The following is a 144179-nucleotide window of genomic DNA, read 5'->3' as shown; positions in this document are numbered from 1 at the left end:
CCGGCACGCACCCCCCTCCCCATCCTCCTCCCCGGCACGGAACACCCCCCCCATCCCCCTCCCCGGCACGGACCTCCCATCCTCCTCCCCGGCACGGACCCCCCTCCCGGCACTCCCCCGGAGCCCAGCCCACTCTAACCACCCACCCACCCCCCCGCCGCACACACACACACACAACCCTAGACACACCTCTCCTCACACATTCAGATTGCGACCACGCCATCGCCTGCCCAGCGGCCAACCCCCCAGGCCGTCAGTCACCTCCACGCTGGTCGGCGTGAACCTGGAGCACAGGTTCACGCCAATGAAAAGGAGGTTTGATTTACGTCGACGTGAACGGTCATCACATCGACGGGACTTCGGCCCATCTGGAAGGGAGAATATCGACAGGCCCAAAATCGGCTGCCTTGCGCACACCCGTGCCATTCTCCGACGTCTGCGGCGCCATTAACGCCCCGCCGACTTTTCTCCCTTCGGAGACTTCGGCAACCGGCGGGGGCGGGATTCACGGCGGCCAACGGCCATTCTCCGACCCTCTGGGGGGGTCGGAGAATGACGCCCCAGTTCTTGTAACTTACCCAATGACAGCCAACGGTGCTCCAAAACAGTTGAGAGGTGCCAATTCATTCAGTGGTGTGTGTGTGTGGTTCTGAATAAGCCAACAGTGCAGGGTTCAATCCCCATTCCGGCTGAGGAAGATTTGGGGTCTGCCTCCTTGACCTGTCCTGTAGATAAAATCACAATATTCCAACAACCCTCAAATCATCACGAATATTACCTGGTGAAGAAGATTGTTGTGGTTATAGCAGCTGTTACAGATGTCTGGTCAGACGTCAACAAAGGTTAAGATACTGAACCAGACATGTAACGATTTTAAGTTTTAAGGCTGCGCAGAAAAGATAAATTCGTTCTGGGATTGATAATTAAAAAAAAAAAAATCTAGAGTTTCCAATTATTTTTTTTCCCAATTAAGGGGCAATTTAGCGTTGCCAGTCCACCTACCCTGCACATCTTTTGGGTTGTTGGGGTGACAGCCATGCAGACATGGGGAGAATGTGCAAACTCCACACGGACAGTGACTCAGGGCTGGTTTCAAACCTGGGACCTCGGTGCCGTGAGGCAGCAGTGCTAACCACTGCGTCACCATGCCGCCCAGCTGGGATTGATAATATAAGAAATTCACTTTGTTATTTTATACACAAAACTTTATGAAAACACAAAAAAGTAATATTTAAATTTTCAAACTTCACAGATCTAACATTATATGCAGTTTCCTAACTTTAACACACCAGGTCCCATTTAACAACACTTGGCATTAAAATACAACTCTCGTTCCACTTACACATCCAGGCAAAGGTAGTGCTTTTATTTAGGAAGCAATCTTTCTTCTGTTAGGACATCTCTTTCAGAATCCTTTTTCAAAGCTTTCTCTCTGTGTGGCAGTTTCCATGACCTGTTCCATGGCTGCTTATATCTTTAAGCTATCAGGCTTCACAACCTGACTGGCTGCTCTCCACAACCTTCTGCTTCCAGGTTTCCTGAGGTGTCTTCTTGACTGGGCATCTGATTCTACCTTCATTCCAAAAAAGGATTTCTCTCTCTCTCTCTAAGCTCTGCCCAGTCCTTCAAACAAAGCTTCTCCCCAAGGCGGTCAAATTTGGATCTATTCTTGTTATTCGGCTTATAGCCCATTCCCGTTTACACAAGAGGCCAGAGCTATGCCATTCATATGCAACTACCTTCCATTGATGGACCATTAGGTCATCAGACTCTGTTAATGGGATAATGTTGGTTATGTAGGAATGTCCCGAAAGGCACTGGGTCTTTGGTGAATTGCTTTATACGTTCCCTAATGGGCTTAAGTCTGAATGGGAGCGTATGAATGTAACCCTTTGAGTTCGGGCTAACAGCATTTTTGTTCAATCTGTTTAAACCTTTCAATTATCTGCTTCATTTTTGGGCCACATTTCTGAACCCAAATTTCTAATATCTGCCCCTAATGATACAGCAAACAAATTCTGACTGTCAGTGATCATTGCTGACTCCCATCATTTTAAATTGTTCGAATTTCTTCCCTCTCCACCTCTCCTAAAGGTGGTCACTCATCCTGTTTCTTGTAGGATTACCTATTCTTCCTATGCAAGCTTAGCGACTGAGTCACACTATTCCCGTAAATTACACTATCACACTAAAAACAGGAAACTACAGGCCAGTCAGGCTAACCTCAGTGGTGGGGAAACTATAGGAAGCAATTCCAAGAGTCAGAATGAATCTGCATTTGGAGAGGCAGGGATTAATCAAGAACAGCCAGCATAGTTTTATTAAGGGGAGGACATGTCTGACCAACTTGATTGAATTTTTCAAAGAGATGACCAGGTGTGTAGAGGAGGGAAATGCATTTGATGTTGTCGACCTGGACCTCAGCAAGGCTTTTGATAAGGTCCCACACGGGAGACTGGTAGAGAAGGTATGAGCCCATGGGATCCAAGGAAATTTGGCAAATTGGATCCAAAATTGGCTGAGTGGCAGGAAGCAGAGGGTGATGGTTTGTGTTTTTTTTCTGACTGGAAGCCTGTGTTCAGTTGGGTCCCGCAGGGATAGGTGCTGGGGCCTTTGCTGTTTTTGGTTTAGATAAATGATATAAATGTGAATGCCGGAGGGTTGATCAGTAAGTTTGCGGATGATACGAAAATTGGTGGGGTGATAAATAGTGAGGACGATAGCCGTAGATTACAGGAGGATATAGACAGGCTGGTTAGATGGGCTGATCAGTGGCAAATGGAATTCAATCCAGATAAGTGTGAGGTGATGCACTTGGGCAGAACAAACAAAGCAAGGGAAAATATGATAAATGGCAGCACCCTGCGAAGCACCGAGGATCAGAGAGATCTTGGTGTTTTTGTACACCGGTCCCTTAAGGAAGCAGGGCAGGTGGATACTGTGGTTTAAAAAGCATATGGTATACTTGCCTTTATTAGCCGAGGCGTAGAGTTTAAGAGCAGGGAGGCTATGCTGGAAATGTATAAAACATTGGTTAGGCCACAACTATAGGGCAGTTTGGTGGTTAGCACTGTTGCCTCACAGCACCAGGGACCCAGGTTCAATTCTGGCCCTGGGTAACTGTCTGTGTGGAGTTTATTTGTTCTCCCTGTGCCTGTGTTGGTTTGCACCTGGTGCTGTGGTTTCCTCCCACAGTCCAAATATGTGCAGGTTAGATGGATTGGCCATGCTGAATCGCCCCTTAGTGTCTTCGGATGTACAGGTTAGGTTACGGTCTTCCGAGGATAGGGGGACTGGGCGTGGGAAGAGTGCTCATTCCAAGGGTCGGTGCAGACCCAATGGGCCGAATGGCCTCCTTCTGTACTGTAGGGATTCAATGATTCTATAGTATTGTGTGCAGTTCTAGAATTGGCATTATGGGAAGGATGTGATTGCACTGGAAAGGGTGCACAGGAGATTTACCAGTTTGTTGCCTGGGCTGGAGAGTTTTAGTTATGAAGAGACATTGCATAGATTGGGATTGTTTGCCGTGGAGCAGAGGAGACTGAGGGGGGCCATGATTGAGATGTACAAAATTATGAGGTGCACAGATAGACTTTAACAAACATTTCCCTTTGCGGTCAATGACCAGGAGGCATAGATTTAAGGTAAGGGGCAGGAGGTTTAGAGGAGATGTGAGGAAAAGCCTTTTCACCCAGAGTGCGGTGGGAGTTTGGAATTCGCTACCTGAAAGGGTGGTGGAGGCAGAGACCTTCATAACATTTAAGAAGTATTTAGATCTGCACTTGCGATCCCAGGGCATACAAGGCTATGGGGCAAGTGGTGGAAAGTGGGATTAGAATGGTAAGGTGGTTGTTTTTGATCGGATTTGGATTTGGTTTATTGTCATGTGTACTGAGGTACAATGAAAAGTATTGTTCTGCGTACAGTCCAGACAGATCGTTCCATACGTGAAAAAAAACAAAGGATGTACATAAATACACAATGTAAATACATAGGCGCAGGCAACGGGTGAGCATACAGAGTGAGTACTACTCAGTAGAGAAGATGAAAGAAGAGATCAGTTCAGTCCATAAGAGGGTCATTCAGGAGTCTGGTAACAGGGGGGAAGAAGCTGTTTTTGAATCTGTTAGTCCGTGTTCTCAGACTTCTGTATCTCCCGCCCGATGGACGAAGTTGGAAGAGTGAGTAAGCAGGGGGGGGAGAGGGGTCTTTGATTATTCTGCCCGCTTTCCCAAGGCAGCGGGAGGTGTAGACATTCAATGGATGGGAGGCAGGTTCGTACGATGGACTGGGCTGTGTTCACGACTCTCTGAAGTTTCTTATGGACTTGGGCCGAGCAGTTGCCATACCAGGCTGTGATGCAGCCCGATGGGATGCTTTCTATGGTGCATCTGTAAAAATTGGTGAGCGTTACTGTAGACATGCTGCATTTCTTTATTTTCCTGAGGAAATAATGCCGCTTTTGTGCTTCTTGGTCGTAGTATTGACATGGGTAGACCAGGACAGATTGTTGGTGATGTGCACACTTAGGAATTTGAAGCTGTCAACCATCTCCACCTCGGCACCATTGAAGCAGACCGGGGTGTGTACAATACTTTACTTCCTGAAGTCAATGACCAGCTCCTTAGTTTTGCTGACATTGAGGGAGAGATTGCTGTTGTTACACCCTGTCACTCGGTTCTCTATCTCCCGCCTGTACTCTGACTCATCGTTGTTTGAGATCCGACCCAATAGGGTCGTGTCATCAGTAAACTTGTAGATGGAGTTGGAGCCACATTTTGCCACACAGTCGTGTGTGTATAGGACATATAGTAGAGGGCTAGTGGTTAGCACTGTTTCTTCACAGCGCCAGGGACCTAGGTTGGATTCCCGTCTTGGGTCGCTGTCTGTTCAGAGTCTCCCCGTGTCTGCGTGGGTTTCCTCCAGGTGCTCTGGTTTCCTCCCACAAGTCCCGAAAGACATACTTGTTAGGTGAATTGGATATTCTGAATTCTCCCTCTGTGTACCCGAACAGGTGCCGGAATGTGGGCGACTAGGGGATTTTCCCAGTAACTTAATTGCAGTGTTAAAGTAAGCCTACTTGTGACACTAATAAAGATTATTATTATTAAGTCCGGTATTGAGGACTGTTGTGGAAGAGGTGTTGTTGTTTATACTTTCTGATCCTTACTGTTTATCCTTACTGTTGTTTATCCTTACATCGTGGCACAGATGCAATGGACTGAAGGCCTTTTCTGTGCTGTATGACTCTATGATCCTACGTCTCGATTACTCTGTTCCATCAAAATGGGAATGGGCACGTTTGACTTGAAACACAGATTTAACGGATTGCTGAGGCACAGATGACATTTGAATTAACCGACCTGCTGTTTTCTCCTGATGTGGATGTGAATGTTTTTTTGTGCTCTGAACTCGGACTTGCCAGCCCATGTGCACCAACAGGAGAAGCCGCGTCTTAAAATTGAGCAATGGATCCCAGAGGATTCTTCAGCAGCACTTCCCAAACTTCCAACCTCAGTTAGAGTCAAAAGGGAAGCAGATGTATGGGAACTCCAAGTTGCCCTCCATGTCACACACCACCCTGACTTGAACACATATTACTTGATCATCGCTGGGTCAAAATCTTAGAACGTTACCAAACAACATTGTTAGAGGACAAATATCACACAGGCTGCAGTTGTTTAATTGGAAGGCCCAACATTACTGTCACAGGCCAATAAATACTGACCTTTAATATCATACGTAGAAATGTACATAGAAAATAGAAGAAGGGGGAGGCCTTTTGGTCCTTTGAGCCTGTCCTGCCATTCATTTTGACAATGGCTGATCATCAAGTTCAATACCCTGATCCTGCCTTCCCTCCATATCCCTTGATCCTGTCATGTTCTGTAGACTGGCCAAAGTGAATGATGAACTACAGAACATGTAGCTTAAAATAATTTATTATAGAATAAACTGCGTGGCAAGATAACTAGGATAAATAAACTAACAAAAACAAACAACTAACACTGAACAACACTTGTGGAACTACTGCAAATATGTCGATCACCCAGCACGACCAACTCCCAACTCCCAGATTACATGGTGACGTGATGGGTTTACAATGCCACCTAGTGGTTGGAGGTCATGCATTACATTATTTACAAACTTACATTATGCATGTCATCAGAGATCCTTTTGGCCCCAAGAGCTATATCTAATTCCTTGTTGAAATTACACAATATTTTGGCCTCAACTGCTTTCTATGGTCGCGAATTCCACAGATTCACCATTTGCTGAGTGAAGAAATTTCTCCTCACCTCAGTCCTAAATGGCTGGTTTAGCTCAGTGGGCTAGACAGCTGGTTTGTGATGCAGAACAAGGCCAGCAGCGTGGGTTCAATTCCCGTACCAGCTGAGAATTCTGAATTCTCCCTCCGTGTACCCGAACAGGCGGCGGAATGTATAGTCTAGGGGCTTTTCACAGTAACTTCATTGCAGTGTTAATGTAAGCCTACTTGTGACAATAAAAAGATTATTTTATTTATTTATTTGAAAGGGTTACCCCTTATCCTCAAACTATGACCCCTAGTTCTGGACTCCCCCATCATCAGGAACATTCTTGCTGAATCTACCCTGTCTAATCCTGTTAGAACTTTGTAAGTTTCTATGAGATCCCCTCTCACTCTTCTAAACTCCAATGAATATAATCATAATCGACAGAATGAATGGTAAGGCAATGCAAATTAGATATGCAATTGAACCGTTTTCTAAGCAGCTCATTAGAGAAGTGAGGAGGAATTATTGAGGAAAGACTGCCAGCCAACATAAAGGGGAATCCCAAAGTCTCCTACAGGCATATAAAAAATAAAAGGGTGGTAAAAGGATGAGTCAGGCAGATTCGAGACCAAAAGTGGAATTACACATGGACGCTTTTGGGGGCTTGGCTGAGGTTTTCTTAAAACATTTTTTTACTTTAAATAAAACAAATTTGTAACATTTCCTCTCGAGAAAACAGGTCCTATGCAAAGAGCCTTAACATAGTGAAAACAAACAGTGGGAAAGAGTAAACATGTTAATAAAGCACTTGCCCTGTCAGCTCTGTTTGCCCTGCCCCACGTGTTCAACTAAACTAACGTGGCACTAACGCCCCCCCCCCCCCCCCCCCTCGGGTGCTGCTGTTGGTTTCCTGCGCTGTTCCCTGAGAGTCTGCAAGCGACCTTCTCCCCCGGGGGATCCCTAGACACCCCCCCCCCCCCTTGCCCACTTAAGTCTTCTCTGCTCTCCTTCCCGGCTGCCCCTCCCCCCAACCCCCCTACCCCCCGAGGCCTGACCTGCCAGGCCAGCCCTGCGCTTGGCCCTAGCCTGCCCCTCCTCCTACTCTCCCTGGGGCCCCCTGACCTACCCTAGCTATGCTGACCCTTGCCCTTGGCGCCTGTCTGTCTCCCACCCGAGCGCTCGGGCCCTCCCCCCACACACCAAGGACCCATTAACCTGATTGTATCTCCCCGTGCCCTTTCAAGTCCCTTAACCAGCTCCTAGCCCATCCCCCTCTCCGAGGCCCTGATCTCCCGCCAAAAAGTACCAAGTGCAGGGCCCCCTTTGCAGGGCCCCTCTCTGTACACGCCCCCCCGCCTCGATGCTATCCCCCAAAACACCCTACACAATGCGCCCTCCAGCCCCCGCTCCCTGTCCCGGCTGAAAACAATCTTGGATAGAACATTACAGTACAGGATAATTTAACAAACCGCCGCCACACAAAAGCTCTGAGAGCCCAGACTCCCTTAATTCAAGCCCAGCTTCTTCTTTCAATAAAAGTCCACACCTAGTCAGAGCAAATTAGGTTAACAGACCGCCGCCACTGTACAGCACTGAGAAAACTAAGTACCCGTTAGTTCAAGTCCAGCTTCTTTTCTTTAATAAAAGTCCAAACTGAGGTGTTGGGTGCTCTGAGGTACAGACGAACCAACACGGTTGCGATTGGTACAACAAAGTTTTATTCCTGAGTGCAGCTAAAGGTGTGTGTGCGTAATATTTACATCATGTACATGGGGCTTAACTATATACAAGGGGCGATGTCCGGTGTGACATGTTAACGAGGTTGTACCATAACACAAGAAGAACAACGTTGAAATTTGGAACGATCAAACGAGGCCTGGAACGATAAAACAGTGACATGTTATAAAACAGTGGTTGCAAAAGTTTGACGTGTGAACAGTCTCATAAGTCCAGTCTAGTAGGTGTGCGACGAATTTGGGTTGACCGCCTCAAGGGTGGGTCGAGAACCACCGGCTGAGGTGCGAGCCTGGCCACGGGCGGCGACAGAAGGGGCATGGTATATGGCAGCTCCACGAAGTCGCTATCAGGAACCAGTGGAGGACACGGCGTCTGTGTAGGGTCCCGTTGCGAGCGTGGAAGTAAGCGAAGGGCTCGGTGATTGCGCCTACGCACGGATCCATCCGGCATGCGTACCAGGAACGAGCGGGGAGCCACGCGTCGGAGAACTTCGGCAGGTGCTGACCAGCCACCGTCTGGTAGGTGGATGTGGACGTTGTCTCCAGGGGCCAGGGAGGGAAGATCAGTTGCCCGTATGTCGTACGATCTCTTCTGGCGATCGCGCTGCAGTTGCATCCTATGCAGTACCGGAGCATGGTCTATTGTTGGTGCCAGGATCGAAGGCACAGTGGTTCTGAGGGCGCGACCCATCAGCAGCTGTGCTGGTGAGAGACCAGTGGCTAGTGGGGCCGAGCGATAGGCCAGCAGGGCGCAGTAGAAGTCCGACTCAGCAACAGCAGCCTTGCAGAGGAACCGCTTGGCAATGTGAACGCCCTTCTCCGCCTTTCCATTGGACTGGGGTTGCAGAGGGTTGGACGTCACGTGTGTGAAACCATACGAAGCAGCAAAGGACGACCATTCATGGCTGGCAAAACAGGGCCCATTGTCCGACATGACAGTCATCGGAATGCCGTGGCAAGCGAAGGTGTCTTTGCAGGCCCTGATGACAGCAGACGACGTCAAATCGTGCAGGCGTATGATTTCTGGGTAGTTTGAGAAGTAGTCAACTATGATGACATAGTCCATGCCGAGTGCGTGAAATAGGTCGACACCCACCTTCGCCCAGGGGGACGTCACCAGCTCATGGGGCAGAAGCGTTTCAGGAGTTTGCGCCGGCTGAAACCTTTGGCAGGTTGTACAGTTGAGCACCATGTTGGCAATGTCATCACTGATGCCCGGCCAGTATACCGCCCCTCGAGCCCTCCATCTGCACTTCTCGACCCCCAAGTGGCCTTCGTGTAGTTGGTCGAGAACCAGCTGGCGCATGCTGTGCGGAATCACAATCCGGTCCAGCTTCAGAAGGACACCATCAATGATGGCTAGGTCGTCTCGTACATTGTAGAACTGCGGGCACTGCCCTTTGAGCCATCCTCCCGTCATGTGGCGCATCACTCGCTGCAGAAGGGGGTCGGCCGCAGTCTCTCGGCGGATACGGGCCAGACTGGAGTCGTCAGCCGGCAGATTTGCCGATGTGAAAGCCACCTGCGCCTCGACCTGACATACGAACCCCTCCGCATCTGGCGGCGTGCTCACTGCTCTGGATAGGGCATCCGCCACGATGAGGTCCTTCCCTGGAGTGTAGACCAGTTGGAAGTCATACCTCCTGAGTTTAAGTAGGATGCGCTGGAGGCGAGGGGTCATCTCGTTCAGGTCCTTGTTTATTATGCTGACCAGGGGGCGGTGGTCAGTTTCGACCGTGAACCGTGGAAGACCATAGACGTAATCGTGGAACTTGTCTAAACCGGTTAGCAAGCCCAGGCATTCCTCTTCGATTTGCACGTGGCGCTGCTCTGTGGGGGTCATGGCCCGCGATGCATAGGCCACTGGGGCCCATGATGCCGTGTCATCCCTCTGCAGGAGCACTGCTCCAATGCCGGATTGGCTGGCATCAGTTGAGATTTTGGTGGCACGAGACGTGTCAATAAACGCCAACACTGGTGCAGTGGTGAGTTTGCGTTTGAGCTCCTCCCATTCCAGCTGGTGTGTGTGCTGCCACTGGAACTCTGTGGATTTTCTGACGAGGTGGCGCAGAGTCGTTGTGTGGGAGGCAAGGTTGGGAATGAACTTCCCCAGGAAGTTGACCATGCCAAGGAAGCGTAGTACAGCCTTCTTGTCGGCCGGCTGCGGCATAGCTGTGATGGCGCTCACCTTGTCTGCATCCGGACGGACCCCTGACCGGGAGATATGGTCCCCCAGGAACTTCAACTCGGTCTGGCCAAAGGAGCACTTGGCTCGGTTGAGGCGCAGGCCGTTTTCCCGTACGCGGGCAAAAACGCGTTGGAGACGATGTATGTGCTCCTGCGGTGTGGTGGACCAGATGATGACATCGTCCACATATACGCGCACCCCTTCGATGCCTTCCATCATCTGCTCCATGATTCTATGGAAGACCTCGGATGCCGAGATGATGCCAAATGGCATCCGGTTGTAGCAGAACCTGCCGAAAGGGGTGTTGAAGGTACATAGCTTTTGGCTGGACAGGTCCAGTTGGATCTGCCAAAATCCTTTGGAAGCATCCAGTTTTGTGAATATCTTCGCCTGGGCCATTTCACTGGTGATCTCCTCCCGTTTGGGTATGGGATGATGTTCCCTCATAATATTATTATTGAGGTCTTTTGGGTCAATACAGATAGGGAGCTCGCCGGAGGGCTTCTTGACACACACCATGGAGCTGACCCATGGTGTGGGCTCCGTGACCTTGGATCGGACCCCTTGGTCCTGGAGATCCTGCAGCTGCTGCTTGAGGCGGTCTTTAAGTGGCGCAGGAACCCTGCGAGGTGCGTGAACGACCGGGATGGCGTCCGGTTTGAGGCGAATTCGGTAGGTGTATGGCAGTGTTCCCATGCCTTCGAATGCCTCCTGGTTGTGGGCGAGGAGCGATTGGAGCTGTGCGTAGGACTCTGCATCCGGGAAGTCAGACGTGCCGTCTGGAGAGAGAGAGAGAATTTGTTGCACAAGGTGGAGAGCCTTACATGCCTGTGCGCCCAGCAGGGAGTCCTTCGATGAGTCAACTATCTCGAACGAGAGTGTGGCCGTGTGTGTTTTGTGTGTCACCTGGAGCTGGCAGGATCCCATGGCTGGGATAACGTTCCCGTTGTAGTCGACCATCTTGCACCGGGATGGCCGGATTGGTGGTCTGACCTTCATGGCGTAGAAGGCTGACCATGCTATGAGGTTGGCGGAGGCGCCAGTGTCCAGGCAGAAAGTGATCGGTGATCGGTTGACCGTTAGGGTGGCACTCCATTCATCGCCCGGATTGATGATGTTGACCCGGTTCGCATCAATGACCGCAACCCGGAAGGCGTCTTGGTCATCTGTGTCGTCGGTTTGGATGTCGTGATGTGGAGGCTGAATGGTCCGCACGTTCCTGCGAGGTTGTCGGAGATGTGGAAGATCCACAGATTGAGCCGCTCGACAGTAGGCAGCGTAGTGGCCCATCTTGCCACAACGTAGGCATTGTGGGGTTTTGCAGGATATTGCCCTTTTAAATGTGCAGCTCCACAGTTGCCGCACGTTATGACGTCATGGCATTCGTTCCGCCACTGCGCATGCGCAGTTCGGTCTTGCGTCGGGCGCGCCTGCGCAGCACGTCCCTTGGTGTTGCCGTAGGTTTTGGCGCGCACAAACGCGGGAGGCCTTAAAAAGCGCACGAAACGGCCGCCCTCGTCCGGGCCGCAGGCCGGAAGAAACTCGATTGCCTGGACGCGTTCGGCCTCGTGGGCGGCCTGGCTTGCCGATTCGATCGCGTGGGACACCCTCCGTGCCGATTCGGTCGCCTGAAATTGGGCATAGCGGCTGGTCGCATTCTCATGCAGGACACAGGCTTCAACTGCAGATGCTAATGTCAGGCCTTTAATTTTTAGAAGCTGCTGGCGTAGGCCACTGGAGGCAACGCCAAAAACGATCTGGTCCCGGATCATGGACTCTGAGGTGGTGCCGTAACCGCAGGACTGCGCGAGTATGCGGAGGTGCGTCAGGAAGGACTGAAAGAGCTCATCCTTACCTTGCAGGCGCTGCTGAAAGACATACCTCTCAAAGCTGTCGTTGACCTCAACTTTGAAGTGCTTGTCGAGCTTGAGGAGGACCGTGTCATACTTAGCTTTGTTCTCGCCTTCCGCGAACACCAAGGAGTTGTATACATCGATGGCGTGCTGACCTGCGGTAGTGAGCAGCATGGCAATCTTTGTTTCGTCCGAGGCGCCCTGTTTTTCATTGGCTTGCATGAAGAGTTCGAATCGCTGCTTGAAGAGCTTCCAATTTGTGCCCAGGTTCCCAGCGACTTGCAACGGCTGCGGTTTGTTGGGGGTGTCCATGGCTCAGGATGGCAGATTTGCCGGTAGGTATCGATTCACTCCTGGTATCATGAGATGTTGGGTGCTCTGAGGTACAGACGAACCAACACGGTTGCGATTGGTACATCGCAGTTTTATTCCATCTAATTATTTATACATCAGACTTGGTACTCAGCACGTTGTGACTGTGTGAGTGTCTTGCTAATGAGGTCCTGGCCCTGTGCTGTCTCCAGATGGACTGCTCAGGAAGTGTCGTGTTTCTTGTCTTATACTGTGTCTGCTCTTGTCTGTGATTGGCTGTCGTGTTATGTGTGCTAATTGGTCCGTTGGTCTGTCTATCATTATGTATGTGTTATGATGTATGTTTGAATATCATGACACAAACCTGTTCTGGTGTCTCAAAGTAGTAGTGGAGTTCCTCAAACGTAACCAAAAGCTTCGCAGGATACAGCATTCCAAACCTCACCTCCTTTTTGTAGAGGGCTGCCTTCACCTTGATGAATCCTGCACACCTCTTGGCCAGCTCCGTTCCCAAGTCCTGGTAGATGCGCACCCACAATTCTCCCATCTGCTGCTCCTCTCCGCCTTGGCCCATCGCAGCACACAATCCCTGTCAGCAACCCGGTGAAAGCGGACCACCAAGGCCCTCGGTCGGTCGCCCGTCCTGGGCTTCCGTGCGGGGGCTCTATGCGCCCCATCCAACTCCAGGGGTCGGGGGGAGGCCTCCGGCCCCATCAGCGCCTCGAGCATACCTTTCACGTATGCACCTACATCCGACCCCTCGCAGCCCCCGGGGAGGCCAACGATCTTCAAATTCTGCCTCCTAGCTCTGTTCCCCAGCTCTTCAAGCTGCTCCTGCATCCTCCTCTGGCGGGCGTTCAGCTCTTCCACCTTGTGCTCCAGCTCCGCCACCATGTCCCCCTGGCTGGAGAGCTTCACCTCGACCTCACTGAGTGCCTTCTCCTGGACTGCCTGCACCTCGACCATTCGGTCCATTACCACCCTCATTGGGTCCAACGTGTCCCTCTTCAATTCGGCAATGCAGTTCTTAAAAAACTCCATCTGCTGTTCCCTTGGCCAGTGAGCCTCCGCTCCCTGGTCCCTGCCGTCCGCCATGTTTCGCTGCCTGGCCTGGGGTCCCCGCTGCTCCCGCTTCGTGCCCTGCCGCTCCACTCGACCACTTCTGGTCCAGCTGCTCATACCCCGGGGGGGGGGGGGGGGGGGGGAGCATCTTCCCTATCGTCTCCTCAACCTAACCAGGTTGCCAGCTCCCGCAAAAGTCCGTTTAAAAGGTCCGTTTGCCCATCGCGGGCGGGAGTGATCCGACCTGCGACCTGCTTTCTCGAGGGCACCACCCTTGGCTGAGGTATTAATTAATACTTTGCATCCATATTTACCAAGGAGGTAGATATTACCCAGGCCATGGTGATAGATGAGGAAACTTTAGCAGGAAGTATTGAATGTTGGAGTGAAAGTTGACAAGGTACCTGGACTGGATGAGATGCATCCAAGGATATTGAGGAGAACGAGATGGGCAGCACGGTAGCATAGTGGTTAGCACAGTTGCTTCACAGCTCCGGGGTCCCAGGTTCGATTCCCGGCTTGGGTCACTGTGCAGAGTCTGCACGTTCTCCCCGTGTCTGTGTGGGTTTCATCCGGGAGCTCCGGTTTCCTCCCACAGTCCAAAGACGTGCAGGTTAGGTGGATTGGCCATGATAAATTGCCCTTAGTGTCCGAAATTGCCCTTAGTGATGGGTGGGGTTATTGGGTTATGGGGATAGGGTGGAGGTGTTGACCTTGGGTAGGGTGCTCTTTCCAAGAGCCGGTGCAGACTCGATGGGCCGAATGGCCTCCTTCAGCACTGTAAATTCTATGGAAATTGGAGGGACGCTGGCCATAATCTTCCAGTCTTCTTTAGGCTCAGCAGAGGTGACAGAGAATTGGAGAATTGTAAATGTTACACCCTTGTTCAAAAAAGATTGTAGGATTGCCCCAGCAAAGGCCAGTCAGTTTAACATAAGTGGTGGGCCAGATTCTAAAAGCAATTATTTGGGATCGAATTAATCGTCAAGTGGAAAAATGTGGGTTGATTAGGAAGAACCAGCGTGGATTTCTAAAGGGAAATTGTGTTTAATTAGGTTGTTGGAGTTTTTTGAAGAGGTAACAGAAAAAGTCGATGGGGGTAATGCTGCTGATGTGGTCTACATGGACTTTCAGAAGGCATTCGATTCAATGCCAGACACCAGACCTGTGAGAAAAACTCATGGAATGAAAGGGACATCAGCAATGTGGATACAACGTTGGCTGAGTAATAGGACGTAGAGAGTAATGGTCATTGATATTTTTCAGACTGGAGGAAGGTTTGGAGTGGAGTTTCCCAGGGGTCAGTTCTGGGACCCTTGCTTTTCCTGATATACATTAATGATCCAGATGGAGTGCAGGGGACAATTTCAAAGTTTATGGATGATACAAGACTTGGAAGTAGTGTAGAACTTCAAAAGGACATAGACAATTTGGAGTGTGCAGATGGTGACAGATGAAGTTCAATGTGGTGAAGAAGTGATGCATGTTGGAGAGACAATATAAAACAAGGGGTGTAGAAGCAAAGGGACCTGGGGTATATGTGCAAAGGTCATTGAAAGAGTGGCAGGGGCAGATGGAGAGAATAGTTAATAAAGCATATAGTATTTTGAGCTTTATTAATAGGGGCATAGAGTACAAGAGCAAGGAGGTTATGCTGAACTTATGCAAGACACAAATTATGTTCGCAGATGACACACCAAATTGAGGAGGAAGGCCTCAGATTACAGGATGGGATAGACGGACTGGTCAGATGAGCAGAACAGCGGAAATTGGATGAATTTTGGGAGGAATAACACGGCAAGGGATACACATTGAACAGTCGGACGTTAGGAAGTACAGAGGACCAGGGAGACCTTGGGGTGCATGTCCAAAGATCCCTGAAGGCAGGTAAATAAGGTGGTCAACTTGCCTTTATTAGCCGAGGTTCAGAATAGAAGAGCAGGGAGGTTATGATGGAACTTGTTAGGCCACAGCTAGTGTGCAGATCTGGTTGACACACTACAGGAAGGATTTGATTGCACTAGATAGGTTGCAGAAGCGATTCACCAGGATGTTGCCTGGGCTGGAGCATTTCAGCTATAAAGAGAGGCTGGTTAGGCTGGGGTTGATTTCTTTAGAGCAGAGAAAGCTTGAGAGGGTACCTGATCGAGGTGTACAGAATTAGGAGATCATAGGTAGGGTACATAGAACATAGAACATAGAACAATACAGCGCAGTACAGGCCCTTCGGCCCACGATGTTGCACCAAAACAAAAGCCATCTAACCTACACTATGCCATTATCATCCATATGTTTATCCAATAAACTTTTAAATGCCCTCAATGTTGGCGAGTTCACTACTGTAGCAGGTAGGGCATTCCACGGCCTCACTACTCTTTGCGTAAAGAACCTACCTCTGACCTCTGTCCTATATCTATTACCCCTCAGTTTAAAGTTATGTCCCCTCGTGCCAGCCATATCCATCCGCGGGAGAAGGCTCTCACTGTCCACCCTATCCAACCCCCTGATCATTTTGTATGCCTCTATTAAGTCTCCTCTTAACCTTCTTCTCTCCAACGAAAACAACCTCAAGTCCGTCAGCCTTTCCTCATAAGATTTTCCCTCCATACCAGGCAACATCCTGGTAAATCTCCTCTGCACCCGCTCCAAAGCCTCCACGTCCTTCCTATAATGCGGTGACCAGAACTGTACGCAATACTCCAAATGCGGCCGGACCAGAGTTCTGTACAGCTGCAACATGACCTCCCGACTCCGGAACTCAATCCCTCTACCAATAAAGGCCAACACTCCATAGGCCTTCTTCACAACCCTATCAACCTGGGTGGCAACTTTCAGGGATCTATGTACATGGACACCTAGATCCCTCTGCTCAGCCACACTTTCAAGAACTTTACCATTAGCCAAATATTCCGCATTCCTGTTATTCCTTCCAAAGTGAATCACCTCACACTTCTCTACATTAAACTCCATTTGCCACCTCTCAGCCCAGCTCTGCAGCTTATCTATATCCCTCTGTAACCTGCTACATCCTTCCACACTATCGACAACACCACCGACTTTAGTATCATCTGCAAATTTACTCACCCACCCTTCTGTGCCTTCCTCTAGGTCATTGATAAAAATGACAAACAGCAACGGCCCCAGAACAGATCCTTGTGGTACTCCACTTGTGACTGTACTCCATTCTGAACATTTCCCATCAACCACCACCCTCTGTCTTCTTTCAGCTAGCCAATTTCTGATCCACATCTCTAAATCACCCTTAATCCCCAGCCTCCGTATTTTTTGCAATAGCCTACCGTGGGGAACCTTATCAAACGCTTTGCTGAAATCCATATACACCACATCAACTGCTCTACCCTCGTCTACCTGTTCAGTCACCTTCTCAAAGAACTCAATAAGGTTTGTGAGGCATGACCTACCCTTCACAAAGCCATGCTGACTATCCCTGATCATATCATTCCTATCTAGATGATTATAAATCTTGTCCCTTATAATCCCCTCCAAGACTTTACCCACTACAGACGTGAGGCTCACCGGTCTATAGTTGCCGGGGTTGTCTCTGCTCCCCTTTTTGAACAAAGGGACCACATTTGCTGTCCTCCAGTCCTCTGGCACTATTCCTGTAGCCAATGATGACATAAAAATCAAAGCCAAAGGTCCAGCAATCTCTTCCCTGGCCTCCCATAGAATCCTAGGATAAATCCCATCAGGTCCCGGGGACTTATCTATTTTCAGCCTGTCCAGAATTGCCAACACCTCTTCCCTACGTACCTCAATGCCATCTATTCTATTAGCCTGGGGCTCAGCATTCTCCTCCACAACATTATCTTTTTCCTGAGTGAATACTGACGAAAAATATTCATTTAGTATCTCGCCTATCTCTTCAGACTCCACACACAATTTCCCATCCCTGTCCTTGACTGGTCCTACTCTTTCCCTAGTCATTCGCTTATTCCTGACATACCTATAGAAAGCTTTTGGGTTTTCCTTGATCCTTCCTGCCAAATACTTCTCATGTCCCCTCCTTGCTCGTCTTAGCTCTCTCTTTAGATCCTTCCTCGCTACCTTGTAACTATCCATCGCCCCAACCGAAACTTCACACTTCATCTTCACATAGGCCTCCTTCTTCCTCTTAACAAGAGATTCCACTTCCCTGGTAAACCACGGTTCCCTCGCTCGACGCCTTCCTCCCTGTCTGACCGGTACATACTTATCAAGAACACGCAGTAGCTGATCCTTGAACAAGCCCCACTTATCCAGTGTGCCCAACACTTGCAGCCTACATCTCCACCTTATCCCCCCCAAGTCACGTCTAATGGCATCATAATTGCCCTTCCCCCAGCTATAACTCTTGCCCTGCGGTGTATACTTATCCCTTTCCATCATTAACGTAAACGTCACCGAATTGTGGTCACTGTCCCCAAAGTGCTCTCCTACCTCCAAATCCAACACCTGGCCTGGTTCATTACCCAAAACCAAATCCAACGTGGCCTCGCCTCTTGTTGGCCTGTCAACATATTGTTTCAGGAAACCCTCCTGCACACACTGTACAAAAAACGACTCATCTATTGTACTCGAACTATATCTTTTCCAGTCAATATTTGGAAAGTTAAAGTCTCCCATAATAACTACCCTGTTACTTTCGCTCATATCCAGAATCATCTTCGCCATCCTTTCCTCTACATCCCTAGAACTATTAGGAGGCCTATAAAAAACTCCCAACAGGGTGACCTCTCTTTTCCTGTTTCTAACTTCAGCGAATACTACCTCGGAAGAAGAGTCCCCATCTAGCATCCTCTCCGCCACCGTAATACTGCTCTTGACTAGCAGCGCCACACCTCCCCCTCTTTTGCCTCCTTCTCTGAGCTTACTAAAACACCTAAACCCCGGAACCTGCAACATCCATTCCTGTCCCTGCTCTATCCATGTCTCCGAAATGGCCACAACATCGAAGTCCCAGGTACCAACCCACGCTGCCAGTTCCCCTACCTTGTTTCGTATACTCCTGGCATTGAAGTAGACACACTTCAAACCACCTACCTGAACGCTGGCCCCCTCCTGCGACGTCAAATCTGTGCTCCTGACCTCTATACTCTCATTCTCCCTTACCCTAAAACTACAATCCAGGTTCCCATGCCCCTGCTGCATTAGTTTAAACCCCCCCAAAGAGCACTAACAAATCTCCCCCCCAGGATATTTGTGCCCCTCAGGTTCAGATGTAGACCATCCTGTCTGTAGAGGTCCCACCTTCCCCAGAAAGAGCCCCAGTTATCCAAAAATCTGAAACCCTCCCGCCTGCACCATCCCTGTAGCCACGTGTTTAAATGCTCTCTCTCCCTATTCCTCATCTCACTATCACGTGGCACGGGCAACAACCCAGAGATAACAACTCTGTTTGTTCTAGTTCTGAGCTTCCATCCTAGCTCCCTGAAAGCCTGCCTGACATCCTTGTCCCCTTTCCTACCTATGTCGTTGGTGCCAATGTGGACCACAACTTGGGGCTGCTCCCCCTCCCCCCTAAGGACCCGGAAAACACGATCCGAGACATCACGTACCCTTGCACCTGGGAGGCAACATACCAAACGTGAGTCTCTCACGCTCCCACAAAATCTCCTATCTGTGCCCCTGACTATAGAGTCCCCAATTACTAATGCTCTGCTCCTCTCCCCCCTTCCCTTCTGAGCAACAGGGACAGACTCCGTGCCAGAGGCCCGTACCCCATGGCTTACCCCTGGTAAGTCCCCCCCCCCACAAGTATCCAAAGCGGTATACTTGTTTCTCAGGGGAACGACCGCAGGGGATCCCTGCACTGACTGTTTTTTCCCAGTCCCTCTTACAGTTACCCACCTATCTCCAATCTTTGGTGTAACTAATTCCCTGAAGCTGCTATCTATGACCCCTTCTGCCTCCCGAATGATCCGAAGTTCTTCCAACTCCAGCTCCAGTTCCCTGACTCGGTCTTGGAGGAGCTGGAGATGGCAGCACTTCCTGCAGGTAAAATCAGCAGGGACACTAACTGCATCCCTCACCTCAAACATCCTGCAGGAGGAACATTGTACTCCCTTCCCTGCCATTCCTCTAACTTACTACCAAGATCTAGCTCACAACTAAATTAAATTTTTATAAAAAATAATAATAATATAATAAAAATATGGTACTTACCTCAGACCAATGGGTTTTATTATTAGGTTAGAGGAGGAGGGCGGGTGGGAGACACTACACGTTGACTTACCTCCCAGCACCCTCCTTCCGCAATGCTCCCGCTGAAACTGACTAACCAGCTGCTCTCACGCCGCCGAAATCGACTGGCCTGCCCCTGCAAAGAGAAGTGCTTTTAAAGGTTGACTTACCTCCCAGCACCCTCCTTCCGCAATGCTCCCGCTGAAACTGACTAACCAGCTGCTCTCACGCCGCCGAAATCGACTGGCCTGCCCCTGCAAAGAGAAGTGCTTTTAAAGGTTGACTTACCTCCCAGCACCCTCCTTCCGCAATGCTCCCGCTGAAACTGACTAACCAGCTGCTCTCACGCCGCCGAAATCGACTGGCCTGCCCCTGCAAAGAGAAGTGCTTTTAAAGGTTGACTTACCTCCCAGCACCCTCCTTCCGCAATGCTCCCGCTGAAACTGACTAACCAGCTGCTCTCACGCCGCCGAAATCGACTGGCCTGCCCCTGCAAAGAGAAGTGCTTTTAAAGGTTGACTTACCTCCCAGCACCCTCCTTCCGCAATGCTCCCGCTGAAACTGACTAACCAGCTGCTCTCACGCCGCCGAAATCGACTGGCCTGCCCCTGCAAAGAGAAGTGCTTTTAAAGGTTGACTTACCTCCCAGCACCCTCCTTCCGCAATGCTCCCGCTGAAACTGACTAACCAGCTGCTCTCACGCCGCCGAAATCGACTGGCCTGCCCCTGCAAAGAGAAGTGCTTTTAAAGGTTGACTTACCTCCCAGCACCCTCCTTCCGCAATGCTCCCGCTGAAACTGACCAGGGTGCTGGGAGGTAAGTCAACCTTTAAAAGTACTTCTCTTTGCAGGGGCAGGCCAGTCGATTTCGGCGGCGTGAGAGCAGCTGGTTAGTCAGTTTCAGCGGGAGCATTGCGGAAGGAGGGTGCTGGGAGGTAAGTCAACCTTTAAAAGCACTTCTCTTTGCAGGGGCAGGCCAGTCGATTTCGGCGGCGTGAGAGCAGCTGGTGAGTGGTGAGTCAGTTTCAGCAGGAGCTGAGACTTTTTCTCTTTTCTTTAAATTAGTTTTTTAGGCGGGATCAGGAAGTCGACCCGCGGACGTCTGGGAAGACCCTCACCAATAAATTCTGGTAGATAGGAAGGAACCTGCTGTGTTAAGCACAGTAAGATAACACAGGCTGCAGCTGGATGCAGCTTTACCTGAGAGATACTCCACACCTTGAAGTTAGTTCAATATGATTTATTGAACCTGTCACACAGTTAGCTCAATCCTCTGTGAGTCCACCTCTCTGTTAACCTCATGCGATTAATCTGTCTGACTGAACCAGACTAGCTCTTAGCCACGTGCTGTAGGAGTTATATGATATGTACACCCTGACTCACGCTGTAGATGTCACCAGTGGAAAGAGGCGGAGTGTGAGTGCCTCGTGCCTTTTATAGTGGGAAACCATCCCAAGTGTTCTGCCTGCTGATTGGTTATGTCATGTTCTCTGTATTCATTAGCTGCCTGGCTGTATCTCATTATGTGCATGTCTGCATATCACAACATCTCCCCTTTTGAAATGTTTTTCCATGGCCTATGTGAAAGTATTTACATGTGTAGGCCGATAAACTAACTTATTTAGATACAGTAGCAGATGGGAACATATGTACATGTAAAAACAGGTGTTTAAGGTGCGAAAACCGAACATAGCAAACAGAACAAGTGTTCATAAATCCAGTCTCTGGGGCTTGCGTCTGATCCTGATCGACCGCCGGAGAGGTGGTGGTGGGGACGACGGCGCCTTGATAGGCGGGATTGTAGCCAGACTGGTGGCCTCATAGTTCGAGGTATCAGGAGGTGGCACAATAACGGATGGAAACAACGAAGAATGTGGTTGCGGGCGGGCAACTGTGCGCAGTGCCCGTCTGTTTCGCCGCACAACAGAGCCATCAGCCCTACGCACAACATATGATCGGGAAGCAGCCTGTCGAACAACAACAGCTGGAGCTGACCAGCCTCCCTCAGGTAACTTGATCCGAACAGCATCCTCCGGGAGTAGCACAGGCAAATCAGTGGCATGAGCATCATAGCTCTGCTTTTGCCGGTCCCTGAGTTTCTGCATCTTCTGCAGCACCAGGAGGTGATCCAGGTCAGGCAAGCGTACGGCTGGAAGAGTCGTCCGCAGGTCCCTATTCATCAGGAGTTGAGCCGGTGACATGCCGGTAGACAGAGGGGTTGCCCTGTACGCAAGCAGCGCAAGGTTGATGTGAGAAGCAGAATCCGCGGCCTTGCAGATGAGCTGCTTCACTATGTGCACCCCTTTCTCAACCTTCCCGTTGGACTGCGGGTAATGTGGGCTGGAAGTGACGTGATGAAACTGATATAACTGGGCAGATCTTGACCACTCTTGGCTGCTGAAGCAAGGACCGTTGTCACTCATGACAGTGAGTGGAATACCATGCCTGGAGAACGTCTCCTTACAGGCCTTGATGACGGTCTTGGATGTGAGGTCCAAGAGCTTCACGCCTTCTGGGTAGTTGGAAAAATAATCAATGATTAACACATAATCACGACCATTGGCATGAAAGAGGTCAATGCCCACTTTGGACCACGGGGAGGTCACGATTTTGTGCTGTTGAAGCATCTCCTTGCTCTGTGCTGGCTGGAAGCATTGACATGTCGAACAGTTGAGGACCATATTCGAGATGTCCTGACTAATCCCAGGCCAGTAGGCAGCTTGCCTGGTTCTGCGCCTGCACTTCTCAACACCCAGATGTCCCTCGTGGATTTGCCGGAGCACCAAGCTCTGGAGACTGTGTGGAATGACATAACTGTCCAGCTTGAGGAGGATACCATCAATCACTGTCAGGTCATCCTTCACATTGAAGAATTGAGGGCACTGCCCTTTTTGCCAGCCATTGGCGAGGTAGCGCATGACACGCTGCAGAAGAGGGTCTTTGGCTGTCTCCTCGTGAATGCGAATCACCTTTTCATCCGACGCCGGGAGGTTGCTGGCCCACAGCTACACCTGTGATTCAATCTGTTGGATGAATGCCGGCGGGTCAGCAGGCAAGGTTATGGAGCGGGACAAGGCATCCGCAATAATGAGTTCCTTGCCAGCTGTGTACACGAGTTCAAAGTCCTACCTTCTGAGTCTGAGGAGGATGCGCTGCAGCCGGGGTGTCATGTCGTTCAGATCCATGTGGATAATGTGGAGCAGAGGCCTGTGGTCGGACTTGACGGTGAACGTCGGCAGGCCGTAGACATAATCGTGGAACTTGGTAATTCCAGTGAGAAGGCCCAGGCATTCCTTTTCAATTTGGGCATACCGCTGCTCGGTGGGTGTCATTGCCCGTGATGCGTAGGCAGCCGGTGCCCAGGATGAGGTGTCATCGCGCTGGAGCAACACCGTGCCGATGCCGTCCTGGCTCGCATCTGTCGAGATTTTCCTTTCCCTGTCAGGGTCAATAAATGCCAATACAGGTGCAGTGGTGAGCTTGGCTTTCAGCTCCAACCACTCTGCTTGATGAGCTGCCTGGCACTCAAAGGCAATGGACTTTTTCACCAGGTGTCTGAGGGCCGTGGTGTGTGAGGCCAGGTTTGGGATAAACTTGCCTAAGAAGTTTACCATGCCTAGGAAGCGCAGTACCGCCTTCTTGTCTTCAGGGGTCTTCATGGCTTCGATGGCCTTGACCTTGTCTGTGTCCGGGCGCACACCCTGCTGAGAGATCTGGTCACCCAAGAACTTCTGGTCACCTAAGAACTTAAGTGTCGACATGCCAAAGCAACACTTGGCCCTGTTCAGCTTGAGGCCATTGGCATGGACATGGCGGAATACCTGCTGGAGACGAGCGATGTGCTCTTCGGGGGTCGTGGACCATATGATAACATCGTCCAAATACACACGAACCCATTCAATGCCCTCCATCATCTGCTCCATGATTCTCTGGAAGATCTCCGAGGCCGAGACAATGCCAAATGGCATACGATTGTAGCAGTACCTGCCAAACAGTGTGTTGAAGGTGCAGAGCCTTCTGCTGGACTCATTCAGCTGGATTTGCCAGAATCCCTGTGACGCATCAAGCTTTGTGAAAAACCGGGCATGTGCCATCTCACTGTGAGTTCCTCCCGCTTCGGGATGGGGTAGTGTTCCTGCATTATATTCTGGTTGAGATCCTTGGGATCAATACAGATGCGCAGCTCCCCCGAAGACTTTTTCACACATACCATCGAGCTGACCCAGTCAGTCGGTTCTGTAACTTTAGAGATGATACCCTAGTCCTAAAGAGCCTTGAGCTGTGCCTTCAGGCGCTCCTTCAGTGGAGCCGGCGTGGTGCGTGGACCACAGGCGTGGCATTAGGCTGTAACAGAATCTTGTACCTATGTGGCAGAGTGCCTATCCTGTCGAACACATCCGGATACTGAGCTAGGATGTCGTCAATGCCGGCTTGAAGATCCCCATTGGGGGAGGTCATTGTGTAGACCCGCTGCACAAGGTGTAGCTGCTTGCATGCATGTGCGCCGATCAGGGAGATCCTGTCTGGCTTGACGATCTCAAACCGTAGCCTTGTGTGAATGCTCTTGTTGGAGACGAGCAGATGGCATAATCCCAGTGCTGTGATGGCATTGCCGTTATAGTCCAGGAGCTGGCAGGCTGCTGGAAGGAGCTTGGGTGGCTTCTTGATGCGGTTGAAATCCTCCTGTGAAAGGAGATTGACAGACGCACCTGTGTCCAGCTTGAACTGGATTGAGCATTGACTTACTTGCAGCATCGCATGCCATTCGTCCGCAGAATCCACAGTGAGGATGGGCAGGCGTTGTGATGATTTCGGTGAGGCATGTTCACGTGTGGTAATAATGCCCACATGGTAGGGGGACTCCAGGCAGTCGTCCTCTGGGTCCGTTGTACTGCCAGGATCAGAATCTTGTAAATCTTGTTGGACACTCCGAACGCGCCTGCGTTGGAATTGGGATCGCTGGCCCTTTACTGGTGGCGCAGACCTGCACAAGGCTGCATAATGTCCAGGCTTTCCGCAATTTAAACATCGCCTGCCTCTTGCAGGGCAGTGTTTCTTTAAGTGGGCGGTGCCGCAGTTCGGGCATGTCATGATGTCATGACGCTCCGTGCGTCGTCGGCAGACCTTCGCACCTGCGCAGAGTGGTGATCGGCCGCTTCATCGGCCCAGTTGTATCGCGCATGCGTGGGGCTCTGGGAAGAGCGCGCGAAATGGCCGCTTTCATCAATGCTGAGGCGCTGCATCCGGGCGATGGCCTGCACACTCTCTGCCTCGTGGGAGGCAAGTTTCTCATTTTCAGCCGATTTATATTGGGAATACCGGTTTTTTGCGTGCTCATGCACTGTACATGTTTCAATCATGACTGGCAGGGTCATATTCTTGATTTTTAAAAGCTGCTCTCTCAGAGGATCAGAGTAAACTCCGAAAACGATCTGGTCCCTGATCATGGAGTCAACAATATCACCAAAGTTGCAGGACAGCGCTAGTAGACGGAGATTAGTTAGGAAGGAGTTGAAAGATTCATCTTTACCTTGGAGGCGTTGTTTGAACATATAGCGTTGAAGATTTCATTGGTGTCCACTTCACAATGATGTACAGCAGAAACCTTTGCTTGAAAGCCCGTCAGTTGGCACTGAGATTGCCGGAGGTCCGCAGCTCTTGAGGTGCCCGGATCTTCTCCATGGTGCTGGGATACATTAGCTGGTCGTCACGGAATAGATTGAGGTAAATCACCTAGGGATTGCAGTCTCCTGGTATCATGTCGTGTTAAGCACAGTAAGATAACACGGGCTGCAACTGGATGCAGCTTTACCTGAGAGATACTCCACACCTTGAAGTTAGTTCAGTATGATTTATTGAACCTGTCACACAGTTAGCTCAATCCTCTGTGAGTTCACCTCTCTGCTAACCTAGTGTGATTAATCTGTCTGACTGAACCAGACTAGCTCTTAGCCACGTGCTGTAGGAGTTATATGATATGTACACCCTGACTCACACTGTAGATGTCACCAGTGGAAAGAGGCAGAGTGTGAGTGCCGCGTGCCTTTTATAGTGGGAAACCACCCCCAAGTGTTCTGCCTGCTGATTGGTTATGTCCTGTTCTCTGTATTCATTAGCTGCCTGTTTGTATTTCATTATGTGCATGTCTGCATATCATGCCAGAACCTTTCCCCTCAGTAGAGGGGTCAATAACAAGGAGGCATAAAGTTAAGATAAGTTGCAGGAGATTGAGAGGGAATTTGAGGGAAAACCTTTTCACCCACAGGGTGGTGGTAATCTGGAACTCACTGCCTGAAATCGTGATAGACGCGGGAACTCTCACAACATTTAAGAAGCATTTAGGTGAGCACTTGAAACACCACAGCGTACAAGGCAGGAAAATGGGATTAGAAGAGAGAGGTATTTGATGGCCGGTGCAGACAATATAGGCCGAAGGGCCTCCTTTCTGCTGTAATACTCCATGGGCTCGATTCAATGGAAATACTTCCAAGTGTACTTTTTGGCGTGTTTTGTGGGCTGTTTCTCAATGTCCGCGTTGGCGAGATTGCGACCCGTATTCAACAGCATTTAGGTCCAACAATGAGCCCCATGAGATTCTCGCCATTACTTTTTGTCTCGCCAACTGATTGGTCGGACTCGCACCTCAGCTTCTCGCTACCAACAAGGGAGAGCTCCTTTTAAACGCTCCCTCACCACTCACTCCCAGTCAATGCACAAGCATGGCAGTGTGCAGACCTGCTTCTCGCTTTGGGGATGATGACCTCACAAGGCTTCTCGGCGCAGTGAATGAGAGACAGGGAACCCCGTTCCTCTGAGGGGACAGAAGGAACATGAGCAGTGGCAGCTATGCCGCCTGGGAGATGTGTGGCTGTCAGGACGGGCAGCATGACCAGGAGGACCGCCGTCCAATGTTGGAAGAAGACCAGCGACCTCCACCATCTCTCCTTGCAGCATGGTGGCACAGTGGTTAGCACTGCTGCCTCACAGCTCCAGGGACCTGGGTTCATTTCATGTCTTGGGTAACTGTCTGTGTGGAGTTTGTGCTTTCTCCCCGTGTCTGCTTGGATTACCTTCAGGTGATCTGGTTTCCTGCCACAGTCCAAAGATATGCAGGCTAGGAGGATTGGCCATGTTAAATTACCCCTTAGTGTCCATGGATGTACAGGTTAGGTGGGTTATGGGGTAAGGGCGGGGAATGGGCCTAGGTAGGGTGCTCTTTCCGAGGATAGGTACAAACCCGATGGGCCAAATGGCTGCACTGTAGAGATTCTATGATTCTATGATCAGATCCACTTGCCACCCTTCACATTCCCAAACCCCCTCCCCACACCAATCACTGGCTGACACCTTGCCCCTTCCCCACATCCGATCTTCGTGCTTGTCCGTCAGCACTCCTGGCACCCACCAGCACCACCCCTTCATGTCCAGGTGCGGTGCCCACACGTGCCACGTCCTATAGACTCCCCTGACCCATCAAACATGCGGCTCACAATGCCCTCTCTTTGGCCCCGCAGGAGAAGATAGCCCATAATAAGTGGGAAAGGGCCAAAATGCCCAGGATGCCAGGGATCTGAGTCCTCACCCCTTATGAGGAACGGGCCCTGGAGATCGCGGGGTTGACCAAGGAGAGAGCAGTCACCCACAGCGAGGTTGGCCTGTGCCACAGAGGTGAGGATCCACAGCCCCTTCACCCAGATGACCTGTCTCAAGTGAAAGGTTCATGTCAGACAAAATGATCCTTCCCTTTCACTGACCACACGCCCATTGTCTCCATCTGATGAGGCCGGGCCACCCGGAATCATTCCCCCAGGCCATCCAAGAGAACACCTTGGAGGAGAGCTCTGAGGAGACCACCGTCGAAGTGTCACAGCTATCAGACCCACCTTCCACCAACACAGAGACACACACCTTGGTGGGCCATATTAGTGAACAGGCTTCTCGGGCACAAAGTGGTGAGCACCACACAGTTGCAGATGCACATCAGGTGGAGGCAGGAACATCCAAGGGAGGCGGCAGTCGGAGGTCTGCTGGATCCCAGGACTCAGCTGGGTTCATCAGATTTTGAACATGGAAGGAAAAAGCACCGTTCACGGAGCCTCTTGACAAGGATCTCCCAGAACTGTTGCAGATGATAGGACATTCAGGAGGGGATGACAGCAACATTCCAGCAACTGCATAGCCAATTGGAGGAGTCCCAAAGGCTATGGGTGCAGGAGATGATGCTGACAGTGAATGGCAGCAAGCCCAACATTGCTAGGGTGGCGACCGCAGGAGAGAACATGGAGCACGACATCTGCGTCTTGAGTGGTGGTGCCCAAGGCATTGGTCAGTCTGTGACCACCATGCATGAGGGCCTCAACATCATGTAACAGTCACTGAGGGACGTGTCACAAACACAAGTGGACATTGCCGAGCCACTCCATACCATGACCCAGTCACTGCGGAGAATCGCTAAGGTGGCCGACACCATAATGCAGACAATGGGGAGCCACCAGGACTGGCAGAGCTAGGTGACTCAGAACCCTCTGGAGCTCCTTCCAGCCCCTCCATCCCGTCAGTGAGGACGAAGCGCTGGAGACACACCCAGGGGCTGTCACCAAGGAGACGATGGTGGTCTCCAGTTCTTCATAATCCCCCCCTCCTGACATCAGCGCGTCTCAAGGGCAGTGGGCAGGACAGTGGCCTGGATCGAGTGGACGTGGAGGAGATCTTTCCACTTGTAGGAAAAACTAGAACCAGAGGACACAATCTCAGACTAAAGGGACGATCTTTAAAACAGGGATGAGGAGGAATTTCTTCAGCCAGAGGGTGGTGAATCTGTGGAGCTCTTTGCCGCAGAAGGCTGTGGAGGCCAAATCACTGAGTGTCTTTAAGACAGAGATAGATAGGTTGTTGATTAATGAGGGGATCTGGGATTATGGGGAGAAGGCAGGAGAATGGGGATGAGAAAACTATCAGCCAGGATTAATGGCAGAGCAGACTCGATGGGCCGAGTGGCCTAATTCTGTTCCTATGTCTTATGGTCTTCTGGACAGGATGGTAAGTAGGCCTCGGCTGTCCAGAGGATGTCCACCAAGTGCATCAAAGGCCGCAGGGTGCAGAAAGCAGCAGGCTGCCTCCACCTCTGATGTGCATCCTGTAGATGCACGTAGCACGAATGATTAAGAAGAGGGAGGAGCACTGAGTGGGCACTGGGAGTTCACTATCTGGAACTAAGGGGAATGGAGATGCAACACCTGATACATGTAAAACCTCTGCCACATTAACCTTCACAATTGGCCTGCCTGCGCTCCACCCCCGTCACCCTCTGCTCCCCCCACCCCCCTGGGCACAGTGGTCCAAGATTGAAAGCCCCCCGATGACGATCCTGTTCAGAGGATGGGTGTGAGTGCGCTGTCAGCAGAAAGACAGGAGTCAGACTATGGCATAGATTGAGGAACACCAGAGTTTTCCTCACAGCGAGTTATCATCACCCTCCTGCCTTGAATATGACCCGCTGAAAGTGCCGACAAAGGCCCATCACCCTGGAGTGATGTTTCAGAGACCCTTGGAGTGTGAAACAGGGTGGTCAGGGAGGGGTGGTGTGATGGGGGGTGGGGGAATTGGGAGGCACTGGGGATTGGGGGGAAGGAGGGAAATAGGGGAGGGGAGTGGGAAAGAGGAATTGGGGGAGGAAGGGATTGGAGTAGGGAGGGAAATGGGAGGGAAGGAGGGGTTGTTGGAAGGAGGAAATAGGGAAGAGGGAAATGGGGTAGAGGGGAAGGGGGAAGGAGGAATTGCGGGATGGAGGGCAGTGGGGTACAGGGGAAGGGGAAGGAGGAATTGGGGAGGGAGGAAGATGGAGGGGTTGAGCCGACAGACACAGCCTCGTCCTATGATAATCTGGAGACGATGAGGGTCTCCCTGGTAATTCAGGTGTGTCAGGCCCTTGCTGCCACCTCATTGGGCATGTTCCCCAACCCCTCCTGCTCTGACTTCACCTCCTCCTCAGGCAAGGCCGCATGTCCCTCCTTCTCCATGGCACGCTGCTATGCCAGGTTGTGGAGGACATAGCGGACCCACAATGTGGGAGACCCTCTTCAGGTTGTACTGCAGGGAGCCACAACAGCGGTCCAAGCATCGGAACTGCATTTTGAGCAGTCCGCTCAATGACAGCTTGATTGGCAGCATGGGCCTTATTATATCAGGTCTCCGCATCGGTCTCTGGCCTCCTCATCAGCATCATCAGCCATGACTTCAGTGGGTATCCCTTCTCTCCCAAGAGCCAACCTGTCATCCTGGGGTGCTCCTCGAAGACATTGCGGATCTCCGAGTGCCCCAGGATGTAGCGGGCACACATGCATGATGCGGAGGCGGAGGACTCACACAATCTGAACATTCAGGGAGTGGAACCCCTTCCTGTTAATAAAGGGCACTCCTAGTGCGAGCAGGGCGACATTCACGCCATCGATTTTCCCCTGGTCCTGAGGCATCCCGGCGATGCACTCTTTCTGAATAGGAAAACTTCTCCGCTGAGAGAGATTCCCTATGCTAGGTGTTGATTGATTATTCAGACCACATGACATTTCCCCAGTAAGGCTGATCATCACATGACCTTTACTCAGTGACAATCACCACTAACCCTCTCAACAATGATTTTCAAGTTGCAACCAGATATGCCTGTTTGTAAGATTTGTATTTTTTCCCTCTCTCTAGTAAAGTTTTTCTTTCAGGTCAAAGAAAAATACCTAGTTACTCATTGCAAAGGTATAAATTATTAAATGAGTGTTTCTGTCAATATTGGGAAATAGTTATGTTTTAAACACAGGCTATTAACTGTGACCGTATGCTTGCCCAGCCCCTTGGCAGCTTAGTAATGGTCAATGCCTCAGCTGTTTAGTCAATCTGAATGTTAACCGGACTCGGTATTCATAGATGACTATTGCCTTTAATTGGCACATGTATCATCCAACTACCCATTCGATATTTTTAGATCAAATTTCAATACTCTTAAGGGAATTGCTAACATAAATATAACTTTATTAATTCAACTGTAAATGGACATGTGTACACATAACACTAGCAATAGCACAGCTTTTCAATATATACATGACATGTTATACATCAAGGGTCATTTCCTGTTGTGCTGAAGAACCAATGAAGTATGTATCAAATTCTACTGACAAATAATAATTCAGGAACATTTGGTGGATGATTCAGCAACTTATATTTCCACAATGTATGTTTCTTTAATACATCTAAAGGAAGAAAATTGTATTTTTCATGCCGTTTGATGGCGGAATGTTGGCAAAGGCATTGCATCAATAGAACTTGCTGTTCTTTCCTAAATACAACCAATGCCATCTGACCATTAACACCCACCTGAAAGGCAGGGACAAGGTGTTGACTTTGTGTTTCAACGAAGGATCAGCTTCCATGTTGTGAGATTTGAATCGATGACCTTAAGACTGGGCGACATTACCAACTAAGTCAGGTTGGAGACTTTCAATGGTTGTAGTGAAGGATTCACTTAATTTTAATAGAGTTTGCCAACTCCACACTGAATTTCTTTGATCATTCTCACAACTCCAATACATCATATCATAGAATTTGGGGGAATATATAAAAACGAATATCGACATGAGTTGGCATACATAAACAGGCAACAAAGGTGACTAGTATAGAATCATAGAATCCCCATAGTGCAGAAGGAGGCCATTTGGCCCATCAAGTCCACACTAACTTTCTGAAAGAGCACTCCACCCAAGCCTACTCGCCCACCTTATCCCAATAACCCCGTAACCTAACCTACATATTAAACTTCAAGTACATTGGTCCAAAACATATCATTTAAATGCCACAGGGCACAACAGTTGCAGGAGAGGATCAATGCTGTTTGATTTGCAGTGAAAGTTGAATACATGAATCATAGAGCACATATGGCAGCCTGCATCCTAGCCCAACTTGCAAAGTGCTACAGCATGAATAATCAATGTATTACATACCTAAACATTTCTAATTAGGTACAATTATTTTGAAAGTTTAGACATCTTGCTGACAAATCAAAAATGAATCACGACTTTTCTACAAGTATATTTCCTGTGATCTCAGGTTCACACACAAATTTTACAGACTATGTACAAAAGTAAATAAATGTAACCCCTATGAGTTTAAGATTATTAAGCATTATTATATCTATTTAAAATATAAAATCATTACACAATATATTCTACCACAAACTTGCTCCATATAAATGTTAGCATGGAGAATATGTTGACGACAATGCTCAACACCTTTATATTGTTCTGGTGAAGGGTTCACATTCAAAGCCTTAATCTGCTTTCTCTTATTAGATGCCAGCCAATCTTTATAGATTTGCTATTTTTATCTCAGGTTTCTAGCTTTTTCAGAGGGGATTGCTTCTTTCACGTGTTTTAATCATTTATGGTGTAAAATTTGAACAGAGTGCTTGATATTCTTAGCAGATGAGTGCAGTGACAGCGAAAGCCTTCTCTTCCTCACCATTTAATCTCAACTTCAGATGTCACAAGATACTCTGAACATGTAAACCTCATTTAGTTGCCTTGCAAGATCGGTGATTGCGCAATAGTCGATTTAGCTTCCCATATCTCACATTCCAGAAATCTCGTAATGGAGGGAAGGAGTCAGACTGGTGAAAACGTTGCCACATTAACAATTAGCTGGAAAGCTTAAGGAAACTCATATCTCTTTATCCACATTTAATCAAAGGTCCAGATTTGAAAGATTGTTAGAGTTGTGTAGATAAATGTCCCAAGCCTTGATGCCCATGAGTAAATTAATTCAATCCACCCTGCAGGCGGATAACACTGAAAGATTGAAGTCATCAGCGGAGGCCAAGGCTAATTTTGTCCCAACATTCAATGTGGTTTTTAAATGAAACTTTATCCATTCATTGCTGATGGTATCTGATGGCGAAACATCAATAGTCCAGTGACCTCTATTTTCCATATATATCCAATTTAGACACTTAGATATAAAGCAAAGCCTAAGAATGTTTTGTCAGTTTTCAGATGTGTCACGAATGCATCACTAAATAATAAACAAATGCCCAGAATGACAGGAGTGGGATGCAGATAAAGCTAACACCTTGAATTGCTTACCTCCCACATTGGGAACAGTTGCTCAAATAGGCTGCCCAGTTGGCAGGAGAAGTAGGAGAAGAAGAGGGCAATATAAATACTTTCTTGATACATTCTGCAGCATTGTCAGTGTAACGGGACATGTGTTGGTAACAAAAACAAATAATGGATAGTGAGGTTGGTTTGACTCTTGACTAATATCTTTGCACTTTCTTATTGTATCTGAGAGTGTGGGTCCACTGGGCATGGATTTACAAGTAATTTGTTACACGGGTTTGGGAAACAATATGGACAACATCGAAACACCAGTGACCAGGCTATTATGCTACAAATGGAAAATGAAGGACCATGCATAACACTGCTTTTAATGACTTCATCTTGTTCCCATCTTTTCCTTTCCTCAAATCCATGCATTATTCCCCGTCTCTTAGTGACCTAGGCCCAACGCAGCAGAAAGTGATTTCACTGCTCGGTGACATAATTGTCTCTTAGAGGACGACAGCCGCACGTCAGTGCATTCCAAATGGGAAAGGCATCCTTTCTCATAATCCTCCTCCTCTGGCTCCAGTGCAAACACCATGCCCCTGAGCGACACAAAAATCAATCTCCTTCCAAACGATATCACCAGCCTGGAATTTTATTTAATGGGTCAAAATATATAGAACGGCAAAATAAAAAAAAGTAAAATTTAAAGTTTGAAGATAATGAGTCGTAATTTTTTGGGGGTCAGGGTTCACTCAGTTTAAGCTATATCTGATGACAAATGACTCATGGTATATATTGAAATCTGTGCCCCATGGACGAGTCAATACAGGGGCCATTCCAGAGGTAACAACCAGAATGGGGGAATCAATATGACTTTATTGGGTTCGTGGGCATCAAGGTTGGAGGCAAGGGGAGTGATTAAGCAGATAAACAGCTGTAAAAGTTCAAAACTTATTAGGGTTTTATTTCCTGAGACCATAGTTGAGGCTATTTTCGGGGATCTTCAGCGCCACTTTAACCCAATCAACTCCAGTGTACCATTTGGCTGGCATCAATGTTTTCTTTCGAAAAAGGGGTGGAATTAAAAAAATTATAATAGCTGTAAAATTAAATACGAACCAATATGACAGGCAGGCAAGGGGCCGCTTGCCTCTTCGCAGGAATGATGGCTGTAACATCATGACCGTTCAATTCCCAATTCCAGTGGCCATGTGAAATCATGAGCAAACAGTGAAATAAATCTACAAGATTCTCCTTTGAACCCTTCAATTGTTCGAAACCGTCCAAGAGAAAGACAACATCGACCATTAACTGAAAAATCACCTTTTATACGATATGATCAGTGCCCCAGCCAAGAGCTAGGTCTGATTCCTCTTGAAGACATGTAGAAAGTCCTCATTAGCCAGCAGAGTATTCTGAAACCTCAATACTGAAAGAAAAACAGCCTGACGTCAAGACTATTCCTAATCTTGTGTTGTTTAAATGAAGTGGCCTCTCATTTTCCCCAACTTGTCAAACTGAAATGAAAAAAATAAAAGCAAAATACCAGGGATGCTGGAGATCTGAAATCAAAGCAGAAAGAGCTGGAAAAACTGCAAAGTTCTGGAGCTCCGAAGAAGTCGTACTGGACTCACAACCTTAACAAAGCATTTTGGGAAGACAGTGCGGAATGGTAATGTCACATGTGACCCAGAGGCCCAGGCTAATACTCTGGGCATGTAACTTCAATTGCCACCCTGACAGTTGGTCTGGTGGAAGATAAATTTAATGAATAAACCTGTAATATAAAGCCTCCAATGATTGTTATAAAAACACATCTGGTTCACTCATGTCCTTTAGGGAAGGAAATCCAGCGAGAAACAGGGAGATTCCGGAAAATGGAGGTTTGAATGTGCTAATGTCATCATCCCATCTACCCAAGGTTAACTCCGGTGGCCATTTCATATCTACATGAATTTGCAAACTTTTAGGCCCATGTTTGAAGTTAATAAATTAGAGAATGCTTCACAAAATATTTTCAACATATTCCAGGCGAATCATAAACACATCACCTGAAGTGGAGTTGTAAGAATGGAAAGGTAAAGCAGACAGCCCTATAAACACTGAAAACCACATTTCTGTTATTGCGAGGAGAACAAAGATTTTCCATTGCACTTGGTTGACGGCCAAGGGTTTCTGTCCCATATTATAAACCAATGAACCAAACATCACAACTTTGTTTCTCTTTCCTTCATCTGCCAGCACCATATTGTTTCACAACTAATGGAACATAACCCAAACAAAGAAAACCTGGTCTGCCACTCTTCCTCGCGAAGGAAACCTTGAGTCAATTTCACCTTAACTCTGCAAACTAATGTATGATGAACATCAAGGCACAAAATAGAACGCAAAGCAAAGTCACGACAAAATCTTGAGGCATGAAAGGCCCCCATCTTTGTGGTGGAGTAGCAAGACGTTGCATGATCAGTTCATTGTTCACTGTCCGGTGAAGGGCCATTCATCACCATGTTTGAAACTACAGTCTTTTCTGTGGACACCTTGGAGCTCTTCTGTACGCTGATTACCTCGCCACTGTTTTGTTCATGCTCAGCCTTGACAAAGATGTTTCTCACAGTGGACTGGAAGTTGTTAGTGACAAAGCAGTAGACAATAGGGTCCAAGCAGCTGTTGAGGCTACTCAGGGTGACTGTGACGTGGTACACGATGAGGCTGATGTGATGGGGCAGCGTAGGGTGTGCGTAGACCACAACCTGACGGACGTGAAAGGGGGTGAAGCAGATCATGAAGATAATCAGTACAGTGACCAGAAGCTGGACAGCTCTCATGCGCCTCTCCCTGCTCTGCTGCATCAGGTTGGGCTTAGCCAGGGCACACATGATCCGAATTGTGAAGACTGTGATGATCACTAAAGGCAGAAAGTATTCAAACACGGTCAGAGCAAAGAGCTTGGACAGGCAGCAAGAGGCGTACTTTATTGCTGTGGTGAGAATAGAGTAGGTGACGATAATGGCAAAGAGCCAAATGAACACGCAAATCCCTTTGGCGTAATGGGGGTTCCTCCACTTGCGTGAAGCTTCCACTTGGACAATAGCCAGGTACCTGTCCACACAGATGCAGGTTAGGAACAGAATGCTGCAGTACATGTTCACAAAATAGCTGAAAATGTGCACAAAGGAGCACGTCAGGCATTCGCCACCACTGTAATACATTATTATCCTGGTTGGCAAGGAGAAGCCCACCATCAAATCGGTGATCACGAGGTTTATGGTATAGATGACAGGTGTTGTTTTAGTCTTGGTACGAAAACAGAATACATACAATGCGACACCATTGAGTGCAATGCCAACCACACATATGATAACATTAATGATCATCAAGGCGAGCCACAGACTGTAGTAATCATTGTAGAGAGCTTCATCGAGATGCGCTAGTTTGTGTAGGTAGGGTTCCTTGTGGTTATGAGTTCCGTTGCTAAGGTAAGCCGTGGTCACATTCGCAAGATTGGGTTCAACCGTTGTGTTCTGCATGGCTGCTCTTTGGGATGACCTGCAACAAGACAAGAACCATTTGAGTGAGTATGGAATGTACTGCTGAGAGCAGGATGGCAGTGCCAACAACCAGTAACCAGCACTAAATGAAGGTCATTTTGACCATCGCCACCCGGGCAGATCGCCCACCCACTGTGGAAACGGCCCAGTTTTTATTCTAGTGAGTGAACTGGGTTGGTTCTCCAATGGGAAGATGATCTGATCCACCCACGTTACCATCCAGGTGGCAAAGTTCAAAATTGTTCCCACTGTCTTCTCAATGCATTACCATTTGTAGGTATTAACAATCTAGTATCAAACCATACCGTAAACCTAACAACATTTCCATCAGTGGACGGAAAAAAAACCCCTACAGAACCCTTTGATGGCATGGTGTTCTATTTTCCCATCCTCACTGGACCCCTGTTGACTGAATGCTTGCCACTTGGTATCAGATTATCTGTTTATGGCTCATTGGTGGAAATAGCCTTGAAACTGACCAAATGTATTTACTATATTGCAGCAGGCAGAGAACGTTTAAATTCCATAAATCAGTGGCGGCTTCAAATCAGAATCCCAGAGGTGATGGGCAAGTGTACTGGCTTCCCTGTAGCGACATAAGAGTAGGATCAACTTTCACATATTCTTAACTCTTACCATCACCCCGATTTCCACTGTTGTTATTTGTATATGGCTGTTGCAGGCAAGGCCGGCATTTACTGCTCATCCCTAATCTCCCATTGAGACGGTGAGCTGTCTTCTTGAACTGCTGCAGTCAGTGTGGTGCAGAAACACCCATCATGCTGTTAGGGAGGTTATTCCAGGATTTTGAACCAGCACTGGTGAAGTAACAGTGATATATTTCCATGCCATGTGTGTGACTTAGAGGTGATGGTGGTGTTCTCATAAATCTGCTGCCCTTGATCTCCTAGGTTGCAAAGGTCACAAATTGGAGCATTGCCTTTGATGAGTTGCTGCAGAGCATCCTGCAGACGGTACACACTGTAGCCATGATCTGGTCAATGACAACCCCTAGGACGATGAGACGATTTGGTGATGGTAACACCTTTGAATGGGGAGATGGTTAGGTTCTCCTTTGTTGGAGATGGTCATTTCCCTGCACTTGTGTGGTGCGAATGTCACTTCCAACTTTTCACTCCAAGTCTGAACCATGTCCCAAGCTTGAATGATGTCCAGATTGTGCTACATGCGGGTGTGGGCTGCTTCATTATCTCTAAAGTTCTGGATAGAACGGAACTCTGTGCAATCATCAGTGAACATCTCCACTTCTGACCTTGTCATGCATCGAAGGCCATTGACGAAGCAGTTGAAGATGATTGTGCCTCGACACTGTGCTGAGGAACCCCTGCAGTTATATCCAGGGACTGAGATGATTGGTCTCCTATAACCACATCCATATTCCTTTATGCTGGGGTGACTCCAGCTAATTGTCCTCCTAGACTCCCATTTACATCAAATTTTCTGGGGCTGCCTATCAAATGTTCCCTTGATGTCAAACCCAGCCACTTTGACCTCATCTCTGGAATTCAGCTCTTTAGCCAATGTTGGGGATTTGTAATGAGGTGTGGAGTAGCATGGGCTTGGCAAAATCCAAACTGAGCAAGTCCTTGGTGACTGAGTGTTGCTCGACATTTTGTTGATGATTGGAGTAGGCGGTAATTGCCTGGATTGGATTTGTTCCATTTTTTTATGGACAGGAGATACCTGGTCCATTTTCCACCTTGTTGGCTTGATGTCAGTGTTGTCCTACCTAGGGATGTGGCCATTTCTGGAGACAAGTCTTAAGCACTAGAGCTGGTAAGTTATTGAGTTCAATCGCCTTTGTTGTCTCAGGTGTCCTCAGCCATTTCTTGATTTTGTGTGAAATGAGTTGAATTGGTTGAAGACTCGCTTCTGTGCAGGTGGTGAGATGGGTCAGCCACTTGGCACACCTGGTTCAAGATAGTTGCAAAAGCTTCAGCTTTTACACTGACATGCTGGTCACCCCCATCATTGAGGATGGGAATGTTCGCTGAGCTTTCTCCTCCCATTTGTTGTTTAATCACCCACCATCATTCTCGAGTGGATGTGTCAGGACTGCAGAGCTTTGATCGCATCTGTTGTAAAACTGCATAGATAGGATTCCCTGAGGACCCTGATCATCCCCCTACCAACCTTGCAGATGTCCCCTACCCTCCCGCCCCAAGGATCTCTGATGCTTACCTGAAGTGCAGTCCCGGGACTTAGGCTCAAGCACAGCTTAACTCCATAACATTCTTATTATTGTTTTGCGTAGCAGATTAATAGAGCTGAGTGGCATGCTAGGCCATTTCAGCGGGCAGTTAAAAGCCAAACACAATGCTATGAGTCTCAAGTCACGCCGGATCAGGTAAGGATGGAAGAGTTCCCCTAAATGACATTAGTGGATCTGATTTTTAATGACATCCAATAATTCTGTGTCCAACAGGTCTGTTTCGAATCACTAGCTTTCGGAGCACAGCTCCTTCATCAAGGAGCAAGGAGCTGCACTCCGAAAGCTAGTGATTCGAAACAAACCTGTTGGACTTTAACCTGGTGTTGTAAGACTTCTTACTGTGCCCACCCCAGTCCAACGCCGGCATCTCCACATCCATAATTTTATGACCACCATTATTGAAACAGGCATTCTATTCCATGTTTATTTAATTAATTGAATTTCAATTCTCTGGCTGCTGTCACGGGATTTCAACTCAATCCTCTGCCCATTAATCTGGGCTTCCTGCTCCAGAATTCCTGCCTCTGTTCCATTAAGTCCCGCTGCCTGGTGACATCTTTCTCCATCTTCAAGAACCTCTGTAAATTACTCCTCTGACTGTGTCATTTACCCATCTCTCTGAATTGCCTTCCCACTCCTTTCACAGGTCTGGTTCAGGCTACGTACCGTCTTCATTCGTTTGTTATGATAAAGGTTTCTGATGAATGCACGTTTCTGTTTTTGTGACCCGCTCTTGCAGTCGCCTCAGTCTAAAGTCGCGACGTTTGCATTTCCTATTGATTGATGCTTGTGACAATTCAAAAAAAAAGTCTGAGCTTTGTAGAAGTTCGTCCCCGTGAATGGTGTAAGAGAACTGGAGAAATGCAAGAGAAATGTAAGAAATGTAAGTGACCTTAAAGGAGGCGGTTGCAGAGACAGTAGATGCATTGATTATAATCTTGCAAAATTCCTTAGATTCTGGAAGGATCCCAGTGGAATGGAAACTAGCTCATGTGACACCTTCATTCAAGAAAGGAGAGAGACTAAAGCAGGAACCTACAGGTCAGTTAGCCTAATTTCTGTCACTGGGAAATATAGATTTTGGTTTATTGTCACGTATACAGTAGAAAGAATTGTTCTGCATACAGTTGCTCCATACATGAAAAACATAGGATATACGATAAATACCAGTAAATAATACTAATAACAATACTACGATAAATACCTAGAATTCATGAAGGTTAGAGCAGGACACTTTGAAAATCATTATTTGATAAGGCAGAGTCAACATGGGTTTGTGAAAGGGAAATTGCATTTAATTAATTTATTAGACTTTCTTGAAGAAGTAACATGCAAGGTGGGGAACATGTATGTGTGATGTACTTGGATTTCTAAACGGCATTTGATAAGGTGCCACATCAAAGGTTACTGCAAGAGATAAGATTACATGTGCCTAAATTTTCAGGATGGCAAACTCTCGGTGCCCACTATCCTGAGGGTTGGCATGGAACCCATCCCCGCCGTCCTCGACAGGCCTTCTGCCATTTCACGCTTAATTGAGCATTGCTTGGCAGCAGGCGGGACTTCCAACCTCCCTTAGAAGGAGGTCTTGCCTTAGAGTACTGTCGCAAATCAGATTGGCCGACAGCTCTCTAGCTCCTCTAGACACAGCGCTGCAGTGGCAGGAAGAGGTACTGCAGTTCTGTGCCTGAACCTAAGTCCCAGCACCGCAATTCAGGTAAGCATAAGGACTCCTGGGGATGGGAAGGTAGGGGAAGACCTAGGTGGTTGGTAGAGGGATGATTGAGGTCCCGGAGGGAATCCCATCCTTGAAATTTCATGCCCCCTGCCTCAAAACCTAACTGGGGGGAGTGTAGAATTTTGGCCATGGTGTAGAGGGTAACATATTAACATGAATAAAGGATTGGTTAGCTAACAGGAGTCAGCGATGTAGGAATAAATGGGTATTTTGGTGGTTGGTAAACTGTAACTAGTGGAGTGTCACAGGGATTAGAATTGGGGTATCAACTATTTACCATCTATATCAATGATTTGGATGTAGGGTGCGAATGTCAAATATGCCAATGACACCAAGGTATGGAGGAAAGCAAGATGTCAAGATGAGGTCGAGAGTGTTTTTCTATTAATTTACGGATTGCGTGCGTCACTGTGAAGGTGGTGGTGTGCTGCCTTCTTAAACCACTGTAGTCCCTGTGGTGCAGGGAGGGAGGGAGTTCCAGGATTTTGACTCAGTGACAGTGAAGGAACAGCAATATAATTCTAAGTCAGGATAGTGAATGGCTTGGAGGGGAACTTCCAGCTGATGGAGATCCCATGTGTCTGTTGTCTTCACAAAGGAACATCGGCAGGTTAATCAAGTGGACAAAAAATTGGCAGATGGAGTATAGAATCATAGAATAGAATCCCGACAGTACAGAAGGAGGCCATTCGGCCCATCGAGTCTGCACTGACCCTTTGAAAGACCACCCTAATTAGGCCCTATCACCTGCCCTGTAACCTCATCTTAAGGGGCAATTTAGCATGTCCAAACCACCTAACCAGCACATCTTTGGACTGTGGAAGAAAACCGGAGCTCCCGGAGGAAACCCATGCAGACACGGGGAGAAAGTGCAAACTCCCTACAGTCACCCAAGGTGGGAATCAAACTTGAGTCCCTGGCGCCGTGAGGCATCAGTGCTAACCACTGCGCCACCATGCCGCCCTAAGTGTCGCCACTATAATGTTGGAAAGCGTGAACATGCCCGCTCTGGCAGGGAAAATAGAAAAGCAGCATATTTAAATGACAAGCAATTTCAGAATTTGATGGTACAGAGGTATCTGGGTGTCCTGGTACCATGAATCACACAATGTTAGTATGCAGGTACAGCAAATGATCAGGAAGGCAAATGGAATATAGAAACATAGAAAATGGGAGCAGGGGGAGGCCATTTGGAAGTTTGAGCCTGCTCCGTCATTCATTATGATCACAGCTGATCATCCAACTCGGTAACCTGCTCCCGCCTTGCCCCCACATCCTTTAATCCTTTTAGCTCCAAGTGCTATATCTAATTGCTTCTTGAAAACATAGCAATGTTTTCGCCTCAACTGCTTTCTATGGTTGTGAATTCTACAGGCCCAGCACTTTCTGGGCGAAGATATTTCTCCTCATCCGAGTCTTAAATAGTTTACCCTGAATGCTCTGACTGTGACCACTGGTCCTGGACTTCCCCACTTTCCTGAATTGACCCTGTCTAGTGCTGTTAGAAATTTATAGGTTTCTATGAGATCACTCCTCATTCTTCTGAACTCCACCGAATATGATCCTAACCTAGTCAATCTCTCTTCATATGTCAGTCCTGCCATCCCAGGAATCAGTCTGATAAACCTTTGCTGCACTCCCTCCATAGCAAGAACATCCATCCTCAGATAGGAGACTAAAACTGCACACAATATTCTAGGTGTGGCCTCACCAATGCCCTGTCTATTTGCAGCAAGACATCCCTGCTCCTGTACTTGAATCCTGTCGCTATGAAGGCCATCAAACCATTAGCCTTCTTTACCGCCTGCTGCACCTGCAAGCTTACCTTCAGAGACAGGTGTACGAGGACACCCAGGTCTCGTTGCACAATCCCCTCTCCTAATTTATGGCCATTCAGATCATAATTTGTGTTCCAAAATGTTGATATCATTTGCCAGGGGAATGGAATATAAAGGTAGAAAAGTCTTACTGCAGCTGTAAAGGGCCTTGGTGAGAATACATCTGGAGTACCATGTACAGTTTTGATCTCCTTATTTGAAAAAATGGTATAATTGCATTAGAAGCAGCTCAGAGAAGGTGTAAATAAATATTGTGAAATTGACAGTAGGGATCAGATAACCTGAGCTGACAATCAAGCAGTGCTTGGTTGCAATCAGTGGACTTGGCTGAGAGCCCGTCAACCATTATGCTTGTTGAAACAGCTGCGCCCCAGAGAAAACATTTCTGATTCAGGTCTCTGACTCCTGTTGTCAATTTCACAATGTTTATTTACACAATGTTAAATAGTTTCAAGTGTTTGTGGATATTGGTATTGCTATTTTAACGGGTCTGGATGATTGACACTTTTATTGCCTTCTAAGTGAATTGACTTTTTTGCAATATAGTAGAAGTTTATGGATGAATTACTTAAAAAAAAGCTTTTGATAAGAACCAGCCTGCACCATAAAATCAGGGAGCTGGGAATGGGGCCAAAGTCCTGAAATTGGGATTAACATGCCAATGTCTCCTGGGACATCCCAACTTGGTGAAAATCGAGGCCGCGGTGTCAGATGCAAATCTCTGGCTGATTTTTGGCATTAAACTGTTTGTTTTGTACAGATAACAGGTTGCCCTAAATTACCTCACATTCATTTAAAATGCATTTTCTCTTACTTATCCTTTCTGTCTATTTTATCTCTTTCTTAATCCAATCGTTCCTTCCCTCCCTTTGTCTATTTTGCCTTCCGCACTTGATTTGACTCTAATCCAATTGACTTCTCTGTCCTGTTTCTTTCACAATCCTTAAATCTCATTGTTCAAGGAGATGGACTGCTTGTTCCATCATTTCACAACGGCATTGCTTCTCAGACTGGAGTTCACAGAGATTGTTCAGGAGATCCAGGAAACATTGTGACAGTGTAGGGATGGTCCTTCTCGGTAGGCAATGTGGTTGACTTCCCAATGTGCCATGGTCAGGGAGGGGGAATGGGTTGCCATGGGTGGTGGCTGGAGGTGGGCTTGATGAGAACTTGGGCACAATAGCAGTGTGCAGTTGTCACATATGCAACATGGAATGGGCCAGCTGTCCAACCTAGCAGGAGAGCATGAAGGGAAGAGCTCTGATGGTGGGACAATGATCGTCTGTTAGATCTCACAATTCCCAAGGTGATGATAGGGTATGGCAGGTGGGTTCAGGCTTGCTCAAAGAGTGCAGGTTGAAGAAAAATATTTAAATAATAAAATCGTAAACTCAAAGAATGGGTACCAAATTATAAGTTTGCCCAGAGCACCATCTTTCCTAAGGCTGGCTCTGTTAATGGGTCATAGAATCATACAGTAGAGAAGAGGCCCTTCTGCCCATTTAGTCTGCACTGGCAAAGCTACATTAAATCTACACGACTCTCACTTACCAGCACTTGGCCCTTAGCCCTGAAGGTTATAACATTTCAAGTGATCACCCGTATACTTTTCAAAGGCTGTGAGGTTTTCCACCTCTATTACCCTCCGAGACAGTGTATTCCAGACTCCCACCAACCTCTGGTGAAACGGTTTTTCCTCAAATCCTCTCTAAACCTCCCCCCCCTCTCCTTGAAATTGTGCCCCCTGGTTATTGCCCCTTCAACTTAAGGGGGAACAGCTGCTTCCTATCTATCCTGTCCATGCCCCGCATAACCTTATACACTTTAATCAGGTCTCCCACCTCAACCTTCTCTGCTCCAAAGAAAACAATTCAAGCCTATCCTACCTCTCTTCATAGCTGAAATGCTCCAGCCCAGGTAACATCCTGGTGAATCTCCTCTGCACCCTCTCCAGTGCAATCACATCTTTCCTATAGTGCGGTGACTGTGGTCTCTCCAAGGTTTTGTGCAGCTCCAATATAACCTCCTTGCTCTTATAATCTATGCCATGACTGATAAAGACAAGTGTTCCGTATGCCTTCTTAACTACCCTATTAACCTGCACTGCCCTCCTCAGGGATCTGTGAGCAAGCCCCCCAAGATCCCTCTGTGCCTCTGAGCTTCCTAGGTTCTGCCATCTATTGAGTACTCCCTTGTCTTGTTGCTCCTTCCAAAGTGCATCACTTCACTTTTCAGGGTGAAATTTCATCTGTCACTGGTCTGTCCACCTGACCTGTATTTATATCGTCCTGCGGCCTAATATCTTCTTCCTCACTATTAATCACCCTGCTAATCTTCATGTCAGCCGCACACTTACTTAGCATCTCCCCCACATTTCCATCTATATAGTTTATATATGTATCACGAACATTAGGGGACCTAGCACTGATCCCTGTGGGACTGGCCACTGGACACTGGCCTCAGGCACACAACAGCCTTTGATCACCATCGTCTGTCTCCTGCCACTAAGCCAGTTTTGGATCCAACTTGCCAAGTTACCCTGATTCCCATGTGCTTTTACCTTCTTTATCAGTCGCCCATGTGGGATCTTGTAAAAGGTTTTGCTGAAATCCATATACACTACATTAACTGCACTACCCTCATCTACACACCCGATCACCTTATCGAAAAATTCAATCAAATTTCATAGAATCATAGAATCTCTACAGAGCAGAAGGAGGCCATTCAGCCCATCAAGTCTGCACTGACCCTCCGAAAGAGCACTCCAATCTATCTCTTAACCTAACCTATACATGCCTGGACATTACGGGGCAATTGATCATGTCCAATCCACCTAACCTGCACATCTCTGGACTGTGGGAGGAAACGGGAGCACCCGGAGGAAACCCACGCTGACCCGGGGAGAACGTGCAAACTCCACACAGACAGTCCCCAAAGCCGGAATTGAACTCGGGCCCCTGGTGCTGTGAGGCAACAGTGCTAACCACTGTACCACCATGCCATTAGGCATGACTTCCCTCTGACAAAACCATGCTGAATGTCCCTGATCGTCCCTTATCTCTCCAAGTGGAGATTGATTCTCTCCTTCAGAACTTTCTCCAATATTTTCCCAACCACTGATGTGAGACTCACTGCTCTGTAATTGCCTAGTTTATCTCTACCACCCTTCTTGAAAAGTGCAACCACATTAGTTGTCCTCCAATCCTCTGGACCTCCCCTGTGGCCAGATATGAATTAAAAATTTGGGTCAGAGCTCCTGCAATTCTCAGAACAACAAGTGATACAATACATCCAGACCTGGGGTATGAGTCCACTTTTTGGTCAAAACCTCCAATATCTCCTCACTTCCAGTGCCAAACTGTTCAAGAACCTCACAGTCCCTCTCCCCGAATTCTCTACCTACATCCTCCATCTCCTGAGTGAATACAGATGTGAAGTACCTGTTTAACACCCTATTCATGTTCTCCAGCTTCACACACAGATTCTCCCTTGGTCCTTATTGGACCTGCTCTCTCCCTGGTTATTCTTTTACCTTTAATATATTTGTAGAATATCTTCGGATTTTCCCACTCTTATCCGCCAGCACTTTTTCATGTCCCCTCTTTGCTCTCCTAATTACTTTGTTAAGTTCCCCTGTGCTTTCTATATTCCACTAAGACCTCTGCTGATTTGTTCCCTTTGTAGCTGCCAAAAGCTTCCGTTTCTTTCTTATCCAGTCCTGAATATTCCCAGACACCCAAGGTTCTCTGGGTTTGTTGCTCCTACATTTCACCCTAAAGGGAAAATGTTGGGCCTGTACTCTCCACGTTTCCTTTTTGAAAGCCCCCTCTGCTCTGCTGGAGATTTTCCCACAAGAAAGTGTTCCCAGTCTACTTTGGCCAGATTCTGCATTATTTTAATAAAATCTGCCTTTCCCCAATCCAAAACCGTTTTTTGCAGACCATCTTTTTCCTTTTCCATAACAAACTTCAATCATACTGTGTTGTGGTCGCTATCACTAAAATGCTCCCCCACTGCCCCCTCGAATATCTGCCTGGCTTTGTTCCCCAGAATTAGATCCAGCACTGCTCTATCCCTTGTTGGACCTTCAACATATTGACATAAAAAGCTCTCCTGAATACATTTCAAAAAACCCATTCCCTCTAAACCCTTCACACTCTGACTCTCCCGATTAATGTTGGGGAAGTTGAAATCCCCTAATATAATTACCCAATTATTATTATTTTTACTCACATCAGTGATTTGTCTCCATATCTGTTCCTCAATTGCCCGCTGACTATTTGGGGTCTATAATACACTCCTAGCAATATTACTGCCCCCTTGTTATTCCTTAGTTCTACCCACAAAGCCTCATTGTCCTTACTGCAGCAACTGACTTCTTAATTAATAATGCAACATCACATCCTCTTTTATCCCTTCCCCTTCTTGCCCAAAGACCCTATACCCTGGAATGTTAAGTTGTCAGTTGTGCCCCTTCCTCAAACACGTCTCTGTGATGGCAAAATTGTTGCAATTCCAACACTTATTCTTAACTTATCAGTCTTACCTACAATACTCCTGGCGTTAAAGTAGAGGCCATCCAATCTCGCCTTAATGCCTTGGCACTCAATATGGCTTAAATCCCTCTGCCTTGGTTCATTTACTATAGTATGCTGTGTCTCTATTGTACTAATGCTCTGTGTCCCTCCCCCTGCCAAACTAATTTAAACTCCTCCCAACAGCTCAAGCAAAGTCACCCGCAAGGACGTTGGTCCCATTCTGGTTCAGGTGCAGACCGTCCCGCTTGTACATGTCCCACCTTCCCCTGAAATGGTCCCAGTCATCCAGAAATCTAAACCCCTTCCTCCTGCACAAACTGCCTCCCTCTTGCACCAACTTTTCAGCATGGCTTTGTGAAGGGTAGGTCATGCCTCACAAACCTTATTGAGTTCTTTGAGAAGGTGACTGAACAGGTAGACGAGGGTAGAGCAGTTGAATTGGTGTATATGGATTTCAGCAAAGTGTTTGATAAGGTTCCCCACGGTAGGCTATTGCAAAAAATACGGAGGCTGGGGATTGAGGGTGATTTAGAGATGTGGATCAGAAATTGGCTAGCTGAAAGAAGACAGAGGGTGGTGGTTGATGGGAAATGTTCAGAATGGAGTACAGTCACAAGTGGAGTACCACAAGGATCTGTTCTGGGGCCGTTGCTGTTTGTCATTTTTATCAGTGACCTAGAGGAAGGCGCAGAAGGGTGGGTGAGTAAATTTGCAGACGATACTAAAGTCGGTGGTGTTGTCGATAGTGTGGATAGATGTAGCAGGTTACCGAGGGATATAGATAAGCTACAGAGCTGGGCTGAGAGGTGGCAAATGGAGTTTAATGTAGAGAAGTGTGAGGTGATACACTTTGGAAGGAATGCGGAATATTTGGCTAATGGTAAAGTTCTTGAAAGTGTGGATGAGCAGAGGGATCTAGGTGTCCATGTACATAGATCCCTGAAAGTTGCCACCCAGGTTGATAGGGTTGTGAAGAAGGCCTATGGAGTGTTGGCCTTTATTGGGAGAGGGATTGAGTTCCGGAGTCGGGAGGTCATGTTGCAGCTGTACAGAACTCTGGTACGGCCGCATTTGGAGTATTGCGTACAGTTCTGGTCACCGCATTATAGGAAGGACGTGGAGGCTTTGGAGCGGGTGCAGAGGAGATTTACCAGGATGTTGCCTGGTATGGAGGGAAAATCTTATGAGGAAAGGCTGATGGACTTGAGGTTGTTTTCGTTGGAGAGAAGAAGGTTAAGAGGAGACTTAATAGAGGCATACAAAATGATCAGGGGGTTGGATAGGGTGGACAGTGAGAGCCTTCTCCCGCGGATGGATATGGCTGGCACGAGGGGACATAACTTTAAACTGAGGGGTAATAGATATAGGACAGAGGTCAGAGGTAGGTTCTTTACGCAAAGAGTAGTGAGGCCGTGGAATGCCCTACCTGCTACAGTAGTGAACTCGCCAACATTGAGGGCATTTAAAAGTTTATTGGATAAACATATGGATGATAATGGCATAGTGTAGGTTAGATGGCTTTTGTTTTGGTGCAACATCGTGGGCCGAAGGGCCTGTACTGCGCTGTATTGTTCTATGTTCTATGTTCTATAACTCTGTATAACTGTGAAGACAGTGCTTGAAAACTTCAAAAGCTACAGTACCAGGTGGAACAAACAGCAATACAAATATAAACCTTTTTAATGCTTTTTTTGACATTCTATATGCTTCTCAAGGACACGCTTAAAAAATTAAAATGCAGCCACACCAAGCACAATAATAAAATTATGGAAGTAAATACCTGCTTTATTAAAAGCATTATGGAGCACTTTCATATTATGAATATTATATATCATATTATAATTTAAATGACGGAGTCCATGATTGTTAATCCATTTAAAAAGGAATCCATAAACCAAAACACTTGGACAACTACAGCACTAAAGAGCCAGAATCCTTGTTGACGATCCGCTCACTATTATCAGAGCGCAGAAAATTACACTGCAAATTATATTCAAGCTGAAAGGAACAAATAAAAACCGGGCAAATGGACTTCCGGTGGCGGCTATGAAGGAGTAAGTCGCACATTTGGTGGCTCCCGCTCGGGTCGGACTTTTGGACCTTTTCCCCCGATCTTTTAATGGACTTGAATTGTAGAATGGATGTTAGTGGCAATTCTCTACTGAATTCTCACTTCGGGCATGAAGAAAAGGACTAGAAGTGTTCGTAAGGGCAGAAACAAGAAGACAGAGAAGACTTGGGCTGTAGTTACAACAGGGGACTGCATGGCGGAGGGGCAAACCTCTGGCTTGTCAACCTAACAGTCTATGGAGAAGCTGATGCAAGTCATCCAGGAGGACTTTGCTACGCAGAAACAGGACTGCTTGGACCCAATAAAAGCGTCGATTGAGCAGTTGGAGCTCAGGTTGGACACCCAGGATCAGGCGATCCAGAAGGTGGAGAAGGCGCAGGCTGAGCAGGAGGAGCATCAGACCGCGGTGGAGCTGGAGGTGGGGATGCTGAGGGACCAGCAAGAGAAGCTTCTGGAGAAGGTGGAGGACCTAGAGAATAGGTCCCGCCGGCAGAACCTAAGAATTGTCAGGCTCCCGGAGGGGTCCGAAGGAACGGACGCTGGGGCATACGTCGCAGGCATGTTTGAGAAGCTGCTGGGGGACGGGGCATTCTCCCGGCCCTTGGACGTAGATAGGGCTCATAGAGCACCTGCAAAGAAGCCGCGAATGGGAGACCCCCGAGGGCTGTGGTGGTGAGATTCCATAGGTTCTCGGGTAAGGAGCGTATTCTGCAGTGGGCCAAGCAGACACGGAGCTGTAAGTGGGACAATAGCATCCTGCGGGTTTACCAAGACCTGAGCGGGGAGGTGGCCAGGAGGAGAGCAGGCTTCAATCAGATCTGGGCGATCCTTTTCAAGAAAAAGGTGAAGTTTGGACTGTTATACCCAGCCCGTCTCTGGGTCACGCATGAGGATCAGCACTTTTACTTTGAGTTGCCGGAGGACGCGTTGGACTTTGCAAGAAAGAAAGGGCTGACGAAGGACTGAGAACTTTTGAACTTGGCTGCAACGTTCATGTTTTTGTTTTCCCTGTTTTTGTTTCTCTGTTTTTGTAGAGTTTCTTGTTTTGCATGGAACCAGCAGTAGAGCTGGTCGAGTTTAGGTTTTCATTTGCACAGTTGGGGGATGGAGGTGTGTTAGTTTTGATCTTGGTGTTTTTCAGTTAGGAAATTGTGTGGGGATTGTTTGATGTGAAGTTTGTTTGCATGAGCGGGGCGGAGGGTGGGGAGGGAACAATAGGTTCTGACTATCTGGCGCCAGTGATGGGGGCCACCAAGCGAGCTGGATGAGCTAGCTCTCGGAAACGCAGTGGGGGTGTGCATGTGTTTGGTTTAGGAAAGGGATTGGGTTACAGGGTGTTGTTGCTAGTGGGGGGAGGGGGGGTGGTGAATGTTCTGCTGGCAAGGTAGGGACTTGGGCTGAGGGACAGAGAGGGGGTCGGGGGCTGCCTGGGGATGGACTGGTGGAGGCGCAGGATCACGGGCTGGTGGCGGGCCTAAAAAAGGGGATGACTGATCGGCGGAGGGGGAGGGGGGCAATGAGCCCCCCAACTAGGCTGATCACCTGGAATGTTTGAGGGTCAAAAGGGCACATGTGTTCGCACATCTTAGGGGGTTGAAGGCGGACGTGGTAATGTTGCAGGAGACGCACCTTAAGGTGACGAACCAGGTTAGACTGAGGAAAGGCTGGGTCAGCCAGGTGTTTCATTCGGGACTAGATTGAAAGACTAAAGGGGTCGTGATCCTGATCAATAAGCGGGTGGTGTTTGAGGCAGGTAGAATAGTCTTGGACGTGGGAGGTCGGTATATTATGGTCAGTCGGAAACTGAAGGGGGTGCAGGTGTATTAGTGAATGTATATGCGCCAAATTGGGGTGATGTGGAGTTTATAAAGAGGATGCTGGGGAAGATACCGGACCTGGACTCACACAGGTTGATCATGGGACGGGACTTCAATACAGTTATGGACCCTGGCTTAGACCAGTCAAGCTCGAAAACGGGCAGGGTGCCAGCAATGGCAAAGGAACTAGGAGGGTTCATGGAGCTGATGGGGGGAAGGGGGGGGGGGGTATTCGGCGATCACAATCTCAGACCATGCACCGCACTGGGTTGACCTGCAGGTTAGTAAAGACAGTAATCAGCGCCCTCACTGGAGGTTGGATGTGGGACTTTTGGCGGATGAAGGGGTGTGCGAGCGGCTGAGGAAATGCATTCAGAACTACCTGCAGGTCAACGACACGGGGGAAATTTCGGCAGCGGTGGTTTGGGAAGCACTAAAGGCAGTGGTAAGGGGGGAGCTGATCTCGATCCGGGCTCATAGGGAGAAGGTTGACAAGGCAGAGACGGACAGACTGGCAAAGGAGATATTACAGATCGATAGGAGGTATGCGGAGACCCCAGAGGCAGGGCTCCTGAGGGAGCAGCGGACGCTGCAGGCGGAGTTTAGCTTGCTGACCATAGGGAGGGCGGTGGGGCAGCTGAGAAAGGCGAAGGGGCGATTTATGAACATGGGGAGGCCAGCAGAATGCTTGCACAGCAGCTTCGGAAGAGGGAGGCAGCTAGGGAGACAGAGAAAGTAAAGGACGGTGAGGGGAACCTGGTTGGTGATTCGGTAGGTGTGAATAAGGCGTTTAGGGATTTCTACAGCAGGCTGTACAGGTCGGAACCTCCTACAGGGCCGGAGGGGATGAGGCGCTTCTTGGAGGGGCTGAATTTCCCAACGGTGGACGGAGAGCGGGTAGAAGGGCTGGGGACTCCAATTGGGCTGGAAGAGATAGTGGACGGCGTGAAGGCCATGCAGGCGGGTAAGGCCCCGGGTCCGGACAGGTACCCAGTGGAGTTTTATAAAATGTTCTCGGGGATACTGGGGCCAGTGTTGTTGAGGATGTTCAATGAGGCAAGGGAAAGACGGGTGCTGCCCCCGACGATGTCACAGGCAATGATTTCGCTGATTCTTAAGCGGGACAAGAACCTGGAGCTGTGTGGGTCTTACAGGCCGATCTCCCTACTGAATGTGAATGCCAAGTTGCTGGCCAAAACCTTGTCCTCCAGGATTGAGGACTGTGTTCCGGACGTTATTGGGGAGGACCAGACGGGGTTTGGTAAGGGTAGGCAGTTGGTGGCCAATGTAAGAAGGCTGTTAAATGCGATCATGATGCCCCCGGGAGGTAGGTGTCATGATATTCAAACACACACATCATGATGGACACACTAACAGGCAAATCAGAGTACACAACACCACAACCAATCACAGACAAGAACACCAACCACATAAAAAGCACGAGCACGACACCTGGAGGTCAGTAGGTCTGGGGAGAAGGAAACAAGAAAGAGCTGTTGAAACACCACAAGCAGGGAGCCCCCCACGTGCAGAGTGCAAAGACCAAGTTGTAAATAGTGAGTTTAAATAAAGAAGCGTTGTACCATATGCAACTGTGTTGGCTCATCTGTGTGTCAGAACACCCAACACCACATGGTACAGGAGTGGATCGATACCTGCCTACTAACCTGCCATTCTGGACATGGACCACACCGGCAAACCGCAGCCGATGCAAGTCACGGGGAACCTAGGCACCAACTGGAAGCTCTACAGGCAGCGATTTGACCTGTACATCCGTGCCACCGAAAAACAGAATGCCTCGGATGATTCGAAGATTGCAATGCTCCTCTTCTACGCAGGCCCCCACCCAAACGATGTCTTTAATTCACTGGTGTTCGAAGAAGGCGAAAACCAGGCCAAATATGACACGGTCATCCTCAAACTGGACCAGCACTTTCAAGTTGAAGTAAACGAAAGTTTTGAAAGATACATCTTTCAGCAACGCCTGCAAGGTAAGGAGGAGCTTTTTCAACCCTTTTTGACGCAACCTCCGGAAACACTTCTACCACACGAGATGGTGACGTCCCCCTGGGCGAAGGTGGGTGTGGACCTATTTCACGCGCTCGGCAGAGATCACATTGTTATTATAGACTACTTCTCAAACTACCCGGAAGTCATGCCTCTCCATGATCTGACGTCGTCCGCAGTCATTGGGGCCTGCAAGGAAACGTTTGCTCGCCATGGCATTCCAAGGACTGTCATGTCAGACAATGGACCTTGTTTTGCCAGCCGTGAATGGTCGTCCTTTGCCGCAGCATATGGTTTCACTCATGTGACATCCAGCCCTCTGCATCCACAATCGAACGGGAAGGCTGAAAAGGGTGTCCACATCGCAAAGCGGCTCCTGTGCAAGGCGGCTGATGCCGGATCGGACTTTAACCTTGCCTTGCTGGCCTATCGATCGGCCCCGTTATCCACGGGCCTCTCGCCAGCGCAGCTACTAATGGGTCGCTCCCTCAGGACGACGGTACCTTCCGTCCTGGCACCGACAACAGACAATGAGGCGGTTCTTCGGAACATGCAACTGCAGCGTGATCGCCAGAAAGGTCGGTACGACACACGAGCGACGGACCTGCCCCCCCTGTCCTCCGGAGACAAAGTACGCGTCCATCAACCGTATGGTGGCTGGTCAGCACCGGCCGAAGTCCTCCGACAAGTGGCTCCCCGCTCGTTCCTGGTTCGCATGCCGGATGTTCCGTGCGTCGCCGCAATCGGCGCGCCCTTCGCCGACTTCCACGCTCACAGCCACACAACACGCCAGATCCTCAACAGGCTTCCGAGGATGACTTTGTGGAGCTGCCGCACATCACGCCCTTTCCATCGCCACCCATGGCCATGCCTGCACAGCAGCCGGTGGTTCTTGATCCACCCTTGAGGCGGTCAACCCGAATTCGTCGCAAACCCATTAGAATGGACTTATAATACAGTTCATATGTTTAATAAGTTGGACAATTTTACATGATAACCTGTTGTTGTTTATCGTTCCAGATGTCGTCTGACTGGACAACTGTTCAAATTTTTTTTCTTCTTCTCTCGTTCGCATTTCTGTTATGTTATGGTACAACTGGATTCATGTGACGCACTCGACATCGCCCCATGTACATAGTTCCGTCATAGACACATGCTGCACACGACACACACACACACTCTTAGATGCACTCACGTCACGATCATATTTATTACCACGTAGGCACATATCTTTGTAAAAAGGGGGGATGTCATGATATTCAAACACACACATCATGATGGACACACTAACAGGCAAATCAGAGTACACAACACCACAACCAATCACAGACAAGAACACCAACCACATAAAAAGCACGAGCACGACACCTGGAGGTCAGTAGGTCTGGGGAGAAGGAAACAAGAAAGAGCTGTTGAAACACCACAAGCAGGGAGCCCCCCACGTGCAGAGTGCAAAGACCAAGTTGTAAATAGTGAGTTTAAATAAAGAAGCGTTGTACCATATGCAACTGTGTTGGCTCATCTGTGTGTCAGAACACCCAACACCACAGTAGGGAGGTTGAGGTAGTGATCGCAATGGATGCAGAAAAGGCTTTTGATCGGGTAGAATGGGATTATCTGTGGGAGGGACTGGGACGATTCGGATTTGGGCAGGGCTTATTGACTGGGTCAGGTTACTGTATCAGGCTCCTGTGGCAAGTGTGCGGACGAACAGGCCAACTTCGGACTATTTTAGAGTGGAGCACAGGGTTTCGCTCTATGCGGATGATCTGCTTCTGTACGTATCGGACCCAGTAGAGGGGATGGAGGAAATTATGAAGATTTTAGGGGAATTAGGCCGGTTTTTCGGGGTATAAACGAAACATGGATAAGAGTGAGATATTTGTGGTTCAGGCGAGGGGACAGGAGGGGCAACTGGGGGAGCTGCCGTTTAGGTCAGTAGGATGTAGTTTTAGGTACTTGGGCATCCAAGTGGCACGGGAATGGGACTGGCTGCATAAATTGAATCTGGCCCGGCTAGTGGACCAAATGAAGGACGATTTCCGGAGATGGGACGTGCTCCCGTTGTCGCTGGCCGGGAGGGTTCAAACGGTGAAAATGACGGTCCTGCCGAGGTTCCTATTTGTATTTCAATGTCTCCCCATTTTTATTCCGCGGTCCTTTTTTAAGCGGGTCAATATGGTGAGCACGGGCTTCGTCTGGGCGGGAAAGACCCCGCGGGTAAGGAAGGTAATGCTCGAGCGGAGCCGGGGAGAGGGCGGGCTGGCGCTGCCAAATTTTAGCAACTATTACTGGGCGGCTAACATAGCCATGATCAGGAAGTGGGTGGTGGGGGAGGGGTCGGCGTGGGTGCGTATGGAGGCGGTTTCTTGTAAGGGCACCAGTCTGGGGGCGTTGGTAACTGCGCCTCTGCCGCTCCCGCCAGCACGGTACTCCACCAGCCCCGTGGTGGTGGCGGCCCTGAGAGTTTGGGGCCAGTGGAGGCAGCATGTGGGAGCAGTGGGAGCATCGGTCTGGGCCCCAACTTGTGATAACCACCGGTTTGCCCCGGGGAGTATGGATGGGGGGGTTCCAGGTATGGTGGAGAGCGGGTATTTAGAGGATGGGGGATGGGTTCATAGAGGGGAGCTTTCCGAGTATGAGGGCGCTGGAGGAAAAGTTTGGGCTGGCGAGGAGGAAACAAATTCAGATGCATGCAGGTGCGGGACTTCCTTCGTAAACAGGTGGCAACCTTCCCGCTCCTACCACAGAGGGGGATTCAGGACAGGGTAATTTCCAGAGGGTGGGTAGGGGAGGGGAGCGTCTCAGACATTTATAAGGAGCTTATGGGGTCGGAGGAGACGCAGACCGAGGAGCTGAAGCGTAAGTGGGAGGAGGAGCTGGGAGGTGAGATGGAAGATGGTTTATGGGCAGACACGTTGAGTAGAGTCAACACATCTGCAACATGTGCCAGGCTCAGCCTGATGCAATTTAAGGTTGTGCACCAGGCTCACATGACAGTGACCCGCATGAGCAGATTCTTTGGGGTGGAGGACAGGTGCACAAAATGCGCGGGAGGACCAGCAAACCATGTCCACATGTTTTGGGCATGTCCAAAGCTTCGGGGATTTTGGCAGGGGTTTGCGGGCATCATGTCCAAGGTTTTAAAAACTAGGGTGGCGCTGGGTCCAGAGGTGATGATTTTCGGGGTGTCGGAAGATCCGGGAATCCAGGAGGAGAAAGAGGCAGATGTTCTGACCTTTGCTTCCCTGGTAGCCCGGAGACAGATACTATTGGCATGGAGGGACTCAAAGCCCCCAAAGTCGGAGACCTGGCTATCGGACATGGCTAGCTTTCTCTGTATGGAGAAAATTAAGTTCGCCTTGAGAGGTTCACTGTTAGGGTTCACCCGGAGGTGGCAACCGTTCGTCGACTTCCTTGCGGAAAATTAATTGTCAGCAGACGGGAAGTGGGGGTGGGGGGGGGGGGGGGAGTAGTTTAGGTTAGAGTAGGGGGTCAATAAGGGTGGGATCTGTACAAAAGGTAAACGGTTTTTGCACTATGTTTATGGTTTCATGTATCTTGTCTATTTTGTTGTTGTTTCTATACCAAAAATACCTCAATAAAATGTTTATTAAAAACAAAATCGAGCAAATGGTGCATGCCATGAGATGTAGCATTCCTGCAAAAATTAGGCACATTGTATTCTCACCCCTTGCGTTATCCGCGCATAGTGGCTCTGTGGTTGGCCACTCCCTACGTGGAGGAATGCTCCAAGGGATTGCTGGCTGGCAAATCAGTGGCCAGCAGTGCCAGATAATCTGCCCTTGCAATTTGACAGATGGAACATCAAGCTCCGCAGGCGACAATGATTTCTCCACCAGCGCACCCTGTCTGCTCTGCTCCATAACCAGGATTACTTGACCGCAGAATTGGCCCTTATCTAGTGCTCCGGGCCACGTAGCTCGTAGTTACGGTCAATGTGCTCTCCTGAGCAAGGAGCAGCAAACAATTCATACTTCTCATCACACTGGGCTGAGGCCTGTGCTCTTCAGTCTCTAATGTCTTGTGTTAAACAAGGTGCCAAGCCCACATGTCCTGGATCACTTTTACATTCAGGCACTTTTGTCCATTAGTCCCAAAGTTTATTTTGTTTTATTTGGATTAAAGAGTTTTGGATGTTTAAGTGTTCATCTGCAAGCCCACATACCAGACTTTCCTAAAAAGGATATTTTAATTTCTCTGCTTAATTTATAGTACTGGTAATTTAAACAGCATAATGTTCTTGGTCTGTCTGAATCCATTGCCTCTGTTTACAAAGAGACTGTCTGCAATGAAGTTTCCCAGGATAATTGCACAATGTGGCAAGTAAGCAGATCCCAAACTGCAGTGAAATTGAAGAGTTAAGGTCCTGTAATATAGAGCCCCCCTGATCAAGTAGGTAAACGTATCAATTCTTTGTGATAACAAGTCCTATACACTAGAATCATGACTGTGCTAAGATAGCAGCCAAGGAAGAAGCCGGAGGCTACAATTGAGTCTCTGCCGTGAGGGCAAACGCTGAAAAGAATCCTCCACAGTATCATCCATGAAGAACTGCCACTGCGCGATATACGAATGGGTGGGGGGGGGGGGGGGGGCGTGGGAATTGCTGGTGTCTTGTGCATCAATACTCAAGAATAAGTCAGCACTTTCCAGAGCAGATGGAGTAGAAATTCATTGGCATTTGGTTTCAGATCACAATGCGTCCCGAACTAGAAGGCGTGAGGCCAACCAGAAATTAGGCTTCATTTAAATAATCTTGAAAAGCTGCATGCTGAGACAGAGCGAGGTGAATTTCGGGCTTCCTGCCTCGATAGGCAGTGGATTTAAGCCAAATCCCTTGATGGGTTGGAAATTGGAATGGTGACTGCTGTGGAGTCAGGGGGAGCATCTTTGCTTCTCGAGACTCCACTAGGGCATGGTAGCACAGTGGTTAGCACGGCTGTTTCACAGCTCCAGGATCCCATGATTCCCACTTGGGTCACTGTCTGTGTGAAGTCTGTACGTTCTCCCCGTGTCTGAGCGTGTTTCCTCCGGGTGCTCTGGTTTCCTACCACAAGTGCCGAAAGACGTACTTGTTAGGTAATTTGGGCATTCCGAATTCTACCTCAGTGTACCCGAACAGGCACCGTAGTGTGGCGACTAGGGGCTTTTCACAGTAACTTCATTGCAGTGTTAATGTTAGCCTATTTGTGACAATAAAGATTAGTATTTAGAAAGGGATTTTGGTGGTGGCTGCTGCTTAGGCCGCAGCAAACTGTTGAAGAATCTTGAAGTGGGTAGGCCTCCAATTTCACAGGGATGATGGAAAACAGCTGTAAATTCCCTCACTTACACACATAAAGGACTGAACACTTGTTTTAGACAGCGTATCAGGCAATGAATTGACCTCTTGTCAGTCAATGATCAAGGTGGTTCTAATGGCTGGTCTCACAGCATGCAGACCCTTTTACAGCAAACAGGCTCCAACAGAGCACACCTCAACAAACATTCTACCCAATAGGAAGTACATTAGTAAGGATTATATCATAGATTAAAAAAGAGAAATTTATTGAAGAAGACTTCATTCTGAAAGCTATTCATTTTTTGGCAAATAAGTTAAATCTCTTTGGAGATCCCTTTGATGTGTATCAGTTGTGCTTCAGTTGGTTGCATTTGTTCCTCAGAGTCACAAAGTTCCAAGTTCTGCCAGGGCTTGAGCACAAACATTTATCCTGTCACTCTGTGCAGTACTGAGGGAGTGCTGCACAGTTGGAGGTGCTGCTTTTGGATGAAACAGTAAACCCAGGCACCATCTGCCTGCTCAGGTGGGTGTAGAAGGAAAAGAGTTATTCCTGACCAGTAGTTATCTTCTAATCAATCGGCACCGTCACACGCTGGTTAGCACTGCTGCCTCACAGCGCCAGGGATCCGGGTTCAATTCTGGCCTCGGGTAACTGTCTGTGTGGAGTTTGCACTTTCTCCCTGTGTCTGCGTGGGTTTCCTCCAGGTGCTCCTGTTTCCTCCCACAGTCCAAAGATGTGCGGGCTAGGTGGATTGACCATGCTAAATTGCCCTGAGTGTCCAAAAGGTTAGGTGGGGTGACTGGGTTACGGGGATAGGATGGAGGAGTGAGCTTAAGCAGGGTGCTCTTTCCAAGAGCTGGTGCAGACTCGATGGGCCGAATGGCCACCTCCTGCACTGTAAATTCTATAATTCTATAAAAAATTGATTAATTTATCACTGCTTCTGGGAGCTTACTGAGTCCAAAATAGCTGCTGGGTCTTTGGCATTGCTTCAGTGACTTCACGTCAAGATTTTTCATTGGCACTTTGAGGTGTCCAGTGGTCATGAAAAGTGCTGTCTGTGCACAAATCTTTATTTTCATTTTGAAGTAGAATTGTTTGTGCAGGTTTGATATTTGAAGATACAGCGAAGCTCAGATGGAATGAACTTGAAGTTAAAAAATGCTATTTGATTTCCCGACAAAATAATTTTCAAATAAACGCTTGAGATCATAACTCACTTTTGCTTGCCCTGAGCTTGCGGACATGTTACATAAATTGTGATGTTGCAGCGTGGCTCAGTTGGCACTTTTGAGTAGGAACGTTGTCAGTACAAGCCCGACATATAATTTAGACTGATGTTTCAGTGCAACACTGAGCAAATGCCATGATGTCAAAGATGCTTATCTTCAGATGAGACGTGCTCGGGAGTGACTCTTTTCTTGGAGGTGAGTGCGTGTGGAAATGTTCGGTTTGGAGCCCTTAATATTTTACTCGACAGTGATGCTAAATATTACTTCCTTAATGCTCATAGATTATTGAAGGCAGCAGGACAGGTAGATAAGGTAGTCAAGATGGCATATGGGATAGTTGCCTTTTTAGCATAGAATATAAGAGCAGGAAGGTTATGATGGAGTGTGTTAGGCCACAGCTGGTGTATGGTGTGCAGTTCTGGTCGCCACTCTATAGGTGGGTGTGATTGCACTAGAAATGATGCAGAGGAGATTCACCAGGATGTTGCCAGGCTGGAGCATTTCAGCTATGGCGAGAGGCTGGATAGGCTGGGGTTGTCCTCCTTAGAGCAGAGAAGGCTTGAGGGGGGAACCTGATTGAGGTGTACAAATTTTTTTATTTTTTTTTAAATAATATTTTATTGAAAATTTTTGGTCAACCAACACAGTACATTGTGCATCCTTTACACAACATTGTAACAATACAGATAATAATGACCTTTTTAAATTTAAACAAAAACAACAACAAATAAATAAATATTAAATAACAAAAAACAAAAACTAGCCCTAATTGGCAACTGCCTTGTCTCAGGCCACACCCCCCCCCATCCCTCCCCCCCCCCCCCCCCCCCCCCCAAGTCCTGGGCCGCTGCTGCTGCCTTCTTTGTTCTCCCCTATCTATCTTTCCGCAAGATATTCGACAAACGGTTGCCACCGCCTAGTAAACCCTTGAGCCGACCCCCTTAGGACGAACTTAATCCGCTCTAACTTTATGAACCCCGCCATATCATTTATCCAGGTCTCCACCCCCGGGGGCTTGGCTTCTTTCCACATTAGCAATATTCTGCGCCGGGCTCCTAGGGACGCAAAGGCCAAAACATCGGCCTCTTTCGCCTCCTGCACTCCCGGCTCTTGTGCAACCCCAAATATAGCCAACCCCCAGCTTGGTTCGACCCGGACTCCTACTACTTTCGAAAGCACCTTTGTCACCCCCATCCAAAACCCCTGTAGTGCCGGGCATGACCAAAACATATGGGTATGATTCGCTGGGCTTCTCGAGCACCTCGCACACCTATCCTCCACCCCAAAAAATTTACTGAGCCGTGTTCCAGTCATATGTGCCCTGTGTAATACCTTAAACTGAATCAGGCTTAGCCTGGCGCACGAGGACGACGAGTTTACCCTGTTTAGGGCATCTGCCCACATCCCCTCCTCAATCTCCTCCCCTAGCTCTTCTTCCCATTTCCCTTTTAGTTCGTCCATCATAGTCTCCCCTTCGTCTCTCATTTCCCTATATATATCCGACACCTTACCGTCCCCCACCCATTTCTTTGAGATGACTCTGTCCTGCACCTCTTGTGTCGGGGGCTGCGGGAATTCCCTCACCTGTTGCCTCGCAAAAGCCCTCAATTGCATGTACCTGAATGCATTCCCTTGGGGCAACCCATATTTCTCGGTCAGCGCTCCCAGACTCGCAAACTTCCCATCCACAAATAGATCTTTCAATTGCGTTATACCTGCTCTTTGCCACATTCCATATCCCCCATCCATTCCCCCCGGGGCAAACCTATGGTTGTTTCTTATCGGGGACCCCCCCAGTGCTCCGGTCTTTCCCCTATGTCGTCTCCACTGTCCCCAAATCTTCAGTGTAGCTACCACCACCGGACTCGTGGTATAGTTCCTTGGTGAGAACGGCAATGGGGCTGTCACCATAGCCTGCAGGCTGGTCCCCCTACAGGACGCCCTCTCTAATCTCTTCCACGCCGCTCCTTCCTCCTCTCCCATCCACTTACTCACCATTGAAATATTAGCGGCCCAATAATACTCACTTAGGCTCGGTAGTGCCAGCCCCCCCCTATCCCTACTACGCTGTGTGTACAAATTTATGAGGGACATAGATAGGTTTGATAGGAAGGAACCTCAGTATAGGAGTCAACAATCAGGGGCATGGATTTAAGGTAAAGGGCAAGAGATTTAGAAGGAAACCTTTTTCCCCCCAGAGGGTGGTGGGAATCTGGGACTCACTGCCTGAAATGGTGGTAGAGGTGGGAACCCCCACAACATTTAAGAAGTATTTTCATGAGCACGTGAAGTGCCATAGCATACAAGGCTATGGGCCAAGTGCTGGAAAATCGGATTGGAATAGATAGGAGCTTGGGCGGCATGTGGCGCAGTGGTTAGCACTGGGACTACGGCGCTGAGGCCCCGGATTCGAATCCCAGCTCTGGGTCACTGTCCGTGTGGAGTTTGCACATTCTCTTCGTGTCTGCGTGGGTTTCACCCCCACAACCCAAAAATGTGCAGGTTAGGTGGATTGGCCACGCTAAATTGCCACTTAATTGGAAAAAAAATAATTGGGTACTCTAAATTTATATTAAAAAAAGAATAGAGAGGCACTTAATGGACCGGATGCAGGAAGGTGGGATTAGAAAGGGCAACTGGCTGTCCTCGGGCTGGCATGGACAAGATGGCCAAATGGCCTCCTCCTGTGCTGTAACTTTTCTATGATTCTATGATTGTATGGCCGGCACAAACACAATGGGCTGAAGGGCCTCATTTTGTGCTGTAAAACTCTATGACTCCATTGTTCTGGTGTAAAACCCGCACACATACGATTGTGAAAAGGTCGGTATGCAATGGTTAATATAAATTTAAATGACAAATTGGATTAAGGTAACTCTAATCCCAGAATGGTTTAATGGCTGAGCTATAGTAATATAATGCCTATAAACTCTTGCAGCCAATTTCTCCCTTGTCCTTTCCCACTAGTGCTGCCTCCAATGGGGAATTCAGGAATAAGTTCTTCAGAATCAGATGGGAATGTGGAAATTGCTACCACAGGGAGTAGCTGAGGCAAATACTATAGGTGCAGTTAAAGGAAGCTAGATAAGCAGATGAAGGAGGACGTTTGGATGAAGATGGGTGTGAGGAGGCTAGTGGAGCATAAACACTGACATGGATGTCTCTGGCTGAATGGCTTGTTTCTGTGTTGCAAGTTATTCTGTACTGGGCCGTTTACTCGGCCACGGTCGGAACCAAAGAATATACAACTTGTGGATTGCTTTAACTCAACGGGCAGAGTTTTTATTTCTCTTGCGCTGTGCACTTACAGATGTGCATCTGACTGATGATGTCACCAATGTTCAAGTGACTCACCTCTCACAGGGACACTGTCCCAACATAAGATATATCATATATGTATTTGGTAAGACTATGTTGAAACGCAATAGGCATGATTTAACGGAAATTAATTCGAGTCCCGTGTCGACCCCATTAGCCGGCTGCTTCCCGGCGCTGGCAGTGCCGAGAGCAGCCCCGCTATTAAACAGGACTCTGCTTCATTTCTGCGCCTCAGTGAGGAACGTCCCGTCGAGGTGGCACTTAGGCTCACTTCCTGCAATAACGGGCTCCGCTCGCCAGTACGGGAAGAGATCAATGGCACCCCGATCACTAGAGCCCCCACCGTACCCTCTGGATCCTGCCAATGCTCCAGCTGATCAATTAGGGGGTCATTGAGCCTTCTGCACCCCAGCTCATAAGGGCAGGGCACCCCCAGGCCTGGTCCGTGGCATGGGCAAGATGCCACTGAGCACCTTGGCACTGCCAGCCTCACACCCTGGCAGTGTCTCTGCCAGTCTGGCAGTGCCACCTGTGGTCCCTGGCATTGCCAGGGTGGCATCTGGGTGGTGCTACCACTGTGCCTTGGTGCCACTGCCAGGTGTCAGGCTGGCAGTACCAAAGTGCCCGGGTGGTTTTGGGGGTGCCAGGGTACCTTGCCTAGAGCTCGACCACCCAGGGCCCATGATCGCTTGGGAGACACCCCCAAGTGCCAGTGCGCCTGGTCCACCTTTGTGGAAGCCAATGCGCTTAACGGCGCCCGCTTGGGGTCTCCGAGGCGAGTCCGTTCGATCCCGGGTACCGGGTAGATTCGGGTCAGAGACTAACTACTCACTTGAATATGCAAATCTGTATCCCGACCTCAATGAATGGCATCCAGATCGCGGGTCCAAACAAGATCTCGTTAGATCCCGCGAGGCATGATGAGGCCGTATTTACCAGCTTCACCGCATCCTGATTCGGGCGCAATGAGGCCGATAGATCGTGCACATTATAACTAATCAAACACACTGATTAGTGCAGTGCTGGTGTGAAAACCAGATGGATGGGTTGATTGAACTAAGAGAATAATCCAACTGATTGACCCAACGGATGCTGAGGGATAAAAAAAAATCAGCAGCCTTTTTGTGAACGTTATCTGTCTGTAATCATACTGAGAGACCCAGTATTGTGCTGGCAAAGCAGCCATTAAGTTGAATAAAACACTTGAGCAGCTTTGTGCTTTAATTAGCTTTTTTCCCCATTTCCCCAGTAAAACACAGTGGAAAGCCCTTTACTACTTTAATAAATCACAGGTTTTGTGGGAAAGTAAGAGGAATTCTACAACTTTAGTTGATGGATGCTCCAGATTAGCTGGGACTGATGCTGACCTCTCAATGTGTTTATAAATGCACGGTGAGATTGTCTTGTACATCAATATACTCCAGGCCGTCTCTTGAGGCTGCTTACATTGCAGGGAGCTGTGACAATATAAATGTAAAGAGGAACAAACCATCTTTTGCTTAGGCTTGGCTAATCTCTTTGATTGATGAGGTTAAAGTTTCCCATCTTTTCCATGTTTCCTCCTGCAATGTGTCCAATTCCCAACTGAGCAGACACTTGATCAGCCACAATTAGTGCTGTCCTTGAACTGGCTGTGACAGGGTATTCAAAGGATGCCTCACAATGAATTATGAATATTTCCCTCTCTCTGTCTGTGTGGAACTAATTGATCAATTCACAGAAATAAACCGAGCAAGATTATTCCATGTTATTCTATTGGACAAATGATATGAACCATCTGTAGAGAAATATCACTTACATCTATTGATATTTAAATATTAAAGTTTCTCTCTCTCCGAAGATCTGTTATGTCCTATTAATGTATTCATTGTTCAAAGATATATTAAATGCCCATTATTTTAAATCTCACATGCTGCAAACTATTGAAAGTCACCATAGTCCCAGCAGACATAGGCTGCTCTCCCCTTTTGAGAGAAAGCTGACTCGAGATTTAACTGGAGGGTCACCACACCTAAGGCGATGGGCAAGGTTGAGAAGGCGGGGGCTTCATGAATAACTTCAGTTGGTTCGGGAATTAAACTATGCTGTTGGCGTCACTTGCATCACAAACCAGCCATTCAGCCAACTGAGCTAACGTACGCTTGATATAATCACACACTTGAGTGAATGGAATGCACTTAGTGCTTGGGTTGCACTTACCTTCCTTTGATGTGGTCAATGTTTACAAACATTGGCGCTCCACCATTTAAGGCACTGAACCGTGAAGGGAGATGAATGAATCAAAGCTGCAGATGGTTTGTAGAAGCTGCCAATTACAGGCCACTACTAGAAAGCTATGAATAGCTTGCAGCTAATGGATCTGTGGAACCAGACACAGATCACATCTGTTCTCCTTGAGGAATAGAAACATGGAACTTCAAGGTAAGTGCTACAGTTGTAATTCCTCTTACTGTCCTTGTCTGGACCACTCTCTAGCTTTCACACAGGGGTCTCTATCCTGTGAATGGGGGGGGGGGTGGTTCTGTGTGTGTGGGGGATCCCTGTATCAGGGGGTCCCTGTGGGAGATCCCCAATTACAAAGGTCCTTGGGGGGCCACACTATTATAGAGGTCCCTCTGGCGGGGTCCCCCATTACAGATGGCACGTGGAGTGTCCCCCTATTATATGGGTCCATGTGGGGGTTCACGTTATTATGGGGTCCCTACGGGGAGTCTCCAAATTACATATTACAACGGGCCCTGAGGGTTCCCCATTACAGGGGGCCCTCTGGGGATCCCCCTACTACAAGGGTCCCGGGAGAGGGGGGGGGGCATAGGAGGGGATCTGGTCAAGGAGGCATGGGCAGATAGTGCATTGTTGGGGGTGGGATGGCCCTCAGAATGGCTCAGATGGTCTCTACCAGTGTGGCCCTGGCGTGGTAAACCTCGTTGTGGGCCAAAGGGGCACAAGTGATCCGTGCCCATGTAATTCCCGGTCGCGGGGACAGGAGAATCATGGAAGGCTGGAGCATAGGGTTGCATAGACCACTAAATAGATGCAAATTGATTATTAAGACCCATTTTCATTTATTTATATTCCCCCGCCGACTCGCATCATGGACCTCATTTATGCCACAGGCTAGGGTTCGGAGCATCGGGTTTAGGCAGCAGTGCTAACCACTGTGCCACAGTGACGTCCCTGAATCACAATTCAGTTAGTTCTAATAGAATTATGAAAGACAAAGATGAAACTGGAGTTAAAGTTCTAAATTGGGGCAAAGCTAATTTTACTCAGCTTACGAGTGATTTCGCGAAAGTGGACTGGGAACATCTACATAAAGGTAAATCAGTGTCAGAGCAGTGGGAGGCATTCAAAGGAGAGATTCCAGGAGTTCCGAGTAAACATGAATAGAAAGGGTAGGGCGGCCAAAACTAGGGCCCCCGGATGCCAAGGAGCTTGCAGGGTAAATATAAAGCACAAGAGGAAAGCTTATGTCAGACAGCAAGAACTCAATCCTACCGAAACCAAGAAGAGTATAGAAAGAGGAGGGGTGAAATTGAAAAGGAAATTAGGAGACCAAAGAGCGGGCATGAAAGAATATTGGCAAGCAAAATGAAAGAGAACCCAATGATGTTTTATTAATTCAGTAAGTGCAAAGGGCCGACGAAGGCAAGAGTATGGCCAAAAGCCAATAAGGTAACCTCGGGTGGAGGTGGAGGATGTGGGTATGGCTCTTAATGAATCCTTTGGGTTTGTCTTCACAAAAGAGGGGACACGGGAAGGTTTTTTTACTTTAGCAGAGAGGTCGGGTGGGGGGGGGTTTGTAGATTTAAAGTGATTGGTAGAAAGATTAGAGGGGAGATGAGGCAACATTTTGTCACCCAAAGGTTGTCGGAGTCTGGAACTCACAGCCTGAAGGGTAACAGAGTCAGAAACCCTCAACTCATTTAACAGGTGTCTGGGTCAATGGTGCAACCTGCAGGGTTATGGATCACATGCTGGAAAGTGGGATTGGGCAGGGCAGCTTGATTTCCGGTCGGTGCAGACACGGTCGGCCAAGTGGCTTCTTTGTGTTGCCATAAACGTTCTCCGATTTTATGATTTATCTCATTAAGAAAGAAAGACCCTCAGAGAAGGATCCATTGTCCATGGCTAAATAAGCAAGGAAAGAATAGTATCAAATTGAAATAATATACAAATCCGCAAAGATTAGCGGTGAGTTAGAAGATTGAAGTGACAAAGAATGACAAAAAGATAAATAAGGGGAAAATTAGAGTATGAGAGAAAGCTAGCTAGAAATATAAAAACGGATAGTAAGAATTTCTACAAGTATTTAACCAGGAAAAGAGTAACGGAAGTGCGTTGCTGCTCTAGTGAGCGAGTCTGGGGAATTATTAATGGAAAGTGAAAATGGAAAGCATTGAAGAGGTATCACTGCAGAAGACTTAGAAAATTCCTCAAAGATATTTGAAAACCAAAAGGTGTACGGAAGGGAGTAACTTAAAACAATCACCATCACAGGGAAAAGATGCTGGGAAAATTGTTAGCTCTAAATGCTGACAGGTCTCCAGGCCTTGATGGCCTGCATTCTCGTCCCTTAAAAGAAGTGGCTGTGGAGAGAATAGAGGCATTGCTTATAGTCTTGCAAAATTCCTTAGGTTCTGGAAACATCTTTGCAGATTGGAAAGTAGCAACTGAACATCTTTATTCAAGAAAGGGGGTGGGGCGCAGAAAGCAGGAAACTACAGGCCAGCTAGCTAACATCTGTCCGAGGAAGATTGCGAGAATTCAAGTCACAGGGGCCAATTCAGCGGCCTAAAGTTAAAGTCTGGCTTTGGGGCACGTTTGGTGGGGAGTTTCGCGCCGGCCATGTTGGCGAGATCGTGGCTGTATTCAATGGCACTTATTGTCAAAGATGAGCCCCCACGAGATTCTTGACATTACTGGCTCCCTCGCTGTCTGATTCGCCCGACTCGCGCCTCAGCTGCTCACCACTAACAAGGCGTTGCTTTTAAATACTTCTTCACTACTCACTCCCCGTCCAATGTTGGAAGAAGATAAATGACCTCTAACGAGCAGCAAGGGTAAGTTAACACCTCTCTCCTGGTATCCGTTCTGCCTGCCACCCCTCAGATTCCCAAACCCGCCACCTCGCCCAATCTACTGGCTGACATGTCGCACCCTCCCCACATTGGATCTTCAAGCTTGTTCCTCCGAACTCCCTGTCACCCACCAGCACAATGTCCAGGTGCAGTGTCCAGGCATACCACCTGCTATAGACCCCCCTGTCCCATTCAGCGTGTGTCTCACAATGCCCTCTCTTTCTCCCTGCAGGAGAAGATAGCCCATAATAAATGGGAAAGGGCCAAGACGGGGGGGGGGGGGTTCTTAGAAATTTGATTCCTCACTTCCGATGAGGAACTGGCCCTGGAAATTACAGGATTGAATGAGGAGGGAACAATAATAGACAGCTAAGTTGACCTACGCCAGGGAGGTGAAAACCCACTGCATCTTCATCCAGATGACCTGTCTCAAGTTAATTGTCCATGTCAGACAAAATGATCCTTCCCTCTCACTGACCACACGTCCATTGTGTCGCAGGATCACTATCTGACGAGATACATGCAAATTAGGGTTAATGATATTCTTGCCATTTTTGGCCGTGATCTGGACTTCGCTAATTTTGCCCTCTCCCGCTATTCACCCAGCGCGCCTGGATTGGCATCGGGCGCAACACGGTCGCTGAATTGTGCCTATGGTGTCACAGAGGGTATACAGCACAGAAAAGGCCCTTTCACCCATCGTATTTGTACTGGTAAAAAACACCCACCTAACCATTCTCATCCCATTTTCCAGCACTTGGCCCATAGCCTTGACTGCCTTGGCATCGCAAGTGCACATCTAAATACTTTGCAAGTTTAATGAGGGCATTAATGAGGGTCTCTGCCTCCACCGCCCTTTCAGGTAGCGAGTTCCATTAATTCCATTGATACAAAAATGGGAAAAATTAATAACCAGAGTGAACTTAATCGTGACTCTTTTTAAATTCATTCAGAATAAGCTGCACCATCAGTAACCTCTTTTAAAAATTATACTTTAAGGTTACATTTAACATACTTATGCTTGTTTTATTCATGTGTGCCTTAGTTAAAAGCACTCTCATCTCAGTTACAAGATTCTAGGTTCAATTTCTACTGCAGGATTTATGCACAACAATTGTTGCTGATACTCCAACACAGTATTGAAGGAATGCTGCACTGCCAGTTATGCTGGGCGGGATTCCCCGGCCTCCCCGTGACGGGTTTCTCAATGGCAGGAGGTGGTGTGCCATCTGCGGCAGCGAGATTCTCTACTCCTGCCGCTGTCATTTTGAAGTCACAATGAAGCCATCCCGCGCCTGTGGAAAACCCACGGGAGGGGGTGCGCTACTGGTGGGACCAGAAAATCCCACTGACGGAGAAATCCGGCAACTCTCTTTTGGATGAGATGTTGAAACGAGGTTCTGTCTTCCCTCTCAAGGGGATGTAAATGGTGCCATGACACTTTTTTTGAAGAAGACCAGATCCCTGGTGCACTGGCCAATGTTTACCCCAAAATCAACCGCACATAACAGATGATCTGCTTTTTGTCACATTGCTGTTGGGAACTTGTGTGTGCAAATTAGTCCTGGCACTTTCTACATTACGGCAGCGACTACATTGACCATAAAGCACTTTGAGACATCCGAGGAGCAGATAAAGCACTTCTGGAGGCAAGCATTTTTTCCCCCTGTGTGTTATCAAGACTCGTGCTGGTGGATATTTTCTGAGATAAACAATGTGAGGGGGCTGAAAGATCATACTGAGCTGTGGGGTTACGGTCATCTGGAAATGATTGGAGTTACCTGAAATCATGACAAGCAGAGAGGCAACTTCCAACCAAGTAGCCAGAGATGAATTCAAACCCAAAGACAAAATGACGAGGGGGGGAGGGGCGGGGGGGGCGGGGGGGGGTAGTAATTCATTGTACCTACCAGTCTTTTCACATACTGGGGTTGAATTGTGCATGTGACTTTATTGAACTACCCCACTGGGTGCCATAGATCCGGGAAATCTGGGCGAATGTTTTCACCCCCTTAGCTCATGCTTATGGGGCACTGAGATGTATGGAGGTCCCAGATGGAACCAGAAACAAGGATTGAATCTTAGACCGTACAGATCTATGCATTATGCTCCTATATCAGATGACATAGAAACATAGAAAATAGGTGCAGGTGGAGGCCATTCGGCCCTTTGAGCCTGCTCCGCCATTTATTATGCTCATGGCTGATCATCCAACTTAATAGCCTGTTCCCACCTTCCCCACCACATCCTTTGATCCCTTTTACCACAAGGCTATATGTACCTCCTTGTTGAAAACATACATAGCGGGAACCTCCGTCCCGCCAGCTCCATTTTCTGGTGCAGCGTGCCCCCGCCGACAGCGGGAGTCTCCGTTCCCGAAACCGGCCGATGGGGTTTCCCATTGTGGCCACCTCACGCCATGGGAAACCGACAGGCGTGGGTGCGCTGCCAGGGAAGTGGAGGATCCCGCCGATGCAGAATCCCGCTGACAATGATTTGGCCTCAACTACTTTCTGTGGTAGTGAATTCCACAGGCTTGCCAATCTCTGGGTGAAGAAATTGCTCCTCATATCAGTTCTAAATGGTCTACTCTGCATCCGCAGACTTTCACCCCTGGTTCTGGACACCCCCACATCAAGAACATCCTTCTTGCAAGTCCTGTTAGAATTGCAAGCACAGTGGCCCAGTGGTAAGCATGGTGGTGCAGTGGTTAGCACTGCTGCCTTACGGCGCCGAGGGCGCAGGTTTGATCCCAGCGCCGGGTTCGCTGTCCGTGTGGAGTTTGTACACTCTTCCCGTGGGTCTCACCCCCACAACCCAAAGATATGCAGGGTAGGTGGATTAGACATGCCTAATTGCCCCTTAATTGGAAAAAAAGAATTGGCTACTCTAAATTTATTTTAAAAATAATAATTTTATAGGTTTCCTCCTCATTCTTCTGAACTGCAGCGAATATAATTCTAACTGACTCAATATCTCCTCATACGACTGTCCTGCCATTTACCAGTCTGGTAAACATTCGCTGCGCTCCTTTTAAAGCAAGAACATCCTTCCTCAGATAAGGAGATCAAAACTGCACACGATATTCCAGGTGTGGTTTCACCAAGGCCCTGTATAATTGCAGCAAGACATCCCTGCTCCTGAGCTTGAATCCTCTCACTATGAAGGTTAACATATCATTTGCTTTCTTTGCCGCCTGCTGAATCTGCATGCTTACCTTCAGCGACCGACGTACAAGGGCACCAGGTCTCATTGCACATTCCTTCTCTCAATTTATAGCCATTCAGTAATAATCTGCCTTCCTGTTTTTGCTACCAAAGTGGATAACCTCACATTTATTCACATTATACTGCCTCTGCTATGCATTTGCCCACTCACGCAGTCTGTCCGAATCACGCATCCCTGAATCCTCCTCACAGCTCACCCTCCCACCCAGCTCTGTGTCATCTGCAAATTTGGAGATATTACGTTTCGTTCCCTCATCTAAATCATTAATATATATTGTAAATAACTGGGGTCACAGCACCGATCCATGCGGTACACCACTGGTCGCTGCCTGTCATTCGGAAAAAAGACCTGTTTATTCCTACTTTGCCAACCAGTTTTTTTATCCATCTCAATACACTACCCCTCATCCCAAGCCCTTTAATATTCACGCTATCCTCTTTTGTGGGCCTTTGTCGAAAGCCTTCTGAAAGTCCATATAAGCCACATCCACTGGCACCCCTTCATCAAGTCTAATAGTTACATCCTCAAAGAATTCCAGTCGATTTGTCAAGCATGGTTTCCCCTTCATAAATCCATGTTGACTCTGTCCAAATCAAATGCTGTTTTCCAAGCACTCTTTGATAATGGACTCTCGAATTTTCCCCACCACCGACTTCAGGCTGACTGATCTATAATTCCCTGTTTTCTCTTCACCTCCCTTTTTAAGTAGTGGGGTTACATTAGCTACCCTCCAATCTGTAGGAACTGTTCCAGAGTCAAAAGAATCTTGGAAGATGACCACCTATGCATCCATTTGTTCTCAGACCACCACTTGCTATGGGAATTAGATTATCAGGACCTGGGGATTTATCAGCCTTCAACCCCATCAATTTTCCCAACACCATTACTCTATTATTTGTGACCTGTGAAGACAGAATCAAAGCTTGTATTTAGTTGCTCAATCATTTCTTTGTTCCCCATTATAAATTCCGCTGTTTCTGACTGTAAATGACCTACATTTGGCTTCACCAATCTTTTTCTCTTCACATACCTAAAGAAATTTTTACAGTCAGTTTTTATGTTCCCACACACTTACTCACGTACTCTATTTTCCCTTTCTTAATTAATCCCTTGGTCCTCCTTTGCTGAATTCTAATCTGCTCCCAATCTTCAGGCCTATTGTTTTCGCTGACCAATTTGTATACCTCTTCCTTGGATCCAATACCTTCTCTAATTTCCATTGTAAGCCATGGTTTGGCCACCTTTCCTGTTTTACTTTTGCACCAGACAGGAATGAACAATTGTTGCAGTTCACCCATGCGCTCTTTGACTGTCTGCATTGTCTATCCACTGTCATCCCTTTAAGTAACATTTCTCAATCTATCATAGCCAACCTGTACCTTATTCCATCGTCATTTCCTTTATTTAGATTCAGGACCCGAGTCTCAGAATCAACTATGTCACTCTCCACCTTGATGAAGAATTCTACCATGTTATGGTCGCTCATCCCCAAGTGATCTCGCACAATTAGATTGCCAATTGTACCTTTCACATTACACAATACCCAGTCTAGGGTGGCCTGTTCTCTAACTGGTTCCTGAACGTATTGGTCCAGAAAACCCTGCAGTATCCAGTCCAGGAATTCTTCCTGGGATTCTTGGGATCACTACCTTTGAGGTTGTACTTTTTAACTTACTTCCCAACCCCCTATATTCTGTTTTGAGGATCTCATCCCTTTTTAGTTTATGTTGTTTGTACCTTGACCACTAGCTGTTCACCCTCCCCCTTCAGAATTTTCTGTAGCCGCTTTGAGACATCCTTGACTGTAGCATCAGGGCATACCAGTCTGTTTGTGAACACAGAAATACCTATCCATTCCCGTGACAATTGAATCCCTCCTAACTATTGCATTCCCACACTTTTTACTCCTTTCCTTTGCAGCAGAGCCAACTGTGGTGCAATGAATTTGGCTATTGCTACTTTCCCCTGAGAGGCCATTCCCTTCAATAATATCCAAAGTGGTTCATCTGTTTTGCAGGAGAATGGCCATAGGAGATTCCAACACTGCCTGCTGAGCCCTCTTCATCTGCCAGGCAGTTGCCTGTTCCCTTCATGCCTGAGGATTCTTAGTCTCCACTATCTATATCCACAATACTCTCCACCTCGTGGTTGCTCCATGAGTCCCTGGTTGCCACTGCAGCTCCGAAATATGGAGCGGGATTCTCCACTCCCGCGCCAAAGTGCCCACGCCATCGTGAACGCCGTCGAGGTTCACGACGGTGCGAAACGGCCCCTATCCCGACCGATTCAGGGCCCGATAAGGGCTAGGAGCGGGGCCGCATCATTTACACGCGCCAGGCCTTGTCGCCGCGTAAAGGCGGCGCTGCATACATGACGCGGCCGGCGCCGCATAACTGGCGTCACTCGCGCATGCGTGGGTTGGCCGGCGCCAACCCACCCATGCGTGGTTGCCGTCCTCTCCGAGTCCGCCCCGCAAGAAGATGTCTGACAGATCTTGCGGGGCTGCGGAAGAAAGGAGGTCCTCCTTCAGAGAGGACGGCCCGACGATCAGTGGGCACTGATCGTGGGCCCCCCCCCCATTTGAGGTACCCCCCGATGCAGGACCCCCCCTCCCCCCCCCCCCTCCGCAGGCCCCCCCCCAACGTTTCCGCGCTGTTCCCGACGGCAGCGACCAGGTGTGGACGGCGCCGGGGGGAACCCGCCGTTTTGGTCTGGCAGTTCGGCCCATCCGGGCCTGAGAATAGCAGGGGTGCCGGAGAATCGCCATTTTGGGTGTCTCGGGCGATTCTCCGGCCTGCGCCGCGCGGAACTCGACGGGGCTGTTCCCGCCGCTTGGGAGAATCGCGGGAGGGCGGCGGACCGGCGTCGCGGGAAAATCTGGCGGCCCAGGCGATTCTCCCAACCGGCGCGGGAGTGGAGAATCACACCCATCATCTTTCAGGAGCTGTAGCTGGAGACACTTCCTGCACACATGCTGTCCCCGGCACTGGAAATGTTCCCAGCGTCCCACATAGAGCAGGATGAGCACACCATGGCTTTGAGCTCTCCTGCCATGATTCTCTATCAAGGGAAACTGGATGAACCAACATTGCAAAATTGACCTCACTAAAAATGTAAGTTAACTTCAGGGAACTTGGATGGAAAGTCCTGAGAGGAATATTACAAAACAGAGCACTGAGCACATCTGCGGAGCTTTGTGGCCATAGAAATTACATCTTGAAGAAAGCCTGTCAGCCCATTACACTTGTTCCTTAACCAAAAATATATGTTCATTTTAGAATCTGACATTTCTAGTTCTGTTCTTGTTGAATGATAGGAATCAGGGCAAAAGTTCTGATAAGCAGGTACCAAGGAGATACTACTCTTTAGAATGACAGGATAAAATATAAAATATATAATTCATTTCAATGAAAGATATCTTGATATTTGGATGTGACAGTTCATAATAAAGGGAAAATAACGATATTTCATTTTCAGTCAGCATCCAGAAGGTTAAGATATCTTTGTCTTTGAAAAACAAGTTTTATTAATCATGTTAAACTGTACAGAACTTTTAAAAAGTTTAAAAACGCTTTTTGAAATTGTTAAGAGAAGTTCTGCCAAGTGTAAAGTTTGGGAATGTTTTCACATCAATTTGTCAGGCTTAAACTTAAAAGGGTCATCAACTTTTATGCAGTGAGTGTCTAAAAGTATTGTTAACGAGCACTGCTCAGGTTAACTCTGTGTATGCTATCGAATGCGGGAATGTTTTGGGTTTATATCATTTCCCAGTTCAGCTGTTTTCTCTCCTCCGTCCTCCAGTTAGATTCCGACAGTACTACATTCTATTCTGTCTGGTTTAGAGGAACCTGATCTGAAATTACATTTCACAATAAGTTGCTAGAGGACATGTTAAAGGAGCTGTGCTCTCAGCCTTTGGATAGTTCCTTCCTATCGGTAGCTGAGTGTCTCACCAGTATGGTGGCACAATGGTTAGCATTGCTGCCTCACAGCTGCAGGGACCAGGTTGAATTCCGGCCTTGGGTGACTGTGTGGAGGTTTCAAATTCTCCCCGTGTCTGCGTGGATTTCTGGTTTCCTCCCACTATCCAAAGATGTGCAGGTTAGGTGGGGTTACAGGGGTAGGACAGGGGAATGGGCCTACGTAGGGTGCTCTTTCAGAGAGTCAGTGCAGACCCGATGGGCCACATGGCCTCCTTCTGCACAATGGGGATTCTATTTTATGATTGCTCACTGTTTCCTTTGACTGGCCTTGTGCCAAGATCAGTTCTTCTTTATTTAAGGGTTATGAATAAAATGTCTAATCTTCCAAAAACAGTATAAGACTAGAAAAGAACATTGACGGTAATAGTGGACAAACCCAGCTTTTTCATTTGACATTCCAACATCTGCCAGTTCATCAAAGTCATGACTAAAATATTGTAGTGTTCATTTTATGATGAATATAAGAAGTTGTTATGTATTTTATATTTGTTGCAGTAGTGTTCTTAAAAGCCTGGGATAAGGAATATATTTGTTGCAGTAATATTATTAAAGAACCTAGGTTACGGTATACAGACTGTGTATCTGCTAAAGCTGCAATTAAAGTATTATTAGACTGAGGTAATCATTCATTTCAACCACTTATTTGGTTTCAGATAAAGGGCTAATGAAAACCATTTTGGATGGTCCCCTGGGGCATAGATAATTTGAGGGATTGTATTTAGTCCTAGCTAAACAGAAAATGAGACTTCTTAGTGGGATTCAGATGATGTAATTAATGAGAGGAGCCAGGTCTGTATGTAGTTTGCAGTTTTGCCAAATTCTGTTAGGTTCAGCAGAAGGGACTGACAAGATAAAAGTATACTGGATCTGCTCCAGAAAAGATCTCTCTTCGAAAGTCTCTACACAGAGGACCGCAAGTAGACCTGTTTTGTTAAATTTATTTATAAGTGACATTTGAACTATATTGGGGTTGCTTGGTTGGAATATTTAAAGTGAAAGTGTAGGGCATAAGTAAAGATTTTCCTTCTATTTAAGAACTGTTTAACTGTTGATTGTAGAGCTATTTCTGTGATGTTAATGTTGTTAATAGTGTGGTAAAAATAAAGTGTATTTTAACCTAAAAGATCCCTATTTGTCAGTGGCATCACTCTCGGGATGAAGTATCCTAGCAGTAGGGTGCTCTTTCTAAGGGCCGGTGCAGACTCGATGGGCCGGATGGCCTCCTTCTGCACTGTAAATTCCATGATTCTATGATTTAAAAATTGTAAATTATTGGTGTTTCTCGTCCGGTATCCTAACATAAATTGGGGTCTGGTTAAGTATTTCCCAACAATCTGTTTCTATTCTCAAGTTATTGCTAGCTTCTATTCAAAAAACCTGGGGCAGGTTTCTCCGTCCCGCCGCGCCGGATTTCTGGTTCAGCACGCTGTCGGGATTCTCCGTTTCGGTGGCTTGTCAATGGGGTCTCCCATTGTGGGACATCCCCACTCCGTCGGGAAACCCCCGGGGTTGCCGGCAAAATGGAGCATCCTGACGGTGGAGAATTCAGCCCCTGATGTTCTAAAATAGAATTAGATGAATATTCTTTGATATCTTCCATCAAAACTTTCAATATGATCGTCAAATAATCTGCTTTACCCACATCTTTGAAACTTTACCAGCTTTCACTGTATTTTGGTCATATCCTCCTGTGTTGCAGATATGTATTGAGTTCCAGTAACATATACAATTCAGGAATGGAGTTGCTAGAAGAGCTTAGAATAATTACCTTTTAGTCTGGAGGTTGTCACAGGTGATTGAACTAGTCATGTTCTGTATAATTAGCAACTTCACAACGACTATGGGCAAACCACAGAATAGGTGGGAGGTAGTCTTCCCTTAAGCCCTGCAATCTAAAATAATACTGTGGTACTGGCAAATGCAGTCTAGGAGGGGGACAAAGACCCAGCTATGGCTAACAGGAGTTACAAAATAGAAAGCATGGTTCCATTGAGTCTGGATCACCCCTCTCCCAACCGTTGGAAATGCTAATCTCAAAATTGCTACAAAAGGTAAACCAACCTGGCGATGCTGATAAGCCTAGAATTTCCCCATTAAAATACTGTTGTATATTAATTGGTTGTACATGTGCTCAGGATGTGGATTTGATACAATATTTAAGATATTGCAATCAAAAGGGAGGGCTAAGTCAATCATTGTCTCAGGTGTGATTTTTGTGCTATAAGAAGAGTGCATTTTGGGACAGAAGGTGCGACCAAGGACAGAATTGATTACCTGCCCAGATTGGAACATACTTCCCTGAATGATTGTCAGGATGAGTGCTGTACGGGCAGCACGGTAGCACAAGTGGATAGCACTGTGGCTTCACAGCGCCAGGGTCCCAGGTTCGATTCCCCGCTGGGTCACTGTCTGTGCGGAGTCTGCACGTTCTCTCCGTGTGTGCGTGGGTTTCCCCCGGGTGCTCCGGTTTCCTCCCACAGTCCAAAGATGTGCAGGTTAGGTGGATTGGCCAGGATAAATTGCCCTTAGTGACCAAAAAGGTTAGGAGGGGTTACTGGGTTGTGGGGATCGGGCGGAAGTGGGGGCTTGAGTGGCTTATTGCATACTCGATGGGCCGAGTGGCCTCCTTCTGCACTGTATGTTCTATGTTCAAAGGGAACAGCACATGTGTATACTGATTGAAACTGTACGGACGTTTCTACGTCATCTGAGGTGCAATAAACAGTTAAAAGAATGCCAAGTTGTGAGCATTAACCATTTTACCCCACCTTTTTAATAATTCATTCATAGGATGTGGGTATCGCTGGCTGGGCGAGAATTTGTTTCCCAACCATGAGGGCATTTAAGAGTCAACCACATGGGAAGCCAGTGGAGTAGTGGTACGATTGCTGGACTAGTCTGGACCCAGAGTCATGGGGTGGGATTCTGCGGGAATTGGCAGGGCGGACAACTCCGGCCCTGAGGAGTGGCGTGAACCACTCCGGCGTTGGGCCGCCCCAAAGGTGCGGAATCCTCCGCACCTTCAGGGGCTAGGCCGGCGCTGGGGTGGTTTGCGCCGCACCGGCCGGCGGGGAAGGGCCTCTGCCGGTCAGCGCGAGTTGGCGCATGCATGGGAGCGCCAGCATGTGCTGGCGTCATCCCAGCGCATGCGCAGGAGAGGTTCATCTCCGCGTCAGCCATGGCGGAGGTCCACAGCGGCCGACACGGAAGAATAGAGTGCCCCCACGGCACAGGCCCGCCCGCGGATCAGTGGGCCCCGATCGTTGGTCAGGCCACCTCGGGGGCACCTCCCGGGGCCAGATCCACCGCGCCCCCCCCCGAGGACCCCAGATGTCCAGGTTATAAAACACTTGTTGAGGAAGAGCCCAACAAACATTTGTCACTTCATCAAAAAGAACAATGAGTTCAGAAAAAAAACCCACAACCTCTCCGCTATTAATAGGTATTAAAAGCAAAAATTTCAAAAGATCTGGGGCGGGATTCTCCGACACCCCCCCCCCCCCCCCCCCCCCCCCCACCCCCCCCGCATTACTCTGGGTCTCTGGATTATTAGTCCAGTGACAATACCACAACATCTCTGAAATTAAAAAGGAGCCAAAGGTAATTTGACTCATCGCTGGAGAGAGAGAGAGAGAGAGAGAGAGAAGCTTTCACAGGAAGAGCTTTAGGGAGTATTCATATCAAGAAGCCAGGGCAATCCAAAATAAATGCTCTTGCTCATGTATTTGCTTTGTTTGGCCCCTTGTTCTGCGCCGTGACCAATTACTGTTAGTCAATGTACCATTTGTTAATGTTCTCTGTTGACTATTCTTTGATGTGGAGATGCCGGCATTGGACTGGGGTGAGCACAGTAAGAAGTAGTGGGTAGTGGGTGCCTGGAACTCGCTGCCGGAGGAGATGGTGGAAGCAGGGACAATAGTGACGTTTAAGGAGTATCTTCACAAATACATGAATAGGATGGGAATAGTGGGATGCGGACCCCGGAAGTGTACAAGATTTTAGTTTAGACGGGCAACATGGTCGGCGCAGGCTTGGAGGGCCGAAAGGCCTATTCCTGTGCTGTATTTTTCTTGGTTCTTTGTTCTTTGTTCATTTTAATACCTCTGGAAATAAACCTTTTCGTTCCCAATGCTTCCCGTGTGGCTGTTACTGTGAACTCAACAGACACTGAGGGATGTTGCTGTCTCATTGGGGTGCGATCTGATGTGAGGGGAATACAAATGCAAAGACTTGAAAAATTGTTGTTTGATTGACTCGAATATAAGTGATGGAAATTTGAAGATTGTGCAATGGTAGAACAGGAAAGGTATAAATAGACTGTTACCCGCAGTAAGGTTCAGTGTGAGAGATTTAGAACAAAAAACAAGCGAGGCATCTTTACTCAGAGCTGTGAAGCTGTGGGATTTATTTCCACGGGTAGCGGTTGAGGCAGCAACTATGTTAATATTTATGATTTGATAGGATAGATAGATAATGGGGGGAAAAAAAGGATAGAGCAAACAGGGCTGGTAAATGTAACTGGGACAACGTTCATACACGATAAGTAATTTCCACACAGAACAGCTGGAAAACAATACTGCCAAGAAATGCCATCATTAGTAAGCAATTCAAACTCAACCCGCAATCGGCAATAAATTCCAAATAGTACTTTTAGTTATCTTATTTTTTAAAAAGTAGAATAAATGTTGGCAGATTTACAACTAGCGCGGTAATTTCTGACCCTGCCGCGGGGTGATTTCTGTCAGTGTTTTCTGCCACTGGTTACCAGCGGGATCCTCCAGTCCTGCCAATGCCTACAGGGTTTTTACGTGACTCGTTCGTCCAGCCACGGAGGAGCCCCCTGCAGGGGGGTCACCTTCAGCGGGATCGAAAATCCCCGCCCATAATGTTTGACTATTCTCACACAATTCATCATTTGATGATGCTGAAGCATTTTTTTCGGGCACTGTGGAATGGAGACTTTGGGTTTTGCCTCACTTTATCATAGAAGGGGCCCATTCAGCCCATCGATCCCCGAAGGAGCACCCAACCTAGACCCACTCCCCCACCCTATCCCCATAACCCTACCTAACAATTGGACGCAAAAGGGAAATTTATCATGGCCAATCCACCTAACCTGCGCATCTTTGAACTGTGGGAGGATACCGGAGCACCCGGAGGAAACCCACGCAGACATGGGGAGAAAGTGCAAACTCCACACAGACAGTCACCCTAGGCTGGAGTTGAACCCGGGTCCCTGGAGCTTTGAGGCTACAGTGCTAACCACTGTGCCACCCACATGATAAGGATCTATTCTCAAATAGCTTTTAGAAGCCAATGATTGAGCAACTGATTGATGTTGTGATATTGCCTGCACGCCATTGTAATGTAAAGATGCTCAGTAGCGTGAGAGACCAGCAATAAATGGTTCATGTTTAAATATGCAAATCTCAAGACCTCAGCATTGAGACATCACCAATTGCAAGATCCTTGAGTGGGAGACGACAAGATTGGTAAGCAACAATGCAACCAAAATCTTTTTTACATTTTGGAATAGGTGGCAATCCCCAAGACTTAGCAGCTAAAATGGCTGCAGTTAAAAAAAAGTTTTTTAAAAAGGTTGGCAGAGTTAAATACAGAAACCTATAGAGCACAGTTAAGAAGAGCGACTGTTTCAGACAGAGTTACGACATCACCCTGAATACGTCCCTTCCAAGCATTTGGAAATGGTGAAATCTTGGCCAATAACTTCCTGGTTCCCCAGCGTTGCGTTTCGGGGAACCCAATGCTGTGCTGTGAATTCCCTCAAGGAAGTGCCCACGTGAGGGTTTACCCAGCAATTGCCTAGAAGTGCTAACTTCCTCTGGACAATAGCGCTGGGCTGGGAACCATTGACAGAAGCGATTTAAACCATTAAATTCGATGGTTGTGCCGCTTTTACCCTGATAGTTACTCTGAAAGAGTGACGATTAAAAGGTCCTAGCCTCACACGCTGCTCCTGTGTCACCCAGTCTGAGTGAGGATGGTTGGGCGAGACAGGGGTTTTGGAATGGCAGAGAGGGTAAGTTCATCCAGAGTGGCAATCCGACAGAGATTGCCACCATAAGGAAGTTACGGTGTTTTTTTTGAAAAGCACTCTAACCTGAGGGAACTGGCTTCAAAAACTCACATTTTAAAACAAGCAAAGCACATTTTGTCCCAAATTACAATCTTTACAGTTCAGAAGGAGGCCATTCGGCTCATCGAGTCTGCACTGACCCTCAGAAAGAGCATCCTACCCAGGCCCACACCCCTGCCCTATCCTACCCAGGCCCACAACCCTGCCCTATCCCTGTAAGCCAACCTAACTTGTAAGTCCAGGGTCAATTTATCATGGCCAATCCACCTAACCTGCACATCTTTGGACTGTGGGAGGAAATCGGAGCACCCGGAGGAAATGCACGCGGACACGGGGTGAACGTGCAAACTCCACACACTCTCACCTGTCACCCCTCTAAAGCAGAAGCTTAACCAAGTTCCAAGCCCAGTGCAGTATAAAGATTTGGAACACCCTGTACAGTTGCTGCAAAATACACCTCCAAAGCTTTTTTAAAGATCTGCCCAGCAACAAGTCCTCAAAAAAGACTGTATTCTAGCAACTACAGCCTCTGTGAAAAGATTGTTACCACACTCAGTCATAAAGAGGCAACACAATTTAAAGCAATAACTACAAGAAAGAAAATGGCTATGGAGGGAAAATTAAAAGAGACTCCAGCCAGAGGGATACTCTCGGTGAAGGTCCTTAGGCAACAAACGACCCCAGAGGGAAGCCAACTCTCAGCAAGAGAATGGCCAATGAGAGAATAAACAGTTGAAAGAACAGTTGATCGTTCTTCAAGATCGAATGCAAAAGGAATGTATGCCCATTCAGCGACATGACAAAATGAAGACTATCTTAAGCAGCAGAATGGAAGTGCAACAGATGACACTCGAGGGGACTCCCAAATTACAGGACAGCTCAAGATGAGGCAAGTGAGCTTTGCAAAGAAAAGAAAATCCTGTCGAAAGACCTTCACATACAATAAAAAATTCCTCGGGTCAAAGTTTATCCTTCTGGAAAATTACAAAAAGAAACAAAATGAGTTTCACATCACTCTGAACAAGCTGATGAACCAGTTGGCAGCGCAGACTCAGTAATGTTCCATTTTCCAGCTGGAAGCCGAAAGTAACAAGGAACAGATTAAGGAGCTGAAGAAGCAGTTGAATGAAAGAGAGGAGGCACAGAAAGGAAAAGCCATCGAGCTTTCCAAGCTGCAAGCGGATAATGAAGCCACGAGGAGCACAGTGACAGAACAGAAAACTAGTTCACACTTTGCCATTGACAACAGTGACTCCAAAACAAAGGACAAGGTCAACGTCCAGTTGTAAATAAAGGAAGAACAGACAGAAATGAGACCGGGAAATGTAAATCCGACACTGAAGCAGAGGGCATTAGCGGAAGGAAAACCATTGGATGCAGAAACACTTGAGCTGAGTGACAAGATTCATCAGCTTGCAAAACATATTTGCAAACGCAACAGCAAAGAAATGTCTGGCTGAAATTATGGAGCAAGTGGAAATGAATGTTCCATTTGTGAAACATAAATGTCCAGCAAGAACATGGCGGACGCCACGGAAAGAGAAAATTCGAACCCAGTCTAGCAATGAATAGAGTGCACAATTTCCTCAGGAGGAACAAGACAAAGCCACAGTGTACGACTGGAACAGGTGAGTTGTTAACCAAGAGAATCGCAACTCGAAGGAGCGCAGAAAGCAAATCAAATGAAAATAGCCAAGTATCAGAAACACAGAGTACTGCTACCATTCCTCCAAACATGACAGATCGAGGTGTGGAAGAACTGACAAACCTCAAGACTGTCTGAATTTATAAAGTCAGAGTCTTGAGATGAGGGAGGACAGATAGCAAGTAAAAATAGGATTGTCATACTCTGCAGAAGGGAGGAAATTTTTCTTTCGAGAAGAAACGGGGATGTTGTAACATTGCTTGCATGCCATTGTAATGATTTTTAAAAATAAATTTAGAGTACCCAATTCATTTTTTTCCAATTAAGGGGTAATTTAGCATGGCCAATCCACTACCCTGCGCATCTTTTGGGTTGTGGGGTTGAAACCCACACAAACACGGGGAGAATGTGCAAACTCCACACGGACAGTGACCCAGAGCCGGGATAAAACCTGGGACCTCGGCAATGTGAGGCAGCCGTGCTAACCACTACGCCACCATGCTGCCATGCCATTGTAATGATGGTGCTCGGCAGAGGAAGAGTTAATGTGTGACTGGAGTATACTATCCCCCATGATATGATGCACAAAATCACATGGTGATAGACTGTCAGAAAACAGTCTCGAATCAGAACCTGTAAATATTCAGTCCATCTGTATGGCAGCTGTAGTACCATGTATGACTATAACTTGGATCTGTGAATAGTTAAAGACGAGCGATAAACAGTTCATGTTTAAACATACAAGTTTCAAGATCTTCTCATTGAGACATCTAAATAACCCATAAATACAAGATGACTGGCAGTGGTGGGGACTTCTAAAAGATATTATGACAACTGACCAATCAAGACAGTTCTCTGGACTGCCTTCTTGGTTGGGAAATTTTGTGAATCTTGGGCGGGTAAGGTGCGGTACCATATTTCTGTATAGTGTAGGTGCTATATAAATGTAAATTTCTATTCTAGTTGCTCCCTGCTTAAGTGTTTTATGGAACCTTTTGATTCAACTATTGCCATGTATCTTGCTATTGGTGTGGGAATGTACCTCTACATATTGTTACTTGAGTAAATGTCTGACGGCAGAATTTTCCTGTCCTGGGGATTTACCAGTGCCGGCCATGCAAGGCAATGGACCTTTGACTGGCCTGGGGCCCGAACACGTCGGCCAAAGTTTCTTAATAATCAAGGTATTAAAAGCTTATTAATTTGTGGTTTTAGCTACATTACCGCAAGACATCAGAACATGGCCGTCACTGCAGCGAATAAACTGGGCATTGAAATTGTTTTGGTTCTGTGATGGATAGTTCTTTTGCAGTTCCATTTCTTAAGTGTAATTATCCAGTGTCTGTACTGGCCTTGCAAAGTTTGTGAGAAGATATCACTTGGCCTGGGCTGGAATTAATATACCCAAAATAACAAGTCAATTTTCCCAGCTGTAAGCTGACCTGAAAAGAAATTAAACATCCACTATTGAGGTTAGTGTAAAGCGTTTTTTGTTGTTTTCTGTTCATTGCTCAGGAGGCATCATAAAATGGGTTTTAAAGGGGTCAAAAGGACGTAGGATTATATTCATTGGAGTTTAGAAGCGTATCATGGGATCTCATAGAAACGTATAAAATTAGATTAGACACAGTGGATTCAGAAAGATTTTACCCAATGGTGGGGGAGACTGGATAGTCAGAGGCTTTCCCCCAGGGGTGAGGGGTCAATTACTAGGGGGCATAGGTTTAAGGTGCGAGGGGCAAGGTTTGGAGGAGATGTACGAGGCAAGTTTTTTATACAGAGGCCTGGAACTTGCTGCCGGAGGAGGTGGTGGAAGCAGGGACGACAGTGATATTTAAGGGGCATCTTGACAAATACATTCCCGTACCAGCCTCCCCGAACAGGCGCCGGAATGTGGCGACTAGGGGCTTTTCACAGTAACTTCATTTGAAGCCTACTTGTGACAATAAGCGATTTTCATTTCATTTTCATGAATAGGATGGGAATAGAGGGATACGGACCCAGGAAGTGCAGAAGATTTTAGTTTAGACGGGCAGCATGGTCGGCACAGGCTTGGCGGGCCGAAGGGCCTGTTCCTGTGCTGTACTTTTCTTTGTTCTTTGTTCTTTGTTCCAGAGCTAGGGTCATACTTTGAGGATAAGGGGTTTTAGGACTGAGATGAGGAGAACTTTCTTCACCCGGAGAGTGGTGAATCTGTGGAATTCACTACCACAGAAAGTAGCAAAGTCCAAAACGTTGTGTGATTTCAAGACGGAATTATGGATCTTGGGGCTAAAACGATCAAGTGATATGGGGAGAAGGTGGAATCAAGGTATTGAACATGATGATGAGCCATGATCATAATGAATGCAGGAGCAGGCTCAAAGGACCGAATGGCCTCCTCCTGCTTCTATCTTCTGTATATGTTTCTATGTATGTTCCTGGGCTACCCTGAGAATTTCTTCCTCTATGGGCAGCACGGTAGCACAGCGGTAAGCACAGTTGCTTCACAGCTCCAGGGTCCCAAGTTCGATTCCCGGCTTGTGTCACTATCTGTGTGGAATCTGTACGTTCTCCCCGTGTCTGCGTGGGTTTCCTCCGGGTGCCCCGGTTTCCTCACACAGTCCAAAGATGTGCAGGTTAGGTGGATTGGCCATGCTAAATTACCCTTAATGTCCCCAAAAAAGGTTAATTGGGGTTACTGGGTTACGGGGATAGGTTGAGGGTGTGGGCTTAAGTGGGGTGCTCTTTCCAAGGGCCGGTGCAGACTCGATGGGCCAAATGCCCTCCTTCTGCACTCTAAATTCTATGATTCTATGAGCTGTTATAGGAACATACAAGAACACAACACAAGAATTAGGAACAGGTGTAGACCGTATGTCCTTCTGAGCCTGCTCTGTCATTCATGGCTGATCTTGGGCTTGAACTCCATTCCCCCCCATATCCCTCGCTTCACTGAGAGACCAACAACCTGTCTTTACCAGCCTTAAATGTACTCAACAATGGAACATCCACAACCCTCCAGAGAATTCCAAAGATTCACAAGCCTTTGAGTGAAGTAATTTCTCCTCATCTCAGTCCAAAATGTTAACCGGGTGTTGTAAGACTTCTTACTGTGCTCACCCCAGTCCAACACCGGCATCTCCACATCTGTCCTAAATTAAGGGCAGCATGGTAGCATTGTGGATAGCACAATTGTTTCACAGGTCCAGGGTCCCAGGTTCGATTCCGGCTTGGGTCACTGTCTGTGCGGAGTCTGCACATCCTCCCCGTGTGTGCGTGGGTTTCCTCCGGGTGCTCCGGTTTCCTCCCACAGTCCAAAGATGTGCAGGTTAGGTGGATTGGCCATGATAAATTGCCCTTAGTGTCCAAAATTGCCCTTAGTGTTGGGTGGGGTTACTGGGTTATGGGGATAGGTTGGGGTGTTGACCTTGGGTAGGGTGCTCTTTCCACGAGCCGGTGCAGACTCGATGGGCCGAATGGCCTCCTTCTGCACTGTAAATTCTATGATAATCTATGATCAGCCTCTTATCCTAAGACTGTGTTTTAGATTTCACGATCAGCAGAAATAATCTCTCAGCATCCAAGCCCCCTTTAGACTCTTGTACGTTTCAATGAGATTGCCTCTCATTCTTTTACACTCCAGAGAATATAAGCCCAATTTACACTCGGCTTCTCATCATTAGATGACCCCTTCATTCCAGGGACCTATTTAGTAAAACTTCGCTGTGCCGTATCCAATGTAAGTATATCCTTCCTTAAATGCGGAGATCAAAACTGCACAAAGTATTCCGGATACAACCTCACCAAGGTAAGAACGGAGCTTATCCTAGCTGAGAAGTGACATGAACCCCAGTGAGGCTAATTATATTGGAAATGAAGTTGATTCGGTCAGGCACTGATTATTTTCCTATACTTGCTCCATTGAGATTTTCTTTCAGGGTCTCCTTTCTGTCACTCACGTGTTACAACACCGCTTTGAAGTTCCTGTGCAGGTACATCCTGGGCAGGTGAAATACTCCCATCCTGGCCACGCAGACATCTTCAACTCTGGGATTTGATTCATGGTCACTGGCCTAACGATAAGATGACAGACTTTCTCTCCACTCTCCTCATAGCAGCGAGGGACTTTCAGGATTGCCTGGTCCGAAGAGGCAGATATGCTGTAGTTTGGGAGACAGTTTGTCTTGCATGCAACACATTATGTAGACTGCCTTGAATAGGAGATGAGTGAATTTTATCATGTGAATTCCTTTATAACGCAATTTACAGTTACATTTATTTCCTTCTCACATCTTCCCCTTTCCAGCTGCCTCTTTACCCCCGAGATACATCTGCTTTATTTCAGCTGCATTACTTTCTCTCAGCCTATGAGTTTTGTGTGATTATTCCGAAGATATCTTTGACCACGCGCAGGAAATGATCTGTCAGATGCTATGACTTGAAAGGGAAATGGAACCCGTGCAAAACAAATGAATTGCAGAATAACATTAAAAATAGAAGAAAAAATGCTTTCAACTCAATTCATTAGCTCAGTTTAACCCAGCTCTATAGAGTGTGACCAAGCATCTGTCTGATACAAGCATTGTTCCAATCTCACGTGCAGTCTCACATGCAATCTCACATGCAGTCTCACATGCAATCTCACATGCAATCTCACATGCAATCTCACATGCAATCTCACATGCAGTCTCACATGCAATCTCACATGCAATCTCACATGCAGTCTCACATGCAGTCTCACATGCAATCTCACATGCAATCTCGCATGCAATCTCACATGCAGTCTCACATGCAGTCTCACATGCAGTCTCACATGCAATCTCACATGCAGTCTCACATGCAATCTCACATGCAGTCTCACATGCAGTCTCACATGCAATCTCACATGCAATCTCACATGCAATCTCACATGCAGTCTCACATGCAATCTCACATGCAATCTCACATGCAATCTCACATGCAATCTCACATGCAATCTCACATGCAGTCTCACATGCAGTCTCACATGCAATCTCACATGCAATCTCACATGCAATCTCACATGCAATCTCACATGCAGTCTCACATGCAATCTCACACGCAGTCTCACATGCAATCTCACATGCAATCTCACATGCAGTCTCACATGCAATCTCACATGCAATCTCACATGCAATCTCACATGCAGTCTCACATGCAGTCTCACATGCAATCTCACATGCAGTCTCACATGCAATCTCACATGCAGTCTCACATGCAGTCTCACATGCAATCTCACATGCAATCTCACATGCAGTCTCACATGCAATCTCACATGCAGTCTCACATGCAATCTCACATGCAGTCTCACATGCAATCTCACATGCAATCTCACATGCAGTCACACATGCAATCTCACATGCAATCTCACATGCAGTCTCACATGCAATCTCACATGCAATCTCACATGCAGTCTCACATGCAATCTCACATGCAATCTCACATGCAATCTCACATGCAGTCTCACATGCAATCTCACATGCAGTCTCACATGCAATCTCACATGCAGTCTCACATGCAATCTCACATGCAGTCTCACATGCAATCTCACATGCAGTCTCACATGCAATCTCACATGCAATCTCACATGCAGTCTCACATGCAATCTCACATGCAGTCTCACAGGCAACCTCACATGCAATCTCACATGCAATCTCACATGCAATCTCACATGCAATCTCACATGCAGTCTCACATGCAATCTCACATGCAATCTCACATGCAGTCTCACATGCAATCTCACATGCAGTCTCACATGCAATCTCACATGCAATCTCACATGCAGTCTCACATGCAATCTCACATGCAATCTCACATGCAATCTCACATGCAATCTCACATGCAATCTCACATGCAATCTCACATGCAGTCTCACATGCAGTCTCACCCAGCTCTAGCTGCCGATACGGCCTGGAGAATTGCCATGTCTGTGGCCGCGCAAGCGCACGGCTGTGACCTGCAGTGGCTACGCCATGCTTCATGGTGGACACAGCCCGCGGAGCCGGCCTGCAAAATATTCCTCCCCTTCGGCCGGCTCGTGTGCCCGGACCGCCCCACCACATTGCCCCCAACCCCGAATAATGTCCCCCCCTACCTGCGGATCGGCCCTCCCCCGACTGTGGCGGCGCTGGACTGAGTCCGCAGCCGATACGCTGAGTTCCCGACGGGTGAGACCACACACGGCCCACGCTGTCGGGAACTCGGCCAGTCGGGGCCGGAGAATCGCGGGGCGGGCCTCAGCCAATGTACGGATGCCGTGGATCCTAGAGTACACCGCTTTTCAGGGGGCAGAGCATTGCGAAAGCGGTGCGCCCCCAATTTCGGCATCATCGGGGATTCTCCGCCCCGTCGCCGAAAGGATCAGAGAATCCAGCCAGATGCTATTTCAAAGCACATGTAAAAGCTTTGCCACTAAAGGCTGTGCCACCCCACTCCACCCCCCATCAACACTTCTTTTCTGTGTCTGTGAAAGACACAGTTCCGAAGTTGCTGGATCATAGTTGCTGAATAACCAATGGCATGTTCAAAGCGCTCACAGAATTAGTTAACAAATGTCAATTTGTGATGAAGACGATATGTGAGGAAGAAGATGATATGTCATGAGTTCCGATTATCCACAAATTGCTGTTAGCCTCACCAAAACCAAAATGATTGCAGTCTCATGTGAACCTCCCCATTGAAATGAATTGCACATTAATGCTATTGCTGGATTTATTGCAGTTATTGTGAATCAATCACCCCATAGTCATTCAGGGCTAGTAACTGATGTCATAAGGACCCTGATAATGATTAAATTTAAGACGCCAACAGGTATTCAACCTTGGAGGCCAGGGAAGAGAACAATTAATCTGTGGTCTCTCAGAAGTAGGCCAATCGGCCCATTGAGCCCTGCCCTGTCATGCAATAAGATCATGGCTGATCTTGGGCTGATATCCATAGAATCACTACAACGCAGAAGGTGATCATTCGGCCCATCGAGTCCTCCCGTCTCTCTGAAGGAACACCTTACCGAGGCCCACTCCCCCACCCTATCCCACCTAACCTGCACATCTTTGGGCACCAAGGGGCAAATTTAGCATGGCCAATTCACCTAATCTGCACATCTTGGGATGTGGGAGGAAACTGGAGCACCCGGAGAAAACCCACGCAGACACAGGGAGAACATACAAATTCCAAGGCCGGAATCGAACCCGGGTCCTTAGTGCCGTGAGGCAGCAGTGCTGACCACTGTGTCACTGTGACACCCTCATATAAAAACAAAATACTGTTGATGCTGGACATTTGGAATCAAAGCTCTATCCCCCTTGCAATAAAGGTCAGCATTCCGTTTACTTTCCTAATCCCTTACTGTAACTGGATATTAACTTATTGTGATTCATGTACAAGGACACCCGGATCCCTCTGCACTACAGCATTGTGAACTCTCATTTAAATTGTATTTTCTGTTCTTCTTGCCAAAGTGGACACCCTCCATCTTCCAAATTTTTGCTCACTCACTTAACCTCTTTATATCACTTAGCAGATTCTATAGGCAAGAATTTCTGGCCCTTCCTGCTTGCGGGATCTTCTAGGCCCCCTGACGTTATCCCTCCGCAGTGGGTTCCCCGGCAGTGGGGCAGACAAACCAAGCAAAAGCCCATAGACTTTGGTGGGACCAGTAGATCCTGCCAGTGGCCAATGACCTGCTGGGTCTGCCATGGGAAAACCCACCATGGGGTGGGAGTAGGGGGTGGAAATTCCCAGCCTTTGTATCCTCCTCACAACTTGCTTTCCTCCCTGTCTTTGTATCATCAGAAAATCTGGCTGCAATACAATCAGTGCCTTCATCGAAGATATTAATGTAGATCATGAATTCTTGAGCCCGCAGCACTGATCCCTCCATTGGTTACAGTTTGTCAGTCTGAAAATTATCCACTTATCCTGATTCTGTCACAGAATCCCAGAAAAATACAGCGCAGAAGAGGCCCTTCGGCCCATTGAGTCTGCACCGACAGAAGGAAAACACCTCACCTGTCTACCTAATCCCATTTGCCAGCACTTGGCGCATAGCCTTGAGTGTTATGACATGCCAAGTGCTCATCCAGGTACTTTTTAAAGGGTGTGAGGCAACCTGTCTCTACCACCCTCCCAGACAACACATTCCAGGCCATCATCGCCCTCTGGTAAAAATGTTTTTCCTCAAATATCCCCTAAACCTCCTATCTCTCGCCTTGAACGTGTGTCCCCTCGTCACTGACTCTTCAGCTAAGGAGAACAGCTGCTCCCAATGCACGCTGTCCATGTCCGTCATAATTTTGTTCACCTCAATCAGGTCACCCCTCAGTCTTCTCCAGCGAAAACAACCCAAGCCCATCCAATCTCCCTTCATAACTTAAATGTTCCATCCCAAGCAACATCCTGGTGAATCGCCTCTGCACCCCCTCCAGCGCAATCACATCCTTCCGATAATGTGGGGACCAGAATTGTACACAGTACTCCATCTGTGGCCTCACCAAAGTTCTATACAACTCCAACATGATCTCGCTGCTTATGTAATCTATGCTTCGATTGAAAAAGGCAAGTGTCCCATATGCCTTGTTCACCACTCTATTAACCTGCGCTCCCGCCTTCAGAGATCTATGGAGAAATATGCCAATGTCCCTTTGTTTCTTGGAACTTTCCAGTGTCATGCCATTGATTGAATACTTCCTTGTCAAATTACTCCTTTCAAAGTGTATCACCTCATACTTTTCAGGGTTAAATTCCATCTGTCACTTATCTGCCCAATTGACCATCCCACCTATATCTTCCTCTAACCCAAGCCACTCAACCTCACTGTTAACCACCCGGCCAATCTTTATGTCATTTGCAAACATACTGATCCTACCCCCCATATAGTTATCTATGTCGTTTATATAAATGAATAATAGAGGTCCCAGCATAGATCCCCTTGGTGCAGCATTGGACACTGGCTTCCAGTCACTAAAGCAGCCGCCTGTCATCACCGTCTACCTCCTACAACTAAGCCAATTTCGAATCCACCTTAAAAAAATTACCCTGTATCCCATGTGCTTTTGGCTTCTGTATAAATCTCCCATGTGGGACCGAGTCAAAGATTTTGCTGAAATCCATATAAACTATATCAACTGGTCACCGCCTCCAAAAATTCAATCAAATTTGTTAAGCATGACCTCCCTCTGACAAAGCCATGCTGACTATTCCTGGGCAAACCTTGCCTCTCCAAGTGGAGATAGATTCTCTCCTTCAGAATTATCTCCAATAGTTTCCCCACCACTGACGTGAGACTCACTGGTCTGTAGTTCCTCGGCTTATCTCTACAATCTTTCTTAAATAGTGGGACCACATTAACTGTTCTCCAGTTCTCTGGTACCTCCCCGTGGCCAGAGTTAAAAATTTGGATTAGAGCCCCTGCAATCTGCTCCCTCGCCTCCCACAGCATCCTGGGACACAATTGCATAGAAAGTAGAAGCAGGAGGAGGCTATTCAGCTCCTAAATGTCCTGCTGACTTTCAGGGGGGTTAGAATAAACACCTAGCTGTGTAGCTGTCCCTTTTTTATTCCTAAGCTCTACCCACAAGGCTTCATTTGAAGCTGCCTCCAAGGTATCAGCTCTCCCTACTGCGATAACTGGCTCCTTAACTAATAATGCAATACCTCCTCCTCTTTTATCCCCTTCTCTGTCCCGCCTGAAGATTCTATATTCGGGGATGTCGAGCTGCCAACCCTGTCCCTCCCTCATCCATATCTTTGTTTCCTGTTAGTTGCCCTTTATCCAAGCTAATAATTTACCACCATGAATGCTTATCTTGTTCAGTACCTGCAAAATATCCAGGCTTGGGCTGATAAGTGGCAAGAAACATTGGCGCCACACAAGTGCCATGTAATGACCATCTCCAACAAGAGAGAATTTGACCATCGCCCCTTGACTTCAAAGGCATTACCATCACTGAAGCCCCCACTAAAACCTTCCTGAGGGTTACCACTGAACAGAAACTGAACTGGACTAGCAATATACAAACAGTGACTACAAGAGCAGATTAGAGGCTAGGAACCTTGCGGTGAATAATTAACGTCTTGATTCCCCAAAGTCTGTTAATCATCTACAAGGCACAAGTCAGAGGAGTATGATGGATCACCCTCCACTTGCCTGGGTGAGTTCAGCTCCAAGAATACTCAAGAGGCTTGATACCAAGCCTGCTTGATTGGTACTCCTTCCAGAAACATTCACTCCTTCCACCATTGACACGCAGAAGCAGCAGTGTACACCATCTACACGATGCACTGTAGCAATTCAGCCAGACTTCTTAGGCAGCAGCTCCAATCTACTACCATCTAGAAGGACAATGGCAGCAGATACCTGGGAAAATCAACACTTGGAGGTTCACCGCCAAGTCACTCACCATCCTGACCTGGAAATATAGCACAGTTCCTTCACTGTCGCTGTGTAACATTTCTGAAACTCCCTCTCTAATAGCACTGTGGGCGTACCTACACCTCAGAGACTGCAGTGGTTCAAAATGGCAGCTCACCACCATCTTCTCAAGGACAACTAGGGATGGGCAATAAACGCTGGTCTAGCCAGCGACACCCACACCCTGTAAATGAATTTATAAAAATCCTATGTGGCACCCTATCGAATGCCTTTTAAATATCCAAATAGGCTACATTTACTGTTTCACCTTTATCCACCCTGTCAGCTACATCCTCAAATAGCTCGAGTAAATTTGTCAAATACGATTTCCCTTTCTGCTTGATTGCATTAAAGTTGTCCAGAGATAACCTCTTTAATAATGGATTTTAATGTTTTCCCAATGACATATGCTAGACTAACTGACCCATAGTTTCCCGTTTTCTGTCCAGTAGGCCATATAATCCAATGGATTATAGTCCCTTATTCCTAGTATTTACTGTGCTAGAAATTGTGGTTATTTTAAGTTCCTCTCTCCCTTCAGTCCCACTGTTCCTCGTGATGATGATGAAGCTGGTTCAATACTTTCGGGCTCAAGAACATTTGAAAATCTAGCACATCTACACTGCCTTCACTGAGAACATCTGACAAACCAACAATTTCCAAACACCATAAATAAAAGCAAATTACTCCGGATGCTGGAATCTGAAACAAAATCGGAAAATGTTGGACGACCTTAGGTCTGACAACATTAATGGAGAGAGGACGGAGCTAATGTTTTGAGTCTGCCTGACTCTTTCCAAACCCAACTTGGTTACAATGAACTCTTCATCTGATTGGTCTTCATATTTTTTTCTTACTTTTCCTTTCTGTTTTCTGTTTTCCCTTTCTCTCTTAATCAACTCTCTATCTTGCCCTCTTTTTATTTCTCTTTCTGGATCTAATTTGACTCTAATTCACCCTATTTCCTTTTCCGTTGCGCACACTGTTTCTTTCTCTATCTTCTGTTTCATTAACTGTCAGGAATTCCAACATGCAACATTGACATGACTACACTGTTATCAATTCACATTTCCAGCATTCAGCGGCGTACCACCTGGAGCCTGGAGACCATGTCGCACATCAACAAAGGGGCAATTTGTGAGCCATTAGTATTCTAATGACTGATGCATTCTCTGCACTTACTTTACCAACTCTGTGAGCGATGGCATTAACCTGTCTTTAGGTTTAAAGCCCTGAAATACTTTGTTGTAACTTCAATTGAGAGATTGGTAGCATCCACAGAGAAACCACGTGCATGGCTGAAAATAGCCATTTGCTCCAACATCGAGGAGGCTGTGCCATTCTCTGATCGTAACTCTAGTGGTTGGAGCCCGAGTCGAATTTTTGAGGCCGGACTTCGTTTGCGCTCCATTTACAAAACGATATTTCAGAGCAGTCCATTTTTGGAATCCACTGCTAATCATTAGTGGTGAGGAAGAGCCGAACTGAGTGAGAAAGAGGCGAAAGGGAAAAGAAGTATACGAGATAAGGATAAAACAAGAGAGAGATTGAGCATGTGTAAGAAGTGGAGTGTGCACTTGAGTGAATAAGGAGAACAGTGACATGCTGAGAGAAGGAGAAGCCCGAGTCTGTGCATAAGAGCGTAAAAAATATGATTAAGTGAGAGAAAAGAGAATCTGTGAATCTTTGTGTGCGTGTGTGTATGTGAAAGAGAAATAGCAAAGTAAAATGAGAAATTAACTTTCTTAATAAGGACTTTTAAACAACTTATGATCCAGACTTTTTCATGTGTATATTCACTTATGGGGCGAGATTCTCCGACCCCCCGCCGGGTCGGAGAATCGCCGGGGGCTGGCGTGAATCCCGCCCCCGCCGGTTGCCGAATTCTCCGGCACCGGATATTCGATGGGGGCGGGAATCGCGCCGCGCCGGTTGGCGGGCCCCCCCCTGCGATCCTCCGGCCTGGATGGGCCGAAGTCCCGCCGCTAAAATGCCTGTCCCGCCGGTGTAGATTCAACCACCTACCTTACTGGCGGGACCAGGCGGCGCGGGTGGGCTCCGGGGTCCTGGGGGGGGCGTGGGGCGTGGGGCGATCTGGCCCCAGAGGGTGCCCCCACAGTGGCCTGGCCCGCGATCGGGGCCCATCGATCCGCGGGCGGGCCTGTGCCGTGGGGGCACTCTTTCCCTTCTGCCTTCGCCACGGTCTCCACCATGACGGAGGCAGAAGAGACTCTCTCCAATGCGCATGCGCGGGAATGCCGTCAGCAGCCGCTAACGCTCCCGCGCATGCGCCGCCCGGAGATGTCATTTCCGCGCCAGCTGGCGGGGCACCAAAGGCCTTTTCCGCCAGCTGGCGGGGCGGAAATTCGTCTGGCGCGGGCCTAGCCCCTTAAGGTTGGGGCTCGGCCCCCCAAGATGCGGAGCATTCCGCACCTTTGGGGCGGCGCGATGCCCGACTGATTTGCACCGTTTTGGGCGCCAGTCGGCGGACATCGCGCCGATACTGGAGAATTTCGCCCATGATCTTTGCTTGGAAATGTGCATGCTATTCAAAGACGGCATTTTAAAGAGAAAGCTGCAACGGAAAACATAATCCTCACACCAACTGTGTCTTTCAGAAGAGGCACCATAAAACCAACACTTGAAACGTGAGAGACAAGCATACTTGTAATAATGGGCCGAAAGTAAATCATGTATTGCAATGAAATATCTGTTTTATAGTCTTGTGTATACAGTGTGTGTGACATTCTGCATGAGCACATTCTGGGTTATTATCTTTTTTCTTTTGAAACTTTCATTTTTAATTGTTCCCAGTCTTCAACGTTGTCCGGAACTTTCTGCCGATCTCGCCAACAGGATCTTCCGGTCCCACTGATGGCGAACCGCCACCATGGATTTCCTGGTGACTGTGAGAGGGGGGATGTATATAACGGGAAACCCTTTTGACAACGGCAGGAACGGAAGATGCCACTGAAACAGCTTTTTTCTGCTCTATACAACCGTCACGACTACTTCATCTCTATGAATGTTATTCTAGGATAGGCGTCGGCGACCTAGGGCTCTCCCAGATCTCATTTGCGACTTCCAACCTTTTCCAGTTGGATTGCATTATCATGAGAAAAGCCTAAAAAAAGTAACTCAAGAAAAGTCAAAGTTTTTATCTTGGCTAATCTAAGCATCTAAATTTGCATTTCTTGGAGATAGGAAGAAAACATTTAAAAAGAGATGCAAAAAATGCCAAAGAAAACATCTATTATGTCTATTATTAATTACAATTGTTTTTCTATTGTTACATAAATTCAATACATGCATTTTATTTATTATATATGTAATTTATACTCTTGTCAATTTACTATTTATTTGGTTTAGAAATATTGCATTTTTGTCCTGCGGCTACTAATAGTTTTTATTCAAGGAAATGTTTTAAAAACAGATTCTCCACACAAAGCAACTCTTCGGGACGGTTTAAACTAATTTGGCAGGGGAATGGGAACCGGATTTGTAGTCCAGCAACTAAGGTAGCCGATATTCAGGATGCCAAAGCGTGTAATGAGGCAGTGGGGAAGGGAACACTGACAAAGGAGAGTACTTTCAGGCACGGAGATGGGTTGAAGTGTGTATACTTCAACGCAAGAAGCATCAGGAATAAGGTGGGTGAACTTAGGGCATGGATCGGTACTTGGGACTACGATGTGGTGGCCATCACGGAAACTTGGATAGAAGAGGGGCAGAAATGGTTGTTGGAGGTCCCTGGTTATAGATGTTTCAATAAGATTAGGGAGGGTGGTAAAAGAGGTGGGAGGGGGGAGGGGGGGGGGGGTGGCATTGTTAATTAGAGATAGTATAACAGCTGCAGAAAGGCAGTTTGAGGAGTATCACCCTACTGAAGTAGTATGGGTTGAAGTCAGAAATAGGAAAGGAGCAGTCACCTTGTTAGGAGTTTTCTATAGGCCCCCCAATAGTAGCAGAGATGTGGAGGAACAGATTGGGAAACAGATTTTGGAAAGGTGCAGAAGTCACAGGGTAGTAGTCATGGGTGACTTTAACTTCCCAAATATTGAGTGGAAACTCTTTAGATCAAATAGTTTGGATGGGGTGGTGTTTGTGCAGTGTGTCTAGGAAGCTTTTCTAACACAGTATGTAGATTGTCCGACCAGAGGAGGGGCAATATTGGATTTAGTACTTGGTAATGAACCAGGGCAAGTGATAGATTTGTTAGTGGGGGAGCATTTTGGAGATAGTGACCACAATTCTGTGACTTTCACTTTACTAATGGAGAGGGATAGGAGCGTGCAACAGGGCAAGGTTTACAATTGGGGGAAGGGTAAATACGATGTTGTCAGACAAGAATTGAAGTGCATAAGTTGGGAACATAGGCTGTCAGGGAAGGACACAAGTGAAATGTGGAACTTGTTCAAGGAACAGGTACTACGTGTCCTTGATATGTATGTCCCTGTCAGGCAGGGAAGAGATGGTTGAGTGAGGGAACCATGGTTGACAAGAGAGGTTGAATGTCTTGTTAAGAGGAAAAAGGATACTTATGTAAGGCTGAGGAAACAAGGTTCAGACAGGGCGCTGGAGGGATACAAGATAGCCAGGAGGGAACTGAAGAAAGGGATTAGGAGAGCTAAGAGAGGGCATGAACAATCTTTGGCGGGTAGGATCAAGGAAAACCCCAAGGCCTTTTACACATATGTGAGAAATATGAGAATGACTAGAGCGAGGGTAGGTCCGATCAAGGACAGTAGCGGGAGATTGTGTATTGAGTCTGAAGAGATAGGAGAGGTCTTGAACGAGTACTTTTCTTCTGTATTTACAAATGAGAGGGGCCATATTGTTGGAGAGGACAGTGTGAAACAGATTGGTAAGCTCAAGGAAATACTTGTTAGGAAGGAAGATGTGTTGGGCATTTTGAAAAACGTGAGGATAGACAAGTCCCCCGGGCCTGACGGGATATATCCAAGGATTCTATGGGAAGCAAGAGATGAAATTGCAGAGCCGTTGGCAATGATCTTTTCATCCTCACTGTCAACAGGGGTGGTACCAGGGGATTGGAGAGTGGCAAATGTCGTGCCCCTGTTCAAAAAAGGGACTAGGGATAACCCCGGGAATTACAGGCCAGTTAGTCTTACTTCGGTGGTAGGCAAAGTAATGGAAAGTGTACTGAAGGATACGATTTCTGAGCATCTGGAAAGACACTGCTTGATTAGGGATAGTCAGCACGGATTTGTGAGGGGTAGGTCTTGCCTTACAAGTCTTATTGAATTCTTTGAGGAGGTGACCAAGCATGTGGATGAAGGTAAAGCAGTGGATGTAGTGTACATGGATTTTAGTAAGGCATTTGATAAGGTTCCCCATGGTAGGCTTCTGCAGAAAGTAAGGAGGCATGGGATAGTGGGAAATTTGGCCAGTTGGATAACGAACTGGCTAACTGATAGAAGTCAGAGAGTGGTGGTGGATGGCAAATATTCAGCCTGGATCCCAGTTACCAGTGGCATACCGCAGGGATCAGTTCTGGGTCCTCTGCTGTTTGTGATTTTCATTAATGACTTGGATGAGGGAGTTGAAGGGTGGGTCAGTAAATTTGCAGACGATACGGAGATTGGTGGAGTTGTGGATAGTAAAGAGGGCTGTTGTCGGCTGCAAAGAGACATAGATAGGATGCAGAGCTGGGCTGAGAAGTGGCAGATGGAGTTTAACTCTGTAAAGTGTGAGGTTGTCCATTTTGGAAGGACAAATATGAATGCGGAATACAGGGTAACGGTAGAGTTCTTGGCAATGTGGAGGAGCAGAGAGATCTTGGGGTCTATGTTCATACATCTTTGAAAGTTGCCACTCAAGTGGATAGAGCTGTGAAGAAGACCTATGGTGTCCTCGCGTTCATTAACAGAGGGATTGAATTTAAGAGCCGTGAGGTGATGATGCAGTTGTACAAAACCTTGGTCAGGCCACATTTGGAGTACTGTGTACAGTTCTGGTCGCCTCATTTTAAGAAGGATGTGGAAGCTTTGGAAAAGGTGCAACGGAGATTTACCAGGATGTTGCCTGGAATGGAGAGTAGGTCTTACGAGGAAAGGTTGAGGGTGCTAGGCCTTTTCTCATTAGAACGGAGAAGGATGAGGGGTGACTTGATAGAGGTTTATAAGATGATCAGGGGAATAGATAGAGTAGACAGTCAGAGACTTTTTCCCCGGGTGGAACAAACCATTACAAGGGGACATAAATTTAAGGTGAAAGGTGGAAGATATAGGAGGGATGTCAGAGGTAGGTTCTTTACCCAGAGAGTAGTGGGGGCATGGAATGCACTGCCTGTGGAAGTAGTTGAGTCGGAAACATTAGGGACCCTTCAAGCAGCTATTGGATAGGTACATGGATTACGGTAAAATGATATAGTGTAGATTTATTTGTTCTTAAGGGCAGCACGGTAGCATTGTGGATAGCACAATTGCTTCACCGCTCCAGGGTCCCAGGTTCGATTCCGGCTTGGGTTACTGTCTGTGCGGAGTCTGCACATCCTCCCCGTGTGTGCGTGAGCTTCCTCCGGGTGCTCCGGTTTCCTCCCACAGTCCAAAGATGTGCAGACTTGGTGTTGGGTGGAGGTGTTGGGTTTGGGTGGGGTGCTCTTTCCGGGGGCCGGTGCGGACTCGGGGGGCCGGGTGGCCTCCTTCTGCACTGTAAATTCAATGATAATCTATGATTAATCTAGGACAAAGGTTCGGCACAACATCGTGTGCCGAAGGGCCTGTTCTGTGCTGTATTTTCTATGTTCTATGCTCTATGTTTAAAGCAGGTTGTTGCTCCTCTCTCCTAGGATGTCCCACTACTCTAGAATCATTCTAAAGAGTAGGAACAACCGTAACTTCTTCCACAGCTTTTATTGCCATTTGTCTCCTAGAATCTCTCTTATCACGGGCAAAATGCTCCATAAGCGGCCCGATGTCCACCGACCGGCGCCAAAAACGGCGCAAATCAGTCCGGCATCGCGCCGCCCCAAAGGTGCGGAATCCTCCGCATCTTGAACGGCCGAGCCCTAACCTTGAGGGGCTAGGCCCGAGCCGGACTGATTTCCGCCCTGCCAGCTGGCGGGAAAGGCCTTTGGTGCCACGCCAGCTGGCGCGGAAATGACATTGGCGGGCGGCGCATGCGCGGGAGCGTCAGCGGCCGCTCACGGCATCCCCGCGCATGCGCAGTGGAGGGAGTCTTTTCCGCCTCCGCCATGGTGGAGACCGTGGCGAAGACGGAAGGAAAAGAGTGCCCCCACGGCACAGGCCCGCCTGCGGATCGGTGGGCCCCGATCGCGGGCCAGGCCACCGTGGGGGCACCCCCCGTGGGCCCCTCCCAGGAGCCCGAAGCCCGCCCGCGCCGCCTTGTCCCACCGGTAAGAGAGGTGGTTTAATCCACGGCGGCTGGACAGGCATTCTAGCAGCGGGACTTCGGCCCATCCGGGCCGGAGAATCGCCGGGGGGGGGGGCCCACCAATCGGTGCGGCGCGATTCCCGCCCCTGCCGAATATCCGGTGGTGGAGAATTCGGCAACCGGCGGGGGCGGGATTCATGCCAGCCCCCAGCGATTCTCCGACCCAGCGGGGGGGTCGGAGAATCTCGCCCCACATCTGACACCAAACTTGTGCTTCCGCTCTTCAGCACCATACACTACTCTAACCTCAGTCTCCAAACAATACTCTAACCTCAGACTCTACACAATACTCTAACCTCAGACTCCATAGACTACTCTAACCTCAGACTCCATACACTACTCTAACCTCAGACTCCATACACTACTCTAACCTCAGACTCCATACAATACTCTAACCTCAGACTCCATACACTACTCTAACCTCAGACTCCATACATTACTCTAACCTCAGACTCTACACAATACTCTAACCTCAGACTCTATACAATACTCTAACCTCAGACTCCATACACTACTCTAACCTCAGACTCCATACACTACTTTACCCTCAGACTCCATACACTACTCTAACCTCAGACTCCCTACACTACTTTACCCTCAGACTCCATACATTACTCTAACCTCAGACTCCATACACTACTCTAACCTCAGTCTCCATACACGACTCTAACCTCAGTCTCCATACACTACTCTAACCTCAGACTCCATACACTACTCTAACCTCAGACTCCATACATTACTCTAACCTCAGACTCCATGCATTACTCTAACCTCAGACTCCATACATTACTCTAACCTCAGTCTCCATACATTACTCTAACCTCAGACTCCATACATTACTCTAACCTCAGTCTCCATACACTACTCTAACCTCAGACTCCATACATTACTCTAACCTCAGACTCCATGCATTACTCTAACCTCAGACTCCATACACTACTCTAACCTCAGACTCCATACATTAATCTAACCTCAGACTCCATGCATTACTCTAACCTCAGACTCCATACACTACTCTAACCTCAGTCTCTATACCTTACTCTAACCTCAGACTCCTACACTACTCTAACCTCAGTCTCTATACATTACTCTAACCTCAGACTCCATACATTACTCTAACCTCATTCTCCATACACTACTCTAACCTCAGACTCCATACACTACACTAACCTCAGTCTCTATACCTTACTCTAACCTCAGACTCCTATACTACTCTAACCTCAGTCTCTATACATTACTCTAACCTCAGACTCCATACATTACTCTAACCTCAGTCTCCATACACTACTCTAACCTCAGACTCCATACATTACTCTAACCTCAGACTCCATGCATTACTCTAACCTCAGACTCCATACACTACACTAACCTCAGACTCCATACATTACTCTAACCTCAGACTCCATGCATTACTCTAACCTCAAACTCCATACACTACTCTAACCTCAGTCTCTATACATTACTCTAACCTCAGACTCCTACACTACTCTAACCTCAGTCTCTATACATTACTCTAACCTCAGACTCCATACATTACTCTAACCTCATTCTCCATACACTACGCTAACCTCAGTCTCCATACACTACTCTAACCTCAGACTCCATACATTACTCTAACCTCAGACTCCATGAATTACTCTAACCTCAGACTCCATACACTACTTTAACCTCAGACTCCATACATTACTCGAACCTCAGACTCCATGCATTACTCTAACCTCAGACTCCATACACTACTCTAACCTCAGTCTCTATACATTACTCTAACCTCAGACTCCATACATTACTCTAACCTCATTCTCCATACACTACTCTAACCTCAGACTCCTTACATTACTCTAACCTCAGTCTCCATACATTACTCTAACCTCAGACTCCATACATTACTCTAACCTCAGTCTCCATACACTACTCTAACCTCAGACTCCATACATTACTCTAACCTCAGACTCCATGCATTACTCTAACCTCAGACTCCATGCACTACTCTAACCTCAGTCTCCATACATTACTCTAACCTCAGACTCCATGCATTACTCTAACCTCAGACTCCATACACTACTCTAACCTCAGTCTCTATACATTACTCTAACCTCAGACTCCTACCCTACTCTAACCACAGTCTCTATACATTACTCTAACCTCAGACTCCATACATTACTCTAACCACATTCTCCATACACTACGCTAACCTCAAACTCCATACACTTCTTTACCTCAGACTCCATACACTACTCTAACCTCAGACTCCATAGATTACTCTAACCTCAGACTCCATACACTACTTTACCCTCAGACTCCATACACTACTCTAACCTCAGACTCCATACAATACTCTAACCTCAGACTCCATACACTACTCTAACCTCAGACTCCATACATTACTCTAACCTCAGTCTCCATACACTACTCTAACCTCAGACTCCATACAATACTCTAACCTCAGACTCCATACACTACTCTAACCTCAGACTCCATAGATTACTCTAACCTCAGACTCCATACACTACTTTACCCTCAGACTCCATACACTACTCTAACCTCAGACTCCATACAATACTCTAACCTCAGACTCCATACACTACTCTAACCTCAGACTCCATACAATACTCTAACCTCAGACTCCATACACTACTCTAACCTCAGACTCCATACAATACTCTAACCTCAGACTCCATACACTACTCTAACCTCAGACTCCATAAACTACTCTAACCTCAGACTCCATACACTACTTTACCCTCAGACTCCATACACTACTCTAACCTCAGGCTCCATACATTACTCTAACCTCAGTCTCCATACACTACTCTAACCTCAGACTCCATACATTACTCTAACCTCAGACTCCATACACTACTTTACCCTCAGACTCCATACACTACTCTAACCTCAGGCTCCATACATTACTCTACCCTCAGACTCCATACACTACTCTAACCTCAGACTCCATAAACTACTCTTACCTCAGACTCCATACACTACTTTACCCTCAGACTCCATACACTACTCTAACCTCAGACTCCATACACTACTCTAACCTCAGACTCCATACACTACTCTAACCTCAGACTCCATACATTACTCTAACCTCAGTCTCCATACATTACTCTAACCTCAGTCTCTATACCTTACTCTAACCTCAGACTCCTACACTACTCTAACCTCAGTCTCTATACATTACTCTAACCTCAGACTCCATACATTACTCTAACCTCATTCTCCATACACTACTCTAACCTCAGACTCCTTACATTACTCTAACCTCAGTCTCCATACATTACTCTAACCTCAGACTCCATACATTACTCTAACCTCAGTCTCCATACACTACTCTAACCTCAGACTCCATACATTACTCTAACCTCAGACTCCATGCATTAGTCTAACCTCAGACTCCATACACTACACTAACCTCAGACTCCATACATTACTCTAACCTCAGACTCCATGCATTACTCTAACCTCAGACTCCATACACTACTCGAACCTCAGTCTCTATACATTACTCTAACCTCAGACTCCTACACTACTCTAACCTCAGTCTCTATACATTACTCTAACCTCAGACTCCATACATTACTCTAACCTCATTCTCCATACACTACGCTAACCTCAGACTGCATACACTACTTTACCCTCAGATTCCATACACTACTCTAACCTCAGACTCCATAGATTATTCTAACCTCAGACTCCATACACTACTTTACCCTCAGACTCCATACACTACTCTAACCTCAGACTCCATACAATACTCTAACCTCAGACTCCATACACTACTCTAACCTCAGACTCCATACATTACTCTAACCTCAGACTCCATACGCTACTTTACCCTCAGACTCCATACACGACTCTAACCTCAGGCTCCATACACTACTCTAACCTCAGACTCCATACACTACTCTAACCTCAGACTCCATACACTACTTTACCCTCAGACTCCACACACTACTCTAACCTCAGACTCCCTACACTACTTTACCCTCAGACTCCATACATTACTCTAACCTCAGACTCCATACACTACTCTAACCTCAGTCTCCATACACGACTCTAACCTCAGTCTCCATACACTACTCTAACCTCAGACTCCATACATTACTCTAACCTCAGTCTCCATACACGACTCTAACCTCAGACTCCATACATTACTCTAACCTCAGACTCCATGCATTACTCTAACCTCAGACTCCATACACTACTCGAACCTCAGTCTCCATACATTACTCTAACCTCAGACTCCATACATTACTCTAACCTCAGTGTCCATACACTACTCTAACCTCAGACTCCATACATTACTCTAACCTCAGACTCCATGCATTACTCTAACCTCAGACTCCATACACAACTCTAACCTCAGACTCCATACATTACTCTAACCTCAGACTCCATACATTACTCTAACCTCAGACTCCATGCATTACTCTAACCTCAGACTCCATACATTACTCTAACCTCAGTCTCCATACACTACTCTAACCTCAGACTGCATACATTACTCTAACCTCAGACTCCATGAATTACTCTAACCTCAGACTCCATACACTACTCTAACCTCAGACTCCATACATTACTCGAACCTCAGACTCCATGCATTACTCTAACCTCAGACTCCATACACTACTCTAACCTCAGTCTCTATACCTTACTCTAACCTCAGACTCCTACACTACTCTAACCTCAGTCTCTATACCTTACTCTACCCTCAGACTCCATACACTACTCTAACCTCAGACTCCATAAACTACTCTAACCTCAGACTCCATACACTACTTTACCCTCAGACTCCATACATTACTCTAACCTCAGACTCCATACACTACTTTACCCTCAGACTCCATACACTACTCTAACCTCAGGCTCCATACATTACTCTACCCTCAGACTCCATACACTACTCTAACCTCAGACTCCATAAACTACTCTAACCTCAGACTCCATACACTACTTTACCCTCAGACTCCATACACTACTCTAACCTCAGACTCCATACACTACTCTAACCTCAGACTCCATACACTACTCTAACCTCAGACTCCATACATTACTCTAACCTCAGTCTCCATACATTACTCTAACCTCAGTCTCTATACCTTACTCTAACCTCAGACTCCTACACTACTCTAACCTCAGTCTCTATACATTACTCTAACCTCAGACTCCATACATTACTCTAACCTCATTCTCCATACACTTCTCTAACCTCAGACTCCTTACATTACTCTAACCTCAGTCTCCATACATTACTCTAACCTCAGACTCCATACATTACTCTAACCTCAGTCTCCATACACTACTCTAACCTCAGACTCCATACATTACTCTAACCTCAGACTCCATGCATTACTCTAACCTCAGACTCCATACACTACACTAACCTCAGACTCCATACATTACTCTAACCTCAGACTCCATGCATTACTCTAACCTCAGACTCCATACACTACTCGAACCTCAGTCTCTATACATTACTCTAACCTCAGACTCCAACACTACTCTAACCTCAGTCTCTATACATTACTCTAACCTCAGACTCCATACATTACTCTAACCTCATTCTCCATACACTACGCTAACCTCAGACTGCATACACTACTTTACCCTCAGATTCCATACACTACTCTAACCTCAGACTCCATAGATTACTCTAACCTCAGACTCCATACACTACTCGAACCTCAGTCTCTATACATTACTCTAACCTCAGACTCCAACACTACTCTAACCTCAGTCTCTATACATTACTCTAACCTCAGACTCCATACATTACTCTAACCTCATTCTCCATACACTACGCTAACCTCAGACTGCATACACTACTTTACCCTCAGATTCCATACACTACTCTAACCTCAGACTCCATAGATTACTCTAACCTCAGACTCCATACACTACTTTACCCTCAGACTCCATACACTACTCTAACCTCAGACTTCATACAATACTCTAACCTCAGTCTCCATACACTACTCTAACCTCAGACTCCATACATTACTCTAACCTCAGACTCCATACGCTACTTTACCCTCAGACTCCATACACGACTCTAACCTCAGGCTCCATACACTACTCTAACCTCAGACTCCATACACTACTCTAACCTCAGACTCCATACACTACTTTACCCTCAGACTCCATACACTACTCTAACCTCAGACTCCCTACACTACTTTACCCTCAGACTCCATACATTACTCTAACCTCAGACTCCATACACTACTCTAACCTCAGTCTCCATACACGACTCTAACCTCAGTCTCCATACACTACTCTAACCTCAGACTCCATACATTACTCTAACCTCAGTCTCCATACACGACTCTAACCTCAGACTCCATACATTACTCTAACCTCAGACTCCATGCATTACTCTAACCTCAGACTCCATACACTACTCTAACCTCAGTCTCCATACATTACTCTAACCTCAGACTCCATACATTACTCTAACCTCAGTGTCCATACACTACTCTAACCTCAGACTCCATACATTACTCTAACCTCAGACTCCATGCATTACTCTAACCTCAGACTCCATACACAACTCTAACCTCAGACTCCATACATTACTCTAACCTCAGACTCCATACATTACTCTAACCTCAGACTCCATGCATTACTCTAACCTCAGACTCCATACATTACTCTAACCTCAGTCTCCATACATTACTCTAACCTCAGACTCCATACATTACTCTAACCTCAGTCTCCATACACTACTTTAACCTCAGACTCCATACATTACTCTAACCTCAGACTCCATGAATTACTCTAACCTCAGACTCCATACACTACTCTAACCTCAGACTCCATACATTACTCGAACCTCAGACTCCATGCATTACTCTAACCTCAGACTCCATACACTACTCTAACCTCAGTCTCTATACCTTACTCTAACCTCAGACTCCTACACTACTCTAACCTCAGTCTCTATACATTACTCTAACCTCAGTCTCCATACATTACTCTAACCTCATTCTCCATACACTACTCTAACCTCAGACTCCTTACATTACTCTAACCTCAGTCTCCATACATTACTCTAACCTCAGACTCCATACATTACTCTAACCTCAGTCTCCATACACTACTCTAACCTCAGACTCCATAGATTACTCTAACCTCAGACTCCATACACTACTCTAACCTCAGACTCCATAAACTACTCTAACCTCAGACTCCATACACTACTTTACCCTCAGACTCCATACACTACTCTAACCTCAGGCTCCATACATTACTCTAACCTCAGTCTCCATACACTACTCTAACCTCAGACTCCATACATTACTCTAACCTCAGACTCCATACACTACTTTACCCTCAGACTCCATACACTACTCTAACCTCAGGCTCCATACATTACTCTACCCTCAGACTCCATACACTACTCTAACCTCAGACTCCATAAACTACTCTAACCTCAGACTCCATACACTACTTTACCCTCAGACTCCATACACTACTCTAACCTCAGACTCCATACACTACTCTAACCTCAGACTCCATACACTACTCTAACCTCAGACTCCATACATTACTCTAACCTCAGTCTCCATACATTACTCTAACCTCAGACTCCCTACACTACTCTAACCTCAGACTCCATACATTACTCTAACCTCAGACTCCCTACACTACTCTAACCTCAGACTCGATACACTACTTTACCCTCAGTCACCATACACTACTTTACCCTCAGACTCCATACATTTCTCCAACCTCAGGCTCCATACACTACCCTAACCTCAGACTCCATACACTACCCCTACCTCAGTCTCCATACACTACCCTAACCTCAGACTCCATACATTACTCTAACCTCAGGCTCCATACACTACCCAAACCTCAGACTCCATACACTACACTAACCTCAGTCTCCATACACTACTCTAACCTCAGTCTCCATACATTTCTCTAACCTCAGTCTCCATACACTACTCTAACCTCAGACTCCATACACTACCCTAACCTCAGTCTCCATACACTACCCTAACCTCAGACTCCATACACTACCCTAACCTCAGACTCCATACACTACCCTAACCTCAGTCTCCATACACTACCCTAACCTCAGGCTCCATACACTACCCTAACCTCAGACTCCATACATTACTCTAACCTCAGACTCCATACACTACTCTAACCTCAGTCTCCATACATTACCCTAACCTCAGACTCCATACATTACCCTAACCTCAGACTCCATACACTACTCTAACCTCAGTCTCCATACACTACTCTAACCTCAGTCTCCATACACTACTCTAACCTCAGTCTCCATACATTACTCTAACCTCAGACTCCATACATTACTCTAACCTCAGACTCCATACACTACTCTAACCTCAGACTCCATACACTACTCTAACCTCAGTCTCCATACATTACTCTAACCTCAGTCTCCATACATTACTCTAACCTCAGACTCCATACATTACTCTGACCTCAGACTCCATACACTACTCTAACCTCAGGCTCCATAAACTACTCAAACCTCAGTCTCCATACACTGCTCTAACCTCAGACTCCATACACTACACTAACCTCAGACTCCATACACTACTCTAACCTCAGTCTCCATACATTACTCTAACCTCAGACTCCATACACTACCCTAACCTCAGACTCCAAACACTACTCTAACCTCAGGCTCCATAAACTACTCAAACCTCAGTCTCCATACACTACTCTAACCTCAGACTCCATACACTACTCTAACCTCAGACTCCATACACTACTCTAACCTCAGTCTCCATACATTACTCTAACCTCAGTCCCCATACACTACTCTAACCTCAGTCTCCATACACTACTTTAACCTCAGACTCCATACACTACACTAGCCTCAGACTCCATACATTACTCTAACCTCAGTCCCCATACACTACTCTAACCTCAGACTCCATACACTACTCTAACCTCAGACTCCATACACTACTCTAACCTCAGACTCCATACACTACTCTAACCTCAGTCTCCATACATTACTCTAACCTCAGACTCCATACACTACCCTAACCTCAGACTCCATACACTACTCTAACCTCAGTCTCCATACACTACTCTAACCTCAGTCCCCATACACTACTCTAACCTCAGACTCCATACATTACTCTAACCTCAGTCCCCATACACTACTCTAACCTCAGTCTCCATACACTACTTTAACCTCAGACTCCATACACTACACTAGCGTCAGACTCCATACATTACTCTAACCTCAGTCCCCATACACTACTCTAACCTCAGACTCCATACATTACTCTAACCTCAGTCTCCATACACTACTCTAACCTCAGACTCCATACACTACCCTAACCTCAGTCTCCATACACTATCCTAACCTCAGACTCCATACACTACCCTAACCTCAGACTCCATACACTACCCTAACCTCAGTCTCCATACACTACCCTAACCTCAGACTCCATACACTACCCTAACCTCAGACTCCATACATTACTCTAACCTCAGACTCCATACACTACTCTAACCTCAGTCTCCATACATTACCCTAACCTCAGACTCCATACATTACCCTAACCTCAGACTCCATACTCTACTCTAACCTCAGTCTCCATTCACTACTCTAACCTCAGACTCCAAACACTACTCTAAACTCAGACTTCATACACTACTCTAACCTCAGTCTCCATACACTACTCTAACCTCAGACTCCATACACTACTCTAACCTCAGACTCCATACATTACTCTAACCTCAGACTCCATACACTACTCTAACCTCAGTCTCCATTCTCTACTCTAACCTCAGACTCCATACACTACTCTAACCTCAGTCTCCATACATTACTCTAACCTCAGACTCCATACATTACTCTAACCTCAGACTCCATACACTACTCTAACCTCAGACTCCATACACTACTCTAACCTCAGTCTCCATGCATTACTCTAACCTCAGACTCCATACACTACTCTAACCTCAGTCTCTATACCTTACTCTAACCTCAGACTCCTACACTACTCTAACCTAAGTCTCTATACATTACTCTAACCTCAGACTCCATACATTACTCTAACCTCATTCTCCATACACTACTCTAACCTCAGACTCCTTACATTACTCTAACCTCAGTCTCCATACATTACTCTAACCTCAGACTCCATACATTACTCTAACCTCAGTCTCCATACACTACTCTAACCTCAGACTCCATACATTACTCTAACCTCAGACTCCATGCATTACTCTAACCTCAGACTCCATGCACTACTCTAACCTCAGTCTCCATACATTACTCTAACCTCAGACTCCATGCATTACTCTAACCTCAGACTCCATACACTACTCTAACCTCAGTCTCTATACATTACTCTAACCTCAGACTCCTACACTACTCTAACCTCAGTCTCTATACATTACTCTAACCTCAGACTCCATACATTACTCTAACCTCATTCTCCATACACTACGCTAACCTCAAACTCCATACACTTCTTTACCTCAGACTCCATACACTACTCTAACCTCAGACTCCATAGATTACTCTAACCTCAGACTCCATACACTACTTTACCCTCAGACTCCATACACTACTCTAACCTCAGACTCCATACAATACTCTAACCTCAGACTCCATACACTACTCTAACCTCAGACTCCATAAACTACTCTAACCTCAGACTCCATACACTACTTTACCCTCAGACTCCATACACTACTCTAACCTCAGGCTCCATACATTACTCTAACCTCAGTCTCCATACACTACTCTAACCTCAGACTCCATACATTACTCTAACCTCAGACTCCATACACTACTTTACCCTCAGACTCCATACACTACTCTAACCTCAGGCTCCATACATTACTCTACCCTCAGACTCCATACACTACTCTAACCTCAGACTCCATAAACTACTCTAACCTCAGACTCCATACACTACTTTACCCTCAGACTCCATACACTACTCTAACCTCAGACTCCATACACTACTCTAACCTCAGACTCCATACACTACTCTAACCTCAGACTCCATACATTACTCTAACCTCAGACTCCCTACACTACTCTAACCTCAGACTCGATACACTACTTTACCCTCAGTCACCATACACTACTTTACCCTCAGATTCCATACATTTCTCCAACCTCAGGCTCCATACACTACCCTAACCTCAGACTCCATACACTACCCCTACCTCAGTCTCCATACACTACCCTAACCTCAGACTCCATACATTACTCTAACCTCAGGCTCCATACACTACCCAAACCTCAGACTCCATACACTACACTAACCTCAGTCTCCATACACTACTCTAACCTCAGTCTCCATACATTTCTCTAACCTCAGTCTCCATACACTACTCTAACCTCAGACTCCATACACTACCCTAACCTCAGTCTCCATACACTACCCTAACCTCAGACTCCATACACTACCCTAACCTCAGACTCCATACACTACCCTAACCTCAGTCTCCATACACTACCCTAACCTCAGGCTCCATACACTACCCTAACCTCAGACTCCATACATTACTCTAACCTCAGACTCCATACACTACTCTAACCTCAGTCTCCATACATTACCCTAACCTCAGACTCCATACATTACCCTAACCTCAGACTCCATACACTACTCTAACCTCAGTCTCCATACACTACTCTAACCTCAGTCTCCATACACTACTCTAACCTCAGTCTCCATACACTACTCTAACCTCAGTCTCCATACATTACTCTAACCTCAGACTCCATACATTACTCTAACCTCAGACTCCATACACTACTCTAACCTCAGACTCCATACACTACTCTAACCTCAGTCTCCATACATTACTCTAACCTCAGTCTCCATACATTACTCTAACCTCAGACTCCATACATTACTCTAACCTCAGACTCCATACACTACTCTAACCTCAGGCTCCATAAACTACTCAAACCTCAGTCTCCATACACTGCTCTAACCTCAGACTCCATACACTACACTAACCTCAGACTCCATACACTACTCTAACCTCAGTCTCCATACATTACTCTAACCTCAGACTCCATACACTACCCTAACCTCAGACTCCAAACACTACTCTAACCTCAGGCTCCATAAACTACTCAAACCTCAGTCTCCATACACTACTCTAACCTCAGACTTCATACACTACTCTAACCTCAGTCACCATACACTACTCTAACCTCAGACTCCATACATTACTCTAACCTCAGACTCCATACACTACTCTAACCTCAGACTCCATACACTACTCTAACCTCAGACTCCATACACTACTCTAACCTCAGACTCCATACACTACTCTAACCTCAGTCTCCATACATTACTCTAACCTCAGACTCCATACACTACCCTAACCTCAGACTCCATACACTACTCTAACGTCAGGCTCCATAAACTACTCAAACCTCAGTCTCCATACACTACTCTAACCTCAGACTCCATACACTACTCTAACCTCAGTCTCCATACACGACTCTAACCTCAGTCTCCATACACTACTCTAACCTCAGTCCCCATACACTACTCTAACCTCAGACTCCATACATTACTCTAACCTCAGTCCCCATACACTACTCTAACCTCAGTCTCCATACACTACTTTAACCTCAGACTCCAGACACTACACTAGCCTCAGACTCCATACATTACTCTAACCTCAGTCCCCATACACTACTCTAACCTCAGACTCCATACACTACTCTAACCTCAGACTCCATACACTACTCTAACCTCAGACTCCATACACTACTCTAACCTCAGTCTCCATACATTACTCTAACCTCAGACTCCATACACTACCCTAACCTCAGATTCCATACACTACTCTAACCTCAGTCTCCATACACTACTCTAACCTCAGTCCCCATACACTACTCTAACCTCAGACTCCATACATTACTCTAACCTCAGTCCCCATACACTACTCTAACCTCAGTCTCCATACACTACTTTAACCTCAGACTCCATACACTACACTAGCGTCAGACTCCATACATTACTCTAACCTCAGTCCCCATACACTACTCTAACCTCAGACTCCATACACTACTCTAACCTCAGTCTCCATACATTACTCTAACCTCAGGCTCCATACACTACCCAAACCTCAGACTCCATACACTACTCTAACCTCAGTCTCCATACACTACTCTAACCTCAGTCTCCATACATTTCTCTAACCGCAGTCTCCATACACTACTCTAACCTCAGACTCCATACACTACCCTAACCTCAGTCTCCATACACTATCCTAACCTCAGACTCCATACACTACCCTAACCTCAGACTCCATACACTACCCTAACCTCAGTCTCCATACACTACCCTAACCTCAGACTCCATACACTACCCTAACCTCAGACTCCATACATTACTCTAACCTCAGACTCCATACACTACTCTAACCTCAGTCTCCATACATTACCCTAACCTCAGACTCCATACATTACCCTAACCTCAGACTCCATACACTACTCTAACCTCAGTCTCCATTCACTACTCTAACCTCAGACTCCAAACACTACTCTAACCTCAGACTTCATACACTACTCTAACCTCAGTCTCCATACACTACTCTAACCTCAGACTCCATACACTACTCTAACCTCAGACTCCATACATTACTCTAACCTCAGACTCCATACACTACTCTAACCTCAGTCTCCATTCACTACTCTAACCTCAGACTCCATACACTACTCTAACCTCAGTCTCCATACATTACTCTAACCTCAGACTCCATACATTACTCTAACCTCAGACTCCATACACTACTCTAACCTCAGACTCCATACACTACTCTAACCTCAGTCTCCATACATTACTCTAACCTCAGTCTCCATACATTACTCTAACCTCAGACTCCATACATTACTCTGACCTCAGACTCCATACACTACTCTAACCTCAGGCTCCATAAACTACTCAAACCTCAGTCTCCATACCCTCCTCTAACCTCAGACTCCATACACTACACTAACCTCAGACTCCATATACTACTCTAACCTCAGTCACCATACACTACTCTAACCTCAGACTCCATACATTACTCTAACCTCAGACTCCATACACTACTCTAACCTCAGACTCCATACACTACTCTAACCTCAGACTCCATACACTACTCTAACCTCAGTCTCCATACATTACTCTAACCTCAGACTCCATACACTACCCTAACCTCAGACTCCATACACTACTCTAACCTCAGGCTCCATAAACTACTCAAACCTCAGTCTCCATACACTACTCTAACCTCAGACTCCATACACTACTCTAACCTCAGTCTCCATACACGACTCTAACCTCAGTCTCCATACACTACTCTAACCTCAGTCCCCATACACTACTCTAACCTCAGACTCCATACATTACTCTAACCTCAGTCCCCATACACTACTCTAACCTCAGTCTCCATACACTACTTTAACCTCAGACTCCATACACTACACTAGCCTCAGACTCCATACATTACTCTAACCTCAGTCCCCATACACTACTCTAACCTCAGACTCCATACATTACTCTAACCTCAGTCTCCATACATTACTCTAACCTCAGACTCCATACACTACCCTAACCTCAGACTCCATACACTACTCTAACCTCAGGCTCCATAAACTACTCAAACCTCAGTCTCCATACACTACTCTAACCTCAGACTCCATACACTACTCTAACCTCAGTCTCCATACACGACTCTAACCTCAGTCTCCATACACTACTCTAACCTCAGAATCCATACACTACTCTAACCTCAGACTCCATACACTACTCTAACTTCAGACTCCATGCACTACTCTAATCTCAGTCTCCATACATTACTCTAACCTCAGACTCCATACACTACCCTAACCTCAGACTCCATACACTACTCTAACCTCAGTCTCCATACACTACTCTAACCTCAGTCCCCATACACTACTCTAACCTCAGACTCCATACATTACTCTAACCTCAGTCCCCATACACTACTCTAACCTCAGTCTCCATACACTACTTTAACCTCAGACTCCATACACTACACTAGCCTCAGACTCCATACATTACTCTAACCTCAGTCCCCATACACTACTCTAACCTCAGACTCCATACACTACTCTAACCTCAGACTCCATACACTACTCTAACCTCAGACTCCATACATTACTCTAACATCAGTCTCCATACACTACTCTAACCTCAGTCTCCATACACTACTCTAACCTCAGACTCCATACCCTACTCTAACCTCAGACTCCATACATTACTCTAACCTCAGTCTCCATACATTACTCTAACCTCAGACTCCCTACACTACTCTAACCTCAGCCTCCATACATTACTCTAACCTCAGACTCCCTACACTACTCTAACCTCAGACTCCATACACTACTTTACCCTCAGTCACCATACACTACTTTACCCTCAGACTCCATACATTTCTCTAACCTCAGGCTCCATACACTACTCTAACCTCAGACTCCATACACTACTTTACCCTCAGTCACCATACACTACTTTACCCTCAGACTCCATACATTTCTCTAACCTCAGTCTCCATACACTACCCTAACCTCAGACTCCATACACTACCCCTACCTCAGTCTCCATACACTACCCTAACCTCAGACTCCATACATTACTCTAACCTCAGGCTCCATACACTACCCAAACCTCAGACTCCATACACTACTCTAACCTCAGTCTCCATACACTACTCTAACCTCAGTCTCCATACATTTCTCTAACCTCAGTCTCCATACACTACTCTAACCTCAGACTCCATACACTACCCTAACCTCAGTCTCCATACACTACCCTAACCTCAGACTCCATACACTACCCTAACCTCAGACTCCATACACTACCCTAACCTCAGTCTCCATACACTACCCTAACCTCAGACTCCATACACTACCCTAACCTCAGACTCCATACATTACTCTAACCTCAGACTCCATACACTACTCTAACCTCAGTCTCCATACATTACCCTAACCTCAGACTCCATACATTACCCTAACCTCAGACTCCATACACTACTCTAACCTCAGTCTCCATTCACTACTCTAACCTCAGACTCCAAACACTACTCTAACCTCAGACTCCATACACTACTCTAACCTCAGTCTCCATACACTATTCTAACCTCAGACTCCATACACTACTCTAACCTCAGACTCCATACATTACTCGAACCTCAGACTCCATACACTACTCTAACCTCAGTCTCCATTCACTACTCTAACCTCAGACTCCATACACTACTCTAACCTCAGTCTCCATACATTACTCTAACCTCAGACTCCATACATTACTCTAACCTCAGACTCCATACACTACTCTAACCTCAGACTCCATACACTACTCTAACCTCAATCTCCATACATTACTCTAACCTCAGTCTCCATACATTACTCTAACCTCAGACTCCATACATTACTCTGACCTCAGACTCCATACACTACTCTAACCTCAGGCTCCATTAACTACTCAAACCTCAGTCTCCATACACTACTCTAACCTCAGACTCCATACACTACACTAACCTCAGTCTCCATACACTACTCTAACCTCAGTCTCCATACATTACTCTAACCTCAGACTCCATACACTACCCTAACCTCAGACTCCATACACTACTCTAACCTCAGGCTCCATAAACTACTCAAACCTCAGTCTCCATACACTACTCTAACCTCAGACTCCATACAATACTCTAACCTCAGTCACCATACACTACTCTAACCTCAGACTCCATACATTACTCTAACCTCAGACTCCATACACTACTCTAACCTCAGACTCCATACACTACTCTAACCTCAGACTCCATACACTACTCTAACCTCAGTCTCCATACATTACTCTAACCTCAGACTCCATACACTACCCTAACCTCAGACTCCATACATTACTCTAACCTCAGTCTACATACACTACTCTAACCTCAGACTCCATACACTACTCTAACCTCAGACTCCATACACTACTCTAACCTCAGTCTCCATACACGACTCTAACCTCAGTCTCCATACACTACTCTAACCTCAGTCCCCATACACTACTCTAACCTCAGACTCCATACATTACTCTAACCTCAGTCCCCATACACTACTCTAACCTCAGTCTCCATACACTACTTTAACCTCAGACTCCATACACTACACTAGCCTCAGACTCCATACATTACTCTAACCTCAGTCCCCATACACTACTCTAACCTCAGACTCCATACACTACTCTAACCTCAGACTCCATACACTACCCTAACCTCAGTCTCCATACACTACCCTAACCTCAGACTCCATACACTACCCTAACCTCAGACTCCATACACTACCCTAACCTCAGTCTCCATACACTACCCTAACCTCAGACTCCATACACTACCCTAACCTCAGACTCCATACATTACTCTAACCTCAGACTCCATACACTACTCTAACCTCAGTCTCCATACATTACCCTAACCTCAGACTCCATACATTACCCTAACCTCAGACTCCATACACTACTCTAACCTCAGTCTCCATTCACTACTCTAACCTCAGACTCCAAACACTACTCTAACCTCAGACTCCATACACTACTCTAACCTCAGTCTCCATACACTACTCTAACCTCAGACTCCATACACTACTCTAACCTCAGACTCCATACATTACTCGAACCTCAGACTCCATACACTACTCTAACCTCAGTCTCCATTCACTACTCTAACCTCAGACTCCATACATTACTCTAACCTCAGACTCCATACATTACTCTAACCTCAGACTCCATACACTACTCTAACCTCAGACTCCATACACTACTCTAACCTCAGTCTCCATACATTACTCTAACCTCAGACTCCATACATTACTCTGACCTCAGACTCCATACACTACTCTAACCTCAGGCTCCATTAACTACTCAAACCTCAGTCTCCATACACTACTCTAACCTCAGACTCCATACACTACACTAACCTCAGACTCCATACACTACTCTAACCTCAGTCTCCATACATTACTCTAACCTCAGACTCCATACACTACCCTAACCTCAGACTCCATACACTACTCTAACCTCAGGCTCCATAAACTACTCAAACCTCAGTCTCCATACACTACTCTAACCTCAGACTCCATACAATACTCTAACCTCAGTCACCATACACTACTCTAACCTCAGACTCCATACATTACTCTAACCTCAGACTCCATACACTACTCTAACCTCAGACTCCATACACTACTCTAACCTCAGACTCCATACACTACTCTAACCTCAGTCTCCATACATTACTCTAACCTCAGACTCGATACACTACCCTAACCTCAGACTCCATACACTACTCTAACCTCAGGCTCCATAAACTACTCAAACCTCAGTCTCCACACACTACTCTAACCTCAGACTCCATACACTACTCTAACCTCAGTCTCCATACACGACTCTAACCTCAGTCTCCATACACTACTCTAACCTCAGTCCCCATACACTACTCTAACCTCAGACTCCATACATTACTCTAACCTCAGTCCCCATACACTACTCTAACCTCAGTCTCCATACACTACTTTAACCTCAGACTCCATACACTACACTAGCCTCAGACTCCATACATTACTCTAACCTCAGTCCCCATACACTACTCTAACCTCAGACTCCATACACTACTCTAACCTCAGACTCCATACACTACTCTAACCTCAGTCTCCATACACTACCCTAACCTCAGACTCCATACACTACTCTAACCTCAGACTCCATACATTACTCTAACCTCAGTCTCCATACACTACTCTAACCTCAGTCTCCATACACTACTCTAACCTCAGACTCCATACACTACTCTAACCTCAGACTCCATACATTACTCTAACCTCAGTCTCCATACACTACTCTAACCTCAGACTCCATACACTACTCTAACCTCAGACTCCCTACACTACTCTAACCTCAGACTCCATACACTACTCTAACCGCAGTCACCATACACTACTCTAACCTCAGACTCCATACATTACTCTAACCTCAGTCTCCATACACTACTCTAACCTCAGTCTCCATACATTACTCTAACCTCAGACTCCATACACTACTCTAACCTCAGTCTCCATACATTACTCTAACCTCAGACTCCCTACACTACTCTAACCTAAGACTCTATACACTACTCTACCCTCAGTCTCCATACATTACTCTAACCTCAGTCTCCATACACTACTCTAACCTCAGACTCCATACACTACCCTAACCTCAGACTCCATACAGTACTTTACCCTCACACTCCATCCACTACTTTACCCTCAGACTCCATCCACTACTTTACCCTCAGACTCCACACACTACTGTACCCTCAGACTCCATACACTACTCTAACCTCTGACTCCCTACACTACTGTAACCTCAGACTCCATACACTACCCTAACCTCAGACTCCATACACTACTCTATCCTCAGTCTCCATACATTACTCTAACCTCAGTCTCCATACACTACTCTAACCTCAGACTCCCTACACTACTGTAACCTCAGACTCCATACACTACCCTAACCTCAGACTCCATACACTACCCTAACCTCAGACTCCATACACTACTCTATCCTCAGTCTCCATACATTACTCTAATCTCAGACTCCATACACTACTCTAACCTCAGTCTCCATACATTACTCTAACCTCAGTCTCCATACACTACCCTAACCTCAGACTCCATACACTACCCTAACCTCAGACTCCATACACTACCCTAACCTCAGACTCCATACACTACTCTATCCTCAGTCTCCATACATTACTCTAACCTCAGTCTCCATACACTACTCTAACCTCAGACTCCCTACACTACTTTAACCTCAGACTCCATACACTACCCTAACCTCAGACTCCATACACTACTCTATCCTCAGTCTCCATACATTACTCTAATCTCAGACTCCATACACTACTCTAACCTCAGTCTCCATACATTACTCTAACCTCAGTCTCCATACACTACCCTAACCTCAGACTCCATACACTACCCTAACCTCAGACTCCATACACTACTCTAACCTCAGTCTCCATACACTACTCTAACCTCAGACTCCATACACTACTCTAACCTCAGACTCCATACACTACCCTAACCTCAGACTCCATACACTACTCTAACCTCAGTCTCCAAACACTACTCTAACCTCAGACTCCATACATTACTCTAACCTCAGTCTCCATAAACTACTCCAACCTCAGTCTCCATACATTACTCTAACCTCAGACTCCATACATTACTCTAACCTCAGACTCCATACACTACTCTAACCTCAGTCTCCATAAACTACTCTAACCTCAGACTCCATACATTACTCTAACCTCAGACTCCATACATTACTCTAACCTCAGACTCCATACATTACTCTAACCTCAGTCTCCATAAACTACTCCAACCTCAGTCTCCATACATTACTCTAACCTCAGACTCCATACATTACTCTAACCTCAGACTCCATACACTACTCTAACCTCAGTCTCCATAAACTACTCTAACCTCAGTCTCCATACACTACCCTAACCTCAGACTCCATACACTACTCTAACCTCAGACTCCATACACTACTCTAACCTCAGTCTCCATACACTACTCTAACCTCAGACTCCATACATTACTCTAACCTCAGTCTCCATACACTACCCTACCCTCAGACTCCATACATTACTCTAACCTCAGACTCCATACACTACCCTAACCTCAGACTCCATACACTACTCTAACCTCAGACTCCATACACTACTCTAACCTCAGTCTCCATACACTACCCTACCCTCAGCCTCCATACATTACTCTAACCTCAGACTCCATACACTACTTTACCCTCAGACTCCATACACTACTGTACCCTCAGACTCCATACACTACTTTACCCTCAGACTCCACACACTACTTTACCATCAGACTCTATACACTACTCTAACCTCAGACTCCATACACTACTCTAACCTCAGACTCCCTACACTACTTTACCCTCAGACTCCATACACTACTCTAATCTCAGACTCCATACACTACACTAACCTCAGACTCCATACACTACTCTAACCTGAGACTCCCTACACTACTCTACCCTCAGTCTCCATACATTACTCTAACCTCAGAATCCATACATTACTCTAACCTCAGTCTCCATACATTTCTCTAACCACAGACTCCATCCACTACTCTAACCTCAGTCTCCATACATTTCTCTAACCACATACTCCATACACTACTCTAACCTCAGACTCCCTACACTACTCTAACCTCAGACTCCATACACTACCCTAACCTCAGACTCCATACACTACTCTATCCTCAGTCTCCATACATTTCTCTAACCTCAGACTCCATACACTACCCTAACCTCAGACTCCATACACTACTCTATCCTCAGTCTCCATACATTTCTCTAACCTCAGACTCCATACACTACTCTAACCTCAGTCCCCATACACTACTCTAACCTCAGTCCCCATACACTACTCTAACCTCAGACTCCATACACTACTCTAACCTCAGTCTCCATACATTACTCTGACCTCAGACTCCATACACTACTCTAACCTCAGTCTACATACATTACTCTAACCTCTGTCTCCATACATTACTCGAACCTCAGTCTCCATACATTACTCTAACCTCAGACTCCATACACTACTCTAACCTCAGACTCCATACACTACTCTAACCTCAGACTCCATGCACTACTCTAACCTCAGACTCCATACACTACGCTACCCTCAGACTCCATACACTACTTTACCTTCAGTCTCCAAACACTACGCTAACCTCAGTCTCCATACACTGCTTTATCCTCAGAATCGATACACTACGCTACCCTCAGACTCCATACACTACTTTACCCTCAGTCTCCAAACCCTACGCTAATCTCAATCGCCAAACTATACTCTAACCTCAGTTTCCATACACTACTCTCACCTCAGAATCTATACAGTACTCTAACTTCAGTCTCCACTCCTGTCTCTTGTCTTCCCCGTCTACACTTCAAACCTTATCAAACTCATTCTCTTCAGGAAACTGGCCTTCTTTCCACAAGTCTATTTTCTAACATCAAATGGCCTCATGCTCATTCTTGTTACACGAAGTTCTTCCTCATTCAAGCACCATCATCAAATCCAAAGCTCTTGCTGCACCTTGCGTCTTAAACAAGCTGCTCGGCTGCCTCTCAGGCTGAACCAAGAAGTGTACAACCTTGATTGATTTCGAGCTGACTTTTGTCTGTCACTGGGTTTTTATCTTTCTACTCTGGAAACCATTTGCTCCTGATACTGTCTCTTCCTTGATATTAAATTCACGCATTCAAAGACTCCAGGATTTCTCAAACCTTGTCCACACTAACCTCTCCTCATCCACAAGCTTCTTCATTCTAACATTAATGCTAAATTTCTGACATCAGTACTCGCGCGTTTAACGTACGAACATACAAATTAGGAGCATGAGTAAACCACTTGGCCCCTCGAGCCTTATTAATTCAATAAGACCATGACTGCTCTGGTCGCTGCCCTGACTCCCCCGTTCCCTCCTACCCCGATAACGTTTGACTTCCTTGTTAGTCAAGAATCTATCTATCTCTGCCTCAAAAATATGCAATGACGCTGCCTTCACCGCTCTCTGGGGAAGGAAAAAATAGTCACCCCATCGCTATTTTAAATGTTAGACCCCTTATTTTTAAACTGTGTCCCTCATTCGAGTCCCTCCCACAAGGGGAAACACACTCTCAGCATCTCAGCATCCGCCCTGTTAAGTCCCCTCAGGCTCTTATATGTTTCAATAAGATCACCTCTCATGCTTTCAACGGCGATAATCCTAAAACTCTCCAAACTCCTGGAAATCTCCCCCGAGCTCTTTGCACAGCCATTGCATCAATCTCAATATCTTCACCTATGTTTCATACTTATTCATGATGTTATCCCATTTTGACTTCTACCATCATATGAACTGGCACCATGCTTTCCACTCCCTGTTCTCCACTTCAATGTGTGCACTCTGCTGTTTGCCGTCTTCTAAACTACTTTGCATGTTACAGTTCCTTTTAAAAGAATACGATAGGATATCTTGGATTGTGTTTTTGCTTTCCCCTTTATCCCTCTCATGCTGGGCTCGGGGTCCCCTTTCCCCCATAGGATAATAGAATCCCTACAGTGCAGAAGGAGGCCATTCGGCCCATCGGGTTTGCACCGGGCTTCTGCAAGAGCACCCTAACTCGCAGATGCTGCCCTGTCCCCCGTAACCCCACCTAATCTTTGGGCACTAAGGGAGAATTGATCATGGTCAATCCACCTAACCTGCACGTCTTTGGAATGTGGGAGGAAACCGGAGCACCCGGAGGAAACTCACGCAGACACGGGGAGAACGTGCAAACTCCACACAGACAGTTGCCCGAGGTCTCAATCGATCCCGGGTCCACTGTGGTGCTGTGCCACCCATGAAAAGCACAGAGATATTTCTTCTACATAAAGCTGCTATAAGAATGCAAGTTGCTGTGCTTAGAACTAGTCATCCTGGTCTATTTTATACCACTTTCCCAAAAGATTCCACTATAGATGCTCACTGCCTGATTCAACTTTTCTACAGGGCAAAATAAATAACTAAAAATGCTTGGGTTGGACCTGATTCCATATACAATTTAAGATTGACTCATGTAAAGTAAGTTTTAAAAAATGACAAGAATTTAAATTGTTACCATACAGAATGGATTATTAAAAAAATTCTGATATTATTAACAACAAATTAGTCTACATTGATAATATTCTTAAATGTAGCATTTAAAACAAGCATTTGCACTAAAAGTTAACAGTGAAAAAAGTAGCAGTATTATTAATAATTCTTGGTCCTGATTATCCACCAGGACAGAAAAGTTAACTGGGTTGAGTGAGTACACAGACAATGAGTTGGGTGCAAGTGTTCATGATATAGTAACCTACCTCTGAATCCTTTGTGCTAATATATTCATATCTCTAAAACACTCCAATTTTACAGTCAAAGAAATCGGAAAATAAAAGATCACCATCGGCACATTTAACATGAGAGTTCTACACCGAGTAAATTCCTGGCAGAATAAATCTATACACCATAAAACAGACATGCACCAACCACTTAGTTTGTCTGAGATAAAGTTCGACTTAAATCATCAAGGAAGAAGGGCTCAGTATTATTCGAGAATTTCAGTTTCGGAGATTGAAAAAAAAAGATCACGATTAACTACGAAAACTTTCCTTACAAAGTGAACAGAACTCACTTACAGTCGACCTCAGTGAAAGCAGTTGGTTCCTTCTGTATTTCAGATGCCTCTGTGATGTGACACACAGTGTATCGTTTTAGACTTGCCTTTGGCTGGCTGAGAGGAACTCAAGACATGATTTAGAGGCAGCTGACGTCAGGTCTTTCCTCTCATGTAAAGTCTGTCTGGCTTGGGCAACATGCAATAAACTGCAGGCACCCACTAACCCACAGGAACAATGGGAGGGTTACAGAAAATGAAACATAAACTACAAAAGAAACCATAAGATGTGATTCCAAAGAAAATTTCTGAATGATTCTAACAAAATATGTTTGAATAAGTGACAAGAATTTAAATTGTTACCATGCAGAATGGATTTTGTATTTTAAAAAAAGCATAATTGAACTCCACATACTTTTTTTTCAAGTGTAAGGAGCTCTACAGAAATTGGATATGATTGTGCACAAATTGTAAGCCTTAAAATAATACAGTTGTCACTTTAAACTGGCCTGCATGAAAGTTTTGCCAAGTTTGTGTACAGAAGCGAGCAATTAAATAATTCAGGACATATTTGCACCATCAAGAACATCCAGTATTAAAAATGTTTGACTTTATTGAAAGCTTACTGAAAATTTAACAAGAGATGATCCCAGATTTACAGCATCTGCGACAACATAATCTGCAGCACAATGCAAATTTTCAAATAAACGTTCCCTATTTAGCAGCCCACGTAACTGTTGATGCAATGGCATCCAAGTCTCTTATCTTCCTCATCCTTTCCCAGGACCTCGACACTTTGAAGTGCTTTGCCTCCCTCAGTCTTCCTTTCTTTATATAACCTAGAGATTTTCAAAACTCAAAGTTAAGTGGACACTTTACCCGAGCTGGCTTGTTGGGAAGCTGATGGGATCTGGTGGAATGCCGGTTTTACACTTCAACAGTGGATCATTTTCAGTGTTTGATCATTGATATATTTAGGATCAAAACTTAGATTAATGCTTAAGCTATTTTAAAACTTAGAAACGCATAGGTTCACAAAAAGGGGATAGACTGAATGCAGGAGGCAGCGGAGAATGCTGCTTTTGTTGGGAACTAACAGTCGCGTTTTGCCCTCTGTTCAGGATCATATTTTGTCTTTGAAATGGCGAAAAGTACAGTTTTCCTGAATATTAATTTCCACATGCAAGTTCTACAAACAGCGTTGTAGAACACGTGCGCAGATATCTGGTTACTTTAGTACAGGGACAGAATTTGATTCTCGTGCTTATTTACTGTAAGGGGCCCCGGGAAACACAGAGCATTGGTGGAATAAACCTGGAAGAAGCCGCCTCTCCTCATGATTAAACTGTGTGCCTGGTTAGAGGTGTTCGGGTGGGGGTGGGGGTGGGGGAGGCTATTTTTTTTAATTCGACTCCATCAGTGGCTAGAATTTACTCTCTATCAAAGTTGGCTGAGAGGTAATATTGAGTGGGGTGTAAGAACCACGTTTGACCAGATGCTGCCGGATCTTCTGGTCCCTTCGACGGCGGATCCCCGTCGTGGGTTTCCTGGCGGTTTAGCGTGGATTCAATTAGAAATGGCATCGACAGCGGCAGGACCAGAAGACCCCACAAAGGGCCAATGGCAGGCCACTTCCTGTTGCCACAAAACAGGCCAGAGAATCTTGCCCATTAATTCTGCTTCATTCACCACAGATGCTCAGCTGCTAACACGTTTGATTCTTCATTTAAATTTCTCAATCAAAAGGTTTATGATCGCATTGAGCAGAGCAGCCTTGAGGAGCTGATTGGCTGAACTCCAGCTTCTAATTTACATGTTTGTTTGTCCAATTTGCTGGAGTCTTATTAGTTTTAATAGTTGTGTTATCTTAATAATAATAATCTTTTATTGTCACAAGTATGAAGTTACTGTGAAAAGCCCCTAGTCGCCACATTCCGGAGCCTGTTTGGGTAAGCTGCTACGGGAATTGAACCCGCGCTGCTGGCCTTGTTCTGCATTATAAACCAGCTATTTAGCCCACTGAGCTAAACCAGCCCATTATCTTGGGTATCCCTGTTCTTCCTCCATCAAGGGCCATACAATGGGACTAGTGGAATGCTGTCCACGTATCATAGAATCATAGAAGAATCTCTACAGTGCAGAATGAGGCCCTTTGGCCAATCCAGTCTGCACCGACCTTCCGAAAGAGCACCCTACCTAGGCCCACGCCCTCACCCTATCCGCGGGACCAATAACCACACCTAACCTTTTGGACGCTAAGGGGCAATTTAGCATGGCCAATCCACCGAGCCTGCACATCTTTGGACTGCGGGAGGAATCCGGAGCACCCGGAGCTAACCCATGCAGACACCGGGAGAAAGTGCAAACTCCACACAGTACAGGTAGGTCATGTATCACCAACTTCTATGTTGTAAGTTATATGAAAACTAGTCCATTTCCCTCCAAATGTGCATGTATCCTGTCCCTCAGTATCTTTTCCAAAAGCTCCCCCAGCACTGATGTCAGGCTCACCGGCCTAGAATTTGCTGAATTGGTCCTGCTTCCTTTCTTCAACAAGGGAACAATATTGGCTATTCTCCAGTCCTCTGTAACCTCGCCTGTGGTCAGAGAGGATGTTGGTAGCTGTTAAGGCCCCAGCTATTTCTCCCCTTGCCTCCCGCAGTAACCTTGGATGGATCCAAGATGCCAAAGACAGTACCGGACCAAGCTCGAGTCCCAGGCTAGCCACGCAGACCCCCAGCGTCTATGGCAAGGTCTGCAAGATGAAGGCACGTAAAATCGCCGGCTCTAATGCACCCCTTCCTGATGAGCTCACCACATTCTATGCACGGTTTGAGCAAGAGGTCAGCGAGAGCGAGCCCTCCATCCCAGAAGCCGTGGATGAACTTGTATCTGAGATCATTGCAGACGTCAGAGCAGCCTTCTCGAAGGTCAACCCACATAAAGCCACTGGCCTGGATGGGGTACCCGGACTTTCACTCAGGTCTTGTGTGGATCAGCTGGCGGGGGTATTCGCAGACATCTTCAACCTCTCTCTACAACAATCTGGTCCCTATCTGCTTCAAGAAGACGACCATCATCCCTGTACCAAAAAAAAGTCAAGCAGTGTGCCTTAATGACTATCGTCCAGTGGCTCTGACATGCATCATCATGAAGTGCTTCGAAAGTTTAGTCATGGCACGAATCAACTCCAGCCTCCCTTGATCCACTACAGTTCGCCTACCGCTGCAGCAGGTCCACAGCAGATGCCATCTCCATGGCCCCACACTCTACCCTGGAACACCTAGATAACAAAGACACCTATGTTAGACTCCTATTTATCGACTACAGCTCAGCCTTCAACACCATCATTCCTACGAAACTCATCTCCAAACTCCGTGGCCTTGGCCTCGGCTCCTCCCTCTGCGACTGGATCCTGAACTTTCTAACCCACAGGCCACAATCAGCAAGGATAGGCAGCAACACCTCCTCCATGATCATCCTCAACACCGGTGCCCCACAAGGCTGTGTCCTCAGCCCCCTACTATAATCCTTACCTATGACTGTGTGGCCAAATTCCCCATCAACTCGATTTTCAAATTTGCTGATGGCACCACCGTAGTGGGTCGGATTTCAAACAATGACAAGACAGAGTAAAGGAATGTGATAGAGAATCTGGTGAACTGGTTATCATAGAATTTACAGTGCAGAAGGAGGCCATTCGGCCCATCGAGTCTGCACCAGCTCTTGGAAAGAGCACCCTACCCAAGGTCAACACCTCCACCCTATCCCCATAACCCAGTAACCCCACCCAACACTAAGGGCAATTTTGGACACTAAGGGCAATTTATCATGGCCAATCCACCTAACCTGCACATCTTTGGACTGTGGGAGGAAACCGGAGCACCTGGAGGAAACCCACGCACACACGGGGAGGATGTGCAGACTCCGCACAGACAGTGACCCAAGTCATGGTGCGATGATAATAATCTCTCCCTCAATGTCAATAAAATGACGGAGATTGTCATCGACTTCAGGAAGCATAGTGGAGAACATGCCCCTGTCTACATCAATGGGAACAAAGTAGAAAGGGTCGAGAGCTTCAAGTTTTTAGGTGTATAGATCACCAACAACTTGTCCTGGTCCCCCCATGCCAACTCTATAGTTAAGAAAGCCCACCAACGACTCTACTTTCTCAGAAGACTAAGGAAATTTGGCATGTCAGCTACGACTCTTACCAACATTTACAGATGCACCATAGAAAGCATTCTTACTGGTTGTATCACAGCTTGGCATGGATCCTGCTCTGCCCAAGACTGCTGGAAACTACAAAAGGTTGTGAATGTAGCCCAGTCCATCACGCAAAGCAGCCTCCCATCCATTTACTCTATCGATAATTCCCGCTGCCTCGGAAAGGCAGCCAGCATAACTAAGGACCCCACGCACCCCGGACATGTTCTCTTCCACCTTCTTCCATCAGGAAAAAGATACCAAAGTTTGAGGTCACGTGCCAACCGACTCAAGTACAGCTTCTTTCCTGCTGCTATCAGACTTTTGAATGGACCTACCTCGTATTAAGTTGATCTTTTCTCTCCACCTTGCTAGAACTGTAACATTATATTCTGCAGTCTCTCCTTCCTTCCCTATGTACGGTAAGCATTGTTTGTACAGCATGCAAGAGAGTAATACATGTGACAATAATAAATCAAATCAAAAAATCCCATCCGGTCTCGGGGACTTGTCTAACTTAATGCAATTTAGGATACTCAACACTTACTCCTTTGATATATTGATGTTCTCAAAAGTGTTCACACATCTATCCCTGACCTCAACATTTGTCCTGTCCTTTTCCCTGGTGAATACCGATAGAAGGTACTCATTAAGGATTTCACCCACTACTTGTGGGCATAACTTCCCTCCATTGCCCTTGAGTGGGCCTACTCTTTCTCTTGCTATCCTCTTTCTTCTGATAAATGCATAAAAGGACTTTGGATTCTCCTTTACCGTGTTTGCTAAAGACGGCCCCTTTTAACCCTCCTAATTCCACGTTTGAGTTCCTTCCGACTTTCACTGTACTCCTCAAGGGCTGTGTCAGTTTTTAGAACTATCGTATGCTTCCTTTTGACTGAGCTTACAATTTCTCTTGTCATCCATGGTTCCCGAATCCTGTCATTTCTATCCTTCATTTTTGCGGGGATATGCCTGTCCTGCACTTCAATTAACTGACCTTTAAAAGCCTCCCACATGTCAACAAAATAAACTAATGTGACTCTCAAGTCAGGGCAGCACTGCAATGTTCTCACAGGCAAAGCTCTCTCCAGTTTTCCAGAAGCACGGCGGCTATCTTCTTGGGTCAGAAACACCCAAACCCGTCCAGCAGTGGACATTTGCAATTAATTTTCCAACTATGCACTCCCAATGAGAGATTACTGGAACTGCATATCAGTTTGAGGACTTTGCTCTCTGGGACTTACCAGCCATTTTGATTAAAGACTGGAAATCTGTGTTCTGATTAAATTTCCAATGTCCGCTTCCGATACATAAGGCCGGGAAATTACCCCCAATATGCCCACCGGTGCCTTGTAATAAATAAGTCTCCCTCGCCCCCGCCAACCCGTCCGTGTAGGCACACAATTGAAGCATATGGCTGGGTGGCTTCTCCCAAATTTACCTCGCCAACACCCAAGTATGCCCAGTCATCCTGATGGAAATTGGACATGAGGGTTGTACTGTTGTACCTTGTGTGTTCTGTTTCTACGGAGCCCAGACATCTGTCTATGATGAGCCCACCATGGATCTGGAAACAAAAATTGATTTGTAGAATTTGTAGTTTTTATTTTCCAATAAGATTGCCTCCCACCACAATCCCACCCATTCAGGCTATTCTCGTTTTCCTAATTCATGAGGATCGAAGTTTAAAAATACTGTAAGCATTAATTTAAGTCCTAATCCTAAATATATCCATGATTAAACATGTACAGGAACCAAATAAATACTTAATAAAATGTCTGCAATTTTTTACATATACAATATAAATATGTGTGTCTCCAACGATATACATGGTGTGCTAAGGAGTCAGAAGGAGCACTCCGGGAGCTCCTGGCTCCTCATTAAGGTAAATATTTTAAAGTAGAACTTCACATAGTGGCGGGCCTCCAGGTTCCTTTAAGGGCTGTTCATCAGACCGCACGTGGATCATTTATCCTGAGCGAACAGATCCCGGCTTGCAATAAGATAAAAGAATTTCTGGAATGGGTCCTAAAAAAGGTGGAAGGCCCTTTATTAACATCTTCAAGATGTCTTAAGGCCTGTTTTAGGTGGTCTCCAATTCCCCAAGCCAAAATGGCATTGGATGCACTTCTGACTCTTTTTGGGCATGTTTAATCGGGATGTTGGTGCCCCCATTTTTCTCTTTCAATTTTTCCCCCTGATACCATACAATCATTGAATGATCCAGCAGGAAAGGTTACAATGCATCCATCCTGCTGTGCTTATCTCAACTCTTTGGATGTGGATCAAGGACAGATGCGAGAGAAGAGTTTTCCGGTGTGTGGGGCACTGTCACCAGTACTGGGGGAAGTAGGTCTTGTACAGAGAACATAGAACATACAGTGCAGAAGGAGGCCATTTGGCCCATCGAGTCTGCACCGACCCACTTAAGCCCTCACTTCCACCCTATCCCCGTAACCCAATAACCCCTCCTAATCCTTTTGGCCACTAAGGGCAATTTATCATGGCCAATCCACCTAACCTGCACGTCTTTCGACTGTGGGAGGAAACCGGAGCACCCGGAGGAAACCCACGCAGACACGGGGAGAACGTGCAGACTCCACACTGACAGTGACCCAGCGGGGAATCGAAACTGGGACCCTGGTGCTGTGAAGCCACAGTGCTAGCCACTTGTGCTACCGTGCTGCCCACTGTACTGTACTGTTGAGATGTTCTCCAGCTGAACCATGCCAAGGATTCTTTGGGAGGCAAGAGATGAGATTGCAGTGCCTTTGGCTGTGATCTTTGGGTCCTCACTGTCCACGGGGATAGTGCCAGAGGACTGGAGAGTGGTGAATGTTGTTCCTCTGTTCAAGAAAGGGAATAGGAATGACCCTGGTAATTATAGGCCAGTTAGTCTTACTTCGGTGGTCGGTAAGTTAATGGAAAAAGCCCTGAAGGATAGGATTTATGACCATTTGGAAAGATGCAGCTCAATCCGGGATAGTCAATTCATGAAGGGTAAGTCTTGCCTCACAAATTTGATTGAATTCTTCGAGGAGGTAACTAAGTGTATAGATGAAGATAGAGCAGTTGATGTCGTATACATGGATTTTAGTAAGGCGCTTGATAAGGTTCCCCATGTGCGGCTCATGAAGAAAGTAAGGAGATGTGGGATAGAGGGAAATTTGGCCAATTGGATAAGTAACTGGCTATCACATAGAAGACAGAGGGTGGTGGTGGATGGAAAATGTTCAGACTGGAGACCAGTTACCAGCGGTGTACCATAGGGATCAGTGCTGGGTCCTCTGCTATTTGTGATTTTTATCTAATGACTTGGAGGAGGGGGCTGAAGAGTGGGTCAGTAAATTTGCTGATGACACCAAGATTGGTGGAGTGGTGGAGTAGAGGGGGAGGGCTGTTGTAGGCTGCAAAGAGACATCGATAGGATGCAGAGCTGGGCCGAAAAATGGCAGATGGAGTTTAACCCTGATAAGTGCGAGGTGATTCATTTTGGTAGGAAAAATTTGAATGCTGATTACAGGGTCAACGGCAGGGTTCTGAGGAATGTGGAGGAACAGAGAGATCTTGGGGTTCATGTCCACAGATCTCTGAAGGTTGCCACTCAAGTGGATAGAGCCGTGAAGAAGGCTTATAGTGTGTTAGCGTTTATTAACAGGGGGCTTGAGTTCAAGAGCCGCGGGGTTATGCTGCAACTATACATGACCCTGGTGAGACCACATTTGGAGTATTGTATGCAGTTCTGGTCACCTCATTATAAGAAGGATGTGGAAGCATTGGAAAGGGTGCAAAGGAGATTTACCAGGATGCTGTCTGGTTTTCAGGATAGGTCTTATGAGGGAAGGTTGAGGGAGCTAGGGCTTTTCTCTTTGGAGCGGAGGAGGATGAGAGGAGACTTAATAGAGGTTTATAAGATGATGAGGGGAATAGATAGAGTGGACATTCAGAGACTATTTCCTCGGGTGGATGTAGCTGTTACAAGGGGGCATAACTATAAGATTCAGGGTGGGAGATATAGGAGGGATGTCCGAGGTAGGTTCTTTACTCAGAGAGTGGTTAGGGTGTGGAATGGACTGCCTGCTGTGATAGTGGAGTTTGACACTTTAGGAACTTTCAAGCGGTTATTGGATAGGCACATGGAGCACACCAAAATGATAGGGAGTGGGATAGCTTCATCTTGGTTTCGGACAATGCTTGGCCCAACATCGAGGGCCGAAGGGCCTGTTCTGTGCTGTACTGTTCTATGCTGGGACTAGTGTTCATTTGGAAGTAGAGAGCTTATTAAAGTCAATAGTGAAGGAAATAGACCAAATGCGGGCAGATGTAGTGTATCAAAGAGTAGAGACAAGTCAAGAGAAGAAGGTATAAATATGAGAAATAGTAAACTGATCATGACAAGAGGGGACAGGGAGTACAAGTCTAAGAGTAAATCAACAGATAAGGCTAGAAGTTACAAAAATAAGAAAGGAACAAATTTAAGGATCTGTATCTAAATGCACATAGCATTCAAAACAAAACATGTACTGATTGTACAAACAGAGGTTGATAAGTATAATCTGATAGCCATCACAGAGACGTTGTTGCAGGATGGCGTAGGTTGAGACCTGACTATTGAAGGATATGTGTCTTTTTGGAAGGATAAGAAATTAGGAAAAGGTTAGAGGGGTGGTGGTGTTAATTAAAGGTGAAATTAACACAAGAGAGAGGGATGGTCTAATTTTGAGAATCCAGGATTCAGAAGCGAATTGGATAGTGATGAGGAATGTTAAGGCTAAGAAGGAGTGGTATGTAGGCTCCTGAACATTAATCACCCAGTAGGGTGGAGTATCAAAGAAGAAATGGTAAGATATGGTTAGAAATTAATTATCATAGGGGATTTTAATTCATGGGTGAGATTCTCCGTTTTGGAGACTATGGGCGGGATATTCCATTGCCCGACACCGATATCGTAATCGGCGATTAGGCGGAGAATCGACTCCGACACCCAAATCGGGACTGGCGCCGATTTGGCCGAGTTCCCGACTGCATGGGATACATGTGGCCTCAGCGGCCGGGAACCCAGCATGGCGGCTGCGGGCTCTGTACAGCGCCGCCACACTCAGCCAGGATCCGTGCCGAGGTGGCTTCCGTGAGGGCTGAGGGGCTGGTGGGGGGGGTGGCCAAGGGGTGGCCAGGCGGTGGCCCCTGGGGTCGTAGACGGTGGGTTGGGTCCGCGCATGGCTGGCGCCATGTTGCACGGCGTGTCTGTTGCAGGTCGTCAGCCGTGCGCATGCGCGGCCCGGGTCCCGGCCATTCTCCAGCCGTTTTCGGCACGGGTGACGGGAATTTCACCCAGCGCCGCTGTTAGTCCCTCCCCGGTTCCGGAACCGGAGAGGGGTCGGCGCCGATTTTTACATTGTAAACCTCCCTTGGATTCTCTGTTTTAGCCGGCACTCAGCCGCTGAAACGGATAAATCCAGCGCGATGTTCTCCCGCCGGAGGAGGATTGTCACCGATCTGCATTCTCCCTGGGAGCGTAAATCGAGAAGCAATTATGTATCCCTGGCCATTCAAATTTGTTTTGCGTGGCGAGGAATTCCCGAGGGAATCCTGCTATCGGACTGCGATTTTGAGCTGGTGGCCTGATAGCGAAGTCCTGCGGCCTGCCCTTCCCCCTCCCCTCACCACAAATCAGCCCCCTTGCCCCCACACTGCAAAGCAGCTCCTCACTCCCAGATTGCCTGGGTGCCCACCTCTTTCCCCAAGTATGGGGTGACTCGACTCTCCCCCCACAGGGGATCCCGAACTAGAGAGGCCCCACTCCCCAGGGACCCCTTAATAGGGAGACCCCCTCCCTGTGTGGGATCCCTCTAGTCAGGGGGTCCCTGGGGGAGGGGAATGGGTCCCTTTACTCAGGAGGTCCCTGTGGGGGTCCCTTTACTCAGGAGGTCCCTGTGGGGGTCTCTTTAATCAGGAGGTCCCTGTGGGGGGTCCTTTTAGTTAGGGAACTCTGTGGAGGTTTCCTTTAGGTATGGGGTCCCTGTGGGGGAGGGGTCCCTTTAGGGGGTTTCTGGGGTGGATTACTTTAGTTCGGGCATCTCTTCAGTTGGAGTGTTCGGGATGGTCTCCCTATTCTTGGGGTGCCGGGAGGTGTCTCCCTATTAAGGAGACCTCTTGGGGGAGGGGTGGGGGTCTGGTAGAGGAGGGTGGACAGTTAATGCATTGTGTGGGGGGGGGGTAGGGTGACCCTCGGATGGTCTTTGGGGGCAACTCCCTTAAGGAATTAACCCTTGGCCCACCGCAAGGGCCATCACCATATTTGGTGAGACCTGTAGTAGTCCCTGCCGGATTATTCCTGTACCTGAGGACCAGAGAATCATGGAGGGCCGGAGGTTACGGTGCTGGGCCAGCTAAATGGATGCAAATGTGTAATTAAGACCCATTCATTTACATCCTCCCACTAACTCGAGGGCATGAAACCTGATTCCGTCGCCAATGGGGGATCAAAGTATCGCATTTGATCGGCGGCCGCCGCCACCTTCCACCGATCCCGATTTTGCAATTCTCCGCCCCATCGGGAAAATTCTGACCTCCCGGAGTGGCAAATTCACCCTGAAGTATAAACTGGAATAATCAGATGGGCAAAGGTAGCATGGATGACGAAGTCTTGGAATGTTTTTGGGATAATTTCTTAGATTAACACATTCTGGAGCAAACCAGAGAACAGGCAATACCAGACTTGGTATTGTGCAATGAGATAGGATTAATAAATTACCTCACAGTGAAGGTGCTCCTAGGTAACAGTGATCATAATATGATTGAGTTTTACATTCCGTTTGAGGGAGAGAAGGATGGGTCAACAACTAGTATTTTAAACTTAAATAAGGACTATTATGAGGGCATGAAAGCCGAGCTAGTGAAAGTGAATTGGCAATTCGGGTTAAGGGATATGTCAATAGAGGTTTAGTTGCAGACATTTTAAGGAGATATTTCAGAATTCACAGGAGGACCCACTGTACGTGGTTAATTAAAAAAAGTTAAAGATAGCATCAAATGTAAAGAAGAAGCAGAAAGATGGGTGGCAGATTGGAAGATTGACAGAACATTAACAAACCGCAAAGAATGATTAAAAGATTAAGAAGGATGGGAAAATTTGAGTACAAGAGAAAGACAGCTAGAAATATAAAGACAGATAATAAGAGTTTTTATTGGACATTTTAGAAAGAAAAGAGTTAACAAAGTGAGTGTTGGTCACTCAAAGTGAGTCTAAGGTATTAACAGTGAGAAATTAGGAGATGACAGATGAACTGAACAGGTATTTTGCAGCAGTTTTCACGAGAGGATACAAGTAACATCCCAAAAATGGCTAGAAATCAGGAAATGGGAGGGGAGGTACTCAAGAAAATGACAATCACCAGGGAAGTGGTACTTAGCAAATTGTTGGAACTGAGGGTTGACAAGTTTCTGGTTCCTGATGGATTTCACCCTGAAGTTTTAAAGTAAGTGCCTAGTTGATTAAGATTGCTGACGCATGGTTACAATTTTCCAAAATTCACGAGATTCACTTTATTCAAAAATATTGGCAGACATAAAGCGGGTATACTACAGGTCAGATAGCTTAATATCTATCATAGGGAAAATATTAGAAGAGATTATTAAAGATTTTATAACGGGGCACTTAGATAAATTCAAGGTGATGATGCATAGTTAACATGGTTTTGAGAAAGATAAATCATTTTAACCAATTTATTGCAGTCCTTTGAAAAAGTAACAGGTCTTATGGATTAAGGGGATCCGATGGATGTACTATACTTAGATTACAAGAAGGCATTTCAAAAGGAGGCTCATCAAAGGTTATTATGGAAAATAAAACTCATAGGGCTGGATTCTCCGATCACCGACGCTGAAATCGCTTTCGGCGATCGGCTGGAGAATCCATTTTTACGCTGGAATCGGGGGTGGCGCCGTTTTCCCGATGCTCCGCACCCTGAAAAATGGCGCACGCCGTCGGGACACCTCAGGACCTTACCTGAGACCCTCCCCCGTTGCTCCACCCCCGATGGATCGACTTGTTGATGGCTTGGGGCATGTGTCCTCTCAACTTTCGTAAACCTGGCGTGGCGGCTGCGGACTGTGTCAAGCGCCACCACAGTCAGGGGGGGGGGAGCCATTCCGCTGGCAGGGATGGGCTTTGGCGGGGGCTGGGGGGACTGGTGAGGGTGGTCCAGGCGCGGCGATGGGGGGAGGCAGTTTTTGGCAGGCTGGGTCCGCCCGCGACTGGTGCCGTGATATACAGCGCTGCCTCCGTAGGCCACCGTCGTGCGCGGCCATGGACCCGGCCATTCTGCATCCGTATCGGCAGGTTACGTGGCACAGCTGGTTGCCCCTCACTGGTCCCGGAATCGGTGAGGGTTTGGCGCCGATTTTGGCGTCGTAAAATGCCCGCAAATTCTCCATTTGATCCGGCACTTAGCCGCTGAAACGGAGACTCCAGCCCATAATGTGCATTCCCAGGTTTCCCAACCTTGTGTTTCTCGGTGACGCGCCATTCGCTGGCAGCGGGATTCTCTATTCCTGCTGCTTGTCAGTGGGGTTTCCTTTTAAACCACCCTACGCCACCGGGAAACCAGCGAGTAGGGATACGCTGCCAGCAGGAAAACAGAACCGCAACGGTCATAGAATTTCGGCCAACATTAGCTAGCTAACAGCAAATAGAGAGTATGCCTAAATGGGTAATTTTCCAGTTTGCAGAATGTGACAAGTGGTGTGCCACAGGGGGCAGTGCTATGGCCTGAACACTTTACAATTTATATAAATGAATTGGATGAAAGGATTGAAAGGATTGTGTTAAATCTGCTGATGACACAAAGAAAGGTAGGAAAATAAATTGTGAAGAGCACATAAGAAGGCTACAAAAGGATATCGATAGGTTAAGTTATTGGGCAAGGATCTGGCAAATGGAATGTGATGTGCAAAAGCATGAGAATGTCTGTTTTGACAGGACCAATTAAAAAGAAGTATATTATCTAAATACATGAATCATAAAAGATGTAGCAAGTAATTAGCAAAGCTAACAGAATGTTTTTTAAAAATTCATGAAGGGATGTGGATGTCATTGGCCAGACAGCATTTTTGCCCATCCCTAATTGCAAGAGGTTTGCTAGGCCATCTCAGAGGGCATTTAAGAGTCACATGTAGGCCAGGCCAGGTAAGGATGGGAGATTACTTTCCCTATAGGACATTAGTGAACCAGATGGGTGTTTCTAACAGTGGTTTCATGATCATCAGAAGACATTTAATTCCAGGGGCACAATCCACAAGATGAATTGTGCCCGAAAGGCTGCGCGGCTGGTAGATGCTGGGCGATCCGCCTTCTGGGATCTACCCGGCTTGCCACTTCTCCCAAGATCTAATGTGATCTCTCATGATGTTGTGATGTAAAACCAGCCTATTGCGGGTGGGAACACTATTTTGCAAATCTGCATATTAGAATGGGGGCAGATGGAACAGCACTCATGGGGGCCTCCTAGGGGATTGAAGGCCCCCAAGTGCTTGCCTTCTGGGCAGGGTAGCACCCTGGCACTGCTAGTGCCAACAGTGCCATCAATGCCAGAGTGCCACCTGGGTACTCTGGCACCATCAGCCTGGCACTGCCAATGTGCCCAGGTGGCAATTCCAGCTCGCAGGGGCATTTCTGGGGTTGCAGGCTGGCATTGCCAAGGTGCCAGGCTGACATTTTTACCATCTCAGGGATTGGGCCTGAGGTTTCCCTGCATGGGAGCGGTGAAGTTTGGGGGGCCCGGCAATCCCCTTATAGGTGAGTTGGGGCTTTGGGGAGGTTTGGGGGTCAATAGATCAGGCCACCAATTAAAGATGACAGCCTGATTTTCACCTGCGCTGAGGGGTTCCAGTGTGCAGAGCTCCTCAGTGCAGGAAACGGGACTAAGTGCGGCCCCATTGGGGAGTTCCCCACTAAGGCACCAAATACAACCTGGGTCCCGGTAGATGGTGTGGTGTTTCTCACCGCTGCGAGTGCCGGGAAACAGCCAGCTAATCTCGCTCGTTACGGGATGCTGTTACCATTCGGTTAGATTGCATCCCAGATCTTTGTTGAATTCAAATTTCACCTTCCGCTGTGGTGGGATTTGAACCCGGGTCCCCAGAGCATCACCCTCGGCATCGGGTCACTTGTCCCAACCTCCCTTGATGGTTTTGTTGCAAGGGGAATTGACTACAAGAGTAGGGAGGTTATGCTTCAGTTATACAGGGCACTGGTGAAGCAACATCTGGAGCATCATGCACAATATTTTATTGAAGGAACAGAGGTTAAGAGTATTTACTAAATGGTAAGAAATTAGAAAGTGTAGATGTACACAGGGACCTTGGTGCCTTGTCCATAAGTCACTGAAAGCTATCATGCAAGTGCAGCAAGTTATTAGACAGGTTAATGGAATATTAGCTTTATCAATCGTGGATTTGAGCACAGGAGAGGTGAGGTCGTGCTTCAATTGTATAGAATTTTGGTTAGACTGCATCTGGGGTAGTGTGTGCAGTTCTGGTTACCATATCTCAGAACGGCCGCCGATTATCGCCGTGGCAACCGCGCCAGCGCCAATGGCGGCGATTCTCCGGTGACTGGAGAATCGGCAGACCGGCTTCGGAGCGGCGTCGCACAAATCGCTCCCAGCCCGGTGATTCTCCGACCAGGCCCTGGGGTGAGAGAATCCCGCCCAAGGTGTTTCCCTTGCTTGGGGAGTCTAGAGCCAGGGGACACAATTTCAAAATAAGTGTGTTGCCACTTAGGACCATGATGAGGAGAAATTTCTTTACACAGGGCTTGTGAATCTTTGGAATTCTCGACCCCAGTGGGCTGCGGGAGCTCAGTCATTGAGTATATTTAATAATGTGGAGATGGGTTATCCCATCTCTGGATCTGTAAAGATTAAATCACCTGCTAATGCTCGCATTCCAAGCATTGTCTGGCATCTTTGAATTTGTCTATATATGTGTTTCTGGAACATACCTCTTCATTCAGCGCTCCGAAAGCTAGTGACATCGAAACAAACCTGTTGGACTTTAACCTGGTGTTGTAAGACTTCTTACTGAGTATATTTAAAGCAGAGTCTGATAGATTGTTGATCAACAATAATGGCAAGGGTTATGGGGATAATGGGTGTAAAAGGCATTGAAGTGACTGATTAGCCATGGTCGTACTAAATGGTGGAGCAGGTTCGATGGGCTGAATGCCGGATTCCTGTTCCTATGTTTCTACATTCCTATGTATTGGTCTCCTTATTTTAAGGAAAGATGTGAAGCATTGCAAGCAGTTCGGAGTAGGTTTACCAGATTAATACCTGGAATGGGAGGATTTTCTTATAAGGAACATTGGACAGGCTCGGCTTATATCCACCGGAGTTTAGAAGACTAAGAGGCATCTTGATTAGAATCCTGAGGGGAGATTATAGGGTGGATGTGGAATGGATGTTTCCTTTTGTGGGAGAATCTAGAAATGGGGCCACTGTTTAAAAGTTTTTTTTCTCTCTCAGAGGGTCTCTCTTCTTCAAAAGGTGGCTAAGGCAGAGTCTTTGAATATTTTAATGGCAGAAGTAGATAGCTTCTTGAAAAGCAAGGAGGTGAAAGGTTATTGGGGCTAGGCAGCAGTGTGAAGCTGAGTGTGTGGGGAGTTGAATGATTGTAATTAGCTCCAGCTTGTCAATCACTCCAGCGTCAATTCTGGCCCCAGCGAATCCGGCGGCTGTGGGAATGAGAATCGCTCTAGATTCACGTGGGAAGAGTTCTGGCTCATTAGCATGTCCTGAAATGCTCCAGAAATAGCGCCCCCAACGGGAGCCCGAACCGCACACAATTCAGTCCCGGCGTCTCCCAAACGGAGAATTTCACTCCTTGTTTGTTTGTGGGCTGGAAGAGATTACAGCCACAGGGAGGAGCAAGGCCCAAGGTAGACCTGAACCAATTTTGAAATTGAGACATTGCTGGGCTGGGAGGTCACGTGGGCCAGTGATCTCAGCAGAGATGGGTAAATGGAACTTACTACATGTTATTATACGTTCAGCAGAGTTTTGGATGAGTTCAAATTTATGGGGGGTGGATTCAGTTGATCAACACCCCCTCCTGTTTGCTTTCCCTTTAAACCTTTATCTCTTTTTCATTTGAATGTTATCATTGAATCTGCTTCCACCAACCTTTCAGGCCGTGCATCCCAGATCACAACTCATGTGTAAATATATCCTCATGTTTCCTCTTGTTCTGTGGGCAATCACTTTAAATCTGTGTCCCCCAGTTACCGACCCTTCTGTACTCTTTCAAAAATGCTCACAATTTTAAACACCTCTATCAAATCTTCTCAACCTTCTCACCTTCATTCTTTGTAATTATTACAGATTCTGAGAAACAGCGGCCCTTGTTTTCTGGTCGATGCCATGCACATTTCAGCTGTCCATGAAGGTTCCTGTGCCCTGACCACGTTGAATTATCTCACCCTGGACTTCTCATTCTGGCTGCAGCAGCGATGGGTCAGCACAGCCATGTCCCTGGACGACCAATGGGTGCAGGAGAAGACAGGTGAAAATAGGACATGCCCTCATTTTATGACATTAGCTGTCAGCGTCAGGTAAGCTCTAAAGATCTTAGGCCTTTCAGTAAATGAATGGGTGGCTGATTGTGTGGGTGAGCGGTTGAGTGAGTCAGTAGGTGAGTGAGTAAGTAGATGAGTGACTGAGTAGTGAGTGTGTGAGTAGGTGAGTGAATGAGTGGATGAGTGAGTAGGTGAGTGAGTAGGTGAGTGAGTGAGTAGGTGAGTGAGTAGGTGAGTGAGTGAATAGGTGAGTGAGTAAGTGAGTGGGTGGGTGGATGATTGGATAGGTGAGTGAGTGGGCATGTGTATGAGTGGATGGGTGAATGGGCGGGTGAGCGGGTGGTGAGTGGGTGTGCAAGAGGTTAGTGAGCGATTGGGTGAGTGGGTGGGTTATTTGATCGTTGAGTCATTGTGTGGGAGGTTAAGTAGGTGGATTTGTGTGGTTGACTGAGTGGGCGGGTATAGGACAGGGTGGTTGAGTGAGTGGGCAGATGGGTGGTTGAGTGAGTGGGTGGGTGAGCATGTTGGTGAGTGATTGGGTGAGTGGGTGGGTTATTGGATGGTTGAGTCAGTGGGTGAGTGGTTGAGTAGGTGGGTGTGGTTGGTTGAGTGAGTGGGTAGTTGAGTGAGTCATTGGGTGGGTGGGGGAGCGGGTGGTGCGTAAGTGGGTGGGTGGGTGAGTGGGTAGTGAGTGGGTGGGTGGGGGCGGGTGGCAGATTGGGAGTGGGTATGTTGGTAAGGGGGATAGCCACTGATTTGTTTCCGTGTGATTTTAGAACACAAATAAAATAAAATAAATCACTATTTTGGTGAAAAGCTTGCCGCTTTAATTCCAGTGGGGTAATAGATGTCTGTTTGGCTCAAACGCTTTAGGCAGGATTTTCGAGCCCCACCGTGATGTCTTTTCCTGTGGCGGAGGGGGTTCGCCGTTGACCACGGTGGGATTTTCCAATCCCACCAATGTCTATGGTGTTTTGCATGGCTTACCCCTCCCGCCATGGGCGGAACCCACTGCGGGGGGGGGGGGGGGGGGGTCACCTTCAGCGGGACTGGAAGATCCCACCGGTGGGAAGGGCTGGAAAACCTCACCTGTGATATTTTCATGCACTTTTTGGGAAGGATAGGAGGAGGAGGTTGAAGGTGGGACTAAGATGCTTCACTCACTGAAATTTAATTAACATCATTGGCCAGTATTCATTCTGAGATAGTGATTGTCACAGTAACTGAGAGCAATTTGAACCTTTTTATCTTGGATTATTCGCTGCTCCCATCTTTATTTTATGGCTTAAGTCTGTTTACTTGTTCCTCTGACACTTAATCTAGTTGCTTCCTTTTTATGTTGAATGCCAAAGCCAAAAGGAACAGCTATAGGCTCAGTCATTCACAATGTACTTTCAAGATATATCATTCTGTTGGGGAATGCAGTGTGGAGGAGGGACAGTTCAATTCTTTGATGATGAATAGTCAGAACCAGGAGGTCCAGGGGGATCCAATTTCAGGTTCTTATTCACTTGAATTTAATGACCTCCAAAACAGATCCTGACTATCTTACTATCTATTGCTCGGTTTGGCATTAATTAACCTGCCAGCCAATTACTTTGACACTTATACACTTGACAAAGCATTGCAAAATGACTTGACTGGTTAATGTGCCCGGTGTCAGCTCACAAGAGCATTGACAAAAATGGATACATTTCTGAAATTATTATCACTTAATTGGCTGATTCAGATAACTTAAGCTGCAACATCAGGTTAGATTGAATCCACTTTGCAGACTGCAATCAAGGAACCCTTTAGTGCTTTTAAAGAAGGGAGCAAAGCCAAATAAGATAATTATAATGGCCCTGCTGCCTCACAGCACCAGGGACCCGGGTTTAATTCTAGCTTTGGGTGACTGTGTAGAGTTTGCACTTTTTCCTCATGTCTGCGTGGGTTTCCTCCGGGTGCTCCAGTTTTCTCCCACAGTCCAAAGATGTGCAGGTTAGGTGGATTGGCCATGGTAAAATTGCCCCTCAGGTCCAGAGATGTGAAGGTTACGGGGATAGGACGGGGAAGTGGGCTTAGGTAGGGGGTTCTGTCAGAGGGTTGGTGCAGGCTTGATGGGCCGAATGGTCTCCTGCACTGCAGGGATTCTATGGTTCTTAAATATTGCAGATTCCACTGTGGGATTAGGTTGCTTTTTAGGAGTGCATTGCACATGACTGTGCATTACTTTGCCAGGTTTACTGCTGAATCCCTCCCCCGAGAGACAAATCTACTCTGAGCTGAGTGTCAGCTGGCTTAATGGAGATTTAAATACAAATATTTCCTCTTTCTATTGTGCTGGAACTGAGCCATACTTATTCAGCTTGTTCTTAGCCTTCTTTGTTGTCAGAGAATTTTCCGAACAAAGGAAACAGGATGAACTTAATGGGGAACATAAGACAGATAACTCCGTTTGAAGTGACCCAATCCTCTATTGATAACCCACAGCAAACCCTAGGTAGGGTAAAATAAGAGGGTTTGTTTATTTTACCCACATATTAAATGCAGAAAGGGGTTTTGCAACATCCTTTCCTTTTGCACTCACACCATAAAATAGGGAACAGGGCACGTGCACTATAAGGACAAGAGTTATTCTGGTTTCATGTCTGTCCAGATTCCAGAATCAGTTTCAATGGTATATTCCTTCAGAAGGTAGCACGCTGAAACTGTCACAGGGTGATCCTTCTTTCCAAGAGCAAGGACTTCCAGAATGGCAGGAGCCACACAGAGATGAATTAGTCTCTAGGGACTGATACAGGAGATCTGATGTTTTATTAGTATCTAGTGTAGAGAAGGGTAAGGACCTGGGCATTGCTCTTTCTGCAGCTACCTGTTGGGTGGCATCATGTCAGGCTGCTTGTGTTCAGCTCCAAGTGGCAATATCTAGCAGCTTGGGGGAGGTCATGTAACATACCTCTTCTCCTGGGTTTGGGCAAAGGATGTATTTTCCCAGG

At 46.9% G+C, this 144179-nt stretch overlaps 1 protein-coding gene across 2 annotated transcripts; it reads right to left on the bottom strand.

Moving 5' to 3' along the window:
• Window positions 1–30588: 30588 nt before the first annotated feature.
• On the bottom strand, window positions 30589–124531 carry LOC140385786 (G-protein coupled receptor 20-like). 2 transcript variants are annotated; one of them, XM_072468300.1, is made up of 2 exons: window positions 124441–124531; window positions 30589–36224 (listed from the first exon to the last, which is right to left on the bottom strand). In XM_072468300.1, exon 2 carries the CDS (start codon window positions 36203–36205, stop codon window positions 35147–35149), a length of 1059 nt encoding a protein of 352 aa, XP_072324401.1. In that variant the 5' UTR covers window positions 36206–36224; window positions 124441–124531; the 3' UTR covers window positions 30589–35146. The 2 variants fall into 2 exon arrangements, with proteins under 2 accessions (XP_072324401.1, XP_072324402.1); XM_072468301.1 differs by lacking the exon at window positions 124441–124531 and adding an exon at window positions 86300–86353.
• Between the last annotated feature and the right edge of the window lie 19648 nt (window positions 124532–144179).

The sequence above is a fragment of the Scyliorhinus torazame genome, chromosome 11, assembly GCF_047496885.1.
Source record: "Scyliorhinus torazame isolate Kashiwa2021f chromosome 11, sScyTor2.1, whole genome shotgun sequence".
Classification (NCBI taxonomy): Eukaryota; Metazoa; Chordata; class Chondrichthyes; order Carcharhiniformes; family Scyliorhinidae; genus Scyliorhinus; species Scyliorhinus torazame.
Note: the sequence above shows the minus strand (reverse complement) of the source record. Positions and strands in the feature narration are given on the sequence as shown.

Bases quoted from the DNA above. Each gene is read 5' to 3' on its own strand.
- LOC140385786 (XM_072468300.1), bottom strand. From the start codon at position 36,205: ATGCAGAACACAACGGTTGAACCCAATCTTGCGAATGTGACCACGGCT.